Source organism: Equus quagga, chromosome 14 (assembly GCF_021613505.1).
Source record: "Equus quagga isolate Etosha38 chromosome 14, UCLA_HA_Equagga_1.0, whole genome shotgun sequence".
Classification (NCBI taxonomy): Eukaryota; Metazoa; Chordata; class Mammalia; order Perissodactyla; family Equidae; genus Equus; species Equus quagga.
In genome coordinates this window covers 66,451,166-66,555,980 of record NC_060280.1, presented here as the reverse complement: position 1 = coordinate 66,555,980, position 104,815 = coordinate 66,451,166, and the positions used below count along the sequence as shown (strand labels likewise).

General features: G+C 41.1%; 1 protein-coding gene across 4 annotated transcripts; it reads left to right on the top strand.

Annotated features, from left to right (window-relative positions):
* Positions 1–48,722: 48,722 nt before the first annotated feature.
* Positions 48,723–84,737, top strand: DDX6 (DEAD-box helicase 6). Of its 4 annotated transcripts, none has more exons than XM_046685089.1 (14): positions 48,723–48,871; positions 52,130–52,603; positions 55,925–55,988; positions 57,173–57,277; positions 64,872–65,001; positions 66,187–66,333; positions 67,466–67,560; positions 68,682–68,804; positions 69,255–69,383; positions 70,497–70,613; positions 74,663–74,726; positions 78,090–78,191; positions 78,962–79,144; positions 80,380–84,737. In XM_046685089.1, exons 2-13 carry the CDS (start codon positions 52,404–52,406, stop codon positions 79,135–79,137), a joined length of 1,452 nt encoding a protein of 483 aa, XP_046541045.1. In that variant the 5' UTR covers positions 48,723–48,871; positions 52,130–52,403; the 3' UTR covers positions 79,138–79,144; positions 80,380–84,737. The 4 variants fall into 4 exon arrangements, with proteins under 4 accessions (XP_046541045.1, XP_046541044.1, XP_046541042.1 ...); XM_046685088.1 differs by lacking the exon at positions 48,723–48,871 and adding an exon at positions 49,323–49,425; XM_046685086.1 differs by lacking the exon at positions 48,723–48,871 and adding an exon at positions 49,537–49,666.
* The last annotated feature ends 20,078 nt before the right edge of the window (positions 84,738–104,815 follow it).

Genomic DNA, 104,815 nt, shown 5'->3' with positions numbered 1-104,815 from the left:
CCTCCTCAGAGAGGAGATCTTATCATTAAAAATGAGGCAAAGGTCATAGGCCTTGCTCTTGTGGTGGGGTTTGGTCTGGTTCAGAGTGGTTGGTGATTGCATCTCTTAAACCGTTAAATGCTTCCTCACCCACCTTTGAGTTCCTTGAGGCCATTAGTTGATGACACCATCAACCCAAAGACAGACTAAGTCACTTATGTGTGCATCCGTAGGCCTCAAAGGCGGCCAAGGTGAGAAGGCTGAGTGTGTGGTGGAACTTGGATGTGCTGGTTGAGGGGTCCACGCACATGGCCAAGAGGTCTCGTGCGGGATGAGGTGAAGGAATGGGATTAGAAGGGGGACAGGCCAGCCCTCCCCAAACCTCCACTTTCTGGGGAGAAACTCTAAGGAGTCCAAGAATTCTACATTAGAGCTAGGCCTTCCTAGCTGTTCTGAAGGTGTATTTGTCGAGGTAGGAGGATAGACTATATTTTATCCAATAGCCTTCTAACTTGAATTATAACTTTTAAATATTAGATATACGGTCTGTGCACCTCCGTCTGCACTCTTGGCCTGGGCCTAGCTATGTCAGGGACAGGCCTGCTGGACAGAAGGACGTGAACTTCCTGGGCTGAGCTCGCCTTTCTATGCATAAGGTGTGGGCCGCACACAGGCCCTTGGACCTCTAGCTCCCACTGAAACTTGACCCTAAAATCTTTGAAGCCTTGATAGGAAAGGGGAGGACTTGAAAAACTGTCATTTCAAAGCTGACGTTATAATCTATTTTCATTCCAGGAAAACCACTTAAGGGGACTTTTAGTTATGCAAATATAAAGCAGAGCTTCTTTTCTGAAATGGAGATGCCTGTGGCCCTGTGGCCCAGGGGCACTCTTCTATGGTCAAATAATGCAAGTAGCCTGTGTTGTAGCCAGAAGGGCATCTCTTCAGATCCTCTTCCCCTTAAAAAAAAACAAAACAAAACTGATATAAAGTACAATTTATACAATAATATTTAGTGAACAATTATCATGTGCCAGGTACTATGATAAGCACTTTAAATGGATTGTCTCGGGGCTGGCCCCGTGGCCGAGTGGTTAAGTTCATGCGCTCTGCTGCAGGCGGCCCAGTGTTTTGTTGGTTCGAATCCTGGGCACGGACATGGCACCGCTCATCAAACCACGCTGAGGCCGCGTCCCACATGCCACAACTAGAAGGACCCACAACGAAGACTACACAACTATGTACTGGGGGGCTTTGGGGAGAAAAAGGAAAAAATAAAATCTTAAAAAATAAATAAATAAATGGATTGTCTTATTCAGTCTTCATAATACCCAATATTATCATTTTCATTTTATAAATGGGGAAACTGAGGTTCATAGAGTGTAAGTAACTTATGCAGAGGTCATGCAATCAGCAAGTGGCAGAGCTGGGACTTGAACCAACAGCTGACTCCAGAGCCTGTATCCACCTCTATCATCCTCTGGAATTTTTCCAGGTCACTAATGATCCCCTAATGTGGAGTGCCCAGGCTAGAAGGCTCTTCTAGAGATTGACTCAGACTGGAGCAGAATAGGAGAAGCCATCACCTTCTGTGAAGTGTGTGCCAATTGGGGCCATCCTTACTGACTTGTTGAGGAACTTGTTTCTTGACCCAGGAGAGAGTGGGTAGAACCACTTCTCAACAAGGGCACAAAGATGCAGCAGGAGGGAAGGAACCAAGGCCCTTTCTCCCTCTGGGCCAGGCCAGGAACAGCTGAGCCCCAGGTGACCAAGCCAAGTTCAGAAGAGTGGTGTGGACGAAGGCTGCAAGGTGACGCTGAGATAGCTAGAGTATCTCCAGAAGCATGCAGCCCACTGGACAGGGGCCTCTGGCCAGAGTGAACTGCTGGGGTGAGCTATGTTGGGAGACTCAGAGGAAACCTGAGAACAGCCCCCACTGGCAGCCTGGAGCCCCATCCTGGACGAGGCTGCCCCTTTGGTACAGACTTGGGGCTGGACACTGTGGTGGAGACCTGCAAATCCAACATGGAAGGATGTCCTTGTCTTTTGGGCCATGAAAATCTGTAGAGCTCAAGGGAACTTTTGTTTGTGGATTTGCTAAAATCTTTTATTTAAACCTTTGAAGCCACATTGTTAGTAGAGCACAAATGCTGCATGCCTCCTATCTGCCCCCTTGCACTTTCTGGAAATCCAGGTGGGGGCTAGAGCAAAGAAAGTGTCACAATTCCATCCTCTCCCCCCGGCTCCTCCAAGTAAGTCACCCTGCCTGTCTGCCCCAGCTCAATGGTTACCCTTCTACTGATGCTTCCTAACATGATGTTAAAAGCTGTTGGTTCATATTTAGCTTGTGGTTGACCTAAACCGCCAGATCTTTTTCATACAAACTGCTGTCAGGCCAGTTTTTCTCAGCCTATGCTTCTAGTACACGTGCAACTGATTAAAAATAAAGCAAAATGTAAATGCAGGACATTCCACATTTAATTTTGTTTGTTTGTGGTCTGCAGAAACAACGTAAATTTTTTATTCTGTCACCTTTTGTAATAATCCCATCGCCAGTTTTGCATCATCTGCAAAACTAATGAGCATTAATTTCTTTGTAGTTAATAAAAATAAACTACAAAATCGTCATTAGTAGTTCATGAAAATGCCAAACAGGACAAAACAGAGTCTTTGGCATAACACTACAAGAGTTCTCGAAGTGTGGTCTGGGAACCCTGGAGTTCCCTGAGACCTTCTCAGGGCGCCTGTGACACCAAAACCATTTTCATAATAATGCTAAAATGTCTATTACAGTCTCATTCTATCACGATCTCTGGAACTATCTGGAGGCTGCATGATGTATGATGTCACAGTAAACTATGCAGAAGCAGTTATGAGAATCCAGCTGTCTTCTACGAGCCAGACATTCAAGAGATTTGGGAAAATATGAAACAAAACCACTCCTTTCTCACTGTTTTTTTTCCTCTTGGAAAATATGGTTATTTTTCATAAAAAGGTCATGTTAACATGCAATAGGTTTATCATTATTATTTTAAAAGCAATTAATAAATAAGACAACAATTTTTATCAATTTTAATTTCTAATATAACAAATATTAATAGATCTAACCTACATAGACAAAACTTCTTGAGGGTCCTCAAAAATTCATGAGTGTAAAGGGGTCTTGAAACCACAAAGTTCAAGAACTATGACATTAGAGGAGATATTCCCTCAGGCCGGTATCTAGTCTTTACTCTGTGAGTTGTCATAAATAATGTGAAAATCCTTTTCAGAATTTCTCCAGCCCTTTCCTCTAAGATAGAGGCAGTGGAGCAGGGCTCTAATCTTGGCTGTTGCTAGCTTGCTGTGTGATCCCGGGTAAACCTCTTCACTTCTCTAGACGCCAGTTTCTGCATTTGTAAAATGAAGGCCTTTATGGGATTACTTCTAAGGTAAATGTGCAGTTTTTAAAGAACTAAAAGCACTTTTACAACCTTTTTGGGAGAGGAAAGAAGGGGCAGGAATTTGTTCTTTATTTTACCAACCGGGAACTTAAAGTCCAAAGATGTTAAGAGAAAGAAATGCTCAAGGACATGTCCTGAGTCAGCACCAGATGTAGGAACCGAAGCCAGGGTCCTCGTCTTCTGGTTTAAGACTTGATCTACTCAACGGATGATTTTAATAATAATAGGATTTGCATTTTAAAATTACATAACCTTAAAAAAATAAATTTGTATTTCGGAACCACTCCAAACTTGGAAAAGTCGGACAGACAGAACAAAGAACTTTCATAATTTTCCTGACCGTGGTAGCCAGCCTTCAAGGTGGCCCCCAATAATCCTTGCCTCCTGGTATTCATGGCCTTGGGTAGTTTCCACCCCCATTCAACAGTGCTGACCTGTATGACCAAAGGATATTGGTCAGTATGTTGAAGTGATAGTGTGTGACTTTGAGACTACGTCTTAAAAGACATTGCAGCTTCCACCTTGCTCTTTCTTAGATTGCTCTGGGGAAAACCAGCCACAATGTTTTGAGGACATTCAAGCTTCCCTGTGGAGAGTCATGTGTATCAAGGAACCGAGGCATCCTACCAACAAGATGCACCAACTTGCACTCATGTGGAACGCAAAGGGGATCCAAGGTCTTTGTAGACTACAGTATGACAGAGGCTGGAGAGTTGGCAGAGCAGTGAAGCTGTATTGCTGGCCCTGCCAACTAAAAGAGAACTGTATCTGGTCTTTTCTAAAAGTTACAGAGTAAAAAGCAATAACCAGATCAATAGCAAACCGAGGAAATCATACTTGGAGCAGCAGCTGCAATTGGAATCACCAAGTTTTGGATGATCTATTGTCATTCTCCAAAGCCGGTCAATCTTCTGACAGACAGATAGGTGATTTGAGTGGGGATATAGTAGGAATCACCACCCTTGTATCTTTCAAGACTTCGTTGGTGACACTAATCTCTTTAGTCCCCCCAGAAATGCAATACTGCTTTTGGTTTATTATTTTAGTATGTAGACATAGTTCCCGCGACCTCCACTTGGCCTTTTCTACCATGATAGCCTTTACTCCATGGGTCAGAGAAGCGGTGTGGGGAGTCTACCAGTTGCTGAGTGTGTCTGCTCAGATACCTACTGAGTATTTCTAAGCTGCAATATATATCCACCTATGCATTGAGCAACTGAGGAAATAATAATGGGATGAGTCCTGAGAACCACTGGGCTTGCTGTGAGATGGAGCGAAGCCAAAACTCCAAAGATTATCCGGCTTCCACAGTCACCTACACTGACAGTGGGCCACAGTGGTATTTTGAGTCTCCAGACATTAGCATCAGTTCAGAGCCAAGGTTCAGTAATCCCCTAAAAATCTGGTTATTTCCCCTTCCTAATGCACAGTCATCCTGGGAAAGGGCTGTAGGTCCCTTTGAGAAAGAGTAGGAGGAAGTTTTGGGCAGTATAGTAGGGTCCTTCCTCAAGTGGTCCCAGTCTTCCCTTCATTCCAGGGGATCAGGGTTTATGAACTGGCTCAGTCTTAGAATTGACTGAAGGGCTCTTATTCTATTGTCAGAAGTCAGACTTCTGTTCCCACGTACTAGAGCTTTGCCACTTACACAAACCAGGTAAGGCTTTAGTAGGCATATCCCGTTCTGTCCTAGAGACTCTATGATCAGTTAGCCAGTGCCAAAGCTCTGCAGACCAAACCATTTTGCTTCCTGCTTTGGCTCTGCTGTCCATTACAGTAACTACGCTAACTTTGTCTTGGTTACTAAATGCCTCCACTTAGCTCCTGACACCCATTATTCCCATTGCGTTAATTCAAGGAGCCCGTTTTGATGACTGCGTCTCCCACTGTCCTGCCTTGCCCTTAGAGAATAGCCACCACAGAGCTCTTCACGGCTGCTGATGTTCTTTTCACCAATGCATTTCTCAGGACCTCGGTGAAGAGAGTGTCCTCTGGATCCTACCAAGGAATACGATTAGCTGGTTTTACGTTATAAATTGACTCTGGCATTCTGGATACCTTCCTCTTCAGTATTGGAAGTTCTGACAGCTCAGCTTCATTCAGTGCAAGCCATTTTTGAGTTTAATAGCAAACTGTTAGAGCCATTCCCAACCAACTTGAGCAAATACATCACATTCAGAATCTCTGCTAGTGCACCCGTATCAATACATTCAGCTCAATCCAAAACTATATTCCCTCTATCGTGATCCAACACCTTTAGGATCCATTCGCATACGTATTCCCTGGGTTTCTGTCAATATACATTGATGAAAGGTAAAGAAAATTGTTTGTATTATTCTTGTAACTTTCAGTAAGGGTAATATTATGTCAAAACGAAAACTGAAACAATATGTAAACTGACAAACTCTCCATATTCTTTTGGTGTGTATGGTGCTTCCTCATGGGGCCCACTGGGGCTTTCTGTTACTTGAATCTGGTTGTAGATCTAAAAGAGGTTGTAGGGTAAGGTTCCTAGCAGGATGGATCAGCAGTCCTCTGCCAGGCAACTATCTCAGGGCAGGCCATACAGGTTCTTCAGGGAAGGGAAGATTAACCTGCTGTTACTGCTGAAGGAGGGGTCAGCAGAATTTAGAGTTTAAAGTCTTCAGCTTCATTAGAATCTGTCCATATGTCCCCACCCTGAGATTCAGGGCTCACTCCTTCCCAATCAATGTCTTATTTTTAACAGGAGACCCTGCTAGGTTGTGAATTCAATTTGTATTGAAATTCAGTTCCCTGCAAGCGGAAGTTAAGAGTTCAGTTATCAGAAATCTTGACCCTGAGGTGATGAGAGATGAGTTTCTTTTAGGGAAGTCAAAGAAGTTGTTGGTTCCTTTCCCAGATCTGGAGCTGGGAATTTAAAGCCCTAAACTCATCATTTTCTTTCTCCAAACTCTCCAGCGTACTTAGAAGCCACCAACAAGCTCATTATACTAGCTCATTTTTTACTAAAATGTTCTATGGCAGCAAATATTTGGTTACTCAAAGCCTTGTCCCCTTATAAGCATTTATCACAGGTGACTACAGGTGAGAATTTAAGCGACTGTTTTGCCACGGAATGTCATGGAATGACACCAATGTCACCTTTGCCACTGGCAGTAATCATTAAGGGATTTAAATTTAATCGAATTAGGGACTGGCCCCCTGGCCGAGTGGTTAAGTTCACACGCTCCGCTGCAGGCGGCCCAGAGTTTCGTTGGTTTGCATCCTGGGCGCGGACATGGCACTGCTCATCAAACCATGCTGAGGCGGCATCCCACATGCCACAATTAGAAGGACCCACAACTAAGAATATACAACTATGTACCGGGGAGCCTTGGGGAGAAAAGGAAAAAAATAAAATCTTAAAAAAAAAAAATTTAATCAAATTAGAGAACCAATTACAGATTCCCATCCTCAAGATTCTATTTCCCTGAGACCACAACCAGTACCAATAAGCATATCAGTCAGGGAAGCAGAACCATCATGAATTACGAGACAAGGAGTTTACTGTAGGAATTAGACCTAACGCAGTTTTGGGAAGGAGCTGGGGAAGTGAAGGACCAGCAGAGAAGTCAGAGGATCAGAAAAGGAGTCACCAATATGGGAAGTCAAGCTCACATCTAGCTGACATGAGACTGATGGGAAAGCTCGTGGAGCTGCCACCTCTGTGGGTCCTCCACCAAGTTTCTGGAGGTGAGCCTTAGGTCACTGTTGGTCAACAGGGTCAGCAGTTGGGAAAAATTCCTGGACAACTGATTGGAGCAAAGCAAGGACAAGCTTGAGTTCACTAACACTTCTATTTCCAGCTGTCACCGCATCTAACTACAATGACCTTCAGAGAATAATACTTGCTGTTTCATTTCTGTCTTCCAAATCTCATGCATATTCTTCTTTTGACCAACTCTAATCTGAAACCATCCGGGGAAGGGGATTCTGGCAAACATAGTTCCAGCTTAACCAAGTTCTCATAGTACAAACTGCCACAGTAATGTGCAATGTATGAACCTGGACTGGATCAAACCACCCATGAAAGACGTTTTGGGGAAATTGGAATGATTTTTAAATGGGCTAGCTATTAGAGGATTAAAGAGAATTCATGTTAATTTTTATGCTTGTAAGTGGCATTGTAGTTATGTCAGAGAATGTCATTCTTAGGTGCTCAAATATTTAGGGGCGAAGTTTCAAATGATTTAGCATTTATTTCTTTTTAGTACTTAAGTGAGTGTAGTAAAATGGTAACAAGTGTCGAATCCAGGTGGTGGATCTGCAGGTGTTTCAACTTTTCTGTATGTTTGAAATTTTTAGTAATAACATAACAGGGAAAATAGGAGACTGATCTTGATTATTACTTCGCCTGGAGGCCTCTCCTGCCCACCTCCCCTCTCCTCCTCCACGTTGGTTCTGTTTACCCTTTTACTCTCCAAGCTCCCAGGTGTGCCTCTGAGGCATTTGTCACACTGTACTTCAATTTCTCATTTTCGGTCTCTCTCCTCCTCTAAACTTTGAAGGCTTTAAAGGACACAGATGTCTCTCATCTCTGACTTATAGTGCTTATCCTGTACCTGTCACAGAATAGGTACTCCATTAATCTGTGTTCAGTCAAGAACAGAAGAAAGTCTAATTGAGGAATTTTCTTCAGGGATACCACCAAATCAGGGTTCAAGTGAATCTAGGGAGTGCAAGCTTTAGGGTTTTTACAATTTTTGTTTCAAATTACAAAAGTAATACATGCAAATTAAAATAATATAGAATAAAAATGAAAAATAAAATTATTATTTCAATTCTGTCATATACACACTCCAACCCCTGGAGTCAAGAGTTTAGAATATTTCCTTCCAGAACTACTTCTATGCAATTATAAATACACACACACATACATACACGAGTGTGCATACCACAAATGTTGTTTGGTGACTTACTTTTTTTTTTAACCTAATAACATAGCATGGAGTTTTCCACAACAGTGTATAAATAGATCTACATCATTTTTTTTTTTTTTTTTTGAGGAAGATTAGCCCTGAGCTAACGACTGCCAGTCCCCCTCTTTTTGCTGAGGAAGCCTGGCCCTGAGCTAACATCCATGCCCATCTTCCTCTACTTTATATGTGGGACGCCTACCCCAGCATGGTGTGCCAAGCGGTGCCATGTCCGCACCCCGGATCCGAACCAGCGAACCCCGGGCTGCCGAAGCAGAATGTGCGCACTTAACCACTGCACCACCAGGCCGGCCCCTACATCATTCTTTTTGGTGTGTGTGAGGAAGATTGGCCCTGAGCTAACATCTGTTGCCAATCTTCTTTTTTTTGCTTAAGGAAGATTGTCGCTGAGCTAACATCTGTGCCAGTCTTCCTCTACTTTTTTGTACGTGGGACGTTGCCACAGCATGGCTTGATGAGCCGTTTGTAGGATCTGAACCCACAAACCCTGAGCTGCCAAAGCAGAGCACGTGAACTAAATCACTATGCCACCAGGCTGGCCCCTCTACATCATTCTTTACAGGCTACATAATAACTCATCGTACGGGTGTGCACATCGGGATGAGCATATAGGTAGAGGAACGATTTCTACATGAGACCCGTAGCCTCGACAAAAAGGGATTTGGCAACTCCAATAATCAAAGGAGTAAGAGAAGCTCAGCCTTGAACTGTGGGTACAAAGTCAGGGTAAACTGGCAAGGAAGGGACTTTACCAAAGTCTCAGTTTACAGAAAGTCTTAGCCTATTCAAGGAACAGAATAGAGAGCGAATGATCCAGATATGAAAGTGAATTGAGCTCACTGACAAATGTGAGACTGTGTAAGCACCTAATCTGTGTGCACTGCTACCTTCCCACTAGATTAATGTAGTCAGAGGGCCCTGAAGCAGCCAATTGCAGACTGCACACAGCCACAGCCACCAAGGCACAAGTGAAAGTGTCAAGGGTGTGGGCCTGGTTCATTCTGGAGGAGAAAGTCCCACAGGTTTCCCAGTGACAACAGAAAGTTACCCAAGCAAATGTTGATGAAATCCTACCAGAAGACTAATGTTTCAACGGCTGTTTGGTCTCATCATTGGTACTCCCACCGCTTTCGCTTTCCCTATCCATTTCTCGTGCACAAAAACAAGCTCTTTTGCCCTGTAGCCCTCTCTCCTTTCTGAGAGTCCCACTTACCCTAACTATCCAATCTTATTGCCCTCTAAATTTCTAATATCCACTTTGTGTTCCACTCAGACTGTCACTGTGTCGACGAAAAGATCATGGACTGCATTGAGACTATGCAAATGAGCTGTTCTATCTTGACAGTGTTGACCTATTCCCAAGCATAGCATGAACCCATCCATGTCAATTTACCTTCACTGCCACGTTATGAGTGTGCGTTCGTGGCTCTGTCTGCTGCTAATGGCAAGTATTCTTGCAAATACAATAAATATTATTAAGTTTAGATGCATAGCTTACTTCATAGAAATCTAATGAGTAACTTATTCAACAAATAAGTTTTGGAGGCAAAGTAAATCCTTAAATTGGCAATTTCAGTCTGGGATTCTGTGTAATGCCAGGAAATGTGAATGTTCCATTATTTGAATACTTTGAATAACGTTATCTGGTGTTTTTTAGCGTTTGAATATTCGCTGTGGGTCACAGTCATTTGTAAAAACTTTAACAGAAGAAATGCGAAGAGATGTGAATGTTACAGAATACACTGACGTGAAATCCGAAACTGATCTAAAATCTGAATTTGCAAAAGTAATACCGATTTTAACAGTAAAACTAAAATCAGGGCAAGCAGACAAAATGTGTTCATTGTTACGAAGGGAAATGAGGTTGTATGAAGCAACATGTACTCTACTGCCTAACTTAAAGATGCTTTTGGGTGTATTTTTAGCAATTTGACTGACGTCAATGCAAATGAAAGACTTTTTATATCTAGAATATCTGTCATGAAACAAAAATAAGACAGTGTAATTAATGCTTTGCGTGTTTAAAAAATTTCATTTTAAGAATGGTAAATTTTTTTTTGAGAAAGATTAGCCCTAAGTTAACATCCGCTGCCAATCCTCCTCTTTTTGCTGAGGAAGATTGGCCCTGAGCTAACATCTGCACCCATCTTCCTCTATTTTATATTTGGGACGCCTGCTACAGCATGGCTTGACAAGCGGTGCTAGGTCCGCACCCAGGATCCAATCCAGCAAACCCTGGGCCCCCAAAGCAGAGCGTGCGAACTTAACCACTATGCCACTGGGCTGGACGCTCAGAAGGCTAACTTTTACATACTAAATACTGGTAGTGTTATCTTTCAATTTTTAAAATGGCTTTTACTTGGCATTTATTTTGTGTTAACATTTTAAATTGTCTTTTAGTGTTTCCTATTATCAAATGTCTGTATCAGATATAGATCATTACATTGCTTTTTTATAGCAAACCTCTGAAACTTTTAGTATAACTTTATCACAGAAAACTGGTACACTGTTATTATGACCACATTATTATTTAAAACATGTAAACAACGTGTTGTGAAAAATACAAAATAGCTTATAATATCAAGAATTTCTGGGTATTTCTATTTCTCATTCCCGAATCCTGAAGATGATCAAAAACGGATAATTCTTGAAGCTGGTGATATGCACTTGGGGAATTCTGATACTATGATATCTGCTGTCATATATGTTTAGATTTCCCCCTAATAAAAAGTAAAACAAAACTGGGTCGTGCTACATTCCTGTCTAAACTTCAATGGCTTTCTAGTGCCCTTAGCAGAAAAGCCAACAGCTTTACCATGCCCTTTAAAGATTGCATAATTTTGACCCTTTCACCTCTCCTGCCCCAATGTATCACTCTCCCACTACTTTCCAGCAACACTAGCCTTCTTTCAGTTCCTCAAATTCACCAAACACTTTCCTGACTCAAGGCCTTTGCCCGTGCTGTCACTCTGCCGAGAGCACTCTTCCTCCAATATTTCCTTAGCTAACTCCTACCGGTCTCTAAATATGAGTTCCTTCTAGAGGCTTTGCTTGAACCAACCTCTTCCCTCCTCCCGCCACCAAATCTAAATTAGGTCTCCCCGTGATTGTCTCCCACTATTACTTCACAGCACTTAACACAGTTTGTAGTTACATATTTATTCATTACTTACGGGTTTAATGACTGCCTCCCTCACCACATGGTAAGGGCAGACAGTGTGTCTGCATTTCTCACCCATTTTTCATGCACCTTGCACAATGCTTGGTACAGAATAGGCTCTCGGTAATGCTAGTTTAAACAATCCTGACTGTGCAAGGGAGATAGATAACATAAGAATTAGGAAAGAAAGCATAATTGTTCTTAGTGACTATATGACGGCTCTCAGTGATCACCAATTTTTTTTGGTATTGTTCGTAAATCTGATCTAGAACCTCACCATAGATCAGCGTTGAGCTTGCTCTTTGTTGTTTCTACCAGCCTTAGTTAAATCTAAAATTCATCCTCCAAGGTTGGCAATGGAAGGAAAACAAGCGTAGGAGACTTAGGAGACATAGCAACCAACTGCAATGTGGAGGACACATTTGCCAAGAATTCCAAGTCTGACTCTTGTCCCAAGATTTAGTTTTTGGTGCACATAAAAGAGAGGACTTCCCTACAGATCCTACAGATGTTAAAAAGACAACAATGGGACATTATGAAACATTTTATACCAATAAAAATTTAACAACTTAGATGAAATGGATACATTCCTTGAAAGATACAAATTATCACAACTGACTCAAGAAGAAGTAAAAGACCTGAATAGTCCTACATCAATTAAATAAATTGGATTTATAATGAAAAATCTTCCCTCAGGCCCAGATGGCTTCATTGTTAACAAAATATTAGCAAATTGAATTCAGCAATATGTAAAAAGGATAACACAGCATTCCCAAGTGGGTTTATCCTAGGAATGCAAGATTGGTTTAACATTTGAAAATCAGTTAATTTAATCATGTTCATGGAGTAAAGGAGAAAAACCATATGATTATCTCAGTAAATGCAGAAAAAGCATTTGACCAAATTCAAAACCAATTTATAACAGCAAAACTAACTAAGATTTTTGTCCAAGTTTCACCTAACTTCCATGCTTTTCACTGTGCACCAAGGTTCTCCCTCCACAGCCAGTTCTGAAGGAGTCAACACTTAAACAAACATTTGAGTGCCTGTAGTGGGTTAGGCAATGTTCTGGGAGCTGAGGATACAGTTGCGAACGAGCAGGTGAGAAGTCTGTCTTACAGAGTCTACATTTCTGGAAATAGGTTTGATTTTATTGAGAGTTCTGGGAAGACTCCTTTCACTTTCTTCCTACCCAGGCCACTTTTGACAAATCTATATGTGTACCTGCCTCTAAAACTCCTCCCTCCCCCAATTCTCCATAATTTCTCCCAGCTCCTAGGGTAAACAATGACTACACCTACAAGTTCTTTCAGTGCCCTAGGAGGTCATTTATCCGGGCTCTGGAGTGTTCGACTCCTTTAAAATACACAGAGGCTTACTTATCTTTCTCACATCTCGGACCTCAATTGACGTTTAACTCCATTCTCCTTAGTGGAGCCCTGAAGAGGAGAGGCAGGGTTTTCTCCATCACTTGTAAATCTGGCCCCATATGCCCAAGCACTAGATTAATAATTATCTTCTTGCTCTAAACACTTCTTTTTTAAAAAACAATTTTATTGAAATATCATTCACATACCACTTAAAGTGTTCACTTATTTAAAGTGTATAATTTGGCATTTTTCAGTATATCTACAGAGTTGTGCCACCATCAGGACAATCTAATTTTAGAACATTTTCGTCCCCCCATAGAGAAATCCCACACCCATTCGCAGTCAATCCTAAACACTTTTAAAGTGTCTTTATTACTGTCCTTAGCTGGTTTTCTCAAGGCTCAGTCTAGGCAGGGTTTTCCTCGCTAGCGTCATTCTCCGCACAACTGCTCTCATATGTCTCTTTCGATTTGCCCTTCTTGGTTTTCTTCTCTCTGCTCTTAGGAGTATAGTGGACACTGTCGCCACAACATCCATCCCACCCTCCCCTACTTCCGTAGCAGCATGCATAGTTGGAGTTCCAGATCCTTCGGGATGGGGGTAGAGGGCCTGCCGACTGAACTGCACTTGAAATCTTTTCTTCGTTTCTACTTTTCAGTTAAATGAGCCAATACATTTTTTTTATTCTTTAAGCCAGTTTGAGTTGGACTTTTTTGTTAAATGGATGTGGGACCCTACTTAGGATTCATTTATTGTTTTTTTACCGCTTTATTGAGATATCATTTACATACATACGATCCATCCATTTAAAGTACACACACAAATCAATGGTTGTTAGTATATTCACAGAATTGTGCAACCCTCACCAAAAGCAGTTTTAGAATATTTTCATAACCCCCAAAAGAAAGCCTGTACCCATTAGCAGTCACTCTTCATTTGTACCCATGTTGGGCTTGTAACCTTGAGAACTCTAAGACAATAAGTTTGTATTGTTTTAAGCCACTAAGTTTGTGGTAATTTAATTATGGCAGCAATAGGAAATGAATAAACAGGTGCTTATTAGACATTTGTGTATCTTCTTTGGAGAAATTCCTATTCAAATCTTTGATCATTTTTCAATTGAAGCATTTATTTATTTATTGTTGTGGAAGATTAACCCTGAGCTAACATCTGCTGCCAATCCTCCTCTTTTTGCTGAGGAAGACTGGCCCTGAGCTAACATCCATGCCCATCTTCCTCTACTTTATATGTGGGATGCCCACCACGGCATGGCTTGCCAAGTGGTGCCATGTCTGCACCCAGCATCCGAACCAGCGAACCCCAGGCTGTCGAAGCAGAACGAGTGCACTTAACCACTGCGCAACCGGGCCAGCTGCTCTTTATATATTCTTGATACAACTCTCTTATCAGATACACGACTTGCAAACATTTTCCCACACTCTTGGGTTGTCTTTTTGCTCCCTTAGTCATGTCCTTTGAAGCACAAAAATATTTAATTTTGATGAAATCCAATGTATCCATTTTTCTTATGTTGTTTGTGCTTTTGGTGTTATATTTAGGAAGGCTTTATTTAACCTAAGGTCACAAAGATTCACTCCCAAGTTTTATTCTAAGAATTTTATAGTTTTAGCTTTTACATTTAGGTCTATGATCCACCTTAGTTAATCCTTGTGCACGGTGTGAGGAAGGGATTCACCTTTCATTCTTTCGCATGTGGATATCCCATTGTCCCAGAACCATTTATTGAAAAGACAATTCTCTCCCCCGTTGAATTGTCTTAGCACCTTTGCTGAAAATCAATTGACCGTAGAGGGAACAGTTTATTTCTGGGCTTTCCAGTCTGCCCCGTTGATGAGCCTATTCTTACGCCAGTATTTCCTGGGCTTGATCACTGTAGCCACTTACTATTCTTAAATAAAGTTTTTATTATAAATACAATATATTATCATTATAGAAAATTAGAGGAAAAGGGAGAAAAGAAAAAAGTTACCAATGATTCCAAGACAACTGCTGTTAATAAATTAGTACATTTTATCCCTTCCTTGTTTCTATGTTTTTGGGTTTTATTTTTTAACATATCTGAGATTATAACGTATATAAAATTTTGTATTTTGCTCTTTTTACTTAAAACTGAAGTTAAAGCATTTCCCCATGTTACTAGAAACTTTTCAAAACATCTTTTCTAATGGTTGCATTAATGATCTATGAGAACATACTAAAATTTATTTAACCAGTCTCTTATTTTTTGACACCTAAGTTGTTTCCATTTTTTTCAGCCTTATAAATGACACTGCATCTTTGTGAATGAATCTTTGTATGTATTTTGGATAATTTTCTTAGGATAATTTAACAGAAATATCGTTGATATGCATCACCAGGTTTTCTCTAAAAGCGGCATCAATTTACACTACCGCTAGCAGGGCTTAAGAATAGCTGTTGAACTGCACGCTTGCCAGCACTGGATAGTCTTTTTTTTTTTTTTCTTTTTTTAACTTGAGCAAGTTCAATAGATGAAAAATGGTACCTGGTTTTTCAAATTTGCATTTCTCTTGTTATTAGTGAAGTCGAACATTTTCCCACGTGTCTTTTAGCCCAATATATTTCCTCTTTTGTGAACTTTCAAGTTCATTTATTTTTCAGTGGGGTCCTTGATCAATTCTGACTAATTACTCTAAATCCTAGCTTTCCTGTCACCAACTAACTCTTAACACACCTGGGTCATTTGCTCAGAACATACAGGAAGGGGCTTTCTGAATAAAAAGGATAGGTATTAAAGAACATATAGAAATCTGGAAAGGGGCTCTCCTTCACAAAGTGGAGGGATGAAAAAACAGGGTCAGAGTAAAACCATCCATTTCTGAAAGGGTTATTAGCCCTCTCTGACTGGCCACGATAGCCAGAGACGTTGACAACTGTAGCCCTGGGCAAAGCATGAAAGTCTTGAGCATTTCCATGCTTACAAATCCCCAAGTTTACGTTCCTGAAGTCTTACATATAACCTTGAACTTAAGCTCCTCAGGACTATGACAAAGATCTAAGTGGTCTTGTATTGGGAAAAAACTTTGGGGGGGTGGGCACTGCAAAAGTGATGCGAAGCCATTATCTATTTATGCCCAAGACAGGAAAAGAAAGACTGAGCTTAACCTGCCTTAGGACAGGTATGTGTTAGATGTCAATAAGGACTAACCAACTGTCAGAAGTGTGAGTTTCCGGGACAGATAATTGTAAAAATATATACAGTTTTCTTTGGTTACTTCGTGAGAAGAAATTAATAATTCTTTGATAACTTTTTGTACGTAAAAGACGTCTTAGACGTCTTAATAGAGAACGGGGTGGGTTAACTGATTTGGATTCCAGCTGGTCCATGGAAGGTGACGTAAGGTGAAAAAGTATGATCTCATCGACCCATGACAGCATCGCATCATCCAGCCATTTCTGAATTAGACAAGTCCATTAACATGCAGGCATCCTGACCATGAGTGGGAATTCCACAAAAGTCACACTACAAGGTTGAAGGTAAGGGGGGAATACCAGACCAGACGTGACATTTCATACTGCTTCCTTGGCAGGACATTTTCAAAGAAACAAGAACTGAAATATAGCTTGAACTGGCATGCAAAGCAGGCCGCTATTTCAGTCTGAATCATGAGCCGGGGCCACAGAGGGCCACCTGAAACTGAGGGGCAAAAGAAAACCGAACACCAAGGCGTGAGCTGCATGTGATGAAAAATTGAAACTGTCCAGGCGACTGGACAGTTCCAAGCATTCGCTGTGCTGGGAGCCAGGCCAGCAAGCAGAGTTTTATAGCCTTTTCCTCCTGGCTAGCACCACGCAACAGTAATATTTTCTCTCTCTGTCTCCCCTCTTCCCCAGGATTCTGCAGTCCCCTGACCTGCCGCAGGACTTCAGGACAGCCGGCTTTTAGCACTGCTTTCCCGTGTCCTGCAGTGTTGCCACGCCACCTGGTGCTGTGCCCCTCCCCCATCCCCGCCCAGGGTCACGGCAGCCAAGAAGCTGGCATTACCCAGAACCAGAGGGCAGAACTGTGGCTGAGGTGGCCAGCCACGTCATCTGTAACCCACTGTTTGTATTCTCTGCAGTCTGGCAAGGCAAGGATCTGCCAATGATCCCCAAGTTTGTTCTGCTTTCTCCGGCCCTCAAGAAGTGAATAGCTGTCATGAAAACAAAACAAAGAAAGCTCTGATGGGAAAAAAACCTCAGGCTTCCTTCTTGATGTCTCTTTCCTGCCTTTTTTCTGCTAAGTCATCTTCCTCGCTTCTCTTCTATTCCCCTTCTGGAAAGGCTTCGTTAACCTTAAGCTTACTTACTCAGCTCCTATTCATCCCTGCTACGATCATCAAAAAAGAATTTTTCAGTCTAGGCCCAGCTTCCTCCTAACCAGAGAAGCTGAAGGAGTGTTTAGAGAAAGTAAATTAATTTTAATGTTGGTTAAGTGACACATATGTCTTCAGTACATAGTAGGCACTGAATGTATTTAGCTTAATTGAAATCAGACGCAGAACACCACATGTACTCGAGAGCCGAAGCAATTTTAATTTTTAAATTATTTATGCACACGTCATTATTAAAATCTCAGGATCTTGATTTAGACAGACCTAAATTTAACTCTAGGTTTTACCACATATGAGCTGTGACCTTGGACAACTCACTTCACTTTTCTGAACTGCCTTATCTTATAGCGTGAAGATGATAATAGCGCCTCGTAGGGCTAGTGACAGGGTTATGTAAATGAACCCCTTGTTCACACTCATGAACAGTTAGGGGTCATTCTCTGTGTCCGTATTCTTTCGTGTGTTCTCTCTGTGCGCCTCTGCTTTGTTTTTATGATCTCTATGAGGGCAGTGCCGGGCTGTCCCTCCTGGGGGAGTGGACTTGTCCAGCTGACCGATCCTACAAGCGTTAATACCAAGAAGAGCTCAGAGACTGTCTCATGGTATTTGGGGTAGACTCAGGAGAAAGGCCTCATCACTGATTTTAAGACACAGGACTAATATCTGGACAATGAACCAAGCATGCTACATCAGGCCACGATACATAGCTGTGAAGTTTTAGGAAACTAATTCATTTATTTATTCGTTTATTCACCCAAACGCTTATAGAACATCTGTTACACCTGAGGCTACAATGTTGAAAAATGTACAAGGTCTTTTTTCCACCTAAGCTTACAGTTTAATTATTTAACCTAAAGAAATAATGAGACAATTTAATTAATATTCATTGGAAAACAATTCAACTACCTAAGGGAACATTGTGCTTTATTAAACAAAACCAGAACCTCCAAAGCTTAGCTCTTGAAGGAGAATAGATAGGAAGAACTAACCGACCAAAGGGCCCAACTCTGTCCCTGGTCCCCCTCCCTCTGGTTTCCTATGTCTTTGCTGTCCCTTCTCTAACCCTCTGGCCCAAGCATAGATTTTCAAACTTGTTTGTAGATGAAATGGGTTAGAGTCCTCGACAAAATATTTCAGGGGCTGGCCCGGTGGCCGGGTGGTTGGGTTCGTGCACTCTGCTTTGGCAGCCCAGGGTTTCGCCGGTTCAGATCCCGGGCGCGGACCTAGCACCGCTCATCAGGCCATGCTGAGGCGGTGTCCCACATGCCACAAATAGAAGGACCCACAACTAAAAAATATACAACTATGTACTGGGAGGCTTTGGGGAGAAGAAGGAAAAATAAAATCTTTAAAATATATATACATTTTACTAAATATTAGGGGGGAACAAACGGATGTTCTTGAAAGCAGTATGAAACAATGTTATGGCTTTGGAAAATTGTTTGGCGGTATTTCCTAAAGCTGACCATAATCATATATCTATGCCACAACTCAACCATTTCATTCCTAGGAATGTACCCAATGTGCATTTTTTGTGTACATTTGTTCAGTAAAACTATATATACTAGGATGTTAATAGTGGTACTGTTTATAATAGCCAAATATTGGGAGCAGCCTAAATGTGCATGTGCTGTAGAACAGACAAATTAGGGTATCCTCACTCACCGGTTGCCTGTAGTTGTAGTTTGTTCGTCGTTGTGCAACAAATGTGTGAGTCTCACCGACATAATGTTGAGTGGAGGAAACCAGACACAAAAGGAGATATACTGTATGGTTCTACTTATTTAAAGCTCCAAAACAGGCAAAACTAATCCGTGGTGTTTGAAGTCAAGATAGTGATTGTCACTGGGGCTAATGACTAAAAGGAGCACAGGGACTTCTAGGGGGCTGATCACGTTCTGTTTCTTTGATTTGGGTGCTGGTTACGGGGGAGAATTCATCGAGGTGTACACTTATAATTTGCACACTTCTCTATATGGATAGTATACATCAATAAAATGTTTTCTAGAAGATAGTGTACAATGGTCTGATTTCCTGATCTTTCTCTAGCTGACTCCCTCATGAGCTTGGTTCGAATGATCCACAGCCCACTCTGAGACTGGACAAATGCCTAAGCACCTTGCGTCTGTTCTGTTTTCCCAGGCCTTTGAACACACAGTAGGAGCAGGTGTGATCTTATCTCCCGCCACACAAGAGTGAACGTCTAGACAGCTTTGTCCCCTGGTGGCTTACTTACCATCTCCCTGGAGCTCCCAGCCAGTTCCTGTCTCCCAGTCAAGACCCCAAAAGACTGATAGGACTGTGGTGAATGATTCAGTGAACAGGTGTATCTTTTGGATGAGATGCCAGCCCCTGCATCTAAGAGTGACTATGCCCCCAACATAAACCCAATAATAAAATAATCCTTTAACAAAACAATAATTATGGCATTCATTCCACAGGTTCTCCCCCTTTTTAGAAAATAAGCTCCACGAGAGCAGGGGTTTTGTTTTATTCACTGCTTTATTTTCCTCATGGCTGCTGTAGCCCCAGCACCTAGAACAGTCCCTGGCACGTAATAGGGACTCAATAAACATTTCTTGAATGAAATAATTATTTTCAAAGAAAAGCAGCATAGCACGGAGGATAAGAGTGTGTGTTCTGGAATTAGACTGCATAGGTTCAATTCCCAGCTTGGCCACTTGCTAGCTATGAGATGCTGGACAAATTATTTGATCTATCCATGTCTCAGTTTCTTCATGAGTAAAATGGAGATGATACTAGTATCTTCCTCTCAGAGTTACTATAAAGTTTAAAGAACACATTAAAGATAATGTATGAAACAGATTGGTGACCACTATGCCAAAAGTGGGCTTGTCCTATCTCTTAGAAACATAGGAAAATGGAAGTCTTCTGACCATCTCTGTGACATACAATAGAATAAATAATAAAAAGAAATGTTAATATAAACAAAATAAATGAAATGAAAAAATCTCTTAAAATTATTAAAATTCAAGATCCCAGAAAGAATTTTTATAGGTACAGGTAAGCTTATTCTAAAATTTATATGAGAAGGCAAAGGAGCTAATATAGCTAAAACAATTTTGAAAAGGAAGAATAAAGTGGGAGGAATCACTCTATTTCATGTTAAGGCTTACAAAATAGCTATAGCCTCACTATAAAGCTACAGTAATCAAGACAGTAAGGCCTGGTAGACACACACATCCATCGGTCAGACCACAGAACCCAGGAATAGACTCATGCAAATATACCCAATTGAATCTTTAAAGGAAAAAAAGCAATTCAATAAAGGAATGATAGTCTTTTCAATAAATGGTGCTGGGGAAATTCGACATTCACAGGCAAAAGAAAACAAAAGTATCTTGACCTAAACTTCACATCTTATACAAAAGTTAATTCACAATGGACCATGAATTTAAATGTAAAATGTGGAAAAAGTCAGTCACAATGATTCCATTTATATAACATTCTCGAAATGAGAAAGCTATAGAGATGGAAAAGTACTTAGCGGTTGTTAGGGGACAGGGATGGTGTGCGTGTGAGTGTGCGTTGCTCACAAACGTAAAGGGATAGCACAAAGGAGTTCTGTTGTGGTGACAGAACAGTTCTTTATCTTGATCTGGTAGTGGTTTCACAAATCTATACACGGTTTAAAATTGCATAGAACTATACACACACAGATGAATGCATACAGAAAATGGGGAAAACTGAAGAAGATCTGTAGTCTAGTTAAAAGTATTTTTCCATGTCAATTTCCTGGTTTTTGTATTGTGCTATAATTACATAAGATGTTGCCATTAGGGGAAGCTGGGTGAAGGGCAAACAGGACTCTATGTACTATTGTTTCAGCTTTCCGTGAGTCTTTATTTCAAGAGAAAAAGTTTTTAAAAATGTAAAATACTTCTCACAGCATGTGATACATAGTAAATACCCGATAAACATTAACCGTTACTTTCTGTTTAATTATTATGATTATTATTGTAACAAGAGAATTACTCGTTTACCTTCTTTGCCTGGCATAGAGTAAGCAATCAATAAATATTTGTCAGGGCCGGCCCATGACAGAGTGATTAAGTTGGAGCGCTCCGGTACAGTGGCCCAGGGTTTCACTGGTTCAGATCCTGGGCGCGGACATGGCACCGCTCATCAGGCCGCATTGAGGCGGCGTCCCACGTACCACAACTAGAAGGACCCGAAACTAAAATATACAACTATATACTGGGGGGATTTGGGGAGAAAAAGCAGAAAGAAAAAAAAAAGAAGATTGGCAACAGTTGTTAGCTCAGGTGCCAATCTTTAAAATAAATAAATAAATTTTTGTTGAATGAATGAATGAATGATAGACACAGGGAAAAGATGGAAGAATGTTCGATTTAAAATTGGGTCACACAGGAAGCAGCCTTCATGCAACTACCATTCTGTGGAGGAAACAGACACACCAACAACTAAATGGAAGGTGTCATGGAGGTGGTGACTTTGAGCTAAGACTGTGAGGATAAGTAGACGGAGAAGGATGAAGAATATAATGGGAGATGAGAATACAAAGGTAGATTGGGGAGAGCTCTGAATATATTTAAAGAGTTTGGTCCCTTATTCTGTAGGAAAAAGAGTGACATTAAAGAGCTTGTATAAAAAGACTCCAGTGGCAGTGTGAAGGATAGATGCCCACAGAAAGCGTGTAGGCCCGGTGAAAATGTATAGCTCCCTATTAAGAGAGTACAGTTGAATTCTGAGTTGAAAAGGGTGTACTAATATTAACATGTCAGCAGTAACATGGCTGTGATCAACTTTTCTCTGGTCTGGATAGACTTTTTAGAGGAGGTGAATCCTGACCTTTTACAAGGAAATAAAAAAAATGAAGAGGGGCTGGCCCAGTGGCACGGCAGTTAAGTACACATGTTCCGATTCAGCGGCCTGGGGTTCGCCAGTGCAGATCCTGGGTGTGGACATGGCACCACTTGGCATACCAGGCTGTGGCAGGCATCCACATAGAAAGTAGAAGAAGATGGGCATGGATGTTAGCTCAGGGCCAGTCTTCCTCAGCAAAAACAGGAGGATTGGCAGCAGATGTTAGCTCAGGGCTAATCTTCCTCAAAAAAAAAAAAAAAAAGATGAAGAAAGGTATTCTAGGCATGTCCACTTTGAGTTACATCTATCTTTTAGAATTCCAAGACTGGGTGGAAATGGAGTCACTGTACAGACACCTTCCTTCAAAGATCATTCTTAACTTCCCCCAGACAAATAGATGTCTTGTGGGAAAAAAAAAAAAGATTTAAAGGATTAAATCTACAAACAACTGATTTCTATAAAGCTAATTCAAAGAAGCTCTGCAACCAGCTCTCCTAAAGCCCAGTTAAAGATGTCGTAATTTGGGGATTTGTACTTCTCTTCATTTCTCCACCTGGCCTGCTTCCTTTTTCTAAGGTACTTTGGTTACCATGGAAACATAAACAAATACAACTAGTTTCCTCTAGTTGAACTGTTGAATTCCACCCTGGGCTCGCCCCTCTGCTTTCTCTCTAACAGCCACTCCCTACTACACTCTAATCAATCTTTGCCTTTTTCCACTTACCTTACCTACTCCCTCCACCCCAATTTTCTCGCCAGTCTCCCTCTCCTGGTGTGGTAGTACACTTGAGTGTGTGGATAGCTTTGGGTATTTGCCTTTTAACTTATAAATCCTCTGTGCAAACTAACCTCCCACCAGTAGCAGTGACTCCTGTAAAGATTCCCTTTTTTCTTTACAGAGCTATATTGATTGATGACTAGAATTAGGAATACCTTGGGTATTGACATTTTGTTTCCTATTAAATAGCTATATAAGGAAATAGAATAAATTTTTGTGAGTCGGAATGTAAACAGCACAGAGCCTCAAGGAAGTTAGTGAGATATATACAAATTAGTACAAAATAGTGACCCAAAACAATGAGTGACCTAGGTAAAATTCAGAATTAGGTTACCAATGGAATACTACTCAGCCATAAGAAACAAGGAAATCCAGCCATCTGTGACAACATGGATGGACCTTGAGGGTATTATGCTGAGTGACATAAGTCAGAGGGAGAAAGTCAAATACGGTATGATCTCACTCATAAGTAGAAGATAAAAACAACAACAAACACACACAGAGAAACAGAGATTGGATTGGTGGTTACCGGGGGGAAGGGAAGAGAGAGGAGAGAGAGAGAAAGGGGTGATTAGGCACATGTGTGTGGTGATGGATGGTAATTAGTCTTTGGATGGTGAATATGATGTAGTCTACACAGAAAATGAAATATATAACGATGTACACCTGAAAAAAAAAAAGAGGTTGACTTACAACTCAACTACGAAGGAAATAGTTTGAGGAGAGGAATCAAAGTCCGGAAAGTTAATAAATGAATTATGTGTTAACCATTCTTTTCCTTTCTCCTTCTCTCTCTTCTTCTTCCTAATATAGTCATTACTTGGGACAAGCTGTGATCACACAAACTGCATGAAGCATGGTGACATTCCTGATGGGATGCAATGCACATCAGCTGGGAAGGAGATGCGACTCTGAACAGAAGCTCCTGGAATGTCCTGAAGTAACAGGTGGATCTAATGTCAGAGCTGTTTGTGAGATGGGAAAATGGGTGAAACATTTCATCTTCTGCAAGAAGCACCAACAGTGTGAAAATCCATGTGTTAAGCACCTGCTTGTGCTTTGTGCTGCCAGGAGCAAGTTCCACCAACACACGCCCTATTAATGAGGAAACTGCAAAAGAGAACTCAGAAGATTAAACACAGATCTACCGTGAGAGATGTGTTTACGTCCTATATGTAGGTAGAGTGTATTTTTAGGGTATTAAGTTCTGGCCAAGTAAGCTTAACATGAAAACATGAGTGTTGCCCTACTTCAATAGACCCACCCAATTCGATCTTCTGTCTTTGAGAGTAGAACTGAAAGCTTAACTATTGTGCAGAGCTTATTGTGTAAATGACAAATTTAGTTCTCATTATACACTCACTGTCTTGTAATAAATCTACACCATCTTCCCTATTGGATTAACTTTCCACTAGGACGGAGTCCCTGTTAAATCACCAGCTGCCTGGGAACTTTGAGAAAAGTCATTCTGGATAGACAAATTAAACACATAGACAAGCACTAATTTTTTAACGTATATAAAATTTTTCTAAATTACTAACAATAGGGTATAATAAAATTTGTAAAACTATTTGTCTACAGACCAAACGTCTCAGAATGCTGCCCTTCTAAAGTTTTTCTTTATCTTTTTGTTTTTTTTTGAGGAAGATCAGACCTGAGCTAACATCTGCTGCCAATCCTCCTGTTTTTGCTGAGGAAGACTGGCCCTGAGCTAACATCCGTGCCCATCTTCCTCTACTTTCTGTGTGGGACGCCTACCACAGCACGGCTTGCCAAGAGGTGCCATGTCTGCACCCGGGATCTGAACCTGCGAACTCTGGGCCGCCAAAGCGGAATGCATGCACCCAACCGCTGCACGACTGGACCAGCCCTCCCTTCTAAAGTTTCTATGTAGGACTTTTATAGTTTTTCCTGCCACTTTCCCTGTTATCGGCTCCTACTTCTCTTTCCTCTTAGGGTAGAGCTTATTACAGCCTCTCTTCCATTCTAATACAGTTTCTAATCTGCTATGGGCAGATGATAATTGTTACTTACATTTGCACCACACTTCACCAATTATAAAGTGCTCATCTGACCTTTACAGCTGACATTTTCGTTTGTCAGTCATAGTCCTAGGGCCTGGCCTGACCAATCAGAATACTCCATCTCCCTTACCAATGACTGGTTCAGGGATGGGCCCATGACCCAAGCTGGGCCTAACAGAATCTGTTCTAGGATTTTTGTCAGAGTGATCAGGAAAGCAGTGTTTCTGAAGTTTATCTTTTTTTTTTGTTGAGGAAGATTAGCCCTGAGCTAACATCCATGCCCATCTTCTTCTACTTTATATGTGGGAGGCCTGCCACAGCATGGCTTGACAAGTGGTGCGTAGGTCCGCACCCAGGATCCAAACCGGTGAACTCTGGGCTGCCGAAGCAGAACATGCAAACTCAACCACTGCACCACCGGGCTGGCCCCTGAAGTTTATCTTAATGCTATGAAAAACAGGTAGACCTGGAGCTGCCCAAGTCCATCCTACTGCCACAGGAAAAGAGTCTAACATACAGGAACACAGCTGAGAGATGGGGACAGACCTGACAACATCATTTGAATATCTGAATCCTGGACTTTTCAGCTTGCATGAGCTCCCACACCCACCCCACCACAAACATCAATTTCTTGTTTATATTTTTGTTACATTTAAATGAGTTTGAGGGGGTGGCCCTATGACTGAGTGGTTAGGTTTGCACGCTCTGCTTCCGCGACCCAGGGTTTCGCTCGTTCAAATCCTAGGCGCAGACATGGCACCGCTCATCAGGCCATGCTGAGGCGGTGTTCCACATGCCACAACTAGAAGGACGCACATCCCAAAATTCACAATTATGTACTGGGGGGAGCTTTGGGAGAAAAAGGAAAAATAAAATCTTTAAAATAAATAAGTAAGTAAATAAAAATAAATGAGTTTGAGTTGGGTTTCTGTCATTTGTAACCAAAAGAGTTCTGACAGAGCCAGCCCTGATGATCTAGCCGTTAAAGTTCTGTGCTCACAGCTTCAGCGGCCTGGGTTTGCTTCCCGGTCACAGAACCACACCACTCCTCTGTCAGTTGCCATGCTATGGCGGCAGCTCACATTGAAGAACCAGAAGGACTTACAGCAAGGATAGACAACCATGTCCTGGGTCTTTGGGGAGATTAAAAAAAAGAAAAAAAGGGTTCTGACAAGTATGAACTTCACATCAACACTTTGTGATAATAGGGATATTATTACTGGTTTTACCGATTGAGAAACTAATGACTTATTTCATAAATGAATACCCTTCGTTGTAAACAGAAAAAGAATTCAACCCAGGCCTCACATTTCTCAATCTAGAGTTCTTTTTGCTATACTACATTGCTCTTCAAATAAAGGGATGTGTTAAAATTGCACATAAAACGAGAGAAATATGCTCTGAGAAAGGGTCCACAGGTAAGACACCGTGGGATCTAAATACTTAATGCTTCGTGGCCCCTTGGGCAACAGGTTAGCTGAGGCCAGACTCCATCCTCTGCACCCTAGAGCATGCCAGAAACTGTCAACATTCAAAGAAAGATTCCAGCCAACAGGTGCCCCGGGACTGCCTGAGGGATGGATTTTCTAAAACAAAGACCCTCAAAACAAGTCTTCAACAGAGTTTCAATTTGAACATTTTTTCCAGTGGGCAAAGGTTTTTCTTTTTAATCTTTCTTTTTTCTTTTTTTTTTTTGGCTTTCTTTCTATGTTTGAAGAGTCTACAAGACTTATAACAAAAAACAAAAAGAGTAGTCTCTTTCTCCCTCCACCCCCCTCTCCTCCTCACTTTCTACTCTTTTAACTGATTCCTTTGTATTTTACAGTGAATCTTGGATAACATAGTTACACTGCTACTTACTGATTTTTCTGTTTTAGGTGTTATCTATTGGCTTCCCCGTTATGGAAGATGAAGATTTCTCTCTCTTTCACACATACCACCACCACACGTTTATATGTCCCATGCCCCATGCCCCAAAATAATTGTATCATAACTTTGGTTATTTAGTCTTATTAAGGTTATTAAGTCATTAAGACTGCATAAATGCTATTCACAAGTGAGGCACGTCGTATACTGTTGATACCGAACCTGAAGTGAGTTCGCTCACCCATTGTGCAGCAAGCCAATCTCTGACACCGGGTGTGGTGGAAGAAAGCAGGAATTTTATTTTTGCACAGCACTGAGCAAGGAGAGAGGGCAGCTAACGCTCAAATCCCAAACTCCCCCCCCGAAAAGCTAAAAGGAAGGGCTTTTATTTGGGGTTTTAGGTAGGGGAGGGGGAGCATATGCCCTTGCTGGTCAGGGCTTTCCCACCAGCCTGTCTTTGGCCTTGAGACTACTTGCAGAGAGGAGGGAGCTCATGACCTTGCTGGTCAGCAGCTTTCCCACCAGCCTGTATCTCTTTGCGGGAGGAGATAGTCCAGGTGCTTGTCCTTGACGTGTCTGTCTCCATGGAGGATGGTGGATTCTGGAGCCAGAAAGCCAGAGAGTAAGCAGGGAACGAGTGTTTTGGTTTTAACCCCATATATGCTGGGTTCAATGTGGGGAAACTGATATCAGGGTCGTTATCACTACGATAACCTTTCCTTTCTGGCAAAACTTTCTGCTTTCCCAAAGTTAATAATGATCCTTTTTGTTTGCTTGTTTGAATGCTTACTTTTCTATGTACTTATTAATTCAGCCCCAACTCTCCCTCAACCGTGAAATCCTCACTCAATACATGAAGTGCTTCGGGTATTCTAGTGCTTTCATTTTGGAACCATCTCTCCAGGAGCCATCTGACCTACCGCCATGTGGACTGGTTGCTACGACCCCTGGTGCACAGCTGGCTTCCCGGGATCTCCCTTCACCATCATTCTAAGATTCCCTTCACCTTTCTCCCTGCTGCATCTTCTCTTCCCGTGTTTTCCTCTTTGGTTGACTTCTTCATTTTGGTGAAGTGTATCCCTCAGTAGCTTCCTGAATAAACCGTAGTTGGGAAAGAAATTTTTGGAGATCTTGCCTGCTTAAAAATGTCTTTGCTTTCATACTTCATTGATAGTTTGGCTATGTTTGGGATTCCAGGTATAAATAATTTTCCCTCAGAATCTCCATTGCCTTCTAGTTTCCAGTGTGGCTGTTAATAGGTCTGACGTCATTTTGATTCCTTTTGTTTGTTCCTTCAGGATCTCTTCTTCTCTTTATCCCTAATTTTCTTATATGCTTTGATGATGTGCCTTGTTGCGGGTCTGTTCGCATTCACTGTGCTAGCACTAGAAGGGACGTTTCAATCTGGAAAAATGTCCTTCAGTTCTGGGGAATGTCCTTTAATTATTCATTTGGTGATTTCCTCCCCCTCTGTTCTCTTTCTCTTGGGTATCTATTATTTAGATGTTGGATCTCCTGGTCTAATCTAATTATCTTGGGGCTTATTTTATTTTTATTTTCCCCTCTATTTTCTATCTTTGTCTTTTTCTCTATAAGATTTCCTCAACTTTATCTTGCAAACTTTCTGTTTTTTTTAAATTTCTGCTATCATATTTTTAATTTTCAATTATTTGTTTATGAATGTTTAAGAATGTTTCTTTTTGTAGTATACTGTTCTTGTTTCACTAATTTGATGGCTTTTCTTATTTCTCTGAGGATATTAGTGATAAAGTTTTCATTAAACTTTCCTTTTTATTATGAAAGAAGTTTAAATTTTTTTAAAAAATTGCAATGATAGTTTAAGGAAATTTTTTCCTGAATCATTGAGAGTAAATTGCCAACTGATACCCATCATCCCCAATACTAGCGTGTACTTCCCCAAACAGGGACATTCTTTTACCCAACAAAATCGTTAAAATCACCAAATTAAGAGGCCGGCCCCGTGGTGTAGTGGTTAAGTTTGCATATTCCGCTTTGGCGGCCCTTTGGCGACCTGGGGTTCACAGGTTCAGATCCCGGGTGCAGAACTATGCACCGCTTGTCAAGCCATGTTGTGGCAGGGGACCCATATAAAGTAGAGGAAGATGGGCACAGCTGTTAGCTCAGGGCCAGTCTTGCTCAGCAAAAAGAGGAGGATTGGCGGTGAATGTTAGCTCAGGGATAATCTTCCTCAATAAATAAATAAATAAATAAAATCAACAAATTAATACTGATATATGACTGCCATCTGATCCCCAGATCCCAATCAAATTTCTCCAATTGTCCCAATACTGTCCCTTATAATTAAGGGATCCAATCGAGGAACATACATTGCATTTATTGTCATGTCTCTTTGGTCTCTTTCAATCTGGAACAATTATTTCTTAGTGTTTATTTGACCTTCATGACCTCGACAATTTTTTACAGGCCAGTTATTTTGAAGAATGTCCCTCAGTTTGAGTTTCCTCATGGCTGAATTCAGGTTATGCATTTTCTGGCACGAATAGCACAGAAGTGATGCTACGTTCTTTCCATTGCCTTCTGTTAGGTGGTACCTGATTTCAATTTGTCCCATTATAGAGATTACTTGATTAAGGTGGTGTCTGCTAGTTTCTCTATTGTGAAGTTATTCTTTTGCCCTTTGTAATTTGTAAGTATTTTGTGGGGAGATACTTTGAGACCATGTACGTATCCTGTTCCTCATCAAACTTTTACTCACTAATTTGAGTTTTTTAAACTCAATGAATTATTTCTATGAATAACTGAATAATTATAAGCTGAATAATAACTGAATAACTGAATAATAACTGAAAAATAACTGAATAATTATAAACTGAATGAATTATTACTATGATAGTTGCCAAATGGTGATTTTCCAATTTCACTTTTCCTTCTAAATTTATTAGTTGTCATTCTACTGTAAGGAAAAATTTTCTCTTTTCCCCATTTATTTATATCAGTGTGGACATATAGAGTCCTATTTTATTCAATCACCATCCTTATTTATTTTGATGCTCCTGTCTGATTAGTGGGAGCCCTGATCAAGGCCCTTCTACACCCTTTAGGCATGTCTTCATCATTCTTTAAGCACTTCTTCACTTTCTTGCAGAGAAAGATGGTCCAGGTTTATCTTGTACTTTCTATATCTCAGCCTTGCAACCAATTATTTCTCTAAGGATCTCTGGTTTCTTTTAGAAGAGAATGATATTTGGAGACAAAGATGCTGGGACTAGGGATGTTAATTGCTATTGGAGCGTTGCTGTTTCCAGCCCCTTGGTGGACAAAACCAGGGAATATGTGTCTGTGGATACCTTTGTGCATACACACACACACATTTATATCTATGCTTATTTCTTTATCTACCCAGCACCACAATTTTTCCCCTTTCCATGTTTGCAAATTCCGTCTTGTTTAGAGAGAAACCAGGCTCCCATTATCCTCAATATATGTGTTTATTTGATCAGTCCCCCTGTACGGTACCAATCTCCTGCTCTTGCTGCCTCAGTCTGGCCCGACACTGATGATTGCCTCACCTTACTAAGCTTCAAAACCCCAATTGCAGACACTTGCCTCCCCTCCACCCCAGTTGCTTTCCTCATTCTGCTTAGGCACTCATAACCTGTTTGGGGCCACTGACCCATACAGACCCCCACTCCACACAGATGCCATCTTCCCTTCATTGGGCTCTTCTAACACACCACGTTGGCTGTGGGGACAACTCCTTACTCTGCTCAGACTCTGATCTCCTAAGTGTGGCTGGCTCTGCCTCCACTGGACAGACACCCTCCTTGCCCTGCTCAGCTTCTGACACCAAGCTTGGGGCTAGGGCCACACACCCCTCAATGCTCGATGGCCCCTTTGACTCATCTGGGCTACCATACCCTGTCAGGCTGCTCTCGCTGCCAACCCCCCTACCCCCGCCTATGCCCTTTTTACTCCATTTGGGCTCAATACCTGTGTGGATTCCTCATCATGCTACTTAGGCTCCAACACTCCACACCTGGCTGCCAGTATCACCACCCCCTACCCCCACTCCACAGAAGTCCCACTTAGACTACTCTGATACCCACCACCAACCCCTACATAGGTATCTACCTTGCTCATATCCACTTCATGGCTTTGGGACTAAACTAGGCAAGAGGAAGGGGAGGAAGACAGGAAGTAGGTTTCTACCTAGTCTTTCTTTAAATAGCTATTTTCTTTTTGTTTTGGTCTCTCCTTCATGTAAGAGGATTTCCTCAGATACCTAGTGATTCTTGGATGTCTGTGTGTGGGTGACTGGGTGGAAGGGGGCATTTGTCTATCATTCGGGCATTTTACTGATCTGGCTGGGCTATTTCATTGAAGAACATCCAATGGCAGTATCTTTAGGTACTTCATCTGTTTTACCTTCTCCAGAAACTAGACCTCAAGCTTTCTGCTGGAATAAGGACAGAGGGAGGAGTAGTTGCCCAGCTGCTTGGAGCCAGTGAGTGGGTCTGGGCATCTAACTGCATATTAAGCCGACTTTCAAACAATCTTTTAGTAGTCCTTTCTCACCACAACTTCTGGAGGTACCTGTGCCATTAGTTCCTGAGCCTTTGGAAGTTCCATAGTGAAAATCAAGTTGCTTCTTGGCTGTCTCTCTGTGAGTGGAGGATGCAGATCTCATAGTTCTGCCACCTCGGTTACCATTCATCCCCTCTCCTGTTCACTTTGTCCTTAAGTGTTTTTGAAAAGTCTCTTTTTTGTCATTTTAGTGGAGTTTTGAAAGGGGGTGGTTTTAAATGCATGTTTAATATGGTCTCTCTTACCGGAACTACAACTTGAACTTTCAGGCTTTTAATTTGCCTCCATGGCTCTCAGCATGCAGGGTCAAGGACCCAAATGCAGTTCCTTTGAGTCACATATTCTTTTAATCCCTCATCCTTTTACTTTGCATTTCCTCCCATTTGGCTCCTCTTACCATTGACCTCTTTGCCACCTCTTTCACTGTGTCCCGTAGAATCCCCACTGCAAGGACAACAACAACAATAATGAGAAAATCTTGACTTCTCTCTTAGCCTCACATCAAATTTATCTCCAAGACTCTTCCTCCTAAATATCTCTAGAATCTGCCACTTAGCTCCCTCCACACTTGATCCTAGCTCAAACCTTCATTTCTCACCTGGATTACCTTCTGGTCTTCCTGCCTCTAGTCTAGCTCTATTCCTTGCATTCTAATTTCTGTTTCTAAAATACAAATGTGATCATGACACTCTACTGCTTAAAACCCTTTTCCCAGGGTCCTGGTTTTAAAATCTGTGTTTGAATGCTTTCAGGTGAGTGTGTACTCTTGCAGTCCTTGCGGGGCCCACCACTCCCTCTTGTATTACATTCATTTAGGTCACCTGCCTTGCCCCTGAAGGCATCTGAGCTTTTGGCTGCCTGCTTTAGTGACTTTCCCTTGCAGTAGGGTAAAGTACGAACACTTTAACTGACCTACGATAGCCTTAAGGATCTGGCCCCTGCTCACCTCTCTTCAGCCTCATCTTTCCCCAGAACTCTCTTCTCCAGCCAACCTGAGCTACGTTTCCTTCAAATTTACCAAACTCCATCTGGCCTCAGGGCTTTTTGTGTGCTATTTTCATTCTTCCCCTCCCATTCATCTGGCTGACTCTGACTCACCCTTCAGGTCTCAATTTAGACACAATTTCCTTTGGGAAACCGTGCCAGTTCTGTGCCCCTCCTGCTGGCCCTCCTTGGGTACTCTATCTACTTCCTCTATAATAGCACTTATCACACAATATTATAATTACCTGATTACTGTTTTATTCTTATAGCCTCAGAACATACCTCAGTATTGGACACATAGGAGACCCTCGATAAATATTTTGAATTAATAAATACATTTATTAAGTAACATATGATAGGTCAGGCCCTGGGATAAGATTTATATATATATATATATATACACACACACACATGCACACACACATTATCTCCTTTTGTCCTCACAATAACTCTGGACATAGGTACTGTTATTATAATACACATTTTCCATGTGAGAAAATCATGTCTCAGAAATATAAAGCAGCTTGGCCCAAATCATATAGCTATTAAGCAACAGATCCAGGATTCAAATACAAATCTGTCTGACCCTGAAGCCTGTGCTCCCAACCGTTTAGGTTACTGCCACTTTAATCTAGTTCGGGAAACAACCATCCTCTCCTTCCTGGACTGAGACCTGGCCTGGCCCAGCACTTGCTCTCCCACAGTCCCCGAGCAAGAAGACCACTCATCTCTCACGCCCTGTTGTGCACAAGGCCTGGAGGCTGGGCAGGACTCTGGCAGCATCCCACAGCTTCTCCCAGGTAGAGTTGTCAGATTTAGCAAATAAAAATACAGGAAGCCCAGTTAAATTTGAATTTCGGATAAACAGCAAATTATTTTTTTGTATAAGTATGTCCCAATGCAATATTTAAGACATATTTATACTAAAAAATTATTCTTTGTTTATCTAAAATTCTAATTTAATTGTGTGTCCTGTATTTTATCTGGCAACCCTGTACCATTGCCCTTCCACTATCTCTGAAAGGCCTTGTACTTTCAAACCATCCTGCTCACTGTCATCTGTTAATTCATTCATTCAGCACATGCTAAAAAGCCAGGTACTAAGTGATGTGCTATGACACAACACATTCCCTACAGGGAACACAGAGAAATCGTTTCCTTCTACGTATTTAGTCCTCTTCCTATTCTTCTATACATGCTACTCTGAGCACCTAAACATGCTCTAGCCCTCCATAATAATTGAGAAGTAAAATAAAAAATAAATATTAACCTTTAAAATAATTGTCAACCCATTCTCCCTTCTCAGAATCATCTTATTTTTCTCCCCTACTCAGCAAAGATTCTTAAGAGAGTTTGACTCCATACCCATACTTCCCCATACCCATTCATCTGAAAGATGGGCGAGAGAATGCTGAGTAAGAGTATGGATGTTATTGTCAGACATACCTGGGTTTACATCCAAACTGACTCTTGCTATTAGTAACCCAAAGTGCTGGATCTCTGTAAGCATCAATTTCCTTGCCTATAAAAGAAATAACTGTGCCTGCCTCCCTTTAGAGGGTTGCTGTGAAGATTAAATTAGATTATTCACAGAAAACACTTAACACATGCCTGGCACATAATAAGCATTCAATAAACATTAGTATTAACTCCCTAAAATCTGTATTCTGCCCAGTACGCTACTGAAAATGCTCTAACCAAGTTCTCATACCTTATGGTTGCCACATCCAAGGGTAATTTTCAGTCTTCATCTTACTGGACTTGTGTGACAATTGACACTATGTCTTCCTTAAAATTCCCTCTCCCTTTGGCTGCCGGATCCTCACTTTCTCCTTGCTATCCTCAGCCTGCCTCTTCCTCCTCAGCCTCTTCTGCTGCATCCTCTTCCTCAGCCTGACTCTCTTGATGTACCTTCCTTGAGTTCACCCTTTCTCTTCCCGCCTCAGTTCCACTGACTTTTCCTGGGAGATCATGTCCACTCCCGTTGTTTTAACTGTCATCTCCACGAAGAAGACATCTTTCCTATGTTCACCTCTGTCCCATATCTCCAGGTGGATGCCTACAATAGACTGAAAGTTTGTATCCTCCCCAAAGTCGTGTGTTGAAACTCTACTCCCACTGTGATGGTATTAGGAGGTGGGGCCTTTGGGAGACAGTCAGGTCACAAAGATAAATTCTCATGAATGGAATTAGTGCCCTTATAAGAAAATGCCAGGGGCCGGCCCGGTGGTGCAGCAGTTAACTTTGCTCGTTCCACTTTGGCAGCCCAGGGTTCGCTGGTTCGGATCCCGGGTGCGGACAGGGTGCCACTTGGCAAAAGCCATGCTGCGGTAGGTGTTCCACGTGTAAAGCAGAAGAAGATTGGCATGGATGTTAGCTCAGGGCCAGTCTTCCTCAGCAAAAAGAGGAGGATTGGCAGTAGTTAGCTCAGAGCTAATCTTCCTCAAAAAAAAAAGAAAGAAAGAAAAGAAAATGCCTGGGAGCTAGCTAGCTCTCTTATCTGCCATGTGAAAATACAATGAGAAGTCAACCACCCGCAACCCGGAAGAGGGCCCTCACCAGAACCTGACCATGCTGGCACCCTGATCTCAGACTTCCAGTCTTCAAAAATGTGAGAAATAAATTTCTGTTGTTAATCAGCCCCCATCTATGCTATTTTGTTACTGCAGCCTGAACTGATTAAGACAATGCCCAAGGGGCAACTCAAACTCAGTTCTCAACTTATCCGTCTCTGAAAGTATTACTTACCATCCCCACCATGAAACCCGATCTTCCTCCTAGATTTTCTCTGACAGTTGCTGCTGCCTCCAATTACCAAGTTCACAGGCCCAAAAACCTAGACATCATTCTTTTGACCTTCTTCAGCCTTCCTCCCCAAATCTAATCTATCCATGTCCTGTCATTTAACTTATTATTGATCTCTCCCATCTGCTCTCTCTTCTTCAACCCTCATGCTGGGTAGAGAATGGATTCGAGGGATCAAGGAGATCAGTTAGGAGGTGTTTTCAACAGTCTAAGTGGGAGATGGTGAGGGACCTCCTGACCCATCTCCTTGGCCCCTCTAACATCCATCTTTATTCAGCTGTCAGAGCAATATACCTAAAGTCCCATTAAGTTACCCCTCATCTTCAAAATCTTCAATGTTTCCCCTTCACCTATAGGATAATACACAAACTTCAATGCCTGACACACAGGCTGTTTGTAGGATGAGTCCTGACTGGCTCTCCAACCTCAGCTATCAACACTTCTCTCTCCAACACACATATGCATACCAAGACTACTTGTAGGACCCCACTCCTCGTCCTGGTCAACCTGCTGTTGACTCTGCCGGTAGTGCTCTTCCATCCTCGCCCCACCTGATCAATTCCTACTCAACCTTCAAAATCCTGCTCAGAATTTCACCTTGAAACCTTCCCTGAAACACAGAACCCCTGCCCCCTGCAGAATTAATTACTCCCTCCTCAGTATGCTTTCTAGAGTTAGTACAGATTTCCTTTTGTGAAAAAGTTTAGCACATGCTTTTATTATAGAATGCATTATTATGTTATATGTGTTTACACACCTACCTTTGCTACTACTAGAGTGTAAACTCCTTGAGGTCAGCTATCTGTTTTCATTCATATTTGTTCTCCTGGAGTCAAGTATGATGCCTGGCACACAGTGGATATCCAGTTAATGTGTATTTTGTTTGTTTTTGTTTTGTTTTCCAGTTTTGTTGAGATACAAATGACATACAGTACTGTATAAGTTTAAGGTGTACAGCACAATGATTTGACTTACAAATGTCATGAAATGATTACCACAATAAGTTTAGTTAACATCCATCATCTCATATAGATACAAAAAAAATGAAAAGAAAACAAATTGTCTTCCTTGTGATGAGAACCCTTAGGATTTACTCACTTAACAACTTTCATATAGGGCCGGCCCAGTGGCACAGTGGTTGCGTTCACACGCTCTGCTTCGGTGGCCAGGGGTTTGTCAGTTCGGATCCCGGTGCAGACCTGCACACTGCTCACAGAGCCATGCTTTGGCAGGTGTCCCACATATAAAAAACAGAGGAATGGGCCAGCCCCGTGGCCGAGTGGATAAGTTTGTGCACTCCACTTCGGCGGCTTAGGGTTTCGCTGGTTCGGATCCTGGGCGCAGACATGGCACTGCTTGTTAGGCCACGCTGAGGTGGCATCCCACATGCCACAACTAGAAGGACCCATAACTAAAATATACAACTATGTACTGGGGGGATTTGGGGAGAAAAAGCAGGAAAAATATTTGTTAAAAAAAAAACAACAGAGGAAGTTGGGCCCAGATGTTAGCTCAGGACCAATCTTCCTCAGCAAAAAGAGGAGGATTGGCAGCGGATGTTGGCTCAGGACTAATCTTCCTCAAAAAAAAAAAAAAGCTTTCATATATACCATACAGCAATGCTAACTATAGTCACCATGCTGCACATTACATCCCTAGAACTTATTTATCTTATAACTGGAAGTTTGTACCTTTTGACCACCTTCCTCCAATCTCCCCTTTCCCCACCCCCCACATCTGGTAACCACAAATCTGATCTCTTTTTCTATGAGTTTGGTACCCATTTAATGTTTATTAAACTGGACTGAAGTTCTGTACGGGTAAGGCAAGAAGGAGGGGGGGAGAGAGGATACTAGTGAGAAGGGAGGCAGGATCTAATGTTGAAGAGGTTGGGAGAAGGTACCTTGTATGCCAATCTGTGAAGCTTAGATTTTACCCCATGAAAAACTGGAATCAGTAGGGTCTTCAAGCTGGGGAGAGATATGGACAACTTTGTAGTAGGAAGCCAATTCTAACAGCAACATGAAGAGTAGACTGGAACGGGGAGAAGACTGGTGTGTGAGAGAACGTTCTGAGGGCTGTTGCAATAATGCAGGGAATGGATAAAAAAAAAAAAGGTGCACATCAAGAAAATGGCAGTGGATATAGACAAAAAAGCCAAGCTGTAAATATATTTCTGAAATAAAGTTGATCAATCTAATTCAGAGGGTATGATAATGAGAGGAACCAAGGATAAGACCTCTTGGTTTCTGGCTTAGATGGCTGGTGACACCATTAACCAGGATACACAATACAAGAAGGGCAGGAGGGTAGGAGGGTTTGGACATAGTCAGAATGAATGGCTAGTGAGACAGTCAGAATAGGCACTATTCACTATATAGGGAAACAAGCCTGGCAGATATGAGACTTGATGGTTGTCAACACACGAATGGCTGGCGACCCCGTTATTGTGCGTGAGATAATCTTCAAAGAAAGAAAGAGAATCAGGAAAAGCAGAGTCCTGGGCGTCAAGGAAGGAAAATATGGAGAAATAGTGGGTCCCGAACAATCCCAAATGCTGGAGAGTAACATGTTCTAATGTGTGTTTTATAAAATCCCTCAGGACATTTGGTGGCATTCTACTGGGAGCGAGAGAACAAGAGAGCTACGGACAATTGAGTTTGGAAAATCCTGCACTAAACAAATTCAAACAAATTTCTTTTGTGTAGGATTTTATATTTAATATTGCCACATTGTGAATTTCCCAGAGGGAAACATATTCACTCATTCATTTATTCATTTAGTTCAACAAATATATACATTTTTTTAACTTTATTTTTTATTTTTGAGGAAGATTGGCCCTGAGGTAACATCTGTTGCCATTCTTCTTCTTTTTGAAGGAGGAAGATTATTCTCGAGTGAACATCCATGCCAGCTTCCTTCACTTTGCATATGGGACACCGCCACAGCCTGGCTTAATGAACGGCACGTAGGTCCATGTGAGGGATCCGAACCGGTGAACCCCGGGCCAATGAAGCAGAGCGTGCAAACTCAACCATGGCGCCACCAGGCCGGCCCCAGTTCAACAAATATTAAACATGTTTTATGTGCTGTAATTATGGGGCTATTCAGTAACAAACCTGACAGGGTTCCTGCCCTGAAGAACTTACATTTCTCAGGGGAGTTAAACATTAACTAATTAAACGAATTAACTGCAATTGTGCTAAAAGCTACAGAGTGGGGGGGTACTATAGAAGTATCTAATAGGAGGAACATGGACACACTTTGTCACCAGAGCAGCTCAAGGGACCAGTGTTCTGCAGAACAAAATTGAGGAAATGTGGCTGTGGAAAGGTCAAGTAGGCTGAGAACTGGAGCATATGTCCTCGGAGTCAACAATAAAGAGGTCATTGACGATACTAGTGAGAGCTGTTTCATAGAGTGGGAGTTGAGGAACTCTAGCCAGACAACCTACCCTTTGGCAGTGTAAGGGAAGAAGAAACAGGGCAGCAGCTGCAGGGGAAGACAGAGTCCAGGGAAGGCTGTCTTTAGTCTGGGGAGTCTTACACCTATTTACAAGTTAAAAGAAAGGAATCAGAAGAGCCAGGGGCCAGCCTGGTTGTGCAGTGGTTAAGTTCCCACCTTCTGCTTCGGCAGCCTGGGGTTCACCAGTTCGGATCCATGGTGTGGACCTACGCACTGCTTGGCACACCGTGCTGTGGTAGGTGTCCCACATATAAAGTAGAGGAAGATGGGCATGGATGTTAGCTCAGGGACAGCCTTCCTCAGCAAAAAGAGGAGGATTGGCAGCAGATGTTAGCTCAGGGCTGAGCTTCCTCCAAAAAAAAAAAAAAAAAAGTAAAATAAAATAAAAGTAAAAAAAAAAAGAAGAGCCAGACAGTTTGCAATTAAAGATGGTGAGGGTAGTCATTCATGTACTCACTTGTAAATGTTTGTTTGGTATATTCTTTGCTCTAGGGACTAGACTAGTACTTGGGATTCAACAGGGGAACACAATATACATGGTCGTTGCTCTCCTGAAGCTTATACTCTAACATGGATGACAAACAGTAAACAAATTAGCCAATAAAGAAATAAAATAATTAGAGCTATGATAAGGATTATGAAGAAAGAAAACCAGAACCTGTAATAGAGGATAGGGTATGGGGTGGGGGTGTGGGATGGGTCTTTGAGGAACGACATTTTCCTGAAGTCCTGAAGGCTAACAAGGAGCCAGCTGTGTGAGGAGAGAGGAGGAATCCTTCAAATAGAGGAAACAGCAAGTACAAAGGTCTTTTTTTTTTTTTTTTTGAGGAAGATCAGCCCTGAGCTCACATCTGCCAATCCTCCCCTTTTTGCTGAGGAAGACTACCCCTGAGCTAACATCTGTGCCCATCTTCTTCTATTTTATATGTGGGATGCCTACCACAGCATGGCATGCCAAGCAGTGCCATGTCTGCACCCGGGATCCGAACCTGTGAACCCCGGACCGCCAAAGCGGAATGTGCACACTTAACCGCTGCGCCACCGGGCGGGCCCCAGTACAAAGGTCTTGAGGTGGGAAAGAGTTTAGCTAATCCAAGAACTTCCAAGGGCCACTGTTGCTAGAGCAGAAGGAGTGACTAGGAGAGTGGCATGTGCTGAAGTAGGAGGGGCAGGCAGGACTCAGATCATAAAGGTCCTTGTAGACCAGGGCAGGGAATTTGGAGCAGGGTAGTGATGCTCTCATTTATATTAGAAACATATCAGTAAGGCTGTGTAGAAAATAGAGTGGGGTAAAGTAAGGGAGAGCAAGTAGGGAGCCTAACTTAGAATACTTAGCAGTAAACAGGCAAAAGAAAGACGTGTCTGTCTGGATGAGGGTAGTAGCAATGGGGTGATAAGGGGTGGAAAGATTCAGAAAATATTTTAGAGGTTGAACCCATAGGACTTGGTGATGGATTGGACATGGGAGATGAAGGAAAGATCTAGGATGAGGAAGCAGATATTGAGATAATGTGTAGGTCTTTTGGAAGGATTATTTTTGAAGAGAAGACTGAAGGGAAGATGCAGTGAGTCAAGAGCCCATTCAATAAACATTTACTGAGCACTAACCAAAAGCCAGGCCATGTGCTACATGTTGGACATACAAAGAAGAGTAAGGCATGGATAGATCCAGTCCTTGTGGAAGGCAAATCTACAACCAAATTAACTCCGATACTGAGTGATTCGCACAGTAATAGAAATTTGCATAATGGTGGCAGAGAGGTGGGACTGCTTCACTCTGGCTGGGGTACTGGATGGAAGAGATGTCAGGGAAGGAGGTAAGGCTAGGTTCTGTGGAAGATGAGTCTAGAAGTGAAGGGAAATTGAGGAACACTGAGCTCTATGACCTTGATTTTTTCCATGAAGTATGAAGTAGTCATCTGCTGCAAGTAGGTAATAGGTTAGAAGTCTTGAAGGAAGGCTATATATTCTCGGCTGTGTTCTTCATAGGTGAGGCAGCTGGATTTGCAGCTTCAGCCTCCAGCATAACGTCCTGGCCCTAGTTACGGGGCATTTTACGTTCATCCAGTGATATCATTGAGGACACATCCCCAAAAAAGTCTTGATCTCCCCCAAGTTACTTATTATTACTCTATTAATATTGAAACAACATTTAACAAACATTTATTATGTATCTGGCACAGAATAAATGAATGAATGATGAATGAATGAACAAAAGAATAAATGGTTGAATGAATGAACAAGTAAAAAATTATAGCTCATCATTGACACTAGAAACAAGATTTAACTAAAAATTTGATAACAATTATATTTTTAGCTACCCCACCGTTAGCATTGAAACAGGCTTTGAAGCTGCCTAGATGGCCCACTATAAAACTAACTATCGTTTATTGAGGCTTGCAATGAGTCAGGCCCCACGCTAAGCTAAGCATTTTACCTATATTTCTCATTTACTTTTCTTACAACCACCCCAGAGGCAGACGTATAATCCTGATTTTACAGATAAGAAAACAGGTTAGGGAGCTTATCTAGTCTAGGAATTCAAGCCCAAGTCTTATTATTCCAAAGTCAAATCTCAACACTATGCATAGTTTTCATTCTTCCCCTCCTTCCAAAAGACACTGCTTTTGCACAAACATTTCTTGATCATTTGAATGGTATCCTTTTAGTTACTGAAAATGTTAGACGTGGAGATACCTGAAGCTGCTACTTTTGGTGGTTGGAAGAACGCAGAGGCATGCATCCACAAATATGGAAGGTGATCTTTGACACTCATGCCGCTCACTGTGGGCACCTAACCCGATATTTCCTACCATTGTCATCATTTCACTCTTTCCTGCAAATTAACCAGCCCATAAGTATTGAGTATCTCAATATCGACCAACTTACAAATATAAACTAGTTCTGCTATGTGAAACGGAGGATTGTAAGAATGAACGGAGGAAGTAAGACATGATACTTGCTTTCAAAAAGCTTCCAATCTAGTAGAATAAATAAGACCACAAAAAACTCAATAAAAGCAAACTAGCCAGTGTGTACCTGGGTACTAAATTGTCTGATGCAGTCTATACACAAAGAGCTTGGGAGACATGACATTTGGAATCATTGAGGGCAAGGAAAAGTAACATTTACTGAACTTTTTTTTAACCTAATACATTTACTATGTGTTATATATCGTACTAGACTCTTCATATGTATTATCATATTTTAAGGTATCATCTAATCCTACTCAACAAACACTTCCTGAACTTCTACTGTATTTATACAAAATACCTTACTAGGTGTTATTGATAAAAGAAATATGAACATGACTTTGTTCCTGCCCTCAATGAGCTTAGAAATAAGACATGTATACAAATGGCTATGATACAGAGCTATAAACACAGTGATTACATAATTTATCATCCAAACTGAGATACTTTTGAGAATAAACAGGAGCACTATTAGCAATTACCGTGGAAAAACCCAGGCATGAACCCAGACTGTTCTGAACAAACCAGGTTGTATCTCCTTAGGAATGAAAGAGCCTGAAGTGGTTTAGAGCACAAAGGAGCAGTTGGGATGAATCAACAAAACCCATAAGTGGATTTGAGCTGGGCTTGCTGCTTGGGAGAGCACAGGCAATAAACATGTAAACAAAATAATTTCAGATAGCTTAGCCCGGTAAAGACTGACGAGGGGAGGAGACCACTTTAAAAAGCGTGGTCAAGAAAAAGACCTCTCAAAGGAGGTAACATTTAAGCTGAAATTTGAATGATGAGAAGGATCAAGAAATTCAAAGAAAAAAAAAAAAATCCCAAGAATGGTCTAATCTCAGCAGTGAACTGAAGGTCAGTAGACCCAACTGCCCACTCATGGGGGTTTGGGGTGAGGAGTTTCCAGGGGCCTTCTACTTATTCTGAAGAGAGATGAGGGGATTTCACTTTTATTCTCTAGGTGATGGAGAATCTTTAAAGACTCAAGCAGGATGGCGATATGACTAGAAAAATGACTCTGGCACTAGAGTATAGGGTGGGTTAGAGAGGGGAAGAGGTTGAAGCAGGAAGTCCAGGAAGCTACTGAAATAGTTCAAACAAGAGAAAAAATTCCTGAGTTGGGACAGTGGCAGTAATAATGGAGCATCAGAGACGGAGGTGATACCCCAGAGCAAGAACAGATAGGATTTTGCATCTGGATGTCACCTAGCATAGTGCTTGTCCCCAGGAGCCCCTCAGTAAATGCTGGTTCCTTCCTCTTCTCTCACTCAGCAGGTAATGGGAGTGAGGGAAGACTGGTTTTGTTTGTTGTTTAGAATGGAGAAAAACTTGGGTGTGAATCCAGGTTAAGGAGAAGAACCAGCAGAGAGGGAGATATTAAATATGTAAGGGAGGGACCGGCCCGGTGGCGCAGTGGTTGAGTTCATACGTTCCACTTCTCGGCAGCCCAGGGTTGGCCAGTTTGGATCCCGGGTGCGGACATGGTACTGCTTGGCAAAAGCCATGCTGTGGTAGGCGTCCCCCATAGAAAGTAGAGGAAGATGGGCATGGATGTTAGCTCAGGGCTAGTCTTCCTCAGCAAAAAGAGGAGGAATGGCAGTAGTTAGCTCAGGGCTAATCTTCCTCAAAAAAAAAAAAAAGTAAAGGAAAGGGCATAACTGATGGAACATTTTATTTAAAAAGGGATAGACGTAAGGATCGGGTTAGCGTCAGATAGAAGGTGTGATGCTTCAACTTCTAAGACAGAAATAAACAGAAGTCTGTGCAAGGGTGGTGCAAAGTTAATGAAGCTTCTATGGGACAGCTTTGATTTGAAAGTGGGCTTATGGATAGAAGAAGAGATTTGGAATGCTGCTGTGGGAAATAATTGTCCTTTAAGAACAGTGGTTCTCATCCTTGGCTGCACATTAGGATGTTCTTGGGAGCCTTAAAACAAAAAATGATGCTAGACCCCCAGCCCCAAGGATTTCTGATTTAATCCCTCTGGGATGCGGCCCAGGCACCAGTGCCTGTGTTGAAGCTAATAAGCAGCCGTGATTGACAACCACCAGTAAGAGACCGGCAGAGCCACAGAAAGGGCTCCACTGAGGTGTGGGAGCAGGAATTTACTGTTGAGCCAATCAGCCTGGTTACACAGTTCCCTCCAGCACCAACACTCCTGGAACAGAAGCTGTGGAATTAGAGAGTGGCACTTGTTCACTGAGGTTGGTAAGGCACTAGGCTAAAGGAATAAGTGATCACAGAGGCTGGGGAAAAAGAATTGAATTGGCCAACCACAGGCTCTAATCTGATAGACTAAGAAGAGGTTCAGATGAAAGTCAACAAAGTAATAATAGCAACACCAAGTCATTTTTTTTTTTCAGTGCTATCTACCAACTACTAAAATAAGTGATTTATACAAATTCTCATTTACTCTTACATAGCTCTAGGTCTTATTATCCCCATTTTATAAATGCAGAAAGGGAAGCTCAGAAGTTAAGAAAAGGTTCCCAAGCTTATGGAGTTAATAAGTGGCAGAACTGGGATTTGCACTCAGATCTAATCGACTCTAGAACTCAAGCTCTGGTTGGGCAGGAGCATGGGACTGTGAAGGTGAGAGCATAGTTGCTTGTGGGAATCTGCTGGGTTTTCAATGGGTCTCAGATAGGTCCAGAGGAAAGGAGATGAGACCGTTTCTAAGGGAAACAATGGAAGGTTAGGGAATGGTCTCTCAGGAAACCAGAGCAGCAAATGTATTGGAGGAAGAGTGGGAAATCAGATGGGGTAGGCACATTGGCAGTGCCAATCTGTCCATGGAGTATAGACTCCATGTGGTAAAAAGAAACTGGGAGACACTAAAGGGTTACTTAGGGGGTGATTGACATGATAAACAGTAATCTTTAAAATTCATCAAGCAGGGGCTGGCCCCGTGGCCGGGTGGTTAAGTTCGCGCGCTCCGCTGCAGGCAGCCCAGTGTTTTGTTGGTTCGAATCCTGGGCGCGGACATGGCACTGCTCATCAAACCATGCTGAGGCAGCGTCCCACATGCCACAACTAGAAGGACCCACAACGAAGACTACACAACTATGTACTGGGGGGCTTTGGGGAGAAAAAGGAAAAAAATAAAATCTTTAAAAAAAAAAATTCATCAAGCAGACGAAGAGCTAGGAAGGTCACTGAGAAGTCCTCTGCACTGAAATACTTTTTTCTCCTTTTGTTCCCTGACTTGTCCTCGTGGCCAGATGTTACTCAGGACTGAGACTCAGGCTTGAAGAGATTGCCGACGCGTTAGCCATAAGCTACCTTTCAAGGGTTCATACCTAAGATCACGGTTCTATTTTCAAGGACCAACAAAACCTTCTGCAAGTTGACTAGTGGCAGGAAACCAGAGCCAGACACTTTGTCACATTTGTTGCTACCCCTGTAGAAAAGGTTATTCAGGAATATAATCTTGTTACAAGGTCTTGGGTATAAAGGAGGCGTGGTACACACAACACCACCACGACAATTCCACAAGATTGCCATGGACCCCCATCAACGTTATCCATCAGCAACCGCCCCTGAACTCACTTGGAAAATACTCAAGGGGACCAAGGCAGCATAGACGGGGACGGCGTCAGCTCTTTCTTGATCTGAGCAGACCTAATTAAATTTACATCTAAAGAACTAGATTCCAGTGTCTTCCCAGCCACAGGTTATGTTCAAATTAAAGAATAAGTTAAAATTGCTGGTGCACAGTAATTTTAGGAAAACTAAAGAGGCAAAATGAATAGCTAGAATTTTCTGGGTGATGACCAGAACATAAACAATGCTGGGACCTGATTTGGCCAAAAGACACCTGGTGAGCTGAGTTGGCTGGTTGTGGTGCCCTGGGAATGGGGAGATCATCTGTCAAAGGGAATATCAATTCTGCAAACCAAGCCCGGCAGTATGGAGAAAATGTGTTTAACCCATCTACTTTGCTTTCTGTTTGTAATTTTGCTTTCCTACTTTTCAACTTGAGTTTACTCTGGAAGTGGAACATTTATTCCAAGAAAATGTGCCTAGCATGGTCTCTCAGTGATCAAAGACATCTGCTTAGTACGCATTAACTTCAGCGCAGTATTCATAACTCTCTGAGGATTATCTTCGCTAAAGCCTCAGTAGGCTGATGTTGCTTCATTTTCTTCAGGTGTATAAACTGAAGAGGCAATTTTTACCTGCTATGAAGTCCAAATAAAATGTTACTTGGCTCCTTGGGCTTGTTAGCCTTTAGTCTCGGTTAGTGACTACCAGATGTAGCTCGAGCATATTTGGAGAGGAACTTTATCTGCTGAAACTTCTTTTGGAAAATCAGAATATTATGCTGCAAATCATCAAAGAGGGAAAATGCTGTACTATAAAGCTTAGCCAGGTGTGATATAATCATTTCATTGAGATTATGCTATGGGTAAATCTTTTTTCTTCTAGGTAATGAACCCATTTGCTTTGTAGTTTGAGTTTTTAAAAAAAGCTATTATGTTTCCTTAGGAAAAAAACATACAAAGTTAAAAGTGTGAAATCCATTTTACCATGTTGAAAACGTTTGGATTTTTACAATAGTATCACAGATGTATATATTCCAGATTCAAATTACTTGGGATTTTAGGTCCTAAATATTTTACATTAAAGTCAAAATGAAGTCAAGTGTAAGTAACCTGTTTTGTTTTGTTTTGTTTTTTGCTTCTAGTTATTTTTAGGTAAATAAATGAGGATAGGATATGAGACCGGCAAACCATATTTGCTGGGAAGACCCATTATTATGATTGAATTTCAAGTAGCATTTTTAGTCGCATCCCATTCTTCCAAAAAAAAAAAAAGGAATCCTGTTGTGTTTTAAACAGACATTGAAAACCTCAATTCTATTTGTGAATCATTTTCTTTTTAAAATATGTTTCCTACAGACAGATTCTCTAGGAGCCAGCCTAACACTTTCGCTAACAGCTTCATAGTTCAAAACACAAAAAGTAGGGTGGGGGGAAATGAGTGACTAAAAACAAAATGAAAATGACCAATACCTCTTGGGAAGCATTTTGCCACAATTAGTAGGTGACCTCATTGGGGACAGCACACCCGCCAGAAACCATATTTACCACAGATCACCCAAACTATTATATTCAGTATTAACTAAAAGGTCAAAGGATTGGATTTATGTAATATTTTTAAAACATACAAGTTACAAATATAAGAATACTGTGTACATTATCAAATAATTCATCTGTATTCCTGAAGTGTCATATTTTCTACGATTTTTTTTTTGAGACGATTAGCCCTGAGTAACATCTGCTGCCAATCCTTCTGTTTTTGCCAAGGAAGACTGGCCCTAAGCTAACATCCGTGCCCATCTTCCTCTACTTTTTATATGTGGGACGCCTACCACAGCATGGCTTGCCAAGCGATGCCATGTCCACACCCAGGATCCCAACCAGGAAACCCTGGGCCACCAAAGCGGAACGTGCACACTTAACCGCTGTGCCACCAGGCTGGGCCCTCTATGATTCTTGTTAATTTGCATGAACTATGGAGAAAAAATGTATTGAGATATTTGGATTAGACCTATCAAATACTAAAATTGATCCCAGAAGAAAATATCCAAGGGTTTATAGCTTGATTCTATACCATCCATACTTCTCGCCAGAAATCTGAAAATAAGATGTAAGAATATCTGACTATCTTATAAGAACTTCATGCAGAAACTGTAAAAGTTTTACCCCTGGCAGGATTCCTAGGAGAATGGGCAGCTATTTCATATTTTACTTTAGGTTGCCTCTTCACTTCTGTTTGTCATGACCTCAATCAGGCCCCTTTGGAAAGTAACAGAATATTTGTGAATGCAAAGCCCTTTTCTTTGCCTGCTCTCATTTCTTGAGAGGTCTAGAAGAGACTCTACCAGGCAGTGGCCTGTTTTAAATCCTTAGGCTTCTCTCCCTCCCACTCACTTCTTGCCCTCCTCCCCTTCACATTCCTGCTACTTAGAAAGACAGTGAGGCAAATAAGGCCTCACACTTTTAACGTTTTAATAAGGAACCTCTTAGCCATCCTCTCTCTAGGATGGGCACAAGGTGCAGGGTTACTCCCTTACAGCAGTGGGTGTTTTAAAATCTCGGTGGGAGATGACATGTTACAAATTTAGAACTTAAAAAGTTGTAAGAACAGCCTTTCCACACTCTTCTGCCACCTTTCCATTGACCGTGCCAAAATAAAGAAAGATCATCAAATGAGAACAGGCTACTTATTCAGAGCTTGCTACAGCAAGGAGGCCGGGCAGCTAGACTTAGTTTGGTAGAGACTCACGAGCACGCAATGAAAAAACGGGAAGGCTCCAGGTACGCTCTGATTGGACACTAGTGGCACGGGGAAGCAGGAGGCGGGCTGACCAGAAGCGGGGCATGTCGTACGATTGGTTTGGGGGGCAGATTTGGCTCTCTCTGATTGGTCCCGAGTTGGAAGCAGGGGCAGAATTAGGGAAGCTGGCAGTCAGTGACCAAGTCCTGCCCGCTCTGGGCCGATCACTGCAGAGGCTGTTGTTTGCCTTCTCGCGCTGGCTGCTGCAGAGGTTGTGGGTCGGGGTTCTGTTGTCACCTATGGTCTGGTCATTGTCCTGTATATTGTCTCTCGGCGGGGGGAAGACCCAGGTTTTCATTTTACCTTGACCTAGCTAGCTTTCTAGCTTCAAGTTTTTGTTTTACCTGGAACAAGACAGCATTCCTGTTATTTCTGTTAAGGATAAACGGAGACGTTATGAAAATATGAAAAGTATTTATGGGAACAAATACATAAATATCTTTCTAGAGGGGTCAGAGAGGAAAGAGTCACCCTCGGCCTTCAGCTTCCCCATTTCTTTAAAGAACTCCGTTTCCATTATAACTGACTCTTCAGCAGCTTTCCCTTCCTTTGGGGGAGCCCCGGCCTCCCCCGCCCCCTCTCTCTCTGGGGCCGGCCCAGTGGGCCGGGAGAGGAAGGCGGCTGCCCTGGTCCCCCGTCTCCTCCCCCGGCGCGCCCTCCACCGCCCAGCGCGCCCCCTCCCCCGCGGCCCGGTCCTCCCCGTCGGCCCCCCCCCCCGGCACGCCCTCTCGCCGCGCCCCCCCTCCCGGCGTGCTCTCCGGGGGCCTCCCCGCCGCACCCCCGCCCCGGCGTGCCCTCCGCTCCGGGCCGGCCTCCCTTCCGGCCTCCACACCCGGGCGCCCGCCGGTGCCTCCCGGCCTCTAGTTCCGCGCGCTCTTGGGCAGAGGCGCGCCCCTAAGGGGCTCGGACGCGGCCCGCTCGGCCCTGCAGCAGCCTCCTGGGCCCGCCGGCGATGGCAGGTCAGCTCTCCCATCCCCACGCCGCTGCCCGGGAGGCCGTTCTCGGAACGCCTCCCTGGTCCGCAATGAGTAGATCCTCCTCTGGTCACGACCCCCAGCGGCCGCTGTGAGGGCCGAAGACCGGGCGGACTCTTCCGAGCTACCATGCCCCAGTCGTGTCTCCTCAGCTGTGGCAAAGCAGCCTCCTTTCCCTCAGGAAGGGACTCGTATGTCCCCTCCAACTATGCCCAGCGCGGGCACCCGCGGGGCCCCGGTCGCAGGGAGAGCACGGCCCTCCATTTTCCCCTTAGGGCGCCTCCCCGGCCCGGCTCGCTCCTGCCGCGAAGCCTGACACGCCGTGACGCCGCGGCGGGCGCTGCAGCGGCGGCTGGGCTCTCGCCATCTTGCGAGGAGGCGGGGCCGCCGCCGCCGCCATGCGGGGAGGCTGGGAGAGACGGCGAGGGGGAGAGACGGCGAGGGGGAGGGGGCGGCGGGCCGGGGCGGGGGAGCGGAGCCGAGTCAGCTCAGCCCAGGCGGCGACTTCGGCGGCGCCATGAGAGCGGGCAGCGGCGGAGGTAGGGCCGGCCGGCCCGGGGAGCCGGCGGGCGCGGGCTGCGCAGCCCAGCGGCCCCGAGCGGGGCGGGGGCGGGGGCGGGCGGAGGCAGAGGCTAGAGGCCGGGCGGGGGCGGGCGGAGGTTTCCGAGGAGGAAGGAGCCGCCGCCATTTTGGGAGCTTCGAGTCAACAATAAAGGACCGAGAGTGCCGAGCGGGAGTGGCCTCGGTGGCAGGACTCGGACCCGAGCCGCGGGCAGTGGGGTGAGGCGGTGGGGTCGAGGTCGGCGGCGTGCGGGAAGCCCCCCGGCCGGCGCGGGGGGCGCTCGGAGGCGGAGGCCTGAGGCCTGGCCGGGCCTGGGGAGGAAGGCCGGCGGGCGGCCGCTGTTGGGCAGGGGCTCTGAGCAGGAGATACGGAATGTCGCGGCGGCGGGCTCGGGATAAGGAGCGGGCACAGTACTTGGAGGAGCTTTGTAGAGGATGAGAGAATGTGGGACCACAGGGGCTTCGGGGGATGGTGGAGGTTATAGGGTACCAGGCGGCCCTATAGGGGGCGGCAGGGACATGCAGTATCGCAGGGCTCGGTTTAGAAGAGGACGGGCAGCTGCTTCATCGGAGTAAGGCCTTGTATGTAGGTCGATAACAAGAGGTATTAGGGAGCCCCCAGCCGTGGCGGAAAGGAGGGCCTTTCTGAGTAAAGGGTTTCTCTTTGGGGCCTTGTAGGGGGGAGTCCCTATTGTTTCCTGTTCGCGGAGCTGGTTCCCTGCTCTTGTGGCGCAGATTCGATTGCAGGGCCTCAACCCTTTTGTGTTTATGGTCACAGGGGGCTGACTTGAAGTGTGCGTTTTGGGGGGCAGGGGGGAGTAAGAAATGACTGCCTTAGAATTACGGGGTTCAAATAATTGGCTTGTTCCTTTCCCTTATCGCTTCCTCCGTTTTCTCTAACACGGTCCCCTTTTTCAAAATAAAACAGTCACTCCAACTTGCAGACCGGGCTTAGAGAAACTGCGCTGCATTTGCAAACAAAAGCTCTTGTTGGAGATGGCGATACTGTTTTGGGTGTGAAACTGTCAGTTGCTAACTACAATCTGGGAAGTGCTGTAATTAACTCCGCAAGGGGCTCCTCCCAACTAGTCTACGTTTTGTTCGTATTTTTGAAAATCTAAATTGCAAATCTAAATTGGGAAGGGGTAGGAGGAATATTTCCTTGTCTGAGACAAAGCTGCAGTGCAGATTTCAGTTTAATAAAGAGAGGAGCAGTTATCACAGTCACATTTTGGATCTAGGGAGATGTGAAGTCCTACGTGCATGATGGACTGTAATAATGTTTAATCTTTAGAGGTTGCCCTGTTCATCCTCTTAGTGCTTTGCTAACAGCTACATGATATTGTTGATCATAATATAAACCTGTCAATACAGGAAACCATTTACTGCCTTGAACTGAAATTAGGTGGTTGTAACCACGGTCTGCTTAAGAAGTCAGTCACATTCTGGGAGACTTCCAAATATACAGCTTTGTGTATGTGATCATTAGGATTTACTTGTGAGCGACTTTTTTTCAATTTTTAAACAGAGGAAGTCATAAGGAGTATTTTAGAAAAATGTTTAGTGTTTGAGAAGCCTTGGCATATGGCAAAAATAACACTAATTAGTAAGCTAGTGTATTTTTTGGTAAGAAATGTAAAGTAGTTTAAAAAAACAAACCCAACAGAGTAGGCCTTTGTTAATTAAATTTTCATTTATTACATTTTAAAATAAGAATTCGATTTTAGGAATAATTAAAAATGGAGGAGGTTGACCAGCTCTTTTTTTAATACAATTATTAGTACTCTGGCTTTCTTGGAAAGCTTGATTAGAGTTACTAGTGTTTTTAGCCTTTCACAGATTTCTTAACACAATAATTTTCTTTTCGTGTTCTTATAATTTTTTTTAAATAATGCTATTTTAAGTTAGGATATACCTTTTGAAAAGTGTTATATTGAAATGTAGCTAATAGATTTTTAGTGTTTACATTTTATTAAGGTAGCTAAAGATTTTCTTGGCTGTTTCTTAAGCAAAGCATTTTGACATATAGACATAATCTATGTCCCTTGCTTGATACAGGTGTTGTTTTAAAGGACAAAAACTTAAGGGAAAAAAGAATGCATTTTTCTTCATAAAGTTTAATTTTCGTAGTTGAAATACATAGGGCACAATTTTTTTTTTTTTCCTGAAAGCATAAAGTTAAGTCAAGAGCTCACTTAGGTCTTCCAGGATTCTCAGCTGCTGTCAGAAATAGGAAAAAAAAATTAATTGTCTTGCCTTGTTCGTATGTAGATTTACATAAATTAATTGTGTGATGCTTCGTTGAGTTGTAGTACAATTAAGTGTAATGAATCATTGACTTTTAGAGGTGGCAGGGGCTTTCAGGAATCATCAGGGAGGAAACTGAAGGGACAAGATTGTCATTTGACAACTAATGCTAATTTAATCACGTACCTTTCTACCTAATCTCTGGGTTGCTTCGAGCTGACAATTTAAAATGTTTGAGATTGGTCTCAGTGTGGGTTTGGTTTTTGAGGCGGTTCATCTTGTGTCTCTTAGGCTGGCTAGTGATTTGGTCCAAGTGCAGATGTATTCTTAATTCTTTAAAAGAGGAGCGTTCTAAAGGAGTTTTTAAAAAGCAAACAAAACTTGTGTTTTTTTAACTTTCCTGTATTTGCTAATTTAACTTTTTCTTTGTTTCAGATTGAAGTGAGTGAATTCAAATATATAACTCAACCTTCTTAGAGGGCTTTCTAAAAAATAAAAAGTTGATTTGGTGCATGAGAGCAAGTTACTGCTGCTTACCGTTCAGAGACTTACAGGTGCTTGCCTGCATTGCAATAAAGGACTCATATACTGAGCAAGACTTATATTTATCTCTTCGTTTTGGAGAGCCTAATAAACTGTTATTACAGTTTCTCTACTGACTTTCAAAAGTTTTAAAGTTTGAAAGAGACATCTTTACAATTAATACAGCATGAGCACGGCCAGAACAGAGAACCCTGTTATAATGGGTCTGTCCAGTCAAAATGGTCAGCTGAGGGGCCCTGTGAAGCCCAGCGGTGGCCCTGGAGGAGGGGGCACACAGACACAGCAACAGATGAACCAGCTGAAAAACACCAACACAATCAATAATGGCACTCAGCAGCAAGCACAGAGTATGACCACCACTATTAAGTAAGTGATAGAATAAATACTGAACACACTTGGGGCACCAAAGAGATTTCCTTTTGTTACTTTGTTGTTGACTACTTTGTCTACCTTAATTTAACCATTTTTGATCGCAAATAGAGGACAGATGACTTTGTTTTATGGCTGGTAGATATTTGCAATAGAATAATGTATTTCTGTCATAATTCAGGTTTATTAAGTCATAAACATAGGCACAGATGATATACATTAATTTGTATAGATTTTTTTCTTTTTCTTTTTTTTTCTTTCTTTTTTTTTTGAGGAAGATTAGCTCTGAGCTAACATCTGCTGCCAGTCCTCCTGTTTTTGCTCAGGAAGACTGGCGCTGAGCAAACATCCATGCCCATTCATCTTCCTCTGCATTATATGTGGGATGCCTGCCACAGCATGGCTTGCCATGCCATGACATGCCCGCACCTGGGGTCTGAACTGGTGAACCCCAGGCCGCCGAAGCAGAATGTGCGCACTTCACCGCTGCACCACCGGGCTGGCCCCCAAGATTATTTTTTATAAACATTTTGGGCTTTCATAATTAACTCAGATTCATCTTGGTTTTGCCATTATGGCTTTTCCCTTGATGGTATAACTGCACCATACCCTAGTTGAAATAGCAGTTAAAGGCAATTTCAAGTTTTAAGACTTACCTAGTCTTCTGAAGTTCAAAAATACTCACAGAAAATTATGCATAACTTTTTTTTAGTTTAGGATCTTTGTTTGCTTTTCTAGTTTTTAAAAAAATATGCTTTCTCCTTTTACACCTACAGACATAGAAATTAACAAGCAGTTATATATCTTGGGGAACTCAGGATTTTGAACTCTTGGAAGCACACATCTCTGAATAGTCCCAAGCCCCTTTGCCAACTCTAAAAACTCATCTTACTGCAGAATATATATTTTTTTAAATCTGAAAGTTGGTAGGCTACTTGTCATCTTTAAGTGTACACTTGAAATTTTTTGAATTATAACTATCACTGTAAAGAGTCAGTTAATAGAAAATTTACATTTAAGACTCTTGACCCCATTTGAGGTTTGACTTTGTTGTTAAGAATCTAACCGTATAGGTTGATTTAAGCTCTAGAAGTCTTCATAAGATGATGAAACTGGTTCCCTGAACGTAAGTGCGTGTTTTGTTACAACCGAGATCTCTTCCATGCTTAAGAAGCACTTCCTAAAGAAAAATAGCCCTTATAGTGAAGGGGAGCACTTATGTGGTGATGGACAAGAAATAATGTACAACTGACATCTCACATCGATGTATACTATTGTGAACTCAATAGAAGGAAGAAAAAAATAGCTCTTACAGCTACCAGGATATCATATAGATGATTGTTGCTATGTGGTTCACTAGTTACCTGTAAGAATTTTTTTTTTTTTTTTTTAGATTTTTAAATTTTTCCTTTGTCTCTCCGAAGCCCCTCAGTACATAGTTGTATATTTTAGTTATGGTTCCTGCTAGTTGTGGCCTGTGGGACACTGCCTCAGCATGGCTTGATGAGTGGTTGCTAGGTCCAGGATCTGAACCAGCAAAACCCTGGGCCACTGAAGTGGAGCGCACGAAGCCAACCACTCGGCCACAGGGCCAGCCTCCTACTTATTTAAGAATTCATTTCCCACAGAATTGGTTTGGTCACTGGGAAAATTGGCATTAATACATATTGTTACTTTTAAGGTGAATGCTTTAATTAGTATAGAAATTAAGAATATTTTCTAAATTGTAGTTCATCTTGACAAACTAATAGGCTAGCAAAATTTAGGTTATTTTTAATCCTTAAGGATAGAAACATAAAGCCGTGTTATTTCATTATGAGTACTTTCCACTTAAATTCTGATTTGAGGCAGCAGTGGATTTTGCTTTGTCTTTTTTGCTTTTCCTAGGATTAATGGTTTCTTTTCAATTTTGTGGGTTCTTTAAATCTGTTTAAGTGTCCTCTCTCCCATGAGGGCTTCCAGATCCCATCAGCTGTCTCAGAACTCTTCTAATACTTATCTCTGTTACTTTATTTCTCATTTTAAATAGTGCTTTTAACCTAAGGTTATAAATTCCTTGTGGGCAGATTTTGCATTGTATCTTCTGCATTTTTCTTCATTGTTTATTGAATTTGACAATGTGGGAAGCTGGCCTACTAGGATGTTCAGTTGACATTTTTGCTCAGAAACTTTGTGTGGTATAGGCTGAGGTGAAAGGCTTTAGTACTCTTGGAATTGGTAGCAAATAGCTGTGTTAGAGTATCTTGGATTATGTGGGAGCTAGCTATAAGTAAAATAAGTGCTCATCTTTCTAAATCAAGACTTTTGAGATGTTTTGGGGACTCTGATTACGTAAGAGTCACTATAATGAAATCAGTGAAAACTTTTATTTCTTTTGAAGACAGCACAATTGAAAGCATTGTCTGCTTTATTGACAGTATTTTTTCTATTAGGTACTTTGGGTATTATTTGAGGGTTTTACCTCGTCAAAAAGAAATTTTTCTATTATATATATTTTTTCTTTCGTAATTTGAAGCATCCCCCGTAAAAAAAGATTGAGAGAGATGTTCATTAAAAGCAAGTATTGAGTTCTCTTTTGCCGGGCGCTGTGCTGAGTGCTTTATATAAATTATTTGATAAAATTCTTAAGCCATTTTATGTATGAGAATGGAGGCTTAGAAAAGTAACTACTGCAAGGTCACAGAACTAGTAAGTGTAGAGTCAGGTCTTGAACTCAGGTCTGAAACTTGAGAGTCCTTGGTTTTAACTAGTCACCAGAAGTTACAGACTCAGATGCCTACAGGAGACTGTGCCAAATGAGAGGGTGCTTGCCCTATTTAAAGGGGTCAGCTGCTTGATTTTAAACTCCGGTTATTAAGCTCTATCAAACTGTTGCCATGCGGAAACTTGGAACCAATGTGGCTAAAGCTTCCAGTTTTTTAAGAAAAGCCAGAATCTGGACTTTTACATGAAATCTATTAATTTTTAGATGCTGGCAGCTAATTTAAATTAAAACACACATATAATCTCCATAGGTCAAACAAAACATCCAGTTGTGGTAACAGTCGCAAATATACTACACTCCTTCTCTTAAGAGGATGGATGCCTTATTACCTTCTATTCTTGATTTGCTTTTACCCTCCTTAGATTGTTCTTTGTAAGAAGAGCAGTTTTTCTCAAGTTATTTGTTTCTATTAACTATATTCTTAAGTAAATGGCAGTAGACTAAATTTACTGTACTTTTTAGAACTTAATTATAATTGAGATGAATCATCTTTGTATTATTAGAATAGTAATGCTGTTAGTTCTGATGCTTCAATTTTACTGTGTTCTCTCTAGACCTGGTGATGACTGGAAAAAGACTTTAAAACTCCCTCCAAAGGATCTAAGAATCAAAACTTCGGTAAGTTGGTTGTAAAATTCAAGTAGAAAAATGATGTGGAAACTGTAAAAGTGGAATAGTTACTTAATAATAACAATAGGCATCATGTGTTTACTCTTACGTAAGTTGAAATTGTGAATTTGATGATTCACCAAATTCATGTGATGAATTGCCAAAAATTACCACTATGTGGAGGATTTATGTTAATAGTAGCATAATGTATGTCTGTATGTTAAATATTGTATTTATAGATATATATAGCTTACCTAGTTTATGGAATACTTTTGTAGTTTTCAAGGCATAGTCTCAAAATTCTCTTTTGCACACAGCAACACAGTAAGATTCAAGCTCAGTATTAGCCCTATTTTGTGCATGAGAAAATGGAAGTCGAGAGGTTAGTTCTCTTAGCCCAGTTTCTCAACCAGGGGTGATTTTTGTCCCCTAGTGGATATTTAGCGATAGCTAGAGACATTTTTGGTTATCAAACCTAGGGGGATGCTACAAGACAGCCCCTTACACAAAGAATTTTCTGGGGCCGGCCCAGTGGCACAGCGGTTAAGTGCGCACGTTCTGCTTCTCGGCGGTCCCAGGGTTTACCAGTTCGGATTCCCAGTGCGGAGATGGCACCACTTGGCAAGCCATGCTGTGGTAGGCATCCCACATATAAAGTGAGGAAGATGGGCATGGGTGTTCACTCAGGGCAGTCTTCCTCAGCAAAAACAGGAGGATTGGCAGCAGATGTTAGCTCAGGGCTAATCTTCCTCAAAAAAAAAAGGAAAAGATTTTTCTGACCCAATTGTCAGTAGTGCTGAGCTTGAGAAACCCTGGTTTAGACTAGGATATTTGTAGGCAATGAGTGGTGGAGCTAGTATTTAACTTCACTTCTTGTGATTTGCAGTTCATAGCATGATACTTATACAGAAGTAACAGTATTCCACCAGTCCTTAGAAGAAAATGACCACAGCATGTTCTTTCCCCAAAACATAGTTTTCAAATGGCTTGTGTGTCCTAAAAAGATAGTGGTTATTCTTCAGGAATAGTTGAAATATGGGTCAAGACAGAGAACTAATCTGCATATATTTATATTTTAAATGGGGTAGATAAAGTATTAGTCTCTCAAACAAACTTTCTTAAGCATACTAACTACCAAAGGAACTCAGTTGTACTTGTTATTCTTTTGTTATTTGTTTTTTTTGTTTGAGTAGGATGTGACCTCCACAAAAGGAAATGAGTTTGAAGATTACTGTTTGAAACGGGAGTTACTGATGGGAATTTTTGAAATGGGCTGGGAAAAGCCATCTCCTATTCAGGTATGTTTCCTCTTTTTATCACATTTAATGTTATGAGTTAAGCATTACATACTTTTCTTTTTGTTCTGTGGGCATGATACAACAAACCAACATTTCTCTCGTGTATGTACACACAAATATATGCATACACTTTCTGAACCTTTTAAGGGTAAGTTACAAAATCATGGCTCATCACTTCTAAATAGTTGAGTGTGTATTTCCTAAGAATAGGAATATTCTCTTGTATAACCATAGTACAGTTATCTTCAATTTAATGTTAATACAATGTTTCTGTCTCATCTATCGTTTGTATTCTAATTTTTAGTTGACCCCAAAGTGTCCTTTATAGCATTTTTTTTTCTCTTCTGTCTAAGATCCGTCCTAGGATCAGTATTACATATTGTTGTTATGTCTCTTTAACCTCTTTTAATCGTGAGCATTTCCCTTGTCCTTTTTTTGTCTTTTATGACATTGACATTAAAAAGAGCCTCCCTTTTTAATAGGACATTCCTCATTTGGGGTTTGTCTCGTTTCCACGTGATTAGATTCAGGTTATGTGTTCTTAATCACAATACTGTGGAAGTCATGTTATGGCCTCCTCAGGGTATCACGTTTGGAGATATATACAGTGTCCATCTATTCCTCATTGGTGATTTTAATTTTGAGTACCCTGTCAAAATGGTGTGCTTTTTCTACAGCATAATTACTGCTTTTTCCCCCCCGTCCCTTAAACTAATAGGCAGTCTGTGGGGAGCACTTTAAGACCATGCAAATACCCTACTTTTCATCAAAATTTCCCGTCTCAGCATCCACTGATGATTCTTGCATGATCGCGTCTTTACTCTCATGGATTATGAGTTTCCAGCTCTAGCACTCCTTCCATATTTGCCCTGTAAAGAGCCTTTCCTTATGCTACTCATTTTGTCTTTATATATTATCCTTTTGGACTCATGATTCCTTTTTTTCCCCAGTCATATTTTTGTGCTCATATTGTCCTGGATTTGGCCAGTATGAGCTCCTTCAAGCTGGTTCCTGTGTGTTTGTAATGTGCTTCTTTCATTTTTTTTTCTAATAGACTATTTTTTAGAGCAGTTTTTAGGTTCATAGCAATGGAATGGAAGTTACAGAAACTTCTCATAAACCCCTGCCCCCCCCATACATAGCCTCCCCCATTATCAGCATCTCCCACAAGAGTGATAACATTTCTTGCAACTGATGAACCTACATTGATACGTTATCACCCAAAGTCCATAGTTTACATTAGAGTTCACTCTTGGTATTGTACATTCTGTGGGTTTGAACAAATGTTTAATGACATGTATTCACCATTACAGTATCATACAGAATGGTTTTACTGCCTTAAAAATCCTCTGTGCTCCACCTGTTTACCCTTCCCCACTCCCTTCATTTTTCTTAATCACTTCCTTTTTGGTATATCATGATGCCAAGCTAATCTGTACCTATCCTGCCCCAGCCTTGGAAGCAGCCATTTCTCCAAGGAGCCCTGATTCCAATTTGTGGGGAGCAGTAATGGAGACCAAGATCTGAGCACTAGGTGCACTCTGCTCCTTGGCCCTTTCAGTGGAAAGAGCAAGGAAATAGATGTATGTATACACATCTACACACATACATACATGTAGACATAAACAAGTAGTATACATACACAAATTTGATAAACCTGTTTGTTGTCTTCGCGTGAGTTGAAACTGTTGAGTCCAAGCTGTACTAAGGACAAACCGTGGCATTGAACACTTTTTCATTGAGAAAACGTTTTGAGTGACCCAGAAAGTGTTAGTGTTAGACACTGGGGATGTTGTGATGAACAAGACAGAGTTCCTGTCCTCACAGTCTGGTGGCAGACAGCTGATTGTACAGATAATTTCAGTGTAAGTTTCTAGTTGAAATTGCACATCTGTGTAATCATTAGGAGAAGCTGGAACAACCTGAAAGAAGTGATCCATGTTCCAAGCAGAGAACACTGGGATAGTGATAGCCTCTGGGTGAGAGTGTGCCTTTGTGGACAAACTGAAAGAAATTTATTATGGCTGGAGAAAGTATCAAGATAAGGTTATTCGTTATCATATAAGCAATTTGAGTGCAGATGTTAAAAGTACTTAGGAATCTACTTTTCTACAGTTTTGTTTTGTTTTGAGAAAGATTAGCCCTGAGCTAACATCCGCTGCCAATCTTCCTCTCTTTGCTGAGGAAGACTGGCCCTGAGCCGAACATCCATGCCTACCTTCCTCTACTTTATATGTGGGATGCTGCCTCAGCATGGTCTGATAACCAGTGGGTAGGTCCACACCCGGGATCCGAACCTGTGAACCCCAGGCTGGCGAAGCGGAACATACAAACCTAACTGCTGTGCCACTGGGCTGGCCCCTCTACTTTTCTATAATGTAGTCATGTTAATCCATTTTATCTACAGAAATGAACAATGTTATGAGAGCTCTTCTACTGTAGGGACCATATCGTTCAACTTTCTGTCTCCAGTACTTAACAAGGTGTATGGCAGGAATTAGGCCTTCAGATGTTCAGTTGTTTTAGACTGCTTTGATGAAATTATGGTTAACATATGTCTGTAGGTGAACTTGGTCTAGAGAAGTGTTACAAGAGCACTAGCTTTGCAGTCAGACTGCCCAGGTTGAATCCCAGCTCCATTCTTTTCTAAGTTGATTATTTGAGATAGCCCTCTAAGCCTTGGTTTCCTGACCTATAAAATTGATAGAATAGTATAACCATAGGGTTGTTGTGAAGATTAAGTGAGATAATTCATGTTGATATGCTTAGTACAGTGCCTAGTACATGTTAAATGCTCAGTAAATATTATAGGTTATTGTTCCCTATAGTAGTTTTATCAAAAAAAGGAGATTGGTTCATTAGCTGACTTTAATTCTTTTTTTTTTAAAGATTGGCACCTGAGCTAACAACTGTGGCCAATCTTTTTAAATTTTTTTCTGCTTTTTCTCCCCAAATCTCCTCAGTACATAGTTGTATATTTTAGTTGTGGGTCCAGCAGACTTTAATTCTTAATGCACCGTTATTGGCTCCTGTTTCCCACCTTTGTATTAAAATTTAAAATTGACTTTGTTATTTGCACTCTCGGTATTGATATAGTATATAGCCAATTAACTCTCCAGCCACTTAGCCAGGCTGACATCTAGCTTTTTCTGTAAAGTAGAAATAATAACTCATCTCCCTCACAGGGTTTTTATTGTAAGGATCAAATGTAATATATAACAAAATATGTTTGAAATGGCAAAGCACTGTATGAATATGTATTATTAGATACCTAAGACCACCATTCACATTGCCTTTTTCTTCACTGTTATTTTGTCTCAGAATCTGTGGAAAACACAAGATAATGTTTCTTGAAATCATTCAATGTAACCATAAATGTTAGGATTTTAGAACCAAAAAAGAAATTTAGAAATTCTGTAGTAAAATCTGACCTCATGACTGTTGGCCTTCTGTTCATTTTGTTCTTGTCTGCCTTCTCTCCTTACTTGTCCCCCCTCCCCCCACCAATATAGCTATTGTCTTCTATAGTACTTAGTTTTACAGTTTTATCCAGGCATTTTTTTCCCAAATAGAAAAGCCTTCTTGATCAGATAGGTGTCGTCTGCGTTTGAATCTTTTTTAAGAGATGGAACTTAGTTGCAGTTTGGCCATAATGAGGCACTTGAAATCATATCCTCTCACAAGAAGATTTTACACTCACAGGCTGGAACCAGATATACTGTAGATTGCTCCTACACATCTACCTTTGGTGCAGCCATCTGTGACTCTAGTTCTAGGTCTGAATGATGTGCCCAGGAGTGTAACTGTGCTGTTCTAAAGGCATAGATAGCTTTATAGGAACACAGACTTCTTTGGAGGGCTTAAGAACCTACTGTTTTGTTCTGCTTAACATTGGGAAACCTTATATTAATTTTGAGATGAGAGGTGACAGCTCTTCCTTCCAGACCCCTGGGCACAGCTTTTGAAGATTTTTTAGATAAGAAAGTGATGAAATGCTAGTAGTTCATTATTGAGGGAAATATGGACGTTCCTTAACCATTAGCAATAAAATTTCATGTCAGGTCGAGAATCTCAAATTATTTTGAGAAATTATTTTGTCAACCGGATCTAATAAGGATTAATAGTTCATTATTTATAGTAGAAATTACAGCTTTCTTAATTCTTTTGTAAACCATTCCTCCTACTATGGATTTATTATGGCTAAAAGAATTGTTTCCTAAAGTGTCAAAAAAGTCTTTAAATGCATTTCCCCATTGGTTACTAAGGTAAAATTGGGGTGTGTTCCATAAGTTAGTTATTTTTGAAATTACTGTCTTCCATCTCCTTTTTTCAGGTAGCAGTAGATATCTGTGACAGCCATTGCTACCTCCTCCATGGTACCATTTTTTTCCCCCTGAAATTAAGGTTCTGAAGCCCAGCTGGCTCTGGGAACTAAGAAGCTGCTCCTCTAAAAGCAGTTAGCTGGGCAGTTTTGAGCTTTTTTAGGTAACCACGCTTTTGTAAAATGCTTCTCAATACTAGGAAATTGCAAAGTATACCATTCTGTGGTTGTAGGCAACAGAAATGAACTTCGGCTAACTTAAGCAAAAGGAAATTTATTGAAAGAATATCAGTAGTTCACACGATTAAGAAGTCTGGAGAAATACAGTTGGAATTGGCCAAGATCTGAGGCAGCTCTGAAGGGCTTAGGAAGCTATACATTGTTATAGCTTGTTATATGCACTACAACAATTTAAGTTCTTAGAAAGGAGCATTCAGCTGCTCTGGTTTCAGTCAATGTCTGCCATTTGACCAAGGAGGTTGGCTAGACTATCTATTGGCGTGACAGAGATGTAATTCCTCAGAAGAAAGTTAGGGTGCTCCTAAGAAAGGGAAATGGGTATTAGGGTAACCAAAACACAACAAATACATATTGGATCAGTCCCCAGCCCTACAGTGGAACATGGACTTGGAGACCTGAGGCGGCAGAATCAGACCTAAGGTTGTGGGATTGTTTGTTGTTTTTTTTTTCTTTTGGTAGCTTTATCAAGATATAAATCACATGTTACACAATTCACACATTTAAAGTGTACAATTTAATGGTTTTAATATATTCACAGTTGTGCAACCATTACTTCAGTCAATTCTAGAACATTTTTGTCACCCCAGAAAGAAACTCCTTGAGCAGTCACCCTTCATTTTCCTTTAGTTCTAAGCAGCCACTAATCTGCTTTCTGTCTCTATGGATTTTTCTATTCTGGACATTTATGACTGGGTTCTTTGACTTAGCATGTTTTTAGAGTTCATTCATGGGATAGCATGTATCAGTACTTCATTCCTTTTTATTGCTGAATAATGTTGCGTTGTACGACCACAGCACATGTGGTTTATCCATTCATCATTTGGTAGGGTTGTTTCCACTGTTAGCTATTATGAGTAAGTCCACTATCAACATTCATGTGCAAATTTTTGTGTGGAGATATTTTCATTTCTCTTGGGTACATATCTGGGAGTAGAATTGCTGGTTTATATGGTAACTCTGTTTAACCTTTTGCCCGACCGTTTTCCAAAGTGGCTGTACATCCCCACTAGCAGTTTATGAGGGTTCTGATTTTTTCGTATCCTGGGCTACATGTTGTTATTTGCAGACCTAACTTCAAATCCTGGTTCTAGCATTTCTTGCTTTTGTGCCCTTGGGCAAAACAGTTAATCTCTGAGGATCCATTTTGTCAGTTGTAAAACGAAAAGTATCTAACTTGGAAGGGTATAAATGATGTATATAAGTACCTATCATAGTGCCCAGCACACAGTAAGTTTTTAAAGAATTTTTGACTTCCTTCCTCCTTTCTCTTCTCCCTGGCAGCCCCCCATGATTTCCTCTTGGATTTCAAAGCTGTCTGAGCCTGACTTGAATTCCCTTGCTTCATATTAACTAATCTTCCTAGGAAACAGTAGTCAGAGACTGTGGATGTACTGAATCCCCTGACTGCCATAATGACCACCATGTGCGGCAAAATGTATTTCACTGCATGTTAACTTACAGACTGACTTACTTTCATTAAAGCCTTATCCTTAAACAGTTTCTGTAGAGCATAAGCTGTATCAAAGAGAGCAGAGGAATAGAAGTCAATTGCTTTAATCTAAGTTGAACTCAAAATAGGAATTAGGATACCCCCAATCTAATTCTACCCTGCCTCACTTCATTCAAGAGTTTTATACGTTTAAAGGATGTGGCTCAGAAAGTCATTGGGAAACCCTTGGAGACCACCTAGCCTTTTTTCTGCCATAGAACTGAGTAGTGTGCCAGTAGCCTGTTTAAAAACCGTAGAAGAGAATGAACCCATGGGAATAATGGGCTAACACTTGACTCAAAGTAGGAGGGAAGAGATTAAAACCAAAGGGTCAAAGCTAAAGTTTTCTTCTTTGACCTGCTTTACCATAATAAACAGACTGTTTAATGCTGGCTGTAGGAACAAGATAACAGTAATGTCCCTGGACCATTTTCACAGTTGTTCTGGCAGCTATGTTGGTTATCCTGACCGTGTGGAACCCACCTGACCCCTGTGATTGGGGTTCTGGATAGAATGAGTGCTGTGGTGAGAAATGGGAGTCATGATGCTTATGACTTAGATAGTTCTGCAATAACAGACTGAAAGTGCTAGAAATCATTTCTTTTGATTGTTAGCTGAGGCATAGAAAGAACTATTACAGTGATTATGAATCTTCTAATTTATTTTCCTAATTTTTTGGTTTTAGAAATTTAAAATTTTTAGTTTTAGAAATAGAAATAGAAATGTTCTATTTCCTGCCTGTTTATACCTGTCCTGCTGTTTTAATTTCTCTCTGTATATGTGTAATTGTTGGGAATCCTTTGCTATTGTCTAGGAAATTTGTCCTAAGTTAATAGGAAATGTTATATTCTGCAAAACACTCATGATGAAGTAAACTAAATATGAAAACAAGTCGTCACCCTAGGTTGATGTGACCATGGATTGAGATAACTGGAATAGAATCGAACCTCCAGTTGATCATGTTTCAGGATACAGATATTGAAGTTTATGTAATGTAATGAATAAATCTCAATTAGGACCCGAGGTTAAACATTTATAGTCTATTCCTGTTTTGTGTAAGGGTAAATTGTCCAAGCTATAATTTTTCATTGTGCTCAAATTGGCCTCCTGATCTCAAAATAGCATATATAGTCTTTGTATTGTTTGTGCCATTTTGTCTCCAATTTTTAATTGTGAAATGTCCTTTGCTTTTTTCTCTATATAATCAAGTACCATTTATGTGTCAGGCCAAGTTCCTCCTCTTTCTTTGTTGTTGATGCTCAGCTTCCTTAGACATACACACTCACATAGACCTTTTTTTATTATATTGGGATACAATTTAATATGTAGTCTGTAAGCAGTTCTGGTAAATATTGGTTGATAATGATGGTGGTGTTGACTGGTCTTGCTCATTTACTTGATCTCTACTTATTCTCGTAAAATGCAAATGTAAGACACTTTAAAGCAATACCAAAGAGGTATATACCTTCACTATATGTTAGGGAAGAGTTGGCTTACATCCTGTTTTTATTCACAAATAATTTGCATTGTCTTGTCTCTTTTAGGAGGAGAGCATTCCCATTGCTTTATCTGGTAGGGATATTTTAGCTAGAGCAAAAAATGGAACAGGCAAGAGCGGTGCCTACCTCATTCCCTTACTTGAACGGCTAGACCTAAAGAAGGACAATATACAAGGTTAGTTGTTTGTTTAAACTAAAAATGGCAGTTTAAACTTGGAGCTATGTGGAAGACATTACCATCTTTTTTGTCAGAATTTACATAGTTTGGAATTAGTATTTACTATTTCTTTTCACACCTTTTGGCCTGGTTGTCTTTTTTTTTTTTAAGATTTTATTTTTCCTTTTTCTCCCCAAAGCCCCCCAGTACATAGTTGTGTATTTTCAGTTGTGGGTCCTTCTAGTTGTGGCATGTGGGATGCTGCCTCAGCATGGCTTGATGAGCAGTGCCATGTCCACGCCCATGATCCAAACCGGCGAAGCCCTGGGCCGCTGAAGCAGAGCATGTGAACTTAAGCAGTTGGCCACGGGGCTAGCCCCTGGCCTGGTTGTCTTGTAAAAATGGTTCCTAACTTTTTAAAGAGATTGCTAGTTGTCAAAGTACTTTTACATATTACACAGTTTTGACAATGTTCCAGTGGAATTGGCAAAATAAGTATTATTGCCCTAGAGATAGGAAAGCTAAGATTGTGAGAAGTTAAATTATCTGATGTTGCTACTTACAAACTGTGGAACTGAATTGTTTCTTGTGGCTTATGTGTCTGCAAAGTTCCTTGTAGAAACATGAAGTTTTTGTCTTTAAAGCCTTATGGTTTGGGGATTTTTAAGAGCTTAGGCAGTAGGGAAGAAACAAGTTTCCATAGTTGTACCCAGAGTAAGTTAACAGAGTTAAGTTTTCACCTCTAAAGCTTTTTCTTCAATTTTCAGCTTTCTTGGTCTATAAATATTTCTCCCGTCTTCCCTTTACCTGCTTTTACCTGATATAAATGGAACCTGGGCAGCAGGAGTTTCCAATTTGGGTGTTTAGCGAATCTCTTACTGAAAAACTAAGTTGATCTTTGAGCTTAATGGTTGCCAACTCAAAGAACCCTTTTAAGATTTGTAACTAAGAAGAGTACAAGATTTATATAGCAGTGTTGCTGGGGAAAGTCTAAATCTGGAACACTTATAATAGGTTCTCTCTCTCTCTTTTTTTTTTTTAAGGAGATTTACTCATTTGACTTTTCAGAATCAGGCCTATTGTGATTCAAATTTTAATATGGCTGAGTATCTAGATTGCAAGGAGCAGTATTTGTGTAGCTTCTTAAACTCTTAAAATAAGTGTCCTTTTTTTCTCTTTTCTCTGTTGCTTGATGTTTTCCAGCAATGGTGATTGTTCCTACTAGAGAACTTGCTCTACAGGTCAGTCAAATTTGCATCCAGGTCAGCAAACACATGGGAGGGGCCAAAGTGATGGCAACCACAGGAGGAACCAATTTACGGGATGACATAATGAGGCTTGATGACACAGGTAGGAAATGATTGCTGTAAGGTGGTCTGCTTCTCTGAGTGCAATTCCACACACAGCTGTTTCCTTTCAGTAATACATTAAAAATTATTTTTAAGAATTAATAAGGAACAGAAACATTGCAGTCGAAAAATGAATAAAGGAGATGACCATTTCAGTTGAGAAAAAAGACAAATTGATAGTAATTAAAAGGATATTCTACCTTACTGGGTTTTTTTTTTTAATGTGAGTAAAAATAGCAAATTGATATTGTGCCTATCTGATTGGCAAAGCTAAAAAATATTAGTAAGCAATAATGTGAGTTTGTGGAGAAAGAAATAGACTGTCTTGCAACATGGTAGTGTAAATTGATACAGTCTCTATGGTGGGTAATTTGGCATTATATTTCAAAATTATAAATGTATATTTTCAAGAATCTTTCCTGAAGAAATAATAGGGCAAATGCAAGGTTGTTTACTACAGTGTGGTTTGTAGTATTGAAAAATTGAAACAACCCAAATGTCAGAGGAGATTGGCTAAATACATTGGGGTATAGTCTGATGTACCTGCACACAGCTATTAAAGAGTGAAGCTGATCTGTGTTCATTTGCTTGAAGAATTCTCCATGATACGTTATTGAGTGAAAAAAGATAAAACAGCAAGAATGAGATCCTTATATATAAAATTATGCATAGAATTTTAGTCAGAATTTTATATATGATTGCCATTCAGTTTATTTAATTACTATATTCTTTATACTGCACAGTTATTTAAAATGATTATCTCATTTGATCCTTTTAACAGTCTTCTAAAGACTGTTGCTCTAGATTAGAGGCAAACTACTGTATCAGAAGCCTGGTATACCTTTTATTATTCATTGGAGATTGTCTTAAGATAAAAGTATGCCCCTTATTTGGAGCGGGTGATTTGGGAAGCTGTGACCCACTCTGGGTAGAGGTGAAACAAACAAGTATTCTCTCGCCAACCTAAGATGAAATGGAAATCCATATCCTAAAACACATTCTTGCCTCTCTGTGTAGTATTCCTTCCTCTACAACGTTTCTAATAGTATATATATGATGATATGATAAAACTGTACTATATCCTTGTTGCCCAAGCTAAAATTAATGAGAATATGTTTTCTAATCTTATGTAGTGCACGTGGTGATAGCTACCCCTGGGAGAATCCTGGATCTTATCAAGAAAGGAGTAGCAAAAGTTGATCATGTCCAGATGATAGTATTGGATGAGGTAATGTCTCTTCATTGGAAAGAAACTATTCTGTGCTTTGTTTATAACTGCCAGTGAATGAAACAAAAGCTCTTTTGTGCTTATTACCTTCTAATAAATGCATGACTCTTGTCAGTTCGAAATAATTTGCTTATAAAACATGTTTTGTCCTTTAAAGGCAGTAGATGATAGGCATTTATAGAAGTAGTTCAGCCTTATGTCTTGTACTTAGGGATGCTGGTAGTTTAGGTTTTATTTTTCTTTTTCAAGAAGAGGAGTTGTTGAATAACCTCAAAGCCAGTTTTATTCTAAGTCTTTCCATTCAGTGATATGTCTTAAAAAGCATGTGATGTCCCTAACCTCTGATTTAGCATATATGACTTTGTATCGTTTGGTTTTTCGTTCTGTTATGTATGTTAGCTCACCAGGTTATAAGTGCTTTTTAAGAACTTACTCGTCTCTGTATCCTTGAGATCTAGCAGTGTTTTATGCACTTTATACTTTTTAAACGCTTTACACACTTTCATATTTGGTCTGTGTTTTAGATAACTGGATCAGGTCGATCATGGTCTAATTCAGATCAGGTTTTTATCTTTGAGTAATGAAAGACAACATTTATTAGTCACTATGTGTTAGCACTATGTGCTTTACGTATTCTTTCATTTAATTTTTACAACAACCCTATAAGGTAGGTATCCTGTAAAGTGCTTACTACAGTAAGTAGACATCCTGATTTTAAAATTGTGGAAACTGAAGTATTCAGTGGTTAAGTAACTTCCCAACATAGCTAATAAATGAAGGAGACAAGCTTTGAACCCAGGTAATTTGACTGTGCGGTCTGTACCTCTAAGCACTATACCATACTGCCTCTAATGCAAATCACATTAAAATTCTCTTATGGGAAGAAGGATTATATCTGTCTAGGATTTTTTTTTCCCCTAAAAGATGGATATTATAGACATTTCCCCTTCTGAGTCGCTGGGCATGTGTCATGGTGCCATTGGACTATGCATTGTTGTAGAGAACTTACTGTCTACAACCAGGAGCATTTCATGAATGCTCTTATTGGATGATGCCTTATTAATCAGAGACCTTAGACATTACTTCATTGTTTTTAAAATTGTCTTCTCTTTGTACTGCAGGCAGATAAGTTGCTGTCACAGGATTTTGTGCAGATAATGGAGGATATTATTCTCACGCTACCTAAAAACAGACAGATTTTATTATATTCTGCTACTTTCCCTCTTAGTGTACAGAAGTTCATGGTGAGTAAAATCTGTACTTGGAAGCGGTGCTGTCCTGTTGCCCTTGAGCATACCTTTATCCATAACTACGTCTTATTTCCAGTCTGTACTTTATGCTGATTATTTCAGGTTTTTGGCTTTTTTTAAAGAATACAGTAGTAATTTGATGAATTCTTCGTTGTTCACTTAGCTTTTGGTGTCAGGCTGACATAGCCATTGATGCTAGGTAAATCTATTATAAAATAATCATATATACAAAGTACAAAATAGTAATTTAGCTATATAGCTAAATGTTAGATATCTCCCATTTTATGTTAATTTATTTCTTCTGTGACAGATTATGTATACTTGTTTTTGAAGCGAACTATATCCCTTAAAGCAAGAGTTTATCAGACAAATATATAGGATATATTTTGAGTTTAAGAGCCACCCTCTGCTTTCGTTTAAGTGTAAGACTCTTCTTTTTTTCAGAATTCCCATTTGCAGAAACCTTATGAGATTAACCTGATGGAGGAACTAACTTTGAAGGGAGTAACCCAGTACTACGCATATGTAACTGAGCGCCAGAAAGTACACTGCCTCAACACACTTTTCTCCAGGGTAAGTAACAGGCTTCAGCTGCTGAATATTGTCCATTACTTAACCCCAATGAAGCAGATAATTCTATCAGTTTTCCCACCATTTTTGATGTAAAAAAAAAAACTTCTTAGCTTTCCCTTTTTAAAAGGCAGTTTCAGTTGTTGATCTGAAGTTGATACTGTATGATTGACAAATCACATGCACTTTTGATTCTAAAATAATTTGACTTTAATTGTAGTCAGTCTTCATTATTCACAGTAATTACGGTCAATCGTCATTCTTTGCAAATTCACCTACTCACCACAATTTCTTTTTAGCCCCCAAATCAGTTCTTGCATGCTTTTGAAGTCCTTTGCAGATGTGTAGTATGGTGAAAAAATTTGAGTCGTCACGCATATTCCCAGCTGAGGATGAACAAGGCAACACTGCCGCCTTGTTTCAGTTCTCATCCTATAAACGAATATCCTTTTCCCAGTGTATTTAATGCCACATTTTTTGCATTTTTGTGCTTTTTTTTGTTGTTGATTTCACTATTTAAAATGCCTGTACATAGTGCTGAAATGCTATCCAGTGCTCCTAAGCACAGGAAGACTGATATGCCTTAGGAAGAAAGTATGTATTGGGCAAACTTTGTACAGGCCTGAGTTATAGTGCTGTTGGCCGTGAATAAATAAGGTGTCTTTAACCAGTAACACACATAAAACAAGGTTATCTGTTGATCCATTGATGGGAAACTTAGGACCACAGGATCATAGGAACCTAACCATGTATTTCCCCTAGGAGCAGTGCTTCTGTATTCACTAATTCAGTTTTTGGAGCAAGTTTATAGAAAACAACTACCACAAATAATGAGAACTGACTGTATTTTATTCCTGGGGGGGGGGGGTGTGTGTGTGTGTGTCCCTTATTAAATACATACTCTTCTACAGTAAAATGTATAAATTATTGTCTGTGACTATTAAGTAAATGAATAGTGTTTACAATTTTTACTGTTTTGCATCTCTCTTGTATCATGAGGTTCTGAGTCTTAGACCATGTTTTTAACATTTGTTTGCCAGTCCGTATTTTTAAGATTTCGCAAAGTAAATGAAGTTTTTGTTTTTCTCATGGTTTTTTTTTTTCTCCTGTGCTCAGCTTCAGATAAACCAGTCAATCATTTTCTGTAACTCCTCTCAGCGAGTTGAATTGCTAGCCAAGAAGATTTCTCAACTGGGTTATTCTTGCTTCTATATCCATGCTAAAATGAGGCAGGTGAGTGTAAAACTAGAACCTGCACAGATTTCTTTTACATCTTTTTCTAAATATTTCTTGGATTTTGTTTTGTTCTAATGCTCCTCCAAATGCCCTGAGTTTAAGAAGAAATTATTCCTTAGTAGGTGAAGGACCCTTCATTTTAACCTCTTGGGGCTAGTTTTCTAACTATAGAATGGTAATAATACAAATTCTTACCTCATGGGGTTGTTAGGAAGATTGAGATAATATATAATAAGTGCTTTGTAAACTGTCAAGCATGGTACACATGTGAGATTTTATTCCCTTCTCCAGGTAATCTCTAGATTTGCACTATTTAATACACTAACCACTAGGAACATGTGACAATTTAAATGAATTAAAATTAAATAAAATTTAAAATTTACTTCCTCAGTCTCACCACATTTCAAGTGCCACGTTACATGTGACTAACAGCTACAGTTTTGGAAAGTACAGATATAGAACATTTCCATCATTGCAGAAGGTTCTGTAGGACAACACTGCTCTAGATTTTTAATTCATGTACCTCTTCAGCCCATATATTTTTGCTCTACTGTTCGGCTTAAGAAAAGGGTGCAATCTTTAAGTTTCAGAACTTGGTGTTTTTGGGGTTTTTTTTTTCTTTTTGGAAGAAAATCTCTTCCCTTTTTTTCCCTAAAGATTGGCACCTGAGCTAACAACTGCTGCCAATCTTCTTTTTTTCTGCTTTTTCTCCTCAAATCCTCCTGTACATAGTTGTATATTTTTAGTTGTGGGTCCTTCTAATTGCGGCATGTGGGATGCCGCCTCAGCATGGCTTCATGAGTAGTGCCATGTCCGTGGCCAGGATCTGAACTGGTGAAACCCTGGGCTGCTGAAGTGGAGCACACAAACTTAACCACTCGGCCACGGGGCCAGCCCCCAGAACTTGATTTAACAGAAAATTCAAAACTATAACAAGACAGCATTTTTTTGTGTGAGCTAACTATAACATTGGGAAATTTCTTGAAAGGAAGTTTGTTTCTGTAGACCAGCAGATGAAGAACATATTATATTAACCAACTCACGTTTGTCTTTCAAAGCAGCTTAGTGTCATAGATGGGATACAGTTGCATACCTCGTTTTATTGCTCTTCACATTATTGTGCTTTGTAGATTGTGCATTTTTTACAAATTGAGGGTTTGTGGCAACCCTGTGTAGAGCAAGTCTATTGATGCCATTTTTCCAAAAGCATTTGCTCACTTTGTATCTCCGTGTCACATTTTGGTAATTCTCCCAGTGTTTCACACTTCTTCATTATATTTGCTATGGTGATCTATGACCAGTGGTCTTTGCTGTTACTATTACAATTGCTTAAGGGTGCCCTGGACTGTGCCCATGTAAGCCAGCAGACTTAATAAATGTGGTGTTGTGACTGCTCCACCTACCGGCCATTGCTCCGTCTCTCTCCCTCTCCGTGGTCCTTCCTGTTCCTTGAGACACAACAATATTGAAATTAGGCCAATTAATAACCCTACGTTGGCCTCTTTTAAGTCTTCAGGTGAAAGGAAGAGTTGCACGTCTTTCACTTTAAATCGAAAGCTAGAAATGATTAAGCTTAGGAAGGAAGGCATGTCGAAAGCCGAGATAGGAAAGGCTAGGCCTCTTGTGCCAAACAGTTGGACAAGTTGTGAATGCAAATGATAAGTTATTGAAAGAAATTAAAAGTGCTATTCCAGTGAATACATGAGTGATAAAGCAAAACAGCCTTAATCCTGATACAGAGAAAGTTTTAGTGGTCTGGGTCAGACCAGCCTCAACATTCACTTAAGCCAAATCTTAAGCCAGAGCAAGGCCCTAATTCTTCAATTCTGTGAAGGCTAAGTTGAGGAAGCTGTAGAAGAATTTGAAGCTAGCTGAGGTTGGTTCATGAGGTTTAAGGAAAGAAGCCATCTCCATAACATAAAAGTGCAAGATGAAGCAGCAAGTGCTGTCGTGGAAGCTGCAGCAAGTTATCCAGAAGATCCACCTAAGATGATTAATGAAGGTGGCGACACTAAATGACATATTTTCACTGTAGACGAAGGAGCCTTATATTGGTAGGAGATGCCATCTAGGAGTTTCATAGCTACAGAGAAGTCAATGCCTGCCTTCAAAGCTTCAGAGGATCACTCTTGTTAGAAGCTAATGCAGCTGGTGACTTTAAGTGGAAGCCAGTGCTTATTTACCATTCCAAAATTCCTAGGGCTCTTAAGAATTACGCTAAATCTACTCTGCCTGTGCTCTATAAATGGAACAACGAAGCCTGGATGACAGTACATCTGTTTACAACATGTTTTAATGAATATTTTAAGCCCACTGTTGAGACCTACTGCTCAGAAAAAAGATTCCTTTCAAAATATCACTGCTCATTGACAGTGTACCTGTTCACTCAAGAGCTCTGATGGAGATAGATGTACAATGAGATTAATGTTATTTTCCTGCCTGCTAACACAGCATCCATTCTGCAGCCCATGAACCAAAAAGTGTTTAGACTTTCAAGTCTTAAAAAATAGTTTTCCTAAAGCTATGGATAGTGCCCTAGATAGTGATTCCTCTGATGGATCTGGGCAAAATATATTGAACACCTTCTGGAAAGGATTCGCCATTGTAGATGTTATTAAGAATATTCGTGATTTATGGAAAGGGGTCAGAATACCTACATTAACAGAAGTTTGGAAGTAGTTGATTCCAGTCTTCATGGATGACTTTGAAGGGTTCAAAACTTCAGTGGCGAACATAACTGCAGATGTGGAAACAGTTGCAAGAGACCTAGAATTAGAAGTGGAGCCTAAAGATGTGACTGAATTGCTGCAACCTCCTGATAAAACTTTAATGGATGAGGAATTGCTTCTTGTGGAAGAGCAGAGAAAGTCATTTCTTGAGTTGGAAACTACTGGTGAAGATGCTGTGAAGATGTTGAAATGACACTGAAGGATTTAGAATATTACATAAACTTAGCTGATAAAGCGGAAGCAGAGTTAGAGAAGATTGACTCAATTTTGAAAAAAGTTCTGTGGGTAAAACACTGTATCAAACAGCATCACCTGCTACAGAGAAATCATTTGTGAAAGGAAGAGCCAATCAGTGCAGCACACTTCATTGTTGTCTTATTTTAAGAAATTGCCACAACTACCCCATCCTTCAGCAGTTAGCACACTGAGCAGTCAGCAGCCATCAGCATCATCAACAAGACCTTCCCCCAGCTGAAAGATTATGAGTTGCTGAAGGCTCAGCTGGTGGTTAGCATTTTTTAGCAATGAATTATTTTGTAATTAAGGTGTGTACATTGTTTTTTTTTAGACATAATGCTATTGCACACTTAATAGGCTACAGTGTAGTGTAAACATACTTTTTATATGCACTGGGAGACCAAAGAAGTCATGTGACTCACTTTATTGTGATACTTCCTCTGTTTGCACTGGTCTGAAACTGAACCTGCTATCTTCGATGTATGCCTGTACCATCACGTAGGAACTCAGTATTAGAAATTTCATAGGAAATGAATGTACTAAGCTAAAGAGAATATTTCAGAATGAAAAAACGTTACAGTGAAAAGAGAGACGAGTTTGCCAGATGCTAGATTGATCACTTTTACTCTAGTCATGGTGGATGTGTTTTCATTTTTGTTTTTTAATTGGAAAGCCGTTTTTTTAGTTATATAATAACTAAAAAGGTAAATAAATAGATGTTTTTGGTCAAGTGAAACTTTTGGCATCTTCTGTTTGAAACATTTTAAAAGTAGATATGCAGAAATGTGGTGAAAATTGTCACTTTAAATCCACTCCAACAAAAAAGGCAAAAGATAAATACCTTTAAGAATTAAGTGCTACATAGAGATATGCGTAGATGTGTATTAGTTGCTTATTAATTCCCATGGGAAACTATGGTTAATTTTTTTTACTTTTTAATTTATGCATATTGAATTGGCTCATCTCATTTGTGTGAACAAATTTGGGGTATAAAGAACTGTTCGGATAGGAGAGATTATGGAAAATTTGGGGCTGTATGAATAACTTTTAATCAAATCAAATGCATCACTTTGTTCCTAGGAACATCGAAATCGTGTGTTTCATGATTTCCGAAATGGCTTATGCCGCAATCTTGTTTGCACTGGTAAGTATTTTTTCTTTCCTTTACTCATTGTTTTTCTCCTCAGTTCTACTCTACTTTCTCTGTCCATATCATACAGCAGAGCCAGTGACATAGTCCAGCTACCTTACTACCACTTAGAATTTCGAAGTTGAGAATGAGATTAGTTAACTGCTAAAATTCGGTTCCATATCTGAATCTGCAGAAGACTTGTTCTCGTATTTATGCTTCATCTCTACCTTTTAAATCAGTTTTGGGATTTGTATGTTTTCTGAATAGTTTTAGCAGACGAGTGACTTATATATAGCATAGGAAAAATGAATTATGTTAAAAAACTGTTCTGGAAATTGTTTCTTGTGGCCTTTTAATTTTTTTGCCAGAAGCAGACTAGCTTGTATTTTGGTGTGTATTTCAGTACCTGAAGAAAAGCAAACTGGGGAGGCAGGTGGACAGTCCATTCAGAGCACATGGATTCAGTATCCTTCCATCTCTACACTGAGAATATAATCTTAGTAATTGTATGAGATTAATAACCTAAACTAGGGGCTCGCCCCATGGCCGAGTGGTTAAGTTCAGGCACTCTGCTTCGGCAGCCCAGGGTTTCGCCAGTTTGGATCTTGGATGCGGACATGGCAGTGCTCATCAGGCCATGTTGAGGCGGCATCCCACATGCTACAAGTAGAACCCACAACTAAAATATACAACTATGTACTGGAGGGATTTTGGGAGAAAGTGCAAAAAAAAAAATGTCTAAACTAGACTTCTGGGTAGAGAGAAGAACCTGGAAATTCTGTTTTTTTAAGTATTGAGGTACACACACACACACACATATAGTGATCATAAGTATGTTATTGGATAAATTTTTGCATGTGTATACACCCATATAACCACCCAGCTCAAGATTGAAAATAATTCAAAATTGTGTTTTTTAAAACACTGCTCTAGAAATAAACTCAGTTTTTTCTAGCAGAGTATTAAATTGGCTAATTGACAAGAATCAAAAAAAGGGGCTGTCAGATATTTTACGTGCTTCCAGTTTATCTTGTTTCTCTGCCTTAACATCTGAAAGGACAGTTAATACAGCTGTGAATTAATACATTTATGTTTACTTTATCTTGACCTTTATATTGAAGTACTCAAAATGTAAAATACCTGATTTAGTGGGGAGACTATTAGACTCCTGGAATTTTAAGATTAGAGTCCAAGTCCTACTCTTTTTTACCTCTAATCGTATGACCCTGGGCAAGTCATATTTTTCTTTTATGCTACTTTTTTAATCTGTAAAATGGGGATGCCTTAAACTGAATTCTGAACGACTATCTCTTGTAGTTTATTCGTTCAAAAAATACATTTGTATTCAACGAATATTTATTTACTCTTTGCCAGGTGCTATGAGACTATATTTACTCCCCAATTTTATGCTGTGTGTATTTTACCACAATTAAAAATTTTTAAAATATATACACACACTCCTTGCACTTGGGGACCCTATAAACCAGAAGGGCAAATAGTTCATCAGTGAAATGCTTAGAATTGTTAAGCAAATTCAGAATGTATAGGCAAACAGAAGGTGACATTTGCCATTAAGCATTTCCCTATTTGAGTATGAAAATTTTTTTTTCAAGAAAAAGTTCTTCCTACTTACAGTACTTACACATAGATATGAATTACTCTTGTAGTTAATTGGTTTTATTCTTAATCACTGCTTGCCTGATTGCCCTTAGATATGTTTTTGAAGTGCTTTCTCCTTTGATTTTTCAGAACAATATGTGTTTAATGACATATGTATAAAATGTGTAAATAACTTCTTGTAATATACCACTCCTTTCTTCAAGGAATTGTGGTTTAATCAGATGAAAAGATAACATTAAATCTAAGGCAGGACCTGTAAACTTTTTCTTTAAAGTGCCAGATAGTAAATATTTTGGACTGTGCACACCATATGGTCTCTGTTAGAAGTTACTCAGCTCAACCATTCCAGCTTGAAAGCATCCTTAGACAATACATAAACAAATGAGCATGGCCATGTGGCAGTAAAACTATTTACAGTAACAGGCATTCAGCAGGATCTACAAGGGAGTGAAGGTAATTTGCAAATGTGAGGTATATATAGTGAGTAATTTTAAATTTTTGTAGGAGAAGGAAGTAACTAGCTGAGGTGATCTGAGAAGAGATGGAATTTTAACTGGCTTTGTGAACTAGATAGGTTTTAGACTTGCAGAAGAAGGAATTTTAGGTTAGGGAACTGGTATAAAAAGTGATCCAAAGGGGTCAGCCCTGTGGCAAAGTGGTTGATGTTCATCCCACTCCAGTGGCCCAGGTTTGTGGGTTCGGATCCCAGGCACAGGCCTGCTCTGCTAGTCAGCTGTGTTGTGGCGGTAACCCACATATAAAGTGGAGGAAGATTGGCACAGATGTCAGCTCAGGGCTCATCTTTCTCAAGCAAAAGAAGGGGAAAATTGGCAACAGATATTAGCTCAGGGCTAATCTTCCTCAGCCAAAAAAATAAGAAAAGAAAAAGTGATCCAGAGACAGCTAAGAGGATATGTTTAAGGAAGGATCAGTGGATGAGTTTAGGGGAGAGGAAGGTTTGAGGAGATGTATTAGAGAAGTATGTTAGGACCAAAGTATAGAGTGGAGGACCTTGAATGTCAGTTTTACATTTTATCTGCAGGCAATTTAAAATAATGAGTTAGAAACTCAAAGCAGTATTTTAGAAATACTAGTCTGACCATGGCCATCATGGATTATTTTGGAGTATGGAGCTGATAGAAGCAGGGAAACCTAGTTATTAGCCTATTTTATTTGTTTCTGCTTGTAGTTTTCAGAACCTAAATTAGCATAGTAATTGTGGGACTCAGAGAAGAAGGAATGGCCTTGCGTATTAGCTTCTCTCAGACCTGTTGGAAATCATTTAGCGGAATGGGGTGAATGAATTTTAAACAAAGCATGAATTACTGCTAGTGGATTACCTCTTTTTGAAGTATTCTAGATTATAACAAACTTTTAAAAAATAATTTACTGTTTGAATCTTGGATTAAATACTAAAAAATAGACTAAAGAAAACTACTGGTTGCTTCTGAGACTCATTTATGAGTTTGTAAGAGACCAGCCATCCTGGTTCTTTTACTATATATGCACAATTACCTTAGTAGATCATTTTTTTAGAACTTTCTTAGAGGACTGGGAAAAGGTAACTTGTGAGCAGAAAGTGTTTATAATAATGTGTGTGCAAGGTAATGCCAATAATATGCAAATGTATTTGAATTACTGAATAAAGTGAATAAACTTAGATTACACTAAAAATATATGTTAAAGAGTATAGTGGCACCAAGAAGCATGTTTAAACTGAAAGATATAATGAAGATTTTTTTTCCCTCCCCCAAGATTTGTTTACCCGAGGTATTGATATACAAGCTGTGAATGTGGTAATAAACTTTGACTTCCCAAAGCTGGCAGAGACCTATCTCCATCGTATTGGAAGATCAGGTGAGGAAAAAGAAAGGAGATGTTCTTCATGGAAGTTTTCTGAGAAGTTTAATCACTAAATTTTGTTCCTTTGTGAAATAGAGTATGGTAGCAATGGGAACAGTGAATTAAATCTAATTTAGTTGTTTGATATTTAAGACTAATTTTCAATTCTTTGAGAACATTTATTAAGAAAAGTTAGGGCCGGCCCTGTAGCCAAGTAGTCAAGTTCTTGTGCCCTGCTTCAGCCCAGGGTTTCGCCAGTTTGGATCCTGGGTACGGACCTAGCACCGGTCAGCAAGCCTCGCTGAGGTGGTGCCTCGTGTAGCAGAATCAGCAGGACCTACAACTAGAATATACAACTATGTACTGGGGGACTTTGGGGAGAAGGAGGAGAAAGAAAAGAGATTGGCAACAGATGTTAGCTCAGGGCCAATCTAAAGAAAAAAAAAACAGTTAAAGTAACTTTACTATATGCTTGATTTGAGATAAAATTCACAAATGAGAACCTCATTTTTCTCATTAGGTGGTGCAGTCTGTAACTACCATTTAGTGTGTTTATTTTGGCAACTTTTGACACAAATGAGTATTCATTTTGTCATTGGAAAAAGTAAAATAGGGTACTATTTTGGGTTGTGAAACATGAAGGTGTAGAGTTATGTGTGTGTAGGGAGACCATATGGCACTGGACAAAAACGTTAATCCTGTATGATTTTGCCACTTACATGCTCACACATTCACATTGATTCTTATGTTTAACTCTTTAAAATTAATTAAATGTTTTTTGTTAGGTCGCTTTGGTCATCTTGGCTTAGCCATCAACTTGATCACATATGATGATCGCTTCAACCTGAAAAGTATTGAGGAGCAGCTGGGAACAGAAATTAAACCTATCCCAAGTAACATTGACAAGAGCCTGTATGTGGCAGAATACCACAGTGAGCCTGTAGAAGATGAGAAACCTTAACAAGCATGTGCGTACTGGACAGTAGCTGAGTGAGTGTAATGTTTAAAGAAAGGAAAGAAATTAAGATCCTCCTTCGTAGGGGAAGTTTGATGGCCCACCGTGTACAATCGTGTTTCTTAACAGGGATGCATTCTGAGAAATATGTCGTTGGGTGATTTCCTCGTTGTGGGAATATCGTAGAGTGTGCTTCCACAGACATAGGTGGCACAGTCTACTATGCACCTAGGCTGTATGATACTAATGTTATGGGACCACCGTCATATATGCGATCCATTGTTGACCAAACCATCATTATGCAGCCCTTGATTGTATGATAGAAACATAGGTAGAACACCTCTTAGCATAAACCATGGTAAATGGGAAGTATCTCTTGGGTGAAGTTGTGGTCTCATTGGAAAGTCCATGAATGCAGTCTTCCTAAGTAATGTGCTAGGTAAGCAGTGCTTAAGACAAATTCAGACTTCCAAAATACTGAAAGCAAAAAAGAATCTTCTTCAGCAATTCTGAATATGGAAATATTCTCTACTCCTGTATCACTCAGTCATCTCTGTTAGCATTCACTCTTAATTTCTAATGGGTACCTTAATAAGTCTGGTTTAATTACCTATAATAGCTTATAGCCAAATCTGTAATCAGGTTATGAGGATAGTTGTCTTTTTTAAATGCCCACTGTGGTTTCCTGACCACCCTCTCATTTCATCTTTTGGTGACTCTTAGGCTCTGGTAGAAATGCTCAAAACAAGGCTCAACATAAAGGAATGTAGGCTATTTTGGAGTTTTTTCTAAGGAAGATCTGATATAATTTGAGAGATGACGATTTCCAAATTAGCAATGAACATTTTACCTGTTTTTTTCTAATTTTTCAAATTACTCTTTTCACTTTTTTTTTTTTTTTTTTCCTAATTTAAATGTCAAAACACAAAACCCTGAGACAACCGTAAAACTAGCCAGTGTTTGGTAGTATGTTGGCAGGCTCTTGAGTTCATGTAAGGGGGAAAAAAATTTTTTTTCTTGGTTTAATTGTTATGGATGACTGCTGCCAGTTAGCGAAACTTCCAGGCTCTCTCTTTTCCTGGGATGCCTAACAGAAAGTCCTTAATCCTTAGTGGATTCTACCATAGGCAGAGACTCAGCAAAAGCTATTACAGAGAGCGTGTGGGATGGGGATTGTGAAAACCTATGTACACTAGTTCATATTGCTTTCAGAAATGTTAATTTTAGGTTTCTTCCTTCTTTCTTTAGGCTTTGACAAACTGCAGAAGGCTCGTTCGGTTCTGTAACACATCGTTTTGGGGGGATGCTCTTCTCTTTGTGGGTTTTTCATCTTCTTTTATTTTGGAACTATGAAGACTTAAAAGAGCTCAGACATTTTTTTCTTTTTTTAACTGGTGAAGAGAAAAAATCTGAAAAGAAGGAATTTACCTTTTTTGTTCCACTTGTTTGCACTGTGTGCTGACTGAACATTAGTTGCACTAACTGCTGGTTTTTAAAAAATGTTATCTGGGGAAAGGGGACAAGGAAGGAAGAGAAAGAGAAGGGGAGAAACCCTAAAAAGAGAAGAATCCTGATGAACACAAGCTTGTCTACGATTTCAGAATTCTCCAACAGCTGACTCTTGAGTGCATTTCAACTTCTCCCTGATTATTCATCCGTTTTTTAAGCCTGAAGAGCTTATTACTTATTTGTGCGAAGTGCCTTATGCTATGAGACCATTCAGAATATCATCTTTTTAGACACAGCCCATGGAATCAACCATAGTAATTCTTTGTTTCCCTTTTTTTTCTTTTTCCTTCTTTTTAAAATTTTTGTCTTCTCATTTCAGTTTCAAGTTGAAGTCTCTCTCTTCCCTTTCTACTCGATACTCAAGCCCAGGGCTGGAAGATGAACCATATTAGTGATGTTCAACACCGTTTTCTTTTTCTTTATGTGGAGGAGTTGATATGCCACTGCAGTTCATCCGCACTGTAAATACATGTATTTAAAAAAAAGAATCCGAAGTAAAAATTTCTTCTGGGCTGAGTAGGTAAAACATCATCGCTCCCAAAGGAAAGAGCAGTCTCTCATTGCAGGAGCCATATGACAAGCCTTTGTGCTCTATAGCAGAACACTAAAGACTGGTTTACATACGTCTCCATTAGCAGTTATGGCACTTGATGTGTAGACATGTCAGAGCCTTGACCCTCTTTCCTCTGTGGCAAAGCGTGTCCCATAGAAAATTGGGTGTGTATACTTGTATAAACTTTGTAAATAAGTTTTTTTCTGGGTTCATATATATATATATATACATATATATATATTTTTTTTTTGGATGAAGGTTGCTGGGATTAAGGGGATTAGAGTGATTATGGGAGAAGCTAAAGATGAGAGGGGCTCAGTTTTCCGCAACACTAAATTCTAAAAAGTACTTTGGCCTCTTACTGTAGAGAGCAGACCTCTATGGGGACCCTAAGTTGGAAAAGGGACCCAGAAGTCTGGGATTCACTGTTTGCTGCCACAGTGTCTCATCTGGTACCTTTGGAGGCAACCTGCCAGAGAGCAAGGAAACTTCAAAAAGCTGTAATTCAAGATGTTTTTGAGATGCGCTCTCTGATTTTGCTTCTTCCCCCTTTTTAAAAGTTTGAGGAACTTTTCAAGCTCAACAGAAGGGGGCAAAGATTAATCTGCCTTGCAGTGTGGGAATTCGAGTGAGTGGCAGCATTGAGCAGTGTATGTACAAAGCATGAATTTGCATTTCAGAATATTAGCCAGTACCAGCTTTGGTAACATTAGCAGTTCCGGGGCTTACTCTCTGTTGATCACCTCCTGTACTGTGTAAGTGTATTGCCCTCTGCCCACCTTGATACATAAACTTGCAGGAATGGGCAACCCCTGAGAGCTGTTAACTTTCATGCTACAGAAAGCTGCTTGCCATCCTCTTGCTTTGTGACAAGAATTATCTGTCATTTTGCATTGTAAATTGCTGGCAAATGCTTTACAGTCAATAGTGTTGCTTTAAATTGTGCCCCTCCCAACATGCTTGATGTTTGGCCTGATCTCCAGGCAAAAGGAGTGAGATGAATCAAAACCAGTGAACTTTTTTTTTTAAATATTTTTAATTCCCTTTAACCCAGTGTACTAGGTCAATCAGGAGGCATCTAAGGTAAAAAAAAAAAAATAAGCCAAAAAAATTTTAAGAAATTTGGTTTCCATATTCCATTGTTTTTCAAAACCCTAAAATATTACAAGATAAGTCCTGCATATGCTTTCATGCTGAACTCATCTGGATAAAGAAATCACTTATTCAAAGTCATTTTTTGACTCTGCCTAGTTCTAAGCAGAACTGTTTGGGACTCACCCAGAATTCCTTGAGCGTCAAAATCCTGCAGATGCCTCCTGATCAGACATAGCCCTAACTCCTTAAAAACTGTAGCAAGAGCTGCACAGTACTAACCCAAGAAAGAAAAAGCTCATTTATTTGGTATCCAGGCCACATGTGTTCTATCCAGCCAATGTTGGTTACTAAATACAAGCCCTAATTAAGGAAATAACTTCCAGGGAGGGGTGGGGGGAGGGAATTTAAAAGGTATCAACTTTTGACCAAAAAATATTGCCCTTGTACTGATGCAGCTCTCTCTTTCTCCCCCACCTCTGGCGAGATAAGAGGGATCATTCATTATAGAAAAAAAGCAAAAAGCTTGGAAATGCAATTTTATATCTCGCTAGAGGGTGTGTGGGCAACTAAACAAACAGCGCAGTCTCCTTTGCCATCCTCAGACTGCGCTCTGCCTGGTGCCACGTGCCTGTGAGTCCCTCTTAAAGCACAGACTTTAAATTGAAAGTATTACTGAAGTACAGCCTCTGATGAGGAGTGGCACTTAAGCTATCTGGGACACCACTGCTGGACACAGTCTTGTCGAGGCAGCTGTCCAGTTTTGGTGCTTGGCTCCTGAATAGGAATAATTAAATGGAAAGATGCTCTAAGGGCTAGGTGAAAGCCTAGTCTCGTCTTTTTTTTTTTTTTTTTTTAAATCCCTCTCAGAATAAGGAGTGTTGTTACTATTGGGAATTGTGTTTGTGTTCATTCTGGTATTGGGTGTTTATTTTAGGTAATGGTAATATTTCTCCAGTGGTTCATTTGGATGAAAACTGTCCCCTGTTTTTAGTATTTAAATTATGTCCAACTCATGGTTTAGCCTCTGGTCGTAGAGTTGTGTAATGGCTTATGGACTGTTACACACCTTGCTGCCTCTGGGCCTATGTTTTGTCTTTCTCTTCCCATGCCTTCCGATGGAGAAACTTTCTTGCCTTTCCCTTAGGAATGAAATTTATTCTAAAAAGATCTTCCATGGGAAGAAGTAAGGAAGAGGAAACCTAAGTTTGTCTCTAAATTATTTTCAGATTGGTCCCAGCATCATAATATGGGTTGGCCCCAAAGGCTGGGGGGAGGGGGGAGGCAATTGGTTATCAATATTTGTTTTCAGAATGAGATGGGAGCATCTTTCCTTTGCCATGTGCTTTGTGTTTGATACCATCATGCTTGGGTTAGAACCAGACAACTCAGCACAAAGCTTTGAGTGTAAATTGTTCGAATCAAAACATCTCATTCTGATCACTTGGTTTAGTTGTTTTTCTTTTTCTTTTTTTTTTAATTAGGGGTGGGAGGGGAGGTTACTGTGCCCCAAAAGGGAGGGTGTCTGCACTAAGGATTTAGAAACACTTTGGAAGCTCATAACCTCTTCAGAAACTGCCTTTAGCCACACTCCTGACCTTAAGATGAGTAACAAAAAGGTGAAATAAGTTCTTGGGAATTAAGCCATGTTGTTTTAATTTGCCACTTTTTTTCAGCATTCTGTGTATCTTAAAAATTGTTGTGGAATCATTTTCTGGCAAAAATCCCTTTGTCAAGCAAAATTATTGGCCTCGCGGGAGCTGAAGTTGGTGATTAAGTGGACTTTGGTGAGCTTGTAGTTCTACTTTATATCCCTAAAGACAGTTTTTTTAAAGCTCCCAAAGAAAATCCACTCTCCCTTCTGATCTAAACACTCATCTTTGGGATAAAGAGTTAAGTGTCCAAAGGTTATAGCAGTTCATGAGGTCAGAGGGAGCTAGCCTGGCACCTGGACTCTGCCCCTCCATGGCTGACAGATTCCAACAGAAGTGTATTTAAATTCTCCAGTAGACAATACTGGGCAGGGCAAGGGAGGGGGTAGGGTTGGGTTACTAAGATACAGGCTACTGTATTTCATCCAGTGGTTTTGGGGGAGGGATGCCTGGAGAAAACAAAGTCACTGTTCCCTTTTTTGAAACTAAAACTTGAAAAAAATTATTTTTTGTTCAGTAAAAATGGGATAGAATTTCAATGTCCCTAGCCACAAGGGACCAGTTCCACTGAGAAGTGAACAGTGAGGACTCAAAATTTTGAAAACATTTGGGAAAAGGGAAAATTGGCTTTCTGTTAATTGGCAGATGTTCCAGTGGGGCTCTGTTTTTGTTGGGATGTGTTATGCTGTATGTACACATATGGACCAGAGTCTCTGCTGAGTTTATAAGGTTCAGAAAAGATGGTTGATAAAATCTTGATTTTTGTTCATTTCTCTCAATAAAAGCCCACTGGAACTCCAGTTGTGTGTGTGGTGTGTCCTTAGCAGCAAGCTAATGCTGTTTAGGAATCTTTGCATTTGAGAGCATTTTGTTCAAGAAATTCACATTATGGTGAAGCGGTAAGACATTCTCAACATTATTGTGAGCCCAGTTGAATAAAATCAGAGCACCTTCATCCAGCCTAGACATTGTCCCACCATCCACATTTCACTGTGTCAGTTTTCTTAGCTTAAACAAGAGACCTGAGATAATTGTTTGGGAAGAAGAGAGATGGTCACAGTATGTCCGGGGGGATTGTTAATAGCCATCACCTCCGAGAATTGTAATGTTTTCAGAAAGCTGAATGTGCCCACAAAGATTGCTTAGGAATAAATCTAACATTGAATGGAATTTATATGCTCATAGCTACAAAACACTGATCAAGGAGATCAAAAGACCTAAATGGAGGAATTGAGACACTTAAGAAAGCTGAACACACCACCCCCACCTCTATCCCAAAAGAAGTACTTCGGCATAACTAACGATATATGCTGAAAGCTGCAAAAGATGCTGATGAAATCAGGCCTAAAGAAATAGAGGAGACTGAATACAGTCGTGTCGCTTGACGACGGGGATGTGTTATGAGAAATGGGTCATTAAGCGATTTTGTCGTCATGCAGACGGCATGTTCTTAACACAAACCTAGATGGTATAGTCTACTATATACCTATATGCTGCTAGTCTTATGGAACCACTGTTGTATATATACGAGGTCTGTCGACCAAGACGTTATGTGGTGAATGTATTGTTAAGATGTCAGTTCCCTAATTTGATAACATAGGTTCAGTGCATTTCCAGTCAGTCCCAGCAGGCTTTTTGGGTAGATATCCAAAAGCCGATTCTAAGATTTAAATAGGCAAACTATGCCGTTAGCAGTTTTGGAAAAGAACGAAATTAGAGGACCCTTCCTGATTTCAAGACTCATATAAAGCTGCAGTAGTCAAGAAAGTTGTGGTAAGTTCAGTTTTTTTACTGCAATACACTGCTTATGAAGAATTGTACGGGGACATGCCATCAACCTTTCCATCCAAGGAGCAAAGAATGGATGTGTACAGCCTGGCCTAAGGTCAGTTTTCCTTGTAGATGCTAAGTGGGAGGGTGTCAGCTCCTAGATTGTCAGTTGTATGTCCGTTATCCTATTAATCTGTTTACAGAATACAGTGTCCTGGGGGTATCTCTGCCTCTGGATCTGTTTCCTCCTCAGTCACTGTCTCCAGGGGTTGACGTGTGAACCACGTAAACACTTCCTCTGCGCTCTGGCTTCCATTTGGCTTTGCTCACCAGGGATTCCCCCTCAGGAAATCAGGAGAGAAGAGAGTGAGGTCAGGGTTTGTATTCCTCTAATTCCCTCCCTGCAAGATTGCCTCTAGCTGTTTTGTTCCTCAACTGAAGTTTTCTGCTGCTGAGTCTGTGTGACTCGCTCCCCCCATTTTCTGGTTACTATCCGCTCCGCTTTGTAGGTTTTCCCACGCCCATACTTTTGTACATAGGTCTTATGTAGATAAAGTCTCCTCAAATTTCTCTATTGACAAGTGTATGTTCTGGTTCTTGTTGGGACCCAGACAGAGTAATTGGTACCAGAAGTGGCTCCAGGAAACAGGTTCTTAAAATGAGATTCGGGGATTGGGTTAGTTATATTTGATGAGGTCAGTGATAACCTCCTAAGGCATGGGATGGGATGTGAGTAATGACGGCCTACAGTGGCATCACAATTCACATTTTCACTGCTGGTAGCATGGGATGAAGTGCAGGTAAAGAACAAGGCATAGAGAATCAAAGGGCTGTGACAATTTTAGAGCAACGATAGACCTTGGAGTACATAGGTAAAAAGTAAAATTATGAATATGCGATTAACATACAAAGAGAACGAGAAGGGCTTCTTGGGAGTTTTGAAGAGGGGCCCTCATCTGTAGATACCTTTGTCCTTAGCTAATTGATTACAGTGTCCCTAGGACTGAAGCAGATTGCAGCCTTCTTAAGTTTTACTTCATTTATACACACAGAAATGCTCTAGGTCTGATGAACAGAATTCTGACTTGAGCCAGTCTGTTGAATGTCTCTGAAGTTTCTAGGCTTGAGCCAGTTCACTGATAACAGAGCCTCTTGAGGAAAAGGGAAGCTGAGTCTCCCTTTTAGTCTTCCTCAAAAGGGTTTGTGACAGTTTACTAGCATGACTATGTTGGGAAAGAAGAAATAACTAGACTTTTGGAGACTTCTGGAAACCCAAAATGCTACAGGTCGGAGTAAAGGCTTCTGGAAGTCAAGTGATCCATGGAGTTTTGGCTTAAGTCCATCTCACAGTTGATCTGGTGGGTTGCTGAATCCTGGTCTAGACTGCATAGTGAGAATTGATAGCCTCAGAAACTGGCAGAATCCCCAAATTAGTTCCCTGACCCATGGAGTAGGGAATATTATAGAAGAAAAGGCTAAGTGGAAGCCACTAGAACTGCCTCTGACTATCAAAATAGTAAACCAACAACAATACCACATTCCCAAAGAGACTGCAGAGATTAGTGCCACCAACAAAGACTTGAAAGATGCAAGATTGGTGGTTCCTACCATATCTCCATTCAACACACACAGTTGGTTTGTGCAGAAGACAAATGGATTACGGAAATGACAGCGGATTATTATAAACGTGATCAGGTGATGACGCCAGTGGCAACTGTGGTTCCAGAGGGATGTGTGTGTGTGTGTGTGTGTTTGGTTTTGCTGGAGAAAATCAACACATTACCTGCCACCTGATACTTTGCTATTGATGTAGTGAATGCTTTTTTCTCTAGACCTGATAGTAGAGACTGTCCAAAACAGCTTGCTTTCAAGTTGGCGTGCTCCACTTCGGCAGCCCAGGGTTCGGATCCTGGGCGCGGACATGGCGCCACTCATTAAGGCCATGTTGAGGTGGTGTCTCGCATGTCACAACTAGAAGGACCCACAACTACAATATACAACTATGTACGGGTGTGAGGGTTGGGGAGGAAGAAAAGAAGATTGGCAACAGTTGTTAGCTCAGGTGCCAATCTAAAAAAAAAGAAAGAAATTTCCATCCTCTTTTGGGGAAAGGGTTTGCATGTTTTTGATTTTTTGATGGACAGTGGAGTATGTTCATCAGAAGCATGATTTTGCTATTTTCTTTATTTGGATGTTACATACGGTTAAAAGAGATATGACTGGATGTCAGATTAACACGGGATGGAATGTTGTGGCTTTGTATTGTCCATTTAGCTAGAATCTCCTGTCTGGTGAAGTTCTACTTTATTGGATTTTTAGTGTATTAACTTGGCTAAGCTAAAACTAGATTTCCCAGAATGCCCTTCCCTGTTCAGCTGGGGATCAGAGTTGGCCAAAAGAAAATTTGCACAAGGTTTGGGAGGTGGAACTGAAGCAGCAGGTATTACCATCTGAAGGTCATTATGGTCAGAGGTGATGAGACAGAGAGAGAAGTGTCAGAAGGTTCCACTTTCCTCTTGCTCTTTTTCCCTGCTGCACATCCTCGTTCTTGCTCCACGTCCATGCTTATTGCCAGCTCTGCTGACCAACAGCAACCCCAGACCTATTGCCAAACCACTTGGCTGTCAATTCACAGAGCATAGCTCTGAGGAGACGACAGCCTTCCATGGTCTTCTACCCTAGTTCCCAGCAACTGATGTGCCTTACTTCCAGATTTCCCTGAAAGCACTAACTTGTTCAACCAACCTAGTGTTTAAGATGGCCGATTAGTCATTTTTCCCCTGGTTTTCCAAGACCTCCATTTGGATCAATACTTCCCCAGCCTCTCCTCCAATTATATAAAGCAGTGGTTCTCAAACTTCAGCATGCATCTGAATCACTGGAGGGCTTATCAAAACCAGTTTGCTGAGTCTCAACCCCAAAGCTGCTGATTTAGTATGCCTGGGGTGGGGCCTAGATATTTGCATTTCTAACAAACATCCAGGTAATGCTGATGCTTGCTGCTGCTGGTCCAAGGACCATACTTTGAGAATCACTGGAGTAAAGTCTAATTCCTGTAATAAATTTCTTTTTCTATAATATTCATTGTAGTTCTGCTTCCTTGATTTAACTCTGGCCAATATAGGACCCTAGAGCACATAGAAGAAGAAAAGAAGTTAAAAACTATAAACATGCAATTAGGAACACACCAGTGAAGGGTGGGGGAGGAGGACTCCTCCTTTCCACTTTCTGCCAAAAGGGAGTAATGGTGACCAGATGTACTCTGTTTCCTGAAACAACTGACAATGAACAACGTATGAAACAAGAGTTGTCAAGACACTGGACACCAGGCAATGAAAGGCAGTGAAACTTGAATATAAGAAAGACAAGATGAGCCCTATTATTGTGATCACCCAGCTTACTATCTTGAGAGAGTTTCCCAGCTATGATGCAGGGAAAGGAACCCAGCTGGAGACCAGAAAACTACCTGAGTTGAGGAAATAGAATCGAGACTCTGAGAAGACCAAGCAGCTAGAGATGGCAGGACAGCATGCCAGAGAGGAGAGAGTTACACAGAAAAAGAACCCCAGTGATGCACAGAGGGTCTCCCTTGAGAGTTTGGCTGAGTATTGATCATCCAAAGCATGTGCAGAAACTACTTGAGGCCAGAGAAAGAACCACCCAAAAGGAGTAGGGGGAACAGTGCTCAGTGCTCACATGGGGTTGAGAATAGAGCCTGTTCCCACCAGGCAGACTGGGAGACCTCACGATTCATGGGGCATTGGGTAGATTACTCAGATATGTCTTGCCTCAGTAATGGGGAATAATTAGCTTTAGAATGGGTGCTGATATGGTCACACCTAACAAATCGTAAAAAGCAAGACCTGAGAGGATCGAACTCTTTCCAAGTAACTTAATTGCATCCCAGAACAAAGTTCAAGAATCTTTATAGGAATATAAAAAATCCAGCATCCAATAAAGTAAAATTCATAATGTCTGCTGAGGCGACATCCCACGTGCCACAACTGGAAGGACCCACAACTAAAATTATGCAACTATGTACTGGGGGGCTTTGGGGAGAAAAAGGAAAAATAAAATCTTTAAAAAAAAAACAAAAAATAAGTAGGCATGCAAAGAAGCAGGAAAACGTGACTCATAATAAGGAGAATAATTGATCAGTCAGACTGACCCAGATATTAGAATTAGCAGACAAGGACGTTAAAACAATTATAACTGTGTTCCAGGTAGTCCAAAACTTAAGTAAAGAGATAGAAGATGTAAAAAAAAACCTCTCAAATTAAACTTCTGGAGATGAAAACTACAATGTCTGAGATGAAAAATATACTGGAGGGGATGAAGGCAGATTAGACATTGCAGAAGAAAAGATCAGTAAACTTGAAAACAGAGCAATAGAAATTATCCAAAATGAAAAAAAAAATGTTTTAATCAACAGAGCTATAGGATTTACAATTTCAGGTGGCCTAATATCTGTGTAATCCATGTTCCCAAAGGAGGTGAGGAGAAAGGGAAGGAAAACATTTTTGAAGAAATAATGCTCCCCCCCCATTTTTAATTTGATTAAAACTATAAACCCACAGATGCAGGAAACTCAATAGACCCAAGCACAAGAAATATGAGGACAACCACAAGGTATATCATAATCAAATTGCTCAAAACTAATGATAAAGAGAAAATCTTAAAAGCAGCCAGAAAAAAAAGACCCATTATGTGCAGAGGAACAAAGGTAAAAAAAAAAAAAAAAAAATTTCTCATCAGAAAGAATTCAAGAGAGAAGACAGTAGAGCAACGTCTTTAAAGTACTAAAAGAAAAAAACTGTTAAGAATTCTATACCCATTAAAATACATTTCAAAAATAAAGGCTAAATAAATAAATTTTCAGAAAAACAAAAGCTGAAAGAATTCATCACCATCTGTCCCATGAAACGTTAAAGGAAAAGCCCGAAGGAAATGATACCATGTGGAAATATGGATCTACACAACAGAAATAAAAAGCACTGAGAAGGGTGATCACATGGATAAACATACATTTTTATTATTATTTTAATACTTTTAAAAGGTACATTGTTTAAACAAAAATAATAAAGATATAGTGTTGGATTTATAACATATGTACAAGGAAAATATATGCCAATGATATCAGAAAGTGAAGAAATGGAAGCGTACTGTGGTAAGGTTCTTGCTCCATACTTCCACGGGTATAATATCACTTGAAAGTAGACTGTGAAGAGTTAGTGATGCATGCTGTAAACACTAAAGGAACCACTAAAAAAGCCAAACAAAGAGTTATAGATAATAAGCCAAAAAAAGGAAATAAAATAGAATTATGAAAAAGAGTTCATCCAAAAGAAGGCTGAAAATAAGGAAAAGATGTACCAAAGAACAGATGAGACAGTAGAAAATACATAGCAAGATGACAGACATAAACCTAACCTTGTCGATAATCACATTAACCTACTACATCCATTAGAATGACTGATGTTAAAAAGACAGACGATGTTGGCAAGGACGTGGAGGAACTGGAACTGTCCTATACTGCTTATGAGAATGTGAAGTTGTATAACCAGTTTGGAAAACAGGCTGGCAGTATCTTAAAAAGTTAAACATACACCTACCATATGAACTAGCCATTCTGCTCTTACATATTTACCCAAGAAAAACAAGTGTATGGCCTTGTAAAGTCTTATATATGAATGTTCACAGCAATTTTATTTGTAATAGCCAAAAAGTGGAGACAACCCAAATAGCCATCAACAGGTAAAGAGATGAGCACGTTGTGGTGTACCCGTGCAGTGGAATACTGCGTAGCAATAAAAAAAAATGAACTATTGATATACAAAACCACGTGAATGAATCTCAGAATAGGTGTGAGGAGCTGTGAGAGCTGGGAGGGAGGTGGGAAGGAGGGCAGGATCATAAAGATACATAAGGAAACTTCTGGGCGTGATAGATATGCTCATTATCTTGATCGTAATGATGGTTTTACAGGTATATGCATATGTTAAGACATTAAATTGCACACTTTAAATATGTACAGTTTATTGTAGGTCAATTATACCTCAGTAAAGCTGTTTGAAAAAATAGAGCATGCAAGGAGTCCCCGAAGGCCTTAAGGGCAGATTTGAAGGAGTCATATGTAGTCACAGGACACACACAGCTGCGGACCCAGCCCTGGGGCTGATTGCAAGGTCTACACAGTTGCAGCAAGGATTCAAACTCGAGCCCTGGCCAGTCTCTGACGTTGCAGAAGGCCACTGGGGGGGCAGGAGCAGCCCTCTGAGATGTAGGAAGGCGCATTTGACGTACATGAACCAGGCCGAAAACCTCGTAACCTTCCCCACTCTTGAAGTGTGGGCTGCACGTAGTGACTTCCTTCCAAAGAAGACAGTATGGAAAGAGGGGAGGAAAAGAGTAACTTTATAATGGAAGACGACAAACGTGACATCAGCCAGGTGAACAAGGTCAAGATCAACAGCGAAGTCATGTTGATAGTATCCAGCCTTGATATGATGTGATGAGAAGGGCGCTTCACCTCTTGTGGCCTTCCTCCCCAAACCACGACCCCCAGATAACCATGAGAAGAAAATCAGACTCTCCAAATTAAGGGGCATTCTACAAAATACCTGGCCAGTCCTCCTCAAAAACTGTCAAAGTCATAAAAAACAAAGAAAGTCTGAGAAACTGTCACAGCCAAGAGGAGGCTAAGGAGACAGGGTGACAATGTCAAGATATCCTGGATGGGCTCCTGCAACAAAAAAGACATAAGTGAAAAACAGGAAATCTGAGTAATGTATGGACTTTAGTTACTAAAAATGTATCAACATTGGTCCATTAATTGTGACAAATGTGGAGTACAAATGTAAGATGTTAATAATAGGGGAAACCGGTAAAGGGAAATTCTCTGTACTATCTTTGCAACTTTTCTGTAAACCTAAAACTGTTCTAAAATTAGAAGTTTATTTTTAAAAATTGAAAAAAGCTCATAAATGCCTCTCTCTTGGAATTAGGTTGGGGTGGGGACACTTTCAGATCTAATGTCATAGGGCCAACAATATCTCTTAATGTCTGCAATAAATACATAAACCAAGGTCTGAACCTCCAAATTCCCCTAAATGCACCACGCCACTTTTCCAACCCCCTTCCATCCCGCCAGCCAAGGAGTGAACTTTTCTCTACGTGAAATCTTTTAAGTGGCTGTAGCTGATGCGACTGTCCCCAAGCTCCCCTTCTCATCCCACCAGGCCCGTGATGAGAGACACAACGCTCTCAGAGAAGCACAAGCTCTGCTTCTACACCGAAGAGTTGCAAGATCTTGCTCATCTGTATTAGCAAGAACTGAGGGGACGCACGTAGGAGCGAATTCTCAGCTTGTTAGACTAAAGCAGGTGGAAGGTAACAGTTGATCAAGCCGAATTAGGTGATGGGTGCAGACAGTTACCAATGTTTTGGCTGAGGCAGCCTCGAGTAGCATTTGCAATTTGACAAATTAAAGCCTGGACTGTTGGTGGCCTACAGCAGTGGTTCCGAAGAACTTTGAAGTGTGGCACCTGGACTAGCAGCATCGGTAGCATCCCGGAAGTTGTGAGAAATGCAGAGTCTCAGACTCCTACCCAGACCTCCTGAGTCAGTATTTGGGAAGAGACCCAGCAGTTTGTGTTACAGGCCCTTCAGGTGATTGTGATGCACACTTTCTTCAGGAAAGGAATCCTAAGGCTCCAGGTAATGAGTGCATTGGAATGGATCTATTCCACGCAGACTGCTCAGCCTCCCCCACCTGTACTCTCTGTGAGGACTAAAAGACGTGCCCTTCGCCGAGGCATTGAGAAAGGAATTGGTGGGGTGAGGACCAGCGTCCTCAAAGAGCACTGTGATAGCCATTGGAGGTGACAGTGGGGATGGTGAAACTGGGTTCCCTAATTTCATTGGGAGTAAAGGAGACTCTGAGAGGTAAAGACCAGGTACTTAACCATCAGAAACAAGGTAAGCAAGGCTGCCACAGTGTGCCATGGAGCCTAAATGGTCCTCGAGTGTTTTGAACCACGTGGATCTGTGGCCATGGCTAGATGAACACAGGGTCTCTACTAAGATACTGTGACCTTCTAAAGTGCTGCCTAAATACACCTATGGCCTCATGGGGAGTCGCTCATGACGAAGCACTGGAGGAGGACCGCATCGTGAAGGCCAGTCCCAACAGGCCTGGAATTGGCCTGAGCTGATCAGCTGAAGTATTTGTATGGCACCGACACTCGGTCAAGGCATAAAACGTAATGATTAACAGTGTTGCTTTATAACCATGGCTCCGATGACTTTCAGGGAGGTTGGTACTGGATGTCAATATTGTTTATTGATTACAGTGAGATTAACGGTTTGTGCCTGGTCTCGTTAAGACCCCTAGAGGACTCTGGCTTGATGGAATGGTGGAATCATCCGCTGAGAAACAACACCTAGCGAGGTTTGAGTGCTGTCCTACAAGATACAGTATATGCTGTAAACTAGTGGCCATATAGTGCCATCTTCCTCACAGGCAGAATGCGAGGGTCCAAGAAACAAGGGGTAGAGAGGAGAATGGCCTCTTTTGCTATTATTCCTAATAACCCACTAGAAAAATGTTTGCTTCCTATCTCCCCACAACCTGGAAATTGGTGAGGTGGACGTCTTGGTACCCAGAGAAGAAAAGCTGTTACCAGGGAACACAGTTGTGTTTCTGATGATTTGGGAGCTAAAATCACCCTAGTTCATTCGGGGCTCCACACGCCACTGAACCAACTGGCAAAGAAAGGGGTCACAGTACTGGGTGGGGTGATTGACCTTGGCTGCCAGGGTGAAACAGGGTGGCTGCTAATGAACTGAAATGACGGGCATCCCTGGGGTGCCCCTTAGTCCGATAGTCCTAGTCAATGGAAAACTGTGGCAACCCAAAAACTAAGGCCACCAAGGATTCAGATTCTGCAAGAATGAAGATTCGGGTCACCCCACCAGGTAAAGAACCCTGTCCGGGAAGGTGCCGGCGAAAGTTAAGGAGAACAGAGAATGGAAGGTGTAAGGGGGCAGCTAGGGTTACCGTGGCCTTGGGGGTCAGTAAAGGAGGTGGGGACTGTAGCAGCTACATTTCACGAACCGTAGTTCTTTCTTTTTGTCCCTTTTTTACCCATTACCTTATCTGAAGAACAGCAGTGATTTCAGGTGGGAGTACGACAAGTTGACATCCCACAGTAATATGATAGCTGGTGGACTTTATGGGTCCCCAGCGTTGAGGAGGCAAGATTTCCACCTGGACAAAGGTCTAGAGTGGATGCTGAGGGGCCAAAGGGGGCACTATGCCATTTACCCTTTGTTTGCCCCTTTAGATCCTCATTGCCTTCTCCACTCTGCCCTCTGCCTCAGGAGGCTGACCTGTATGGTCCACATCCTGTGCCCTCTGTGTCCTGGCGGAGCCCCGCAGGAGAGTGGAGAGAGAGGAGAGCGACATCAGTTCGTTTACTCCCTCCCTGTGAGCTGCCTGTGTCCCTCAACCAATGATCATGCCTTCTCCCACTGTGGCCTCGAGGTACAACTCTCTCCCTGTGGATGCCAGTAGCTATTTCCTCCCTCATCCCTTCAAGCTTCGTGGTGGCAATGCTACTAAATTTGGGTTACTGCGCCATCTCTTGCGGTTGCCTGACACCCACATCTTTTTTGTAAATAAACCCTCCTCAAATTATCTTATTTTGAATGTGCCATCTGTTTCCTGTTGGGAGACTGACTGATGCAGTGGGGTTTATGCCAAGATTACTCTGCTAACAGTTTCATATTTGAACTTCAACTTGTGGTGTCCTGGCATTTCCTCCCCTCAAATGGGAGCTGTTTTGAGCGACCAGGAGTATCTGCCCCATGGCAGGCAAAAGGCTGAACTAAGACAAGGTGATCACCTAGCACAGCGCCTGGTGCCACAGACTCAGTAAATGCTAGAAGAATCCTTCCCACCTCCCCCTGCCCCATCACCCTCCTCCCTGCCCCAGGCTCCACACTACAAGCGAGGCTAGTGGAGTCTGGCATCTTTTGTGTTCCAGTCATGCATGTTAGTGATTTGAGTAGAGAAAGGTTAAATTGGGAAAATTTTGCCAAAAATGACTATTTTATTGAAGGCCTGCTCAATTCTTAAAATTTTAATACACTTGCAAAAGGCGAGAAGGGAAAATGTCTAATTTAATACATTTGGAAACAAACGAACAAAGCTGGACTCTGGGCAGGGCAAACCTAGCCCTGGCAAGCAGGGAGCAGATGTCCTGCGAAGTTAATGATGCTTAAGCCCCAGGCCCCTCACGCACGTGGGACCCATCAAGGGCCCTAACCTAACTTTGTATTCATAATTTTGTTCTTTTCCTTAAAGAGGGCCCCCAAATTGCTTAAACTCAGGCCCCACAAAACCTGGGGATCCACCCTACTGGGAAGTTATCATATTTGGTCTCCTGCCCGGGACACAGTGAAGTTCTTTTGGGGCACATTAGAGGCCCTTTTGTCTGCCAGCTCACACCATCAGAAGTCACGTGTATTCTGGATGAATCCAAACAAATTGGGGCCTTGGGGAGATGTGTGCTGTGCTCCATGACAGTGACGAGGCTACAGCCTTCGCCGCATGAGAGCTCTCAGTCTCTCTAATTCACCCACAATCACGACCCGTGAATGTAGGGGATTAGGGATGCGAACTCTCCCCCAGCTCCTACAGGGGCAGGACGCGGGACCACAGCCACACACCTTCCCATTATTCAACTTCCAAGTGAGAACTAGTACAACACAACAACCATTACCACTTCCTCTAAACGCTGCTGCTTCTCTTTACGCCACGAGCTCATCTTCAGCTGCACAATGCCGGGGGCAAAGGCCTCAACTCTTTGTTGTTCAAAAAGAATGTCTTTTAATTTGTATCAAAAGCCTAACATTTTGTGAATCTTTTCACCCTGCAATTCCATGTTTAGGAATTTATTCTAAGGAAATAACACTACTGTGCCTGCAGATATAAGTACAAAGGCGTTCTCTCCAGCATTATTTGTAATAGGGAAAAAAGGGAGTAAACTTAAACGCTTATGTTTATTAAGTGTTTAGTGATAGAGAGCTGGTTAAATAAATTACGGTACATCCATATGACAGAACGCCGTGAGGCTGTTCACGTTACACGGTAGTAGAATACATTCTGCTGTGATGTGAAGTGGAAAGAGAAACGTGTGCTGACAGACACCAAGGTGGTCCCCCGGAGTCCCACCCCCCGGTGTTCACGCCTGTGTAATCCACTCTCCTTGAGTGTGAGTGGGACCTGTGACTTGCTTCTAGCCAATAGAATATGACAAAGGTGAAGGGATTTTGCAGGTGTAATTAAGGTCCCTTTTCAGTTGATTTTGAAGTCCAGTCACGGGCTGCATAACAGCATTTGGTCAACAACAGACTGCATATATATGGTGGCCCCGTAAGATTAGTACCACAGAGCCTAAGTGTGTCGTAGGCTGTACCATCTAGGTTTGTGTAAGTACATTCTATGATGTTCACAATGATGAAATCACCTAACGATGCATTTCTCGGAATGTATACCCATCATTAAGTGATGCACGCCTCTACTCAAAAGAGAGATCATCTTGGGTGGGCCTGACCTAATCAGTTGGAAGGATTTGAAAGAGGTCCTAGGCCCTCTCAGAGGGTCAGAGACTCTTTCTCCATTGCTGGCTTTGAAGAAGTAGGCTTCCATATTGTGAGAGGGCCTCTGGAAAGGACCACATGGCCTCTAGGAGTTGAGTGCCCCCCCCGCCAAAAGCCAGCAAAAAATGGGGACCCAAGTTCTAGTCCTCCAAATATAAGGAGGTGAATTCAGCCAACAACATGAGGAGCTTAGAAGTGAATGTCTCTCCACTTGAGCCTCTGATGAAACCACAGCCCCAGCCAATGCCTGAAGCATCCTGATGAGACTGAAGCAGAGAATTCAGGTAAACTATGCCTAGACTTCCGACCTACAGACAGTGTAAGATGATGTGTGTTGTTTTAAGCCTCTAGCTTTCTGGAATTTACTAGGCAGCAATAGAAAACACACGGGGCTGGCCCAGTGGCATAGTGGTTAAGTTCGTGTGCTCTGCTTTGGTGGCCCGAGGTTCAGCAGTTCGGATCCTGGGCGCAGACATACCCACCACTCATCAAGCCATGCTGTGATGGCATCCCACATACAGGAAACAGAAGGACTTACAACTAGGATATACAGCTACGTACTGGGACTCTGGGGAGAAAAAAAATGAAGATTGGCAACAGATGTTAGCTCAGAGTCAATCTTCCTCACCAAAAAGAAAAAAAGAAAGAAAATTAACACACATATTATGTTGTTACATGAAAAAAAAGCAGGCTATAAAATAATATGCATAGCATGATCCATTTTTGACTTAGAAAATGAGATCTTGATATATGCTTAGAAAAAAGCCTGAAAGAACAAATGTAGAAACGTTGCCCTAAGATGGTAGAATTATGGGATATTTTTGTTTTGTTTAAGTTTTCTGAATTTCCTACAATAAATGTGTAAGAAGTTATTCCTACAGAGAAGAATATCAATAAATGAGATTAAGATTTCACATTAATTTTTTTAATGTAATCACAGACAAGTTGGGGGGAGGTCTAGATTATTATTTCTGAAAATACCAAAAACGAGGTAACCTAAAACCCTCCCACAACAAATGCCTAAAATGTTGGATAAAATGTAGCAAAGATTCTTTTAAATGTATAACTGATGTCATGAGAAAGGAGGACTCAAAGAGGGTCGGAACAAAGCTACCCTGTGGGGTAGTAATCAATACCACCCAACCGCTGTGGAGAGGTGGGGCCGAGTCCCCACCTAAATCCAGAATCCTGAGAGTGACAGCCTCAGTGAGAGGGTGAGCTAGAAAAGCATCCTTCCCCCAGCCAAGGACGAAAGCAAAGAGGTGTGTCTTAGCCTGGGCTCTGGATGGAAATGGAATTTTCCTTTTCAGAATTGCTAAACACAGTTCTATGCCTCGTGTGAGTTTGGGGCCTGAGTTTACACTACCTTCTTGGCTATTTAAGTGGAATCCAGCAGCAAGACAAGAGAATAACATAACATTTTTTTTCATATTGGGTGATACTGTTGGGGTGCCTGATAGAAGCAATCACAAAATAACTCTGGAATATCATCCTCTCAACCCAGGTCGCACAGGGTTCAAAGGACAAAGCCCCATCGAACATGAGCTCACAATCCAAAATTATAAAAAAAGAGAGAAAGAAAGAAAGCGCAAAAGAAACAACCACCATGATCAAGAATCAGCAGGAGGGGCTGGCCCTGTGGCCGAGTGATTAAGTTTGCGCACTCCACTGCAGGCTGCCCGGTGTTTCATTGGTTCAAATCCTGGGCGTGGACATGGCACTGCTCATCAAGCCATGCTGAGGCGGTGTCCCACATGCCACAACTAGAAGGACCTACAATGAAGAATATACGACTGTGTACTGGGGAGGTTTGGGGAGAAAAAGGAAAAAAATAAAATCTTAAAAAAAAAAAGAGTCAGCAGGATTAATCTCAAAACTAGACTACCCCAAGAACTTCAGATGGTAGTTAAACACTATAAAGATATTATAGAATAGATGTGATTAAAATGTCTAGATGTGTGCAAGGAATTGAAAGCATAAGAAAAGAATAAAACACCATGAATAGGCAGATATGAAAAAGAACCAAATAGAAGTTATAGAAATAAAAAATATAGTAACTGAAATGCAAAGTTCAATAAATGGGTTAAACAGAAGATTAAACACAAATGAAAAGAGAAATAATGAACTGGAAAGCTGATCTAAGAAAATTACCCAGAGAAAAAAGAAATAGAAATTATGAAAACGAGGTTAAATGAAACAAAGAATAAGATGAAAAGATCCAAAATTTGTCCAATAGTAATTCCAGAAGAGAGAATGGCTGAGGCAGTATTGAGAGAGATAAGGGTTGAGAATTTTGCAGTATGAATGCAAGATATGACTCTTCAGATTCAATAAGCACAGTAATACTTAACTTCTAAATTAGTTTACCTTGTATTTCGTGCATCTTTGGAAGTGGTTTTAAATCTTTTTTGGAACAAAGCCAAATGGAAACAAAAAAACTAAATGAATTTAATTAATTAATTAAATAAAAATAAACTAATTAAATGAAGATATGAATGTAAAATTGCACAGAGAAAGGACATCTAGATCAGACTGGGGTGAGGCGTGTGTCAGTTAGCACTCTTTCATTTATAAATGGCATAAAAATCCATTAAAACTGCCTTAAGCAAAAAAGACAATTTTGCTTACAGTACTGGAAACATATGAGTAGGCAGATCTTCCCCTTGCTTTTAGGTGGGGCATGGTGCAGGTTTCAACTAGGTGTTCAGGACCTGCTCTCCAAATCTCAGCTCTGCTCCCGTCCATGCTAGCTTCCTTCTCAGGCTCTCTCCTCCACTAAAATGGGGACCATAAGAGGCACATAATAGGCACTCAAAAATATTTGTAGAAGAGAAAGGAAGAGAAGGTGGAAGCAGTAGTAGCAGCCAATTTCTGAGCAGAAAAAATAAAAATAAGCCTATACTACGTATATTTTACAGAAACTGAAGAACATCGAAGACAAAGAGATGATTTTAAAAGTCACCTTACAACCTCCCACCTGTTAGAATGGCTATTATCAAAAAGACAAGAAACAACAAGTGTTGGCAAGGATGTAGAGAGAAGGGAACCCTTATGCACTGCTGGTGGGAATGTAAATTGGTATAGCCAATAAGGAAAACAATATAGAGGTTTCTCAAAAAATTGAAAATAGAAGTATAATATGATCCAGCTATTCCACTTCAGGGTATTTATCCAAAGAAAATGAAAACACTAGCTCAAAACCCATGTTAATTGCAGTATTACTTACAATAGCCAAGATATGGAAGCAACCTAAGTATCCATCAATGGATGCATGGGTAAAGAAAATGTTGTATAGATATATACAATGGAATATTATTCAGCCATAAAAAAGAAGGAAATCTTACCATTTGTGACAACATGGATGGACTTTGAGGATATCATGCTAAGTGAAATGTCAGACAAAAAAAGACAAATACTGAATGATCTCACTTATATGTGGAACCTAAAAAAAACCCCAAACTCCTAGAAAAAGAGATCAGACTTGTGGTTACCAGAGGTGGGGGGAGTGTGGTGGGCAAAATGAGTGGAAGAGAGTCAAATGGTACAAACTTCCAGTGATAAAATAAATAAGTCCTGGGAATGTAATGTACAGTACAGTGACTATAGTTAATGATACTGTATTCTGTATTTGAAAGTTGCTAAGTGAGTAAATCTTAAAAGTTCTCATCACAAGAAAAAAAATGTTGTAACTATGTATGGTGACAGATGTTAACTAGACATATCATAGTGACCATTTTACAATATATATAAATATCAAATCATTATGATGAACACCTGAAACTAATATAACATTATATGCCAATTATATCTCAATTTAAAAAGAAAGTAACCTGACAAAGGAAACAATTAGAAAGCAGACTTCTCAACAGTAGCGCTAGATGACAGAAGTCAGTGGGATTCTAAATTCAAAGTGCTCACAAAAAATAATTCATTCAACAGTGTTTCAGTTATCTACCGCTGCATAGTAAACCTCTCCAAAATTTAGTGGAGTTAGATAAGCACCACCATTCATTTGCTCACAATTCTACAATTTGGCAGGGCTCGTGGGGACAGCTCATCTATATTCCATGTGGTGTTTTGGTTGACGTGGCCCAGCTGGGACTGAAGGATCCAAGATGGCTTCACTCACATGTGCGGTGCCTCAGCTGAAGGGACTGGGAGGGCTGGTGACTGGCTGGGCCTCCTCTTCTTTTGTCGTCCTTCATCTTCCAGGCCCTCCTTCTCTCCAGTGGGGCAGTTGGACTTAGTTTCATGGTGAAACTCTCCCAAGAGGGTGAGTAGAATCTTCCAGTCCTCCTAAGACCTCAGCCTGGACCTGGCACGGTGTCACTTGCAAATTCTATTGGTCGAAGCAAGTCACAAGGTCAGCCCACATTTAAGTGGGTAGAATAAACTCCTTCTCTCAATGGGAAGATGGTGTGTACATTAGAGAGATGGACAAAACTGTTGGTGGCCATCTTTGTGTGACAATCCACCACAATGAGTGAAAGGGAATGAAGACCTTTGCAGATGAAGATTGAGAGAGTTTACCATAATATATCATTGGTGTCGGAGCTGGTAACACATTTATGTTAAGAGAAAGGAAACTGAAGTCAGAAGAAGTGAGATGTAAAGGCAATGGAGAACAAACAAGTCGGTGAGCCCGCGGGATTTGGAATCAAGCACTGATTGTGGAAACTCCAGCAGCGATGCTGGTGGATTGGGGGAATGAAGACAAGGGCGACGGAAAGTGCTGGATGACAACACGGCAGGCGGAGGGGAGATCAGAGCTGAAGCACCCCAAAGGCCCTTCCTCCGTCAGGGACAATCGAGTTTCTGATTAAAGTCAGTGTGCATGTGAAAAGGTGTAGAGATAAGCACTAAAGAATAGGAATGAAATCTATAATTTCCAAGAAAACAAATGAATGAATAAAACCAGGAAAATAAATTTGATAGGTGTAGAAAACACAGGAAGGGGAACAAACAAACAAAAAAACCTACCAAAATAAGATGGCAAAAATAAGTCCAAATAATAACAATACTTAAAGTTATAAGTGAAAAGACGTTGATTCTCAGATTAGATCCGTATCTCAATATGCCTAAATCTCAGAAACATATCAGCACCAAAAAAAAAAAGGCAGAAAATTGCAAATGATACAGAACAATACTCTGTATATCAGATTTTAAAAGATAAAAGCAGCATGGTGGTTCCTCAAAAAATTAAACATAGACTTACCATACAATCTAGCAATTCCACTTCTGGGTATAGACCCAGAAGAATTGAAAGCAAATGCTTGAACAGATATTTGTACACTCATGTTCATAGCAGCATTATTCACTATAGCCAAGAGGAGGAGACAACCCAAGTGTCCATCAATGGGTGAATGGACAAGCAAAATATGGTGAATACGTACAATGGAATATTACTCAGCCTTTCAAAGGAAGGAAGTTCTGACACATGCTACCACATAGATGAACTCACACTGTGCTAGGTGAAATAAACCAGACACAAAAGGAGAAATACTGTATAATTTCACTTATACGAAAAACCATAAATCCACAGAGGCAGGAAGTAGAATGGTGGTTGCCAATGTGGGGAGGGGAGAAGAGGGGAGTCATTGATTACTGGGCATGGAATTTCAGTTTTAGAAGATGAAAAGTTCTGCAGATGGACAGTGGTGATGGTTGTGCAACATCGTGAGTGTACTTAAATACCATTGAACTCTACACTTAAAAATGGTGAAAATGGTAAACTTTATGTTATATATATTTTACCACAGTTAAAAATAAGATGCAAAGCAATACTATGCATAGTTTGTAGATACACACAGCCAAAGTGTAAAGACATTCGTGGGAATGGTGAACTGAAAATTCTGGGGAGCAGTTCCACCTGGGAGGGGCAGGAATGCAAGCGGGAAGGGTAGACAGGATGTTTCAGTTGGACCTCTTATGGTTCAATTCTGAAAATAAAATGTCAAGAAAATAGGACAAAGCGAGGTGGTAGGCACCCTTATGTTTCTTATCATTATACTCTAAACTTTTCAATATGCTTTGAGTTTTTCACAATCTGAACGAACAAGATATTATGCACGGCTGGTAAGTAGGAATCACGCCATAGCCCTGTCTGCACCGCACGTACCGATGGCCCCTCTTCACGTCGCCTGAGCAGCCTCCACTTATTTGCCAAGTCTGGAGCAGAGCCTGGAACTTGTGATGTCAGAAGATCTTTCCAGGCCCCCCTTCTCCAGGCTGACCAAACCACATCCTTCTTGCAAGAATCCCCAGGAGCACAGGGGCAGAGAAACCGGCTGGAATCCAAGCTGCCCGTGTGAGCTGTGGGCACTGAAGGCTGCCCTCTACAGGCAAACCTGGAAGCGATACGTTCCAGTGAGCAGTGTCACACCATGCTGGCGTCGCTGTGCGAGGGGCGTGCAGGGAGCGTTTGCTCCAGCAAGTCCGGGGTCTGGAATTGACTTCCACACTGACAGGGCTGTGAGGAAGGTGGTCAGCATTCCCGCTCACTGTCACCTACCAAAGTCCCCTCCTTCTCCATGAGGAACGAGAACCCCCTTCCCACCTGAGTCTGAGCCAGACATGGCTGCTGCAATGGGTCCCCATGTTTCTGACAAGGCTCTCCGTTCCCCTGTGCTGAGCTGAGCCTCTGTGGTTTGGCTTGCTCAGCAGTCCCTCTTGTCCCGCTTCACTCTCATGCAGATGGCTGAGCCAAGAGGCTCGTCCGGACTCCATCCAGACCATGGTGAGGCCCCACGGGACAGCACTCTGTTGCCTTGAGGCGAGTCTTTGCTTGTCTGACCACCAGTTATTCTTGGATGTAATGCTCAGGTGGGAGCTGCTACCCCATCTCAGGCCACAGATTTGCACCATGCAAGGTTCAAACAGAAGGGCCCAGGAGGAGCAGCCTTCCGGTGATTGGCTGACAAGTCCTTCCCCTGGCCCTCAGCTACTGGAATGGAGTTGACTTGGGCACCGCTACCTGTTAACAAAACAGGCACTACCCTTGGTTGACTATCTGCAAAAATAAAACCCATCATCTCTAATTCTTACAGCCATCTAGAAGAGAGATTATCCCTACTTCACAAATGAGGAAACTGAGGCTCAAAGAGGTCACATGACTTGCCAGCACTCATGGAGACCTAATGTGGCAGAACGAGGGTCCATGTCTCTGAGACCCCAACTCAGAGGCAGCCTTGGCTTCAGGGGTCCAAGGGTGTGGGGCGGGGGTTGCAGGCCCACACCCTGTGGTTCGCACAGGTGCCCCGAGGCCCCGAGTTCCCGCACTTGCACGCAGCACTGATTGAGGAAAGTGAGTGGGTGTGTTAGACTGAGCCAGTAGTTTCACAACAGGGAAGGGCTGCCACGTTAGAGACGAGCTGTTCCTCGCCTGCCCTCTTATTTGTTTTTTTAACTACTTCTCACCACAATAGAAACTGCTTATCTGCAGGTG

Excerpts from the sequence above, each read along its gene's own strand:
- DDX6 (XM_046685089.1), top strand. The coding sequence starts at position 52,404 with ATGAGCACGGCCAGAACAGAGAACCCTGTTATAATGGGTCTGTCCAGT. Across the intron at positions 57,278-64,871 it reads AAAAGCCATCTCCTATTCAG|GAGGAGAGCATTCCCATTGC; the intron begins GTATGTTTCCTC and ends TGTCTCTTTTAG. Across the intron at positions 69,384-70,496 it reads TCAACACACTTTTCTCCAGG|CTTCAGATAAACCAGTCAAT; the intron begins GTAAGTAACAGG and ends TCCTGTGCTCAG.